This window comes from Pseudonaja textilis, chromosome Z (assembly GCF_049901715.1).
Source record: "Pseudonaja textilis isolate UNSWEBS1 chromosome Z, rPseTex1.2, whole genome shotgun sequence".
Taxonomy (NCBI): Eukaryota; Metazoa; Chordata; class Lepidosauria; order Squamata; family Elapidae; genus Pseudonaja; species Pseudonaja textilis.
Genome location: NC_142008.1, coordinates 124,023,221 through 124,129,172, shown reverse-complemented (window position 1 = coordinate 124,129,172; position 105,952 = coordinate 124,023,221). Strand labels below are relative to the sequence as shown.

Below are 105,952 nucleotides of genomic sequence, written 5' to 3'. Positions count from 1 at the left end.
AGAGCGGTATTAGTACCTCCTTTGATCTCGATTGTATCCCTCTCTTAATGCAATCTAGGATTGCATTGGCTTGTTTGGCTGCTGCTGCACACTTTTCTTGGGTGGTGGTGGGGTGATTAATTTCCTCAGATTTTTTGGGGGGGTCCCTTTGCACGTTGATCAGAAAAGGGGTCTGTCTGATGATGCCAGCCGCAGGCAAACCATGCATGGGGGGTTGGGGGCAGCTATGTCCCAGGTACAAAATCTCGCCGGATATCCTGGCTGCTCTTTTCTGGAAATTTCCCGGGGCGGGGGGTCCTTGCTTTTAGAACAACAGTGGAAACCCTGACCTCCCCCTCTGCGGATCCTGCAGAGACCGAAGGGGCGGCTTCCTTGGCTTGGGAGGAAAATGGGGGAGGAGCAGATCGGCAAGGCTTGTAGGCAGGGAGGATGAGGGGGTGGGAGGAGAAGACAGAGCTCAGGCGATGAGCAAGGACTGCCCCCCTCCTGATCCGAGAGCACGGAGAGTGGAGGGAAGGCGAGAACGGCGCAGAATGACCCGGCTACTCGGGAAGAGAGCGCCCGCCCTCTCCGCAAGGCACACCGGGGTGGGGGTGGGGACTGAGACATAAGGAGAGGCTGTGGGGAGGGGCATTTCTCGGGAACAAAACCTGAATTTGTGGAGCATCGAATGCCGACCTTTGAACTTTCCTGGATTCCTGGCATTCTTGCTGGATTTCTGGATTATTCGCCTTTCTCCTTTGCTTCCTGGACTCCTCCTTGCCTTGCCCTGCTGGGTTTCTTGCTGGTGCTCACAGCGTTGGGCTGGACTATTTGCAGCAGGAGGCTGTTTGTAGTGTGTGTGTGTGTGTGTGTGAGAGAGAGAGAAAGAGAGAGAGAGAGAGAGAGAGAGAGAGAGAGAGAGAGATCACTTTGTCCTGAAACTTGCCAAAAATATGGGAGTATTTGGGGAGAATTTGGAGCAATAAAGGGGTGGGATATCTTTGTGCCATGCCCCCGGGTCATCACAAGGTTGCAGAAGGGGATCACATCCCCCCCCCCCACCGGTACGCTGCGACCATCATAAATATGAGCCATTGGCCAAGCATCTGAATTCGTTTGATCACACGACCGCAGGGTTGTTGCAATGGTCGTTAAGTGCAAAAAACGGTCCCAAGTCACTTTTTTTCAATGCCGTGGTAACTTCGAACTGTCACTAAATGAACTGTTGCAAGCCGAGGCCTACTTGTGTTTTCAGACAAGAGATTTGTGCAGGATCACAGGAGATAAAGTGGCTTTCGCTTAAGCAACAGCAGGTAGTCCTTGCTTAACGACTGGTTGCTGAGCGACGGAAGCGGAAGATGCCACCGACATGATGTTGATATTCTGACAGCCACAACCTTCACCCAAATGCAGTGGCAGTTTAGATGCAATTTTGACCACCATCATCCTCTTTTAATGACCCCACAATCCCTTGCGGGTGGTCTTGGGCAACTGAATGGAGATTTGAGTGTTTACTGGCCGGATGCCCTTCCTGTCGCCAGAGCGGAGTTTTGTTCAGCAGATATATTCTCACCGTGCCCAGAGAGAGAAATATCTGCCTCTACCTAGGATCGAACTCACAGCCACCTGATTGCGATAGCACCGCTTCTAGGCCACTGAACCTTTCTACTGTAATCACAATTTTGTTGGAGGTTTCTGTTTTTGTGTGCATGTGTTTCCTTCCGGTTTCCAGCAAAAATGCCAACGGGATCAAACGCATTTGCTTAACGACCCCCACGTTCCCTTAATACCACACACACAAGGTCATAAAATCGGGCCGTGCGGGCCCCCCCGGCGACCTGCTTCACGGCCGCAATAACTCAGGACCGTGATTCCAGGCTCAATGACGGCCATAAGTCGAAGGCGGCTTGTGCGACAGACGCGATTCTACATGAGCCAAAGTGGCTCTGGGGAAATCTAATCCTACGCGAGCATTGCCGGCGTTAAGTGTAGATTTCAAATCCAACTGTCATCTGGAGCTTTGGAAGAGGAATTAAAATGGGGACTGTGGAAAATTTAACGCTTCTCAGTGGGAGCAGAGCACTCCCTGGGTCTTGGCTGAATGCTCCCGGCCCGTTTGGGGTACATTGCAGGGGTGCAGCCGGGAGGAAGAGGGAAAGGGGGTAACATGTAGAGAGAGGCTCAGATCCAAGTGGGGGCAGGGGGAATATTCAATTAATCAGTGGAACAATTAGTCCCGCGCCTGGCCTGGCCACCGGGCTGCCTCTTTCCGCTTCTTTCTTCTTCTGCTTTTGGCTGCACGCAAGGAAAGCGGCCAAAACCTTCCTTTCTCTCCCCCAAACTCCGCCAGAAAGGAATCTTCCGGACCCTGCAAGGCCTCCTGATCCAAGAGGCTGCGCTGGTGTGACAAGTCTCCCAAAGACTCACTTCTGGCGGAGTTTGGGAGAGAGAAAAAGAAAGAATTCTGCGGCTTCTGCTGCTTTCCTTGCATGAAGCCAAAAGTCTCTCTCTCTCTCTCTCCCTCCCCCTGAGAATGGAGACGGTATCCTGCGATCCCAAATAAAGAAGGATCCAACGGTAGGAAAACGGGGTGGGGAATTTTCCTGCAGAGTTTTTTTTGGGGGGGATTTTCCCAGGGTCTCTGGTCTGTGGAATTTAAAATGATGAGTTTGGTGGTCCCCGAGGTCCAAAAGGTTGGCGACCCCTGATCTAAACGTTGAACGAAGACACTTACGGCTACTCCTCAAAGGCAAACCCAAACGAACGGGCCAAGATGGCGCAGGATGAGAAGAACAGGTTTACAACATCCCGAAGTCACTGAGATCCAATTTATTACAAAAAAAAATCAGAATATTCCACTATAAATAGAGCGATACCCAGTGATGGAGCAACATCCGGATGTACTTCCTCGGAGGGGAAACCGCTGTCCCCAGAGGGGCAATTCTTGGCAGTAAGGTATACAAGTCAGTGCAAACGCCCAGCCTCGTGGGAAGTGATGTGGCTTGCTATTTCTGGACTGTTCGTGCACCATGGAGTCCGGGGGCAGGAGGGTCGTCAGAAAAAAGAGAGCTAGCCGGCACGAGCCGAGAAGAAGGGCAAAGCCCGGACGAAGCTGTCCAGCTTGTTCCGAAAAAGCTCACTCTGGATGCTCTCGCTTAAGCTGCAGAGGGGTTTTTCACCACGTACTCCACGTAAATCTAAGCGGAGGGGAGAAACAGAGGGGGAGGGGGTAAGCAGGGATTCCTTCTCCACGAGCCCACCCAATGCGCCCCCACCCCCCCCCCAGAGGGAGGAAAAACAGAGCGGGATTATGGCCTCCAAAGGGTCCAATTTGTTGTCACTCCCCCACCTCTCCCATGAAGCAGGCAGGCATTTATAGCGTAGAACTGCCCCAGCAGGAATGAAAAGGAACCTTTTAACTTGCAGACGTTCCATCACCAAACTAGGTAACGTCATCAGTTTGCTCTGTAGAGAGTAAATCCCACTTCCTTCCAGCACTGAGGCCGTTACCTGCTATGGTAGTGAGTTGTTGGCAAGAAAATTCAAGCAAAAGTAAAGTCAGGTTTGCTGTGGGAGAGAGCACCAAAGAGCCCACAGTCACCCTCCTCCTCCTCCTCCTCTTTTTCCTCCTCCTCCTCTTCATTCTGTTCTTCTTCCATCTCTCTGCAAAGCCCACCCCTCCTAGCAATGATGAGGTTCCCTAGTTGGGTCACGAAACGTCTGCAAGAAAACCACCCAGCTCAGAGAGCACCAAGGACCCCATAGTTCTTCCTCCTCACCACCCCCACCCCTAGCACTGATGATGTTCTCTAGTTGGGTCACGAAACGTCCGCAAGAAAACCACCCAGCTCGGAGAGTCCAAAGGACCCCTGTTTCATCCTGAGCTACAAATATTTTCCTTCTATCGCCGGAACCTTTTTCCATTCCTCTTATTAAGATTCTCTAGTTGTTTTAGATGACAGTGCAAAAAAGACTTCCTAAACTTGCTGAGACTACATTTCTTTTTTTAAACAAGAAAGAGGCCGATTTCGATTTCCACGGGAAAACAGGAAGCAATCGCCGGCAAAAATTTCCCACAGCAAAACTGAGTTTTCTTTTTCAGGCTTTCAATAACTCGGCCATTATGTAGGGCGACGGCTCGAGTTTAACAAGCGGCCGGCTTGCTTAGTGGCTGGACAATTCGGGGGGCCCCCAGTTCTTGTCACTGAGACGAGGACCCCCTTGTACCGTAAAGGGGGACGCGCAACCCGCAAATCCTCACATAGCTGTAGATCTGGTGCAGGATGTCCTGGATGTTGCCCACTCCCAGGTCGGTGTTCATGACCACCTTGAGCCCGCTGGGCGTCTCGTAGTAGTGCAGCTTGTACTTGCTGGTCTGGAAGGAGAGGAAGCCGTCCTTCCTGCGGAGCGGGACGTTAAGGGAAAACACCCCTCTTCGCCAGCCCGCCAGGCGTCAAAAGCCTTGCCGGCGTGGCTTTGGGGGGGGGGGTACTGGGAAGGAAAACCTCTCCCCTCACCCCCGAGATTGCCCAGGGGGGTGGGGGTGGGGATGGGAAAGAAAGGATACATGTCCACAGGACTCATTTTGCTAACGAAGGATCGGATGGAGAAGAGCATCCCGTACATCAGTTTGAATTCCTGGCATGAGGAGCAGAGAGAGAGAGAGAGAGAGAGAGAGAGAGGAAGAGGATGAGATGCTGTTACGGGATACAGAATACGGGGCGCTGTGGGTCATATAAGGCAGGTGGGCACAGGCGTATTGATTGATTGATTTGGGTCATGTTCAGGCAGTTTATATTGGAAGTGGTGACCCTTTGAGAGCTGGATGCCACGAAATTTCATTTTAATGTATGTTGAATAATGGACATTCAAAATGACAATAATGCTATTCCATTCCATTCCATATTCTATTCTTTTTTCTATATATTATCCTATCCTATCCTATCCTATCCTATCCTATCCTATCCTATCCTATCCTATCCTATCCTATCCCATTCCATTCTCAATCTATTCTATTCTATCCTATTCCTATTCTCTATTCTATTCTACAGTATTTCTAATTTCTGTTCTGTTCTATTCTATTCTATTCTATTCTATTCTATTCTATTCTATTCTATTCTATTCTATTCTATTCTATTCTATTCTATTTCTATTTCTATTTCTATTCCTATTTCTATTCCTATTCCTATTCTACATATATTTCTAGCTCTACACCTATGCTTCCCTACAGAGCTATGTGGTTGGGCTTGGTTTTGGGGGAGGAAAATTCTGCCTCTGCCTACCAGCATCCATTGGTATTTATCTGGCTAGCCTCCTATCAGTGTGTGAGAGGGTTGAGGGCTGTTTGGAAACTGAAAGAGTATTTGCTATGTGAGCAAGAAGGAGACAGCAAGGAGCCTGGGCGTGGCTTAGCTCAACTGTTCTGTACTAAAGCTGCTTGGTGCTCTGAAACTGAGACTGAAACTCCTCTGTGTTTTGCATTTGGAAGAGATTTCTTTCCAGGTGGGGAGGGGGAGCTTAATAACAACAGCAACAACAACAACAACAATAATAATAGTAATGATAATCATATAGGAAATACTCTAAATGGTCTGAAGGTCATTTGGAAAAATCCTTTCTTAGCGAGCCCTTAGAAGCCAAGAGGAACTTAATGTGCCAAATGTCAAGTTTTCAGGCTTTACGGTTCTGGAGATTTTGTGATGATACATGACTAAGTTGTCCGCTGCAGGGATTCACTTAACAACGGTGGCAAGAACAATCGTAAAATGGGGCAAAACCCGTTTAACAAATGTCTCACTTAACAACAGATATTTTGGGCTCAATTGTGATCATAAGTTGAGGAGTACCTGCAAAAGAATTGAAGGGACCCTGGAGGTCTTCTAGACCAACCCCTATACCATTCTAGACAAATGGCAGTCCAATCTCTTCTTCCAGTGAGGGGGGGCACCCGCAACTTCTGGTGGCAAGCAGTTCCACGGGATTACATTTACTCCTCACCTCACAACCTTGTTTGGAGGCTATTCAAAGTGACAACGGCACTGAAAAAGTGACATATGACCTTTTTCTTCACACTTATGACCATTGGGAGAATCCCCGCAGTCACATAGTCAAAATTCAGAGGTCTGGCAAGTGATTTATACTTATGACGGTTGCAGCATCTCGGTATCACACGTGATTCCCCTTTTGTGACTTTCTGACGAGCCAAGTCCGGCGGGGGGATCTGGATTCACTTAACAACCATCTAACTTATCGACGGCAGTGATTCCCTTAATGACGGCGGCAAGGAAAGTTCAAAAACTCCCTGAAGAACTGTCTCGCTTAGCGGCAGAAACGCTGGGAGCTGAATCGTGGTGGTGATTTTTAAGTCCAATTAAGCCTGACGTTGTCCTCTCTGGCTGGGATTTTCTCCTTCGTTCTAGGTTAAATTCTCACTTTAAAATGCGAAGCGCCTTGGAAGGGGGACAGGGTTTTTTGAGTTGACTCGTAAAGCTTTGACACCCCACTGCACCAACTTTATGCAAACGAAGGCAATTCAACACAAGAGAACATTGTGCTATGTTCTGTTTATCCAAGCTTTACAGGTTTCCCGTCCCTGCTGGTCACACAGCGGGGTGAGACAAAACACACACACACACACACACACACCAAAAAACAGCTTCAGGCTTCAGAGGCTGCAGGCTGGGCCCAGCAGGGACTGGGCTCAAGGAAGCCTTAGAGGAGACTTTCTCGGTCAAGGTTAACCCTTCCTCTGCGGAGCACGATGGTGCAGCACAATTTGGTCTCATGCTCCTGGCTTGTGGGAAAACCTGACCGCATCGGTACCTGTCTCCAATACCTGCATCCATACCTGTCTCCACCCAGAACTGTGCATGGAAATTAGGGGATGGCAGATCCCACCCCAATGTTAGAAGAGAAATAATTCTGTTGGAGAGCTAGACTCCCAGCTGTCATAAAATATTCCCATGGTCTTTTTAGAATTTTAGGACTTTTTAGAAAGGGGGGTTGAAAGAGCAGTGCAGCAGCTGGGAAACCGAAAGTGCATTCCATACATAGCCTTTCAAAGATAGTAATTAGGTGACTGAAGTTTTTGCCCGCAAAGATCTAACTGGAGAGGCGTGATTGATGGCTCTGGGCTATGGATATGAATTACGATACACCCAGGGGGTGGGGGGAAAACCAGGGTCAAGGGTGGCAGTGAATGATGGGTCTCAGAGTCGGCTGCACCCAGGCAGTGCCAGACCTATTAACTTCCAATAAATCCTTTTTGGAAGTTTTGCTCAAGACTCATGATTTAATTGCGGGGTAACTGCCGGAATCCTGACACCAGCCGGGAAGAGGGGTCAAGTGGGAAAGTAGCCTGGGCTCATTATGAAACCACAAGCTGGTGAGCAGGGCATCTAACACCAGCAACTTTTAAAACCCGTGGACTTCAACTCCCAGGATTCCTCAGTCAGCATGTTACTTTCCCATTTAATTGTCACACCATCTAGTCTGCCTCTAATTCGTTTGTTATTTAATTTGTTATGGTTTATTTTTTTTTAACTTGGCTGAAATCAAGGTGTCAACTCGTAAAGCATTCCTAGCCTCCTTTCGAGTTGCCATAGGGAGGGGGGTATACCTCACCAAAGCGTCTCCAAGGTTACCAAGCTAGTTGGAGAGGCGTGGTCTCTAGAGCCTGCAAAGTCGTTGAAAGTCGGAGAACGTGATTTATGGCATATTAGCCATGAGATGCTCTGGTTGGAGAAGGTGATTTATGACATACCCAAGGGGGGCGGGGGGGGGGGGGAAACAGGGCAAAGTATGTGAGGCAAAGCTGGCTTCATTAGGATAAATGCCATGTTGCTCCTAATAAATAATTGGATTTCTTTTGAAGTTTGGCTCGAGGCTCATGATTTGATTAGGGCTTCCGTTGGAACCCTGACACAAGGTATATTACATCTACCGCATTCCCATGATCTACTAAGAAATTTTTCCAATTAAAAAAAAATGGTACATTTGTTCTTGTCCTATCTATGCTGAATTCTGGGAAACCCTCCTGGCTGGGGAATTCTGGGAGCTGAAGTCCACAAGTTTAAAGTTTCCAAGGTTAGACACCCTCACTTTAGAGCCTTATTTGGTCATTTCAATGTGAATGCTGCCAGTCTGCAGAAGATTCCGGTACTATCCTGTTTCCCCCAAAATACGACCTACCCTGAAAGTAAGTCTTAGCTTGATTTTTAGACTTGTACCCAATATAAGCCCTACCCCCAAAATAAGCCCTAATTAAGATCCCACCCACTTGAGTGCATGGGTAAAAATTAAACTAGAGCGGGGATGGGGGAATCTGCCCTATTACTTACCTTTGGACAGTTGTAGCCAGGCCTCGCACACCCTAACACTTGCCTCGCCATGGCCCATTTCTTCTGCAGCCAGCAAGGTTGGCAAGGCTTTCCTGAAGGCCTCTGGAGCTGAGAACAAAGCTCCGGATCGATCCAGAACTCTGTTATCAGCTGCTGAGGCCTTCAGAAAAGCCTTTCCAGCTGCAGAAGAATAAGTTCCTGAAGGCCTCTGACAGTGAAAAGGAGGCCGGGGGTGACACACACAAGTGAGGTTAGTCAGTGGATGACTTTCCCCCCAGATAAGACCTGGCGCCATTTTTGGTGGGGGGAAAATAAGACAGTGTCTTATTTTGGGGGAAACACGGTAGTCTCTCCTAGACAAACATTCTGGGAAGATTCCTGTACTATAGGCAGAGAACAATGAAGTAGCTAGTTTGAAATCTACACATATAGATCTGGTTGTTCAAACCTGACAAGGAGAGTCTTTGGGAGAGTGCCAAAACTCACAACAAGATGGTTGTGACCGCACAATGGAAGCCCTGCTTCTTTTAATGTGGCACCCTGCAGCCACCCTCACAATTTTTTCTGAACCACCTCGTACCACCCTGGCCATCTAAGGTTGGGTTGAGGTCCACTTTAAACTGGGCGTGTTTTTCTAAGGATGTGTTGGTGTTGTGCCATTTTTGCCGCTTATCGAATCCACGTCAACCTGCGGACAGTGGAGATCCTGCACGCCCTCAAAGAAGGTTACAAGCTCGACTTATGGGGGAAGACAGAGCTGAAGGTATCACAAAATTGTATTTCAAATGTGTCTTATTTTTGGGGAAACATGTTATAGGGAGAGAACAATAAAGTAGTCTTTGTAATATTTGAGGGGCTGCCTTAGAGAGGAGGAAGGGGGTCAAGCTATTTTCCAAGGCCAGGCAAGGAATAATGGATGGAACCTGAACAAGGAGAGATTCGACCTGCATATAAGGAGGAATTTTCTGACAGGGAGAACCCTCAACCGATGGAACAGAAGTTGCCCTCGGAAGTTATGGGAGCTTCATCCCTGGAGGCTTTCAAGGAGAGACTGGACTTCCATCTGTCAGAAATGGTGTAGAGTCTCCCGCTTGGGCTGGGGGTTGGACTAGATGACCTACAAGGTCCCTTCCAACTCTGATTATCTATTAGTCGGCTTGAACCTTAGATGGGTGGGTCTGGTTGTTCTCCCCTGACACTTCCTCGTAATTCAGAGCAGTTCCAGGGTGAAACCGATGACCCAGGAGCGATGGATCCTTTCCTCTTCACTGGATGTGTCCAGCAGAGGTTGGTCAGTGCAGCGGGCAGGCTACGGACTCACGGGTCATACCGCCCTATCCAAATCTGGACCTCTGATTCTACCCCTGCCTGCTTTTCTCCTCCCCGCTACCCGCAGGATAAAGAGCAATAGCTAAAGCAGCTCGGATAGCTGGCTAAAAGCAGACGCCTTAAATCCAAGCCCCCTCCCTTCCCCTCGCCTCTCTGCGGCCAGGGGCAGCTGCCCAAAGCACATGTAAGCACGGCCTCCGGTCGGCTTAAGGGGTTTTGCATTTTTTTTAATCCACTAACAGCTAAGCCCTGGTCCCTTGGAACCCGACCACGTTTTTGAAAGATTCATATCGGGCGAGATTAGCGGCGTGAGGCCGCCCAATCAGAAAGACATCGTTCTTAAACCCGGGTCAAACTGAAATAACGCCACGGGGCAAGCGCTGGAGCTTGAATCAGCTTTTGGAAATGTCACACCGAGCTCGGACATCTCCCAAGCGGGGCTTGCTTTTTATTGATTTAGTTAGCAGATTTTTAAAGCTGCCCATCTACCCCACAGAGGTTTTGTTCCTGGGGGAAACGGAGCAGTAACTCCCATCCTCCCCGCACTCAGTGTCCATATTGCCTGGGGATGATGAGGGTCCAAGTTCTCCTCGGTTTGGAATATAATTTTCATAGGGTCATACCGGGTCCACCCCGCTGGCCTTTAGAAACGGCCAAACTGGGTTTCTGGAAGACCTCAGGTGGGTTTGCAGCAAGTTAAAATTACAGTCCTTGGCTTACAACAATTCATTCAGCGACCATTCGAAGTTACAACAGCACTGGAAAAAAGTTACATGGGCTGTTTTCACACTTATGACCGTCGTAGCATCCCCCAGGGCCATGTTAAATTTAGACAGTTGGCAACTGACTCAACAGGCGCAGCGTCCCGTGGTCATGCGATCCCCTTTGCGACCTTCTGACAAGCAAGGTCAATGGGGGAAGCCGGATTCGCTTAACAACCGTGTGATTAACTTAACAAGACATTCACTTAACTATGGCAAGACAGGTCATAAAACGAGGCAAAAACACACTTCAATGCTGCACTTAGCAACAGAAATGTTGGGCTCAATTGTGGTCGGACGTCGAGGACTCCCTGCACAGTATTTTACAGGTAGTCCTCGACTTACAAAAGTTCATCTAGTGACCAAAATTACAACAGCACTGACTGAAAAATGTGACTTGTGAGCGTTTTTCAGACTTACGACCGTTGCAGCACCACGTGCTCAAAATTCAGCTGCTTGGCAACTGGCTCGTACTTATGACCGTCACTGTGTCCCAAAGTCATGTGATCCCCTTTAGTGACTAGCAAACTCAATGGGGGAAGCCGGATTCACTTAACAACCAGCTTACTAACTTATCAACTGCAGTGATTCACTTAACAATCGAAGCCAGGAAGGTCGTAAAACAGGGCAAAACTCACTTAGCAAAGTCTCACTTAACCACATACAACTTTGGGCTCCATTGTGGTCCTAAGTGAAGGGCTACGTGTATTTATCTTGCCTGTAGCTTTTGTACAATTTTATCTTTTCAATACTGTTAAGCTGCCCTGTGGCAAGACAGGCGATCAATCAGGGTGGATAAAAATCGATTTAATTTAAAAAAAAAACACAAGATTTTTTTTAAATCAAATTTATTTTAATACAATGCTTTTGGAGTAAAAATCTATCTAAAGATAGTTTTCTTCATGTAGCATGAACTGTATATCTATCTATCTGTCTGTCTGTCTGTCTGTCTGTCTGTCTAACTCTATTTTTGTATCTATCTATCATCTATCTATCTATCTATCTATCTATCTATCTATCTATCTATCTATTTCTATTCTATATAATAAAAGTGAAAGATGACTCATGCATCATCACAAAATCTCCAGGACCATAAAGCCTACAAACTTGGAATTTGGCATACATGTTCCTCTCGGCTTCTAGGTGTTCACTAAAAAAGAATTTTCCGAAATAACCATCAGATCATTTAGAGCATTTCCTGTACTACTACTACTACTACTACTACTACTACTACTATTATCACCACACTCTGATGCTAAGGAGTTCTACGCCCCCTCCCCACCTGGAAAGAAATCCCTTCCAAATGCAAAACACAAGCAGAGGAGTTTCAGTTTCACAGCACCAAGCAGCTTCAGTACAGAACAGCTGAGCTAAGCCACGCCCAGGCTCCTTGCTGTCTCCTTCTTGTTCACACAGCAAATACTGTTTCAGTTTCTAAACAGCCCTCAACTCTCCCACACACTGACAGGATGCTAGCCAGATGAATGCCGATAGATGCTGGTAGGCAGAGGCAGAATTCTGCCCCCCCTTATTTTCTTCCCCCAAAACTTAAGCCTGACCACATAGTTTTCCAGAGAAGCACAGGTATTCAGCTAGTTCTGTAATATTGAAACTGTTGTTGAGTCAACAGCAGGTCAGAGGAAAAGTCACTGCAGGACAGAGATGACAGTTACTCTTTAAAAATCATGATTTAAATTGATTTGATTCAAATCAAGCGTTTTTACTAGTAATTTAAATCGTGATTTAAATCAATTTGATTTAAATCAAATCCACCCTGATCACAATGGACCCCTTCCCCAAACATTTCTGTTGCTAAGTGAGAAATTTGTTAATCTGAGTGTGGCTCCATTTGATGACTTTTCTGGCCACGTTCGTTAAGCAAATCACTGCAGTTGTGAAGCAAGTAACAACAGTTTTAAGTGAATCTATCTTTCCCATGGCTTTGCTTGTCAGAAGGACGCCCTTGGGATGCTCCCACAGTCATAAGTACAAATCACTTGCCAGGCATCTGAATTTTGATCACGTGGCCACAAGAATGCTGCAGCATGAAATATCGTCATAAATTAGGGTTTTTTGGTGTCATTCTAACTAAGTGAATGGTTGCAAGTCAAAGACAACCTGTATTCAGATTATTTAATCACTAGCTCGATCCCCATGCTTCGCTACAAAACTCTGTGGTCGGGCTTAGTTTTTGGGGAGGAAAATAAGGAGGAAAAATTTCTGCCTCTGCCTACCAGCAATCATGGGTATTCATCTGGCTAATGTGCTGCCAGTGTGTGAAAGAGTTGAGGGCTGCGTGGAAACTGAAAGAGTATTTGCTATGTGAGCAAGGAGACAGCAAGGAGCCTGGGCGTGGCTTAGCTCAACTATTCTGGACTAAAGCTGGTTGGCTGCTGTGAAACTGAAACTGAAACTGAAACTCCTCTCTTCTGATTGTCTTTTGCCTTTGGAAGATATTTCTTTTCAGGTGTGGAGGAGCATCAGAGCATATTAATAATAATAATAATATAGGAAATACTCTAAATGCTCTGAGGGTCATTTCGAAAAATCCTTTCTTAGTGAGCCCCTAGAAGCCAGGAGAAACATAATGTGCCAAATTTCAAGTTTGTAGTCTTTATGGTCCAGGAGATTTTGTGATGATGCGTAAATGGCATTTCGCTTTTATATATATGGATTAAAAAATAATAATTTAATTTAATGTATTGGCCGGCCCATCTTGCCAAAGGGTAACTCTGGGCAGCTTAAAAATATTGAAAATTATACAAAACCTATACAGGGAGTCCTTGACTTAGGACCACAATTGAGCCCCAAAAATTATGTTGTTAAAGTGAGACGGGACTACGCCAAAGACTACCTACCCTGGGCTTCTGGTTCTGATTTTCAGTGGTTATTTATAACAATAATTAATTGCAATGATAATGAATAATAATAAATTACAATTCCAATAATAAAAATAAAATAACAATAAAGTTATATAATAATAAATTACAATCACAATAATTAATAAATAATAATATATTACAATTACAATGAATAACAATAATAATAATTATGGGAGCCCAAGAATAATTCTGCGCCCCCCCTCCCAACAAGGAGCCTGGACGAGGCCTCTGAGCGCGTGTAGAGGGCAGTTCTCCCCCATGATGTGGGGGAGCCTGGGGGTGGGGGGGGGAGAGCCTGGGGGCGGGGGGGGGGGGCTGTTGTCTCACCTCCTCCTTGGAAATGCCGGCCTGCTTCTTGCGGTTCCACTCGCTGTAGTGCAGGCAGACCCCGTTGCGGTCGAAGAGGTAGAGGTTGTGCACCGTCATCTGGGGCGCGGGGAGACAAAGCGGGGGGGCAAGGCACCCCAGGTTAGAGCCAGGCTGCGGGAGAGGCCTCCCCGTCAGCCACCCCACGCAACACAGAGGGATATCAATACACTCGTCATGAGGATAACGCCGCCCATCATCCACACCTCCCCTCCCGCTCAGATTTTTCGGGGCCGGGAAGGACCCCCTCACCGCCCCCACCCCAAAAAAATTTACCTCAGCGGCCGCTTCCGTCTCTATGACAACCCGCAGGCCCGACGTCCTCCGCTTCCGCCTACGTGACGCCACGGCCCTGTTCGCTGATTGGCCCCCGTCCCGCTTTCGGGCCCGCCTTTCTCTCGACCCAGGCGCGCCCTCGCGCGAGCCCTTCCTGGCGAGGGCTTTGCCCTTAACGCGGGAAGATTTGCCCGCAAGGAAAATGGCGGCGCCGGCTTCACCTCGCTCCCGCCTCCGAGGCTTTGCCCGGCGCTGCGCGGGGGCGAAAGAGCCGAGCGGGGGCCCCTGCGAGGACCGGAGCGGCGGGGATGGAGGCCTAGAACCTGTCGGGGCAGCAGAGTGGGTCTCAAAGCGAGGACACGAGACGGGGTCGCTAAAATGACGGGGAGGGGTCGCTGGGGAGGGGGACCTATTTTACCTCAGGAATGTGGGGGAGGGGCCCCTGCGGGAGGAACACCCTCCCCTGCAGATGTGCAGGACTCCAACTCCCATTGTCCTCCCTGGGAGCCTGGCAGAGTTGGCGAGGGATGATGGGAGATGGAGTCCAAGGCAGAGGGTCAGCTGAGGAGGGTCAAGAGGGGGTGGTCCTGAGGGGAGAGGGGTGAGTAGGAAGCCTTTTTGGAGACCACGGCACGATATTGGGGGCGGGGGGGGGGAGAGCTTTCGCTGCTCCCCATGTCTTCTCAGCTGTCCTGGGATTTCCTGGTGGTCTCCCATCCTTTCCCTCCCCAAATGAGCTTCTCAAGGTTGGCTGGCTGATTCTGGACCAGGCTGAGGAGGAACCAGAAAAAAAAAAATAAGAGAAAGCCTCGCTGGGTCAGGGCTTAAATTCCACCCTCCCCCACTTTTCATGCTCCCAGAGCTCAACGTCACTTTTTTGTGATTTTTCTCCCTCACGGATTAATTTTACAATACTGCCAGCCATTCGGTGCCACCTCGGACAGCGAGAGGGCATATAAATGCAACAACCCCATAATCTGGGTGGAGTCTGGTCGACTGAATGGAGCTGAGCGTTTTTACTGGCCGGATACTGTTCCTGTCGCCAATGCGGAGTTTTTTCCCCTAGCAGATAATATTCTCGTTGTGCCCAGAAAGAAAAATAATCTGCCTCTCATGGGATTTGAACTCACAGCCTCCTGATTGTAAGGCGATGTCAGACACCCACACCTGACTATTCCAGATCTTTGAGCAAGACTGGATAGGACGACAAAACTAGCAAATCCATCTGAACATCTGGCCGACCAGTGATTTTAAAAAACATCTAGGGAAAGGCAGGACTTGTTCCCCCTTGCTTTCTTCCTTTGTGCACTGAATTTCAACTTCTATTTTTTTTTAAATTCTTTTTCAGGTGCCAGCTGCTTTCCTGGTAGTGGTTTCAGCCTCCTGCTTCTGGCGTTTGGGGCTCCATTATGACAGAAGAGCCAGCCTTCTGAGCTCAGAATGATTGTACTGGCTCCAGCCCTTCACTTAGGACCCCGAGACCATGGCTGAGAAGGGCCTCAGGAGAGCTCTGAGCTCTTCCCTCCACAGCGACGACCTCTTAAGCGACATGGAGCTGCTGCCAGCCTCGGACCCCCCCACCCCTGGGCAGCAGGTGCCCTGTTCTCAGCTGGCCACCCCATATACCTCCAAAGTGACCACCCAGCTCTACGCCTCCCTTCACCAGAGCCGACAGGCCGAGGCTCAGGCCTCTTCTCGGCTGGAGGGACAGCGCGGCTCGGCCTTAGCTAGGAATGCCATGGATGCTGATGTCGATATGGACACTCTGGCGGAAGAGCTGAGCCATCGGCTTTCCGCCAGCGTGGAGGCCAGTGCGTTTAGGCAGGTGAGAAAGAGACTTCCAGGACAAACGCCCACCAGGGTTCAGGAAAGCTTCGGTGGCTAAGCCGAGTCTCCGTTTCTTGTAGGGTGCCGTGGCCGAGTCGCGTCACATTTCCGAGATGGAGAACGTGCGGTGCCACCTGCAGAGTATGTTGCGGGGATCCAGAGATGTGCCTGGTGAGAATGGGGAAAGGGGAATGGCCTGGATAGGATGTGAAATGGAGAGATAAATAAGACCTTTTTCTTAGTCCACTCCTATAGTGACCCTACAACAGATGTTTTATTTATTGCATTTAGAAACCCGCTTAATTATTTTTATACATAACTTAAAGTGGCGAACATACTGAATATTTCTTCGTACTCCTAGTTTCTTCACAACACCCCTGTGAGATGGGTTGGGTTGAGAGCCCAAGATGGGACTAGGACTCACTGTCACCTGGTGATTGGTGCAGAGTCACCCAGACAGCTTTCATGCCTAAGGCAGAACTAGAACTCCCAATCTCCTGGTTATTCGCCCAAAGTCACCTAACTGGCTTTCATGACTAAGGCAGGACTATGACTCCCAATTTTTAGCCAGGTGCCTTTACCGCTAGCCAAAACTGGCTGTCTAATTTTTCTAAGAGAGTTTATTTTATTTCACAAAACAGAGCCCCCAGATTAGCACCTTTATATCTTATGAGTCAGACTGGGATCCACTTCATCCCCCAGACAGGGTGATGGGTTCTGTTTGATGCTAAAATTGGGGAAAGGAACAACAGTTCTGACTATAGTGATATGTCCAGGATACCTGAAGTGTTTGGTCTCACATTTCTCTCCTGCTCTGGGGAGAGTTGTAGAAGTTGTCTGGTGGGAAAGATCAGGGCCACATGTAAAGGTCCAATTAGACTGCTTTATTGCTGAAAGCCTTTGCACGGGAATCTTCTAATTAAACTGCTTTATTGCTAAAAGGCTAAGTGCAGGAAACTTCTAACTAAACTGCTTTATTGCTGAAAGCCTTTGCATGGGGATCTTCTAATTAAACTGCTTTATTGCTACAAGCCTAAGCGCAGGAATCCTCTAACTAAACTGCTTTATTGCTGAAAGCCTCTGCACAGGAATCTTCTAATTAAACTGCTCCATTTTTGAAAGCCTCTGTGTAGGAATCTTCCAACTAAATATCTTTATTGCTGAAAGCCTACGTGCAGGAATTTTCTCAACTAAAATTCCTGCTAGGAGTTAAATAAGGATCCACAGAATTCAGGGGAGGTTGGTCTTAAGTTCACTTGTGGCTACGTAGTGATTCTAAGCTGATCCCTCTTTTGACTCCGCCCCCAGCTTCTGCAGAGGTACCCCTGAAAGCTGAGCCTCCTTTCAGCTTTGCTCTCTTCTTGCAGGGGGTCCAACAGTCACGCTAGAATCCTTGGAACGCAAAGATGACGACTCCTTTGAGAGTGACAGCACGGGTGCTCTGCTCAAGTAAGACGGCTTTAGCCGAGTTGGTGGTGCAGAGAGTAAGAAAGAATAAGAATAGAAATAAAATAATGTTAAGGTAATGAATATTTAAGAGCTGACCAGCTGCTATTATACTGCTGTAGATGCTGATGCAATGACCATGGGTCAGCAGGGTTTCGCCACTTTAAGGCTGAGGATGGGTCCACAGGGTTATTGCCATTTTAAGAAGCTATCTAGTTCTAGGCGGCCATGAGAGGGCGTCATTCTCTTGTCCTCATGTTTTATGTCCGTCGTAGTTTTCCATGCAGAGTATTGGAGATGGCTTGCTTGCTAGGTACTTGCCTACCATGTCTATATATGTATATAGCGGTCTTGTATATAAACCACTGTTAAAAGACTCTGTGTGCTGTGTTTTGTTCCTGGATTTTCTCACAATAGTAGTCACGCTTGCAAACACTCTGACAAATAATAACTTTATTGTCACTTCGAATGGACGCTAATCGGCATACATTAAAATGAAATTTCATTAAATACAGCTCAAAAGAGTCAAGCCCCTCCGATATACACAACAAAATAAATAAGGAAATAAATACAAAATGTTATTTATTTCCATTTATTACCTTTGAGGCAAATAGGCAGGAAGTGTTCTCTCACAGGGGGAATGAACCATTTTTTAAGCCCAGAGCAACAATACAGGTAGTCCTCGACTTATGACCATAATAGAGGCCAAAACTTAGACATTTGTTAAGTGAGCTTTGTTCCATTTTATGACTTTTTTTTGTTGCCACATTTGTTAAGCGAATTGCCGCAGTTATTAAATTAATAACACCATCATTAAGCAAGTCTGGCTTCCGTAGTGACTTTGCTTGTCCGACAATCGCCAAAGGGGATCACGTGACCCCAGGACGCTGCATCCGTCATAAATACGAGTTAGTTGCCGAGCATCTGAATTTTGATCACATGACCACGGGGGGATGTAAGTGTGAAAAACGGGTCCTAAGTCCATTTGTAACTTCAAACAGTTGCTAAAGGGTTGTAAGTTGAGGACTGTCCTTACAAGGTTGCATTACAGGCAGTCCTCCCTTAACCACCACTGACAAATCAGTCACTAAGTGAAATGATGGGAAATACAAGGATATGTCCAATTTATATCGTTTCCGGGGCGGCCATTAAGGAAATAACCACGATTTGCAACTTTTACTTTTTTTTTTCTTCCCCCTTGGTAAATTTGCTTCTCTTGGCTTCGTTTAGCGCCCGTCCTCTGCACGATGTCTCCCCTCCAGGATCTCTGGCCAGCTTTGAGGATCTCTTCCCCCGCTACACCAGCCTGCGCCTGGGTCATTTCCATGATCCAGTCTCCCAGCTGGATCCCCGCTTGTTAAAAGACGCTTTGGAGAAAGAACAGGCCCGGCGGAAAGTGAGTTGGACTCAGGGACCGCCGCGGGGTTGCAAAGGATCGTGGGTAAGCGAGGCCACATTGCCCTGAACCAGGCTGCTTCCTAACTGGGCTTGAGAATGCTAGTTTGGGGGCGCCTTGTTTGTCCTAAACCCAACCCCCTAAGGCAGAGTGTCCAATTTTGGCCATGTTTAAAGACCTGTGGACCAACAAGATATATTACGCTTACTGCATACCCACCATCTATTAAGAGAATTACCCGACATGGCTGGCTGGGGAATACTGGGAATTGTCTTCAGAGTTGCCAAGGCTGGCACTCCATTCCTAAGGTCCTTTTCAGGTGTGTGTGTGTGTGTGTGTGTATGTTTGGGCAAGGATCAGGGCAGTGATTGGGTGCCCATGCATTTAGTTCTTTGGCTCTCGAGACAACGAACACCCCAATAAGTAGACATTTTAAACATTATTCTTAGCTCGAATTATCACCCCTAATCCTTGTCTTCATTAGACTAACAGAATAATAGAGTTGGAAGAGACTTTGGATGGCTTCTGGTCCAACCTGCTCCAGACAAATGGCTGCCCAGTCTCTTCTTAAAAACTCCAGTGATTGAGCACCCGCAACTTCTGGTGGCAAGTTGTTCCACCGGTTAATTGTCCTCACCGTTAGAAAGTTAATCCTTTAAAAAAAACTTGTATTGAAAATAAACATTTAAAAAGCCTTGAACATGGTGGACTTCCTTTGACATATATATCAGTCTTCATATTATTATACTAGGAAAAAATCATTAAGCAATATAAGCGTTTATATACATATATACATTTAGTCTTTGTGTCATTTTAAATCTGATTCATTGTGCTGCATTTCAATTACATCGTAGATTCTAATTTACATTTTATCGACTTCCTTTCGTATCTCTCCATATATAGAAATTGTTTCATACTTTATAATATTCTGATAAGCCTCGTACTTTCAATTCTAATGTCAAACTGTTTAGTTCAACGCACTGAAAAATCTTGTCTATTATTGCTTTGTCATTTGGAATTTCTTTTGACTTCCAAATAGTCTTGCTGCTGTAATTACATTAATAATTAGGTAAATATCTGCTTTACTAAAATTCTCTTTTATTATTAACCTAGTAGGAACATCTCCGGTATAAAGTTAATTTTTTAAACCCCAACGTTTTTCCCAGCCATGTCCGGATTTTGTGCCAAAACTCTTGTGTTTTCTTGCAGTCCCGCCACATGTGATAATAGGTACCCCGTTCTTTCAAACATTTCCAGCATGTGGGTGATTGAGAACCATACATTTTGGCTAGCCTGGCCGGTGGGAGATGCCACCTGTAAAAAAATTTTAAACAGATTTTCTTTGTAAGAGGTGGCTAGCGTGATCTTTTGTTCGGTCCCAAATTTGCTGCCATTTGTCCTAGGTTTATGCTATGGCAGGAAATTCCTCCTTAATTCCAGGTTGCTTCTCTCCTTGATTAGTTTCCGTCCATTGTTTCTTGTCCTGCCTTCAGGGGCTTTGGAAAATAATTTGACCCCCCTCCACTTCGGAGCAGCCCCTCAAATACTGGAACGCTGCTTTCATATCCCCTGCATTCTCCTTCTTTACTCTAGATTAGCCAAACCCAGATCCTGCAACCGTTCTTCGTAGGTTTTACTCTCCGCGCCTTTGGTCCTCTTAGTTGCTGTTCTCTGCAGTTTTTCTCAAAGTCTCAACCTCTTTTTTGTATCGCGGGGGACCAAAACTGGATGCAGGAAGCCAAGTGTGGCCTTACCGAAGCAGCCTATAGCAAAGTATATGCAAAGCCCTTTTTTTCTTGTTCCTATTTCTCTTTGAAATTAAGAAGAAGTTGCTCTTATCTGAACTTTTCCCCAAGTCTCAAGGTCACGGAGTCCTCGCGGCAATAATGGCCTTCCGCACCGCCACTACAGGGGGTTCCTGCCTCCCTATATTGCTTCCGGAGCGCCTTCTAAGTGGGACAAGCGATTGCTTGGCATTACTGTCCTTGCAGCCACGGGCAGTCCTGGCTTAGGGGAGGTCAGGTGGTTTATTTTAGGACATTAGGCAAAGCTCCTGCGCTCATCCACTCAAATGGCCTCTGCTCACCTTCCCCGAGGTCCCTGTTCCCCTGGTTCACTGCCCCTTACCTGCCCGTTTCCACTTGCCATAGGGGCAAAATCTCCCCTACAAGGATACAGGTAGATCTCGACTTACGACCCACAAGGGAGCCCCAAGTTCCGGCTGCTAAGTGAAACACTTGAGAAGGGAGTTCTGCCCCATTTACGGTGTTTTCCTGCCCCTCGACTTACGACGATTGAGCTCCAAATTCCCGCTGCTAAGTGAAACCCTTGGGAAAGGGAGTTCTGCCCCATTTTTACGGCGTTTTTCTGCTGTTCAGTGAATCCCTGCAGCCGTTAGTCACACAGTTATTAAATGAAGCTGGCTTCCCAGAAGGTCGTAAAAATGGATCACGTGAAACTGCGACTGTCATAAACATGAGTCTGTTGCCAAACCTCTGAATTTTGATCACGGGACTACGGGGGATGCTACAGTGGTTGTAAGGGAAGCGGGGGGGGGGGGAACCTTTTTCAGGGATGATGTAACTGGTCCCTAAAGGAACTGTTGTAAGTTGAGGACTTCCTGTAATCGTTTAACCAAAGTGAGCAAACTCAAAAGGCAGAGGAGGAGAAGGAAGGAGTATGAGGTGTATCCATCGCCTTGAGTTACTCATAAAAATATCAGATGTGAGATATTAATAAACGGGAGAGACAGGCATTTCCACCTTGGAGGGATTACAGGGAGCCCTCAATTTATAACCACAATGGAGCCAACGTTTGCGTTGCTAAGCGAGACAGTGAAGTTTTTAATGACCTTTCTCGCCCCCGTTCGTTGAGTCACACGGCCGTTAAGTGAATCCTGCTTCCCCGCTGACCTAGCTCATCGGAAGGTCGCAAAAAGGGGATCACGTGACCCCTCCCCAGGACACTGCTGTACGGTCCGAACTTTGATCAATTGACCAGTGGGAAGGACGCTGCAACGGTCACAAAGTGTGAAAACGTTCCCAGGTTCCCTTTTTGCAGTGCCGATGTCACTTCGAACGGTCGCTAAATGAACGGTTGTGAGTTGAGGACTATTTGGAGTCAGCCGCTCCCAATCCAGACCCTTCCTTGCGTGTTCTACTCAGTGTAGGGGCGAGAGATATAAACAGGCGTCCTTGGTATATAGAGGATTGGGGGGGTGGGGGGGTTTGCAGTACCCTTCCCTTCAATTCCTCCCTGCCTCCCTCCTGCCGCCCCCAGCCCAACTCCCTCCCAACTCCGTTACTCTATTCTGCTCCAGGGAATATTATTATCCACTATTATTATTAGTACCATCTTTTAACGCTATTGTAAACAGTGATGATTCTTGTCTATTTCTGGTCTACAGTACTTCTAATTTCTGTTCTATTCTATTCTATTCTATATTCTATTCTATTCTATTCTAATATTCTATTCTATTCTACATTCTATTCTGTTCTATTCTATATTCTATATTCTATTCTATATTTTATTCTATATTATATTCTAATATTCTATTCTATATTCTATTCTATTCTATTCTATTCTATTCTATTCTAATATTCTATTCTATTCTACATTCTATTCTATTCTATATTCTATTCTATTCTATTCTAATATTCTATTCTATTCTACATTCTATTCTATTCTATATTCTATTCTATATTCTCTTCTCTTCTAATATTCTATTCTATTCTACATTCTATTCTATTCTGTTCTATTCTATTCTAATATTCTATTCTATTCTACATTCTATTCCATTCCATTTCATTCCATTCCGCAGGGGGTTAGACTAGAGTACCTCCAGGGTCCCTTCCCACTCTTGTTATTCTATTCTAATCTATTTCCACCTTTCCTCAGCACTGCGAGCGGCACATCCAGGCCCTCCAGAACCGCATCCTGGAGCTGCAGCAACAGCTGGCGGTGGCCGTCTCGGCCGACCAGAGGAAAGACAGCATGATCGAGCAGCTGGATAAGGTGGGCCTTGGTTGGGAGGGTGGGGGTGGCAGCAGGGGGCTGCGCAAGGGGCGGCCTCGCCTGGGTCAGCGGTTTTACTTAGTGGATTGCGGGAGAGTCCTTGGGGCTCTCTGAGCTGGGTTGCTTTCTCGCAGACATTTCATGACCCAACTAGGTAGTGTCACCAGCGCTGGAAGGGTTTGCAGAGTGGAGGAGGAGGAAGGAGAGGAAGGGAGGAGGACTGCGGCCCTCTGAGTGGCCTCTCTGAACTGCTTTGTTTTCTTGCAGACTTTTTATGGCCCAGCTTGATAACAACCTCAGTGCTGGAAGGAAGCGGGGTTAGCTAGCACTGATGATGTTACCTAGCTGGGTCATGTAATGTCTGCGAGAAAACAACTCAGCTCAGAGATCAATGAGGAGCGCAGTTCTTTTCTTCCTCCCCACCACTCCCTCTCCACAAACCCCAGTCCCTTTAGTTTTTAGGCCTAAGGCGAGACTCGAACCCACCGTCTCCTGGTGATTGGCCCAAAGTCACCCAGCAGGCTTTCAGGCCTAAGGCGGGACTAGAACTCATGGACTCCCCTTTCCTCAGCCTGATGCTTTAACCCCTAGACCAAACTGCCTCCCAGTGCCAGGGATCTCAATGCCCTCTCCTCTGTCTTTCCGACTTCCTAGCCCAGAAACCTTCCGCAATTCTTCACCTTCCATCTCTCTCCCCCCAACCACCAAACATGCCCGGCTTATCTGGGGAGCATGGTTAGCGTAGTCTCCCCCCCCGCTCGGAGGCTTTTCCAGGGTGATGGCTTGTTTTGAAATGAATTCTCCTTCCCTTTTCTCACCAGACTTTGGCCAAAGTGGTGGAAGGCTGGAACCAGCAGCAGGCCGAGAGGACGGCGACCCTGCGCAGGCTGCAGGCCGAGAAGGAGACCGCTGAACAGGGGCTGGGGAGGCAGAAGGAGGTGGGTCTCCTTGGGCAGGGCTCTGTTGGAACGCCTACCATCATCCCCTGCCCTTGCGCAAAGGGGGGGTGGGGAGAAGAACGCCTAGTCTTCTCTACAGTAGCTCAACTTTCTCTTTTAGAAATTTACTAGCTCAATCCCCGTGCTTCGCTACGAAACGGTGGTCAGGCTTAGTTTTCCGGGAGGGAAATAAGGAAGAAAAAAATATATTCTGCCTCTGCTGCCTACCAGCATCCATCAGTATTCATCTGGCTAGCGTCCTGTCAGTGTGTGAGAGAGTTGAGGGCTGTTTGGAAACTGAAACAGTATTTGCTGTGTCAGCAAGAAGGAGAGCCTGGGTGTGGCTTAGCTCAACTGTTCCGTCCTAAAGCTGCTGGGTGCTCTGAAAATGAAGCTTGTGTTTTGCATTTGGAAGAGATTTTTTTTTTCCCGGGTAGGGAGGGGGAGTAGAACTCCTTAGCATCAGAGAATAATAATAACAACAACAACAACAGCAACAATAACAGCAGCAACAACAACAACAAAGGAAATACTCTAAATGCTCTGAGGTCATTTCGAAAAATCCTTTCTTAGTGAGACCCTAGAAGCCAAGAGGAACATAATGTGCCAACTTTCAAATTTGTAGGCTTTATAGTCCTGGAGATTTTGTGATGATGCATAAATGGTATTTTGCTTTTGTGTGTGTGTGTGTGTGTATTTGTTTTCTTAAGTTTTTGCGGGTATTTATATGTATGGCATTCAGCTTTGTTCGGGTATTTTCCCACGTCATTATAGTTGTGCTTTTAAAGTTGTGGCAACGTTTCGGCAGAAACTCATCTGCCATCATCAGGCTTCGGTATAGGAACATATATACAGGCTATACGGAAGCCTGATGATGGCAGATGAGATTCTGCCGAAACGTTGCCACAACTTTAAAAGCACAACTATAATGACTTGGGAAAATACCCGAACAAAGCTGAATAACATACATGTAAGTACCCGCAAAACTTAAGAAAAAACACACACACACACACACACACACACACACACATATATTTGTTTTTTGAGGTTCTCATGCAGTATTTGTATGTGGATCTTTGGTTATGTCGGGTTTTCTCCAGCGTAAAATTGGAGTGTCTGAGCGACGTTTCAGTGAAGTCTCATTCATCATCTTTAGGCTTGTGAGTTCGGCTCTGTGCTTCTCAATTACTCTGAGAAGCACAGAGGCGAAGACACAAGCCTGAAAATGATGAATGAGACTTCATTGAAACGTCGCCTAGACACTTCCAATTTTACGCGGGAGAAAACCCGAATAACCAAAGATAGATAGATAGATACACACACACACACACACACACACACACACACAGATAGTCCTCAACTTACAACTGTTCATTTATCAACCGTTTGAACTTAAAACGGCAGTGAAAAAAGTGGTTTAGGACCACGCTTTCACCGTTACGACCGCTAGGCGGCCTCCCCCATGATTATAATTCAGACGCTTGGCAACTGACTCGTATTTATGGCAGTCGCCATGTCACTGTGCCACGCGATTTCTCCCTTTGCGACCATCTGACCAGCGAAGTCGTCATGGGTGGAAGCTAGACTCACTTAACAATCGTCTTACTAACTTAATGACGGCGTCAAGAAAAGGTCTTAAAACGGGGGCAAAGCTCCCTGAAACAAATCTCTCGCTTAGCAATGTAAATTTTGGGCTCGGTTGTTGGTCGTAAGGCGAGGACTGCCTGTGCTTCCAGGTTGGATCTGTCCTTAAGGATGTTCCATGTCTTCTTTTTGCTCTTCTTTAGAAAATGTCAGAGCTGGAAGGACGCCTCAGCAGGCCTTGTCCACCCTCCACAGGAACAGCAGCTGGCCAGCCAGTACTGCAGGGAGAAAGAGGCCTTGGTAAGAGCTGCTTCTCTGTGTGTGTGTGTGTGATGAGAGAGAGAGAGAGAGAGGGAGGGAGGGAGGGAGGGGGGAGGGGGAGAGAAAGAAACAGGGAGAGAGAGAGAGAAAGAAAAGCAAAGGACAAAGGGAGGGATGGAGAGAATGAACAGAAAGAGAGAAAGGGACAAAGAGCAGGGGAGAGAGAGAGAAAAACCCAGAAAAACAGAGAAGGACGGAGAGAGAGGGAGGGAGGAAGGGAGGGAGGGAGAGAAAGAGAAACAGAAAGATAAAGAGAGGGACAGAGAGAGGGAGGCGGAGAAAGGAAAACGGAGAGAGAGGAAAGAGCCGGGGGGGAACACAGAGAGAAAAAAACAAAGAAACTGAAAAAGGGGGGGAGAGGGGGAGGAGGGGAGAGAAAGCGGGGCCTGGTTTTGAGGCTGACCTTGCATTAAAGATTTCGCCCGACACGTAGAGCCCAGCCTCGCAATCTGGACCCCAAACTTGGCCGCTTTAAGATGTGTGGACTTCAAACTCCCAGAATTCCCCCCAAACCGGCAAGGTTTTAGCAGAATCCGGCCTAGATAGGACAAACGCAGCCAGGCTACTTCATCGCCGTTTTTGATAGGGTAACTTTCTGACTCGATGGCGGGTATGCAAAGCGGAGAAAAGGGCTGTCCGGGGGATTCTGGGACTTGAAGTCCGCAAGTCTTAAAAGCCACCCAGTTTTGGAGACCCCTGTTGTAAACCAATAGTTTACACAGCCGTGGATGGTTCGTTTATTCAGTTGATCCCCTGATTAATAATAACTGATTATTATTAACAGTATTAACAGGAATTAACAGTTAATTCACTGATTATTAATTAGTGGAACAACTTCTATCCAGAGGTTGTGGGTGCTCCAACACTGGAAGTTTTTAAGAAGAGGTTGGACAACCATTTGTCTGGAGTGGCATATGGTCTCCTGCCGGAGCAGGGGGTTGGACTAGATGACCTACAAGGTCCCCTCCCAACTCCGTTATTCTGCTATCCTTCTTTCCTTTCTTTCCCTTTTTTGCACATTCAGTCATTTTTTCTCCTCCATTCTTTATTTCTCCTTCTTTCCTTCCTTCCTTTTTTTCTACATTCACTCACATTTTCACTCCTCCATTCTTCTCTATTTTTCCTTCCTTTGTTCCTCCCTCCCTCCCGTCCTCCCACCCACATTTTTCTCTTCCATTCTTTATTTCTCCTTCCTTCCTTCCTTCCTTCCTTCCTTCCTTCCTTCCTTCCTTCCTTCCTTCCTTCCTTCCTTCCTTCCTTCCTTCCTTCTTTTCCACATTCGCTCATATTTTTCTCTTCCATTCTTTATTTCTCCTCCCTCCCTCATCACTGGAGGTTTTCAAGAAGAGATTGGACAGCCATTTGTCAGAAATAGTATAGGGTCTCTTGCCTGAGCAGGGGGCTGGACTAGAGGACCTCCGAGGTCCCTTCCAGCTCTTCTGTTGTTCAGTAAACCAGGGTTAAACCTAAACAGAGAGCTAAGAATAAGCCCAACGCCTGCAAACCAGCTGCCCAAAGTTGAGCCTTGTTCTTTCCCCCCCTCTCTCGTTTCTCTCCCCCCTCCCCACCCCCCCCCAGGAGAAGGAAAAGGCTGCCCTCTCCTGCAGCTTGGAGGCAGAGCGTGTCCGGGGGCAGAGCCTGGAAGCCGAGTGGGATCTGGACCGGCGGCAGCGGGACGCTCTGCGGGCCACCCTGGAGGAGCAGCAGAGGACCTGGGTCCAGCGGGAGAAACAGCTGGAGGAGCAGCTCCAGACGGCGCAGGAGGAGAGCCGGCTGCACCTCGAGAAGGAGAAGGTGAGGGTGGAGGTCCCTCCCGGTCTGGGTGGGGGCAGAAGCCCCCCGCAGCCACAAGCTGAATTGGAACTTGAGGCAAGCTGTCTTGGCCTCCTTGTTTGCAGGTGGAGGGAGTAGAGAGTCAGCCTCCCCCTTAGGTTGACTTCCAAGTTAGGCTGCTTGGTTGTTGTTGTTGTTTTTGGTAAAGTGAAAAACAACAACGTAAAGCTAAGAGGCCACTTAGAGCCCTGATGACGTTACCTAGTTGGGTCACGAAATGCCTGCAAGCAAACAGCAGAACTCACTGAGACCTCCAAGGACCCCCAGCAATCCTTCTGCTTCTCTTTCTGCAAATTCTCCTCCCTTCTAGCACTGATGATGTTACCTAGTCAGGCCGTGAAATGTCTGCAGGAAAACCCCCAAGCTCAGAGAGCACCAAGATCCCACAGTCTTCTTCCTCCCCCTCCCCTTCCCCTCCCTTCTAGCACTGATGATGTTACCTAGTCAGGCTGTGAAAAGTCTGCATGAAAACCACCAAGCTCAGAGAGCCTCAAGGACTCCACAGTCCAACCCTGAGCTACAGATATTTTCTTTTATCAGAGACAGTTATGTCTATTGGTTAAGGCACCAGGCTAGCAACCATGAGTTCTAGTCCCGACTTGAGGCCAATCACCAGGAGACTGTGAGTTCTAGCCCTGAATTATCTCCCAAGGCTGGCTGACTTTGGGCTAATTCCCAATGAGTTTGTGAATTCTAGTCCCACCTTAGCCATGAAAGCTGGCTTGGTGACCCTGGGCCACTCCCTCTCTCTTAGCCCCGCCCACCCGGCAGGGCTGTTGTTCTGGGGAAAATTTGAGGAGGAAGGTTTGTTGGATGTTGTTCTTTGCCTTGTGCTATTTTTAAAAATAAGAAAGGCAGGAGACAAATAAATAAATCAAGCAGAGAAACGAATTGCAGGAAAGGCAGCCCATCCAATTAGCACCTTTTCCTTCATTCTTAAAGCATTTGTTGTGAATCCAGCAGCCTTTTCACTCACCTTCTTCCTTCCCCACGTTATGTGACTTCCTCTCTCTTAGCAGCCGGGGATAGATAGCTGGCTCCCCAGAGGAGAAAGGTGTGGGGGGCCACACCCATCCAATTTGGCATGGTGAGGCTACCCTGCCTGACCCCGCCCTGAAAAACCCAATTTCTTGGGCTGCTGGTCCCAGGGAAGGCTTGGCTTTTGCAATGGAGCACAAGGTCTGGGAGGAGTTGCAGCGGATTGGGCCCTTCTGCAAGGTGGAAAAACAGCGGCCTTCCCAAACTGTAAGTCGTTGACCAGGTCTCCTCTTTGAAATGGCTCTAGCTTGCAAACTGGAGGTAAAGAAGCTACTCGGTCAAACCACTATCCCATCATTAAGCCAAAGGATTCAGCTTTGGAAGCAAGGTTAGAGTCGCAGCATCAGGCAAGAGCCCGTGTGGGATAGTAATAAAGGCACTAGGCTAGAAATCGGGCGACAGGGAGTTCTAGTCACACTTTAGCCATGAAAACTGGCTGAGTTGACTTTGAGCCAGTCACCAGGAGGTGGGAGTTCTCTTCTTCCTTCAACCATGAAAGTTGGCTAGGTGACTTTGGGCCAATCAGCTGGAGACAGTGAGTTCTAATCTTGCCTTAGGCATGAAAGCCGGTTAAGTAACTTTGAGCCAGTCAGCAGAAGACGATGAATTTTAGTTCCATCTTAGGTATGAAATCTGGCTGGATGGACTTTGGGCCAGTCACCAGGAGATGGGAGTTCTGGTTCTGTTTTCACTCTGAAAGGGGTGGCTTTCACTCCAGCTGGGTGGCTTTGGGCCAGTCATTAGAAGATGGGAGTTCTAGTCCCGCTTTAGCCACGAAAGCTGGCTAGATGACTTTGGGCCAGTCATCAGGGTGAGTTCTGGTTCTACCTTAGATATGAAACTTGGCTGGATGACTTCGGGCAGTCACCATGAGAGGATGAATTCTAGTCCCGTTATTAGGCATGAAAGCTGGCTGGGTGATACCCCCTCTCTCTCCCTCAACCCAAACCATCTCACAGGGCGATTGTTGTGGGGAAAATACAGCAGGTATATTCACCATGTTGAGTTACTTGTAAAGACAGGATAAAAATCTAATACATAATAATAAATGCAAGTCTGGATTAGTAGAGTCATTTTTTGGGGGGGTGCCTTACCTGCCTTTCAGGTTTTACTCTGGGAAGTTTCTAGTCCTCAGTGATTTAGTCCTCTGAGCTTCAGAGGAAAGGCAGGGTAAAAATGGGGTGAGGTGGGGGAATAAAAAGTGCTGAAAACAAGGATATGTAGCTTTTAAGAAGTTTCTTAAAGGGAACAGCGTCCTTCATCGCTGTGTTTTCTCAACTTTGGCAGTGGGACGTCTGTTCCCAGAATTTCCTCAGCAGAGCTGGCCGGGGGATTCTGGGAGTTGAAGTCCACACATCTTCAAACTGCCCACGGTTGAGAAACACTGCTTTATTGGCTGAGCTGGATCCTGGAATTTGTAAAATATATCTGTATATATATCCCATAGATATATATCTATATCTATATCTATATATCTATATCTATATCTATCTATCTATATCTATATAAAAAATGCCAGATTGTGTGTCTTTAATGTGTATGTGGATTGGGGTTTTGTAACTCTGTACAGATTAATCCTCAATTTTCGACCACAGCGGAGTCCCCAAATCTATGTTGTTAAAGTGAGCAAGTTGTCAAGTGAGTTTTGCCCCCATTTTTCACCATTTTTCTGACCACCGTTGTTCACTGAAGTTGTTAAGTTAGGAACACGGTTGTTACGTGAATGTGGTTCTTTCTCCCCGCCCCCCCCGGACTTTGCCGCAAAGGGAGATCACCTGACCTAGGACACAGCAACCGTCATGAATGCTTGGTCTCCAGCTTGGGCAGGGGGGGAGGGGGAGGGTTGGACTAGATGACCTCCAAGGTCCCTTCCAACTCGGTTAATCTGTTAAATGGTCATCGCTAACTCTGGGCTTACAAACAAACAACCCCCCCACCAAGCTTTTATTTCTCCAAATGTCCAAATGCTGTGTATATTAGGTAGCCTTTGACTTATGACCACCACAGAGCCCAAGCAAGGCAGTCCTTGAGTGAGTTTCGCACCCCCCTCCCTTAAGACCTTTCTGCCGTGGTTGTTCAGTGAATCACGCGGTCGTTAAGCGAGCCCGTTTTCCCCACTGACTTTACTTGTTAGACGGTTGCAAAAGGGGAGATCGTCGGACACTACAACGGCCGTTGTAAACGTGAGCCGGTTGCCAAGCGTGCAAATTTTGACCGCCGGATCGCGGGGGTGTCGTTAAGCGTGGGGAAAAATGTAGACAGGAGTCCCCTTTTTCCCCCCCCAGTGCCATTGTGAGTTCAAATGGTCACTAAACACAACGGCCGTAAGTCGAGGACTGCCTGTGTTCCAGCCCAACGCTATCGCGGGCCTCCCGGCCTTGTCTTCTGCTTGCCTCTGTCCCCACCTCTAGATGGTGGCCCAGCGGGAAGCCCAGAAGGCCCTGGAGGCCCAACAGGCCTTGTCGACGGTGCAGGCAGAGATGCAGGGCCTGCAGGCCGACCTGGAAGCCGTGCGGCGAGAGAGGGACACCGTGAAGATGGAGATGAGCTTGCTGAAGGTAAGCGGGGTGGGTGGGCGCAACCTAGCTAACCAACTCACAAAATGACATTTAACTCACAAAATGAAATTCAGTGTAGAGAAAAGGAAAGTCCTACACTTAGAAAAACCAAAAATACACATATATAAACTGGGTGAAACCAGGCTCAATAGCAGGAACTGAGAGTGGGATCTTGGAGTCTTAGTGGACAACCAGCTAAAGAGGAGCCAGCCGTGTGCAGCGGCAGCCAAAAAAGCCAATGCAATCCTAAATTGCATTAACAATAACCAAGAACACCACTGCTTCCTCCTCCTCCTCCTCCTCCCTTCCAGCACTGATGACATTCCCTAGCTTTCTGCAGGAAAGCCACCAAGCTCAGAGAGCAACACCAAGGACTTCCACCGACTCCTCCTCCTCCATCCCCACTCCTGGCTAGCACCGGTGGCATTCCCTAGCTGGGTCGTGAGACGTCTGTGGGCGAACAGCCAAGCTCCGAGAGCCCCCAGGAGCCCCCAATGTCGGCCTTTCCCCCTTTCCTCTTTGCAGGCCCGCTTCGAGACCCAGAAGGCCAAGCTGGAGTCGGAGCTGAAGGTGGCCTTAGAACAGCGCGTGACGGAGCGGCTGGCCGAGGTTCACGAGGACAGCTTGCGCCAAATGAGCGCTATGCGAGAACAGCACAGGTGGGAGGACGTGGTGGCCCGTCTCCCCCACCCCCCCCCTTTTCCTCTCCCCACGTTTCTTCCCTGGGCTTCTTTGCTTTGATTGGCAGTTTACATCTTTTTGGGAATTGGGAATTCCCTTCCAGGAAAGATCTCCCAAAGCTCTGACCTAATTATTTTTTTACTTTTTGGTTAAAAAAACAAACAAACCCCGCCTGACTCTTATTTTCACATCCTCCTTGCAACGTTAAGATGAGGGTGTATTTCTTTTTTGAAACTCAGGTTCTTGAGACCGAGTTTTTCCCATTTGTGAATTGAGTTAGGTGGCTTATTTGGTTCCTCTTTCCTTCGCTTCTGCCTGCAATTCTTTCTTTCATTATGGAAATTAAAAGTTTGCCGTTTTTTTCCCCCATCCAAATTCACAGAGACGACTGCAAGTCGTGACCGGACAACACGGCAGCGTCTCTCGGTTGGTTGGGGTATTTGCACGTTGTGATTCAGCGACACACGAAGCCCAATTCACCTCTTCCCCTCCTTTAGTTACAGGGGAGTAGAAACGGGTTTTGCAAAGTCGGCGAATCAAATGAAACCTTGAAATAATTTTCAGGTCTTGGAGAAGCCCTACATAAAAATGGTGAAAAGTGACTTCAGGGAAAGGTTTGTCCAGGATAGTATAAGGATTCTTGCCTTGGGACCCTGGGGGTTGGACTAGAAGACCTCCAAAGTCCCTTCCAGTCCTATGATTCTGTGATCTGTTTGTCTTCTGTGTCCATCCATTTGTCTATCTATCATCTATCTTCTATCTATCTTATCTTCTATCATCTATCATTTCTTTCTACTCTACATATTACAGATATCTTCTATTTTCTTCTTTTCTTCCTTTTTTCTTTCATCTCTATATCTTCTATCTATCTTCTATCACCTATTATCATATATTCTATTCTATTCTATTCTATTCTATTCTATTCTATTCTAGATTCTATTCTATTTTAAATTTTATTCTATTCTATTCTAAATTGTATTCTGTTCTAAATTCTATTCTAAATTCTATTCTATTCTGTTCTAAATTCTATTCTATTTTATTCAGTAGGGGATTGGACTAGACTAGAGGACCTCCAAGGTCCCTTCCAACTCTTTATTCTCTTCTCTTCTCTTCTCTTCTCTTCTCTTCTCTTCTCTTCTCTATTCTATTCTATTCTATTCTATTCTATTCTATTCTATTCTATCATCCATATCTTTTTTTTCTGGGATGATGAAGGACTCCTGCTTTGGGGCCTTGGGAGTTGGACTAAAAGACCTCCAAGGTCCCTTCCAGCCCTATAATTCTACGAATACAGTTCCCTTCTAACTTAATCCCCCTTTTTTGACTTGTACAACAGCAAAGTGGCAGACTGGCACTTTAGTTGTGGCATAGAAATATTCCCCAGTGAGGTCTGGCATTGTATAGAGTGTGACATTAAAAAAGCAACACTTGCTATATTTCCTCCAATTGTGACCTTTTTGGAAAGTCCAGTTGAGGAATTTTAAAGAGAAGGCTTTTTCCAAAATTCAAATGTTTGGCCAGTCTCTCACTTCAGAACAAAAATTTCCTTTTATTTCCAAAGACAGGACTTTAGGTGTCTTATTCTCCTTCATCCAAATTAATTGATGATTTATTCTTTCCTCTGTATATCCTCTTATCACTCCGACAGTCTTAAATCTCCCCTGTTTTAGGGGTCTACAATTGACAAGTTCCTTATCTAACAACTCAAGGAGAAAAATCCTCAGAACGTTGCTCAAAATATAGAAATTCAGAATAATGGACTTAATGCTGTCTTGTTGCATGGATTCATCTGTCTGTTGCTGTGGGTTTGATTTGTTAATCTAAACGGCTTTAGATAAGAGTTGAGGGCTATTCAAAACTTTATTTAAAGTATATATTCTCTAATCTACCCGGAAGGATTTGGAGGGATGTGGAAACATCAGTAAAAATAAGAACTCCACGCTCTGTGGTTTATAGCTTTAAGAAGATACAAAAAGTAATTTGAGAATTAACAAGGCACCTTCGTTCCTTGGTGCCTGCTAAAGCTATTTTATTCTATTTTTTACAAATCTTTATTCTGGATAATAAGATTCATAAAATACCCCTGTGTAATCCAAGATGGGCTGAAAGGCAGAATTTAAAACCTCTTTTTGAGTGAGGGAAAAAAACAATCCTTATTTTTACATATAAGGGTAAACATTTTTCTTCTTCTTTTAGAAAGATTAATTCCGTCATGGGAGTGGTATAGTGGCCTAGAGACGGAGCTCTCTCCTCCCAATCAGGAAGCTGTGAGTTCGATCCTAGGTAGGGGCAGATATTTCTCTCTCTGGGCACAATGAGAATATATCTGCTGAACAAAACTCCGCATTGGTGACAGGAAGGGCATCTGGCCAGGAAACACTCTGTTAGCTCCATTCAGTTGCCCAGACTACTCTGCAAGGGATTATGGGATCAATAAAAGAAGATGATGATTGATTCTCTCAAGGCTTATTGCTGGCTACTTTCTGAAATTTGCAAAGAGATCTTTATTTTCTGGGTGGAAAAGTCCTTTATTTTCGATTTTATTTCCTTTTTTTTGCAGGAAGCAGTTGCTGGAGCTAAGCAGCCACCATGAGAAAGAGTTGGCGAAACAGCTGGCTCAGTTCAAATTGGATTTGTCTGAGAAGGAGGCTCAACAGAAGCGCCTCACTGAGGACTACGAACATAGGTAACTGTTATGACTCCCCTTCAAAATTCAAACGAACCAAACAGAAAGCAGCCGTTTCAAAATTAAATCAAACAGAAAGAAGTCTTTCAAAATAACGGCTGGCAGAAATCTCATTCCACAGCATAAATCTTCACTCTGTCCGGCAAACCAGTCCTGACAATAAATCTCAAGTCTCAGAGCTTCTTGCTGTAACGTCCTCACTCAATAAGTCACTTTGTTCCTGGCAAATTTTACCAGCCCAGCTGTGTCCTTTTTATACTCATTGAGGCAACGTGCTAATTTACTGACTCGCCCTCCTCCTTCGTTCCAGCTGAGTTTGCCTTCTCAAACGTCTTCTGTTCCTTACATTTAACCACAAATTTTCCAAGTTCTCATCTCCACTAGAAGACTCTCTCAAAACTTCCCTGTCAGCCATTCCCGGCTGTTGATCAGATAAGGAACCAGAGGAGGTCAAAGGTCCTGACAATTCTAATACATCAGGTCTGTCTTCCTTTGTCACGTCCATCTCCTCATCCTGGTTACTAGTCTAATCACTGAGCCTTGCCGGCTCATATTTTTCTGCCATGTCCTCCTCACTTGAACTCATATCAGTCACAGGAGCTGAATCCAAGCCCGGAGCCACAACAGGTAGCCTTCCCCTGAAATCTCTTCACAGGCAGTCCTCAATTCACGACAGTCGCTGAGTGACCGAATTTGACAACCATTGGACCACAGCTGCTAAATGAATCACTGCAGTTGTTAAGTGAATCAGGCGGTCATTCAGTGAATCTTGTGCCCCCCCCCAATTGATTTTCCATATCAAAAGCTTATTGGGAAGGTCACGAACGGGGATTGTGGGATGCTCCACCTGTTGTAAACAGATGCCAGTGGCCAAGAATCCAAATTTGAATCATGTGGCCCCATGGATTCCTTCACCATTGCAAATGCGAGGACCTGTCCCAAATCCCTTCCTCCAGTGCCATCATAACTTTGAACAATCACTAAATGAACCGTCATAAGTCGAGAATGGCCTGTATTCCCGAGGCCGATCCATCAGCTCCTCCTGGATCCAATGGTCATTAAGTGTGGAAAAACGATCCCAAGTCACTTTTTTCCAATGCCTTCGTAACTTCGAATGGTCACTAAACAAACGGGTCATAAGTCTGGGACTTCCTGTATTCCCAAAGCAGATCCATCAGCCCCTGGATCCGACGGTCGTGAAGTGTGAAAAAAGGTCCCGATTCCCTTTTTCCCATGTCGTAACTTCGAACGGCTCATTAAACAAACTTTCGTATGTCGAGAACAACCTAAATTTTTTTTAAAAAGCCCGTCGTCTTCAGTGTTTCTGACCGGTTGATTTTTTTCCCTCGTCCCTTTTTTTTGCCTTTCAGGCTCTCCAAGCAGCGCGACGACTTGCGAGAGTTCAAGGCCAGGTACCGGCGCCTGGAGGCTCAGCGGGCCGAGATGGTCAGCCAGTTCCAGGCCATGATGCAGTCCCACTGGAACGAGGCCCTACGGCTCTTCGCCACCGGCGGCCCTTCCCTCCAGCCTTCGCCCAAAGCCCCGTGCCAGGTCAGTCGCCATCTTGATCCCTGTCAGTTGTCCCAACTGGTGAACCCAAATCAAAGAAAAAAAAAAACACTTCCGGGAGCTTTGACTCCCCCAAAAGTAAATCTTTATGGGCTACACCAAGGTCCCCAACCTTTCTGGATTGGGGGCCCGGAGTAGGGGGAGGGGAGAAAGAGGGGACGATTTTGTGAGAGGGGCAACAAGGGGGCACCACTGCTACGTTCGTGGCGACATTCGTGCAAGTGGGGCTGCAAGCTCTTGGGGTGATGCTTGTGTGAGTCGGCCTGCGGGTTCCCGCGGTGAGACGGGAATGTGAGTTCCTGCGATGAGGCTCGTGTGAAGCGGGACACGGATTCCCCTTGATGAGGCTTGTGTGAGTCATGCCCCGGTTCCTGCAATGAGGCTAGTGTGAGTGTGGCCGTGAACTCCTGTGACAAGGCTTGCAGGAGTCGGGTTGCGAGCTCCCGTGATGAGGCTCATGGGAGCGGAGCTGCAAGCGCCCACAACGAGGCTAACGCAAGTGGGGCCTCGGGCTCCGGGGACAAGGCTTATGCAGGTGAGACTGTGAGTATATGTGCACCAGACAGTCACACTCACGTGACACTGTGGTATTTGGGCCATGTCCCAGTAGTGTGCCATGTCCCACAGTTTGGTGACCCCTGGCCTACACCATATTGGCATTGAAGAAACAAAACCAGCTCTGGTTTTCCCGCGCGATGACTTCCTTTTGAAGACAGCCAAGTCCACATTTTGAAAGTTGTCAAAGAGGCCATTGGTGTCCAAACTGAACAGACAGGGCATCATCTGTCTCCAATCTACAACGCGGTTGTTTCAGCATTTCCAAGACCGCTCCACACACCCATTGGAACCACTCAGGTGACCCCGAGGACACAGACGAACCTCCAAGTGGCCCCAAGGATTCTCTGAACGGATGCAAATGACCAGCTGCCTGCAAGGAGTATCAATCCTTTCATTCCCGCCATCCAATCAGAGCTGAAGAAGCTTCTCGGATGAGAAGCGAAACGTCTTCAAAGAACCCCCCCCGCCCCCAGAAAGTCCGGTTGCCTCTTGAAAAAAGCACCTTTGGGGATTACTAGTTAAATAATAGCTTCCCTTTCTCCCCACCCCTGCACGATCACATTATACCATGTTTCCCCCAAAACGAGACCCTTAAATGTCTTTTATTTTTTTGCCACCAAAAAAATCACTAGGTCCTATTTTTTGGGGAAGTTCTCCACTGATCTCACTTACACACATTACCCCTGGCCTCCTTTTCGCTGTCAGAGGCCTTCAGGAATTTCTTCTGCAGCCGTCAAGGCTTTCCTGAAGGCCTCTGCAGCCAATAAGAGTGCTCTGGGTCGATCCGGAGCTTTGTTATCAGCTCCAGAGGCCGCCAGGAAAGCCTTGCCAGTTTTGTGGGCTGCAGAAGAAATGGGCTGGCAAGGCAGTTGTCGGGGTGTGCGAGGCCCAGCGACAATTGTCCAAAGGTAAGTAATAGGGCAGCTCCCCATCGTAGCTTAATTTTTACCCATCTACTCTGAAATGGGCGGGATCTTAATTAGGGCTTATTTTGGGGGCGGGGTAGGGCTTATATTGGAAGCACATGTAAAAATCAAGCTAGGACTTACTTTCAGAACAGGTCGCATTTTGGGGGAAACAGTGTAATTATGAGACGTCCCTTTCTAATGGGAACAGTCCGTCTCTCTCACCAGCACCTTCAGCGGGGACCTTGATGGTTTCCAGGCTCTCACAATCTCTGCATTCCAGTTTCTCTTTCTCTTCCCCCGGTTCATTGGCAAGTTGAGGCCGGTTATATTTTGAAAGCAGCAAAGCGTTTCAATCTTGAGTTCCTCGTAAACGTCTCAGAGGTAGTCCTCGGCTTACAACGGGGTGCTTAGTGACTGTTCGAACTTACAATAGCACAGAAAATATATGGTCGTTTCCCCGCTCCCCCTCCCTTACGACTGTTGGATCCAGGGGTTGACGGATCTGCCTCGGGGAATACAGGCACTCCCTGGCTTGCGACAGTTTGTTTAGTGACTGCTGTAAGTTTGAATGGTCACTAAACAAAGTGTTGTAAGTCAAGGACTACTGTATTCCTGAGGCAGATCCAATAGCTCCTGGATCCAACAGTCGTAAGGGTGAAAAGTAGCGTGAAACTCTACGGAAAAAAGTGACTTATGGCTGTTTTTCATGCTTATGACCGTTGGATTCAGGGTCTGACAGATCTGCTTCCGGGAATACAGGTAGTCCTTGATATATAACAGTTTGTTTAGTGAACATTGGAACTTAAAAAAGTGACTTATGGCCCGTTTTTCACACTTACGACCGTTGTAGCATTTCCATGGTCACGTGATCCAAATTCAGATGCCTCCCCTCCAGGGGGAGTGAGATAATATCCCACAGGTTGGGGGCAACAGCAGAGAAGACTTTTCCTAGACCCCAACCGTGGCCACTAGTGGACTTTAATTCCCAGAATTCTCCAGCCAGTCAGGATGTCAGGGTTCCGGCGATCGCCCTCATTGAATCATGAGCCTCGGGCCAAGCTTAAAAAAAAACCTCAAAAGGTTTATTAGGAGCAACAGGCCGGCATTAACCTAAATGAAGCCAACTCTGGCATACGAAATTCACAAATAACCCGTGACCCTGTTCCCCCCCCCCCGGGTGTGTCATAAATCAGATTCTCCAATGAAGCACTGTTCACAGGCTGGGTGTCATCAATCGTGTTCCCCAATAAAGGATTTTCGGGCCCAGAAGATCCGGTCGCTTAGCTACAATCTTTTTAAGGCAATGGTGGAATGTACTCCTGGTTTTTCTCCTCCCCTCCCCCAGCCCCCACTTCGTTTATGGCAGCTTGAAAAAAGGTATGGGGATGTCTTACGAGTTGACACGGGGTTTACCAGAATTCAGCATGGATAAGAAACAAATGTGGCTAGACTACTTTTATTGCACTTTTTTGCGAGGGGATGGGATAATTTTTTTAATAAATAGTGTGGCGACTCATAAAACATTCCTAGGCCTGTTTTATTAATTGCCATAAAAAAGAAAAGGGGGGCAGGGGAGGAGAAAGGAAATTGGAAGAGCGGTGCAGCAGTTTGAAAGCGAAAGTGTCAGCACTCTGACATGCACCACCCTGTTCAAATCATAAGTCTCTAGCCACATCGCTCAGAGTGAAAAAGATTGATTTACTAGGAGTTGACATGTTGGTGTTTCCCGGTTGCAGCCGACTCTGACACATCGTTCATTTCACCCTTGACCCTGGTCTTCCTCCCACTCCCTGGATGTATATTCTCCAATGAGACACATCCATAGCCAAGAGTCATCAATCATGCTCTCCAGTAATAATCTTGAGTGCCAATAGCTTCAGCTGCCAAAGCGATTATCTGAAGCATTTAAGGAATGCACTGCTTTCCCCTGCCTCCCTTTCTGCTGACAACTAAAAAGACCAAAGGAGTATTTTTTAGCTTATGGAAATTAAATTCCAACTCTTATCTATAAAAGATTGTAACTAAACTACCAGAGCTTTTGTCCACGAATAGATTTAATTGGAGAATGTGATTGATGACACCCAGCCAGTGAACGTGCTCAATTGGAGAATCTGTTTAAGAGACACCCAGCAGGGAGGTGGGGAAAACAGGCTCACAGGGGACTGGAAATGACCTAGGCCAGAGTTGGCTTCATACAGGGTAATGCCAGTATGTCGCCTCTAATGAATCCTTCTGAAGTTTTTTGAAGTTTGGCTCGAGAATCATGATTTCATTAGGGCGATTGCTGGAATCCTGACATAGCAGGTATGCGGTCGAAAAGAAGAGCTGGTTAGGGAGTTTGGGGAGTTGAAATCCACAAGTCTTTAACTTAAAAGTGCTCAAGGTTGGACGCCTATGGCTTTAAACAGAATTTCCTTTTCCCCTGCTTTGACCTTGTAGGAGTCTGAATCAGACCCCAACTCCGAGTCAGGATTTCTGGGGCCCCCTGACCCGCCCAAGAAGACCCCGAAGGGGGAGACTCTCTGCAGCAATGCTGGCATGGGCGACGGCAAGGAGCTGGCGTGGGCCAAGGTGGGGCCGCTGCAGCCTGTCCTCCATCAGCAGACCAAATTGCAGGGGGGCTCGGAAGGTCCCGAAAAACGCCTGCGGGAGTCTTCCCGGCCTTTCCTGCCCCTGGTGCCGGACGTAGGGCGCCTCTCCTCCGAATTCAGCCACATTCTCAACTCCAGCCTCCTCAGCCAACAGGGCTTCCAGCAGCTGGACCCCCAGGTGGACACCACCATCGCCGGACCAGGTGGGTGTGCCATACGGAGGCCGTCCTTCAAGGGTCTCTACACATGGAGGCTCTGATTTCTAGTCCTGCCTTGGGTGTGAAAGCTGGATGGGTGGCTTTGGACCAACCTCTTTTTCTCCCTCGTTCTCTCCCTTCCTCTCTCCCCCACTCTCCCTCCCTCTCTCTCTGTTTTTGTCTCTTCCTCCCTCTCCCTTCTCCCCCTCCCTCCCTCCCTTTCTCACCCTCTCTACCTCCTCCCCTCTGTCTCTCTGTCTCCCTCCCTCTCTCTCTCTTCTTCTCCCTCTCCCTCACTCTCTCGTGGTGGGGAAAATAGGAAAAGGAGGAAGGAATATTAGGTATTTTTGCTGTTTTTGTAAAAATAATTAAGACAAGATATGGGAGAGAGGGATGATAGTGACGATATATGAACGGTGGATAAATGAATGATAAATGGATAGGGATGGAGAAAGAAAGGAAGAATAGGTAGATAGATAGATAGATAGATAGATAGATAGATAGATAGATAGATAGATAGATAGATAGATAGATGATAGATAGATGATAGATCGATAGATGATAGATAGATAGAAAGATAGATGATAGATAGATGATAGATCGATAGATGATGGATGGATAGATAGATTGATAGATGATTGATAGATAGATAGACAGACAGACAGATAGATAGACAGACAGGCAGACAGATGATGGATGGATGATAGAGATAGATGATAGATGGACGGATTTCGCGTCTGAACCAAGACTAAGATCTGAGTCTTCCCCTTTTCCCCCTTTTTTCCTTCCTTCCTTTCCATTTTCCTTTTATCAGGTTTGAATTTCCACCCGGAAAACCTGGCTGAACACCCCTTTGCGGATGAGAGGGACGACTCCAGCCCGGAGTTGGCAGGGAATGACAGCGAGGTCACTCAGCCCAGCACTGGGGAGAGTGGGACGCAGGGACTGCAGCCGGACTTAAACTACTATATGCGCCTGGTACAGAGCCATTTTGTAGCCTGCGGGAAAAGATATGTCTGTGTGTGTTTCTGTCTGTCTGTCTGTCTGTCTGTGTGTGTGTGTGTGTGTGAGAGAGAGAGAGAGAGAGAGTATGAAAGGCCAGCTAGTTGGATGTCTAGCTGAGTTGTAGATCAATGTGTCTCAACCTTGGCAACTATAAGCTACGTGGACTCCAAATCCCAGAATGACTTGTAAGATATGTGGACTTCAACTCCCAGAATTCCCCAGTCAGGATACAAGTCTTAAAGCTGCCAAGGCTGAGAAATAGTGATAATGTAAGAGTGGCTTTACAGTGACTGAACTTTCTTATTAAAGCAAGTTTTCACAAAGCTAAAAAGGCTCTCTTTTCTCCCTAAAACCTCCAACCTTTCTCCCAACCCCCCAAATGTTTATTTACCTTATTAACCATGTTGGGTTTTTTTTCTTGGTACTGATAATAGACCTGGAGTGGGGTGTGGGAAACGGAGTTCTTTCTCGTCTAACTCTTTTCCACCTGCGATCTCCACCCCACCAGCTTCTGAGCCACTCAGACTTCGAAGGAAGCGCTCCGCAGACTGAGACGTGTGCCGCAGACAGCCCACCCCGTACCATGAATCGGACCCAGGCCGGTAAGCCCCTGGCCCAGCCTACCTCCTCCACTTTTCCAAGACCATTCTTTCCCGAGCGGCTTCTGATCATTCTCCCAATCTTTGCTTATATCTACATATATAAAAGCGGAAGACCCTCACGCATCATCACAAAAATCTCCAGAACCGTCAAGCCTATAAACTTGAAATTGGGCACGTCTGTTCCTCTTGGCTTCTAGGGGCTCCCTAAGAAAGGATTTTTCCAAATGACTCTCAGAGCATTTAGAGTATTATTATTATTGTCCTGTATTATTATTAACAGGCTCTGATGCTAAGGAGTCCTTCTCCCCCTCCCCACCTGAAAAGAAATCTCTTCCAAATGCCTAAGTCACATTTTTCAGTGCCCTTTGAACAGTCATTAAACGAGCGGTGGGAAGTTGAGGACTGCTTCTATATTAAATGGATAAAGATTACATAATTAGGAACCGGGTGCCAATGGATCAGAATTCTTGGCAAGGTAAGGACTGCCTGAATTTGGAGAACAGACCGTGTGAAAAGTGACGCAGGGATGTCCAACCTTGGCAGCTTTTAAGACCTGTGGATTTCAACTCCTAGAATTCCCCAGCCAGCACCTCACAGTTTCCCATTTAATTTTCCCACCCTCTAACTTGTTTATTAATTTAACTTCTCGTGGATTATTTTTTTCCTCACTTTGCTGAAATCAAGGTATATTACACCTACCACATTCCCGCTATTGACTAAGAAAGTTTCCCAATTAAAAGAAGAAGATATACTTGTCCATGCTGAATTCTGGGAAACCTTCCTGGCTGGGGAATTCTGGGAATTCAGCTGATCTCTGCTCCGATTCTTGGTGGCATCGAGGCCTCTGCTCCTTCCCACCTGAAGGTTTCCTGTCTCTTTTCCCAGGTAACTCTCAGTTTTATCACGAACGGTCCACAGCCCTCTGGGATCCGGCGCAGTCCTCTTTCAGCACGATTCGCATCCAGCCACCCAGCAGCGCCGCCGTCCAAAAAACCAAAGTCCCCCTGCCCAAATCTGGACCGGTCTGCTTAAGCCTGGAACCAGTGAGCCCCTCCAAACAGAACGTTGGTACGTGGGTCGTTCCTTGACCCGTGTGGGTCCAGTTGGCCACGCTTGGAGCCCTGGACTTATTTTTTCTCTTTTCTTTTTCCTCCTCCTCCTCCTCCTCCTTCTCCTCCCCTCCCTCTCCCCTTCCTGCCCTTTTCCTCTTCCGCTCCCTCCCTCCCTGTCCTTCCCCTCTCCTCCCCTCCTCTCTCTTCCCTTCCTCTCTCCTCTCATTTCCTCTTCTCTCCCTCTCTCCTCTCCCTCCCTTCCCTCTACCCTCTTCCCCTTTCCCCTCTTCCTCTCTCCCTCCTTTCCAATTCTCTCCTCTTCCTTTCCCTCCCCTCTCCCTCTCCCTCTCTCCCCTTCTTCTCCTCTCTTCCTGTCTCTCCTTTTCTACTCTGTCTCTTCTCCCATCTCCCCATCTCTCTTCTCCCTCTCCTCTGTCCTCTCCCTCTCTCTCCCCCCCTCCCCTCTTCTCTCCCCCAGCCCACGAAGAAGGCATCCTGTCCCCCAACCACGTGGCAGCCGTCTCGCTCCTTCTCAAACAGTACCAGGCCAAGGGGAGACCTGTGCCCTCCACAGAAGAGCTGTACAAATACTTGCACAGGATAGGGCAGAACGGGTAAGGTGTAAGGGGCGCTTCTCGGCCTGGGGGAAGAGGGGACGGATGGACTCCCTCGGACCTCTGCGCTCCCTGTGGCTCAGAGGGAGGAGACAGCCCCAACTTTTCCAGGGGTGGAGAGCTGTGTGTGTGTGTGTGTGTGTGTGTGTGTGTGTGTTGTGTGTGCGGCTGGGTTTTGCTCTAACGGCTCCTCCTTCTGAATTTTGGGATTTCTGCATCCAGCCCAGAAACCAAAGGCGACGGGAACCTGCCAGCCCGCCGGAACCTCGATCCGAAATTGTCCGAATCGATGAGGAAAGAGGTAGGTGCATCATTACGGACATGGTTACGGGCAGTCTTCGACTTAGCAACCACCGCCGAGGCCGTCGTTCCTGCTGCTAAGCGGGACCATTTGGGAAGTGGGCTTGGCCCCCTTTAACAGCCTTTCTTGCCACCGCCGTGAAGCGAATCGCTGCTGTGGTTAAGTTAGTAACACAGTTGTTAAGCGAATCTGGTCCCCTCCCCCTCCCCCGCCAACTCCTGCTAATTCAGAAGGTCGCAAAAGGGTATCACGTGACCCTGGGGGCTGCCACGACCGGCATAAATACGAATCAGTCACCAAGGGCTTGAATGTTGATCACGTGACCCCAGGGACACTGGCACAGTCATATGTGTGAAAACCGTTCCTAAATGTCTTTTTTTCACTGCCATTGTAACTTCCAACAGTCGCTAAACAAATACAGGACTACCTGCATTTCTGGAGCAGGGACAAACTAGAATAGAAATAGAATTAGAATGAATAGAGTAGGGTAGGGTAGGGTAGGGTAGGGTAGGGTAGGATAGGATAGGATCAGATAGAAAATGAATAGAATAGAATAGAATTTAGAATAGAATAGAATAGAATAGAAAAGAATAGAAAATAGAATAGAATAGAATAGAATAGAATAGAATAGAATAGAATAGAATAGAATAGAAAATGAATAGAATAGAATTTAGAATAGAATAGAATAGAATAGAAAAGAAAATGAATAGAATAGAATAGAAAATGAATAGAATAGAAAATGAATAGAATAGAATAGAATTTAGAATAGAATAGAATAGAAAATGAATAGAATAGAATAGAATAGAATAGAATAGAATAGAACAGAACAGAACCATATTGGAATATAGAATAGAATATAGAATAGAATAGAATAGAATAGAATAGAATAGAATAGAATAGAATAGAATAGAAAATGAATATAAAATAAAATGAATAGAATAGAATAGAATATGAATAGAATAGAAAATGAATAGAATAGAACAGAACAGAACCATATTGGAATATAGAATAGAATAGAATATAGAAATAGAATAGAATAGAATAGAATAGAATAGAATAGAATAGAACAGCTGCGTCTCCTAAAATGAGGTGCCCCGATGAGGTGATTTCCAGCAAGATTGATTTCCCAGAAGTTGTCTCTCCTCTAGCCAGGTGGATCCCCGGACGTTTTCCTTGCGTTTCTTTTCCAAGTGAGGACGAGGTCCCTGTTCTTTCTCCAAAAGGTTGCAGCCCAGAGCCTTTGGTTCTGGATTAGCATCTAGCAAGATCCTGGTTTCCCAGTAGAAAAAAAACAGAACAAAGTGATAGAGAGATGAGAGAGAATAGAATCGAAGGGACCTTGGAGTTCTTCTAGTCCAACTCACTGCTTAGGCTTGGGAAGACTGGCAAGGCTCCTAGCCAGCGGTGGGATTCAATTTTATTTTACTACCGGTTCTGTGGGCGTGGCTTGGTGGGTGTGGCTTGGTGGGCATGGCAGGGGAAGGATACTGTAAAATCCCCCTCCCCTCCCCACCCCACTAACCTGCTTTCCAGCTCCGTTCTCCTGTGCAGGGCAACCAAAGAAGACCCAGCCAATCAGCTGGGACTCAGGAGGCAGAGACTAGGTGGGGGTGGGGCCAGTCAGAGGTTGCATGTGCCAGTTCTGCAGAACTACTCCAAATTTCCGCTATCGGTCCTGCAGAACTGGTCCGAACCGTCTGAATATCCGCCTCTTGCTCCTAACCCCAACCCCCAAGCAAGGCAGGCGAGGAAATCGCGACCCCGGGAACGCTTTCAGTCTCTGTCCTTGTTTCCTCTTCAGGGCCCTCCCAGCCGGCGGGCGGGGAGCTCAGGGCCTGGTCGCGAGAGGTCCCACGCTCCTGGGAAGACGGGGAAGAAGCTCTCCGGTTCGCTGGCCTCACACTCTCGCAGCAGCAGCAGCAGCCGGGGAGGGAGCGTGTGGAGATAGCGTCCCTCGGCCACCGGATCGCTTATCTCCGCCCCCCCCCCCCATTTCGTGGCTTTGTCCGCTGGATCGACACAGGTGGAGCATCGCCAACAAACCCTGGCTTGCTGTCCAGCTAGGGAATCTAAAATAAGGCTGGGAATGGAAGACTGTGTCGTTTTAAGCCGCCACTCTGGCAAAGTCAGAAATGGGAACGACCTCCGTGGGGCCCCGTTTTGGGGTCGCCGAGAAACGATGCCGCCAGACCTTTGCAAGATCTACTTCTCGGGATCTCTGAATTTCATCCGTCGGCGTTTCTCTTATTCCCGAGGTCCATTCTGCAGTCCATTTGCAGAAGAAGTCTCCAAACATGGCCGCCTTAAGACTTGTGGACTTCAAACTCCCAGAATCCCCCAGCCAGCTCCTCCCCCCCTCTCCCTTCTCTGAGAATCAAGATATATTACGTCGACCGCATACCCGCTATCAAGGAATTTATCCCATTTTTTAAAAAAATGCAATAAAGGTAGTTTAGCCACATTGGTTCTTATCCATGCTGAATTCTGGCTGGGGAATTCTGGGAGTTGAAGCCCAAAAGTTTTAAATTGGCTAAGTTTGGAGTCTTCCACAGCTTTGTTCCACCCGACCTCAAAGGAAAGAGGCTTTCTTAGCGTCAAGTTACAGGATGCATTTGCAACCTTCTCCATAAGCAACCTTTCCTGGCTTATTTCAAGCCCATCCTAAACCTGGTTTGTCGTGTTTACTTCTGGATACACCAAGTTCTAGGAACGCCCGGCTTGGCTTTATACGTTTGCTCTTTTTTGCAGAGTTTATTATTTTTGTAAAAAGGTTATTTTCTAAATAAATGGCACCGTGAGCTGTTTTTAAGCAAAGAGTAGCACCCCCCGCTCTTCTTCCTTGTCGCTGGCATTGCAGTTCTTTTTCATAACATGTTGACTTCTAACTCAGTGAAGGACCAAACGATTGGTTGAAAAACTGGTCTGTTTAAAATTGGGGATTGTAGGGAGAATAGTTTTTATTCGTTTTATGTATTTATTATGAAACAGTTGCCATCTGTCCTGTGTTAAAACGGCTCTAGGTTACAGCTTACAGCGTAAAAACATTTTAAACAACATTAAAATTGTCACTTATAACAAGCAAATAAGATTAAATCAATAACATATGATGACGAAGAAAGATATCAGCGGTGGCGGCACGGTAGAAAGGTGGGAATCTGTTAATTTCCTTTTATTTAAATAGTTAATCTCTCTTACTGGCACAGTCCTGCTGAGCTTTAAATCCTTAAATGTGGGGAATTCAGATCTTTTAGAGACGTAAAGTTAAAAAGATCCCGCTGCTTTTCAGAGTTTTGTACATACAGCTAGTCCTCAGGTTAACGGCCTCAGTTGGGAGCAGAATTCCCGTTGCTATGTGAGGCACTTGCTGAGCGAGTCGTGTGGGGATTTTATGACCGTTTTTGTACTGGCTGTTAAACAAATCCTTGCGGTCGTTAAGCGAATCTTGTCGACGTTAAGCAAATCCAGCTTCTCCCATTGACTTTGTCTGCCGGAGGTTGGTTAGGGTCACAGTGGCGATCATGTGATCCCTGGATGCTATATACCAGTGCCAACCTCCCAAATTTTGATCATGGGACCGCGAGGATGTTGCGACGGTCATAATTGCAAGGAACGGCCGTAAGTCACTTTTTTCAGAGCCATGGTGTCATCACACAGTCTCCAAACAAGCGGTTGTAGGTTGAGGACTGCCTGCAATAGGTAGTTGGGCGCCCCTGCAGCTGGCAAGCGTTGGCAGAACGCACGCTTCGTAATTTTCACAGTTGCAAAAACTGGACTGCGTGCTTTATAGTGTATCTAAAATTGCTTTGCACAACACCACCTTGGAGCAAGTTTGCTCAACTTTTAACAAGGCGGGTGCATGAATCTACACTTTTCCATTGGACCAGCACTAAACATTAAACGATCCTCTTTAACGACCCCGTAATCCCTTGCGGGGTGGAGTCGGAGCAACCGAATGGAGTTAGCAGAGGGTTTTAATGGCCGGATGCCCTTCCTATTGCCAGCGTGGAGTTTTGTTCAGCGGATATATTCTCATTGTGACCAGAGAGAGAAATAATCTGCCTCTACTTAGGATCAAATTTAACAGCCTCCTGATTGTGAGGCGAGAACACCTCTGGGCCACTGCACCACTCCAAGCCCACATTAAACAATGGTAGGCTTTATTCTGGTTAACTGGGTTTACTGGTTAACTGGGGCCGGGGGGGGTGGGGCGCTGAAAAATTGCTCCGCTGTGCAATTTTTCTCCTCTGTTTCTTTCATTTCCTGAAGTGAAACATTAAGAGGCACAGAATCTCGGTGATCAAAATAAAACGTGTTTTATTGTCCTTCCTTTTATCATCCAAGCTGTCCCGCGTGCAAAGCTCAGGATTAGACGACCTTTCCCCGTTCCCTGCAACCTGCCCATTTTCCGGGAATTTGTCGCAGGGCTCCATTCCCACCAGTTTCGGCTGAAGAACCTGCTTGCAGCCCCCCCGGTCCTCCCCGTACAACAGTAATAGACAAAGCGTGTTCAACCCAGCAGGGGTCTGCCCCAAAATAGTCCCCCTGCCAGAAGTATTACATTTTTTTTTGCAAAGGAAGCTGTGTTAGGCGCAAAAGAGAAACGCTCGGTTTGATTTTGAAATGGGCTGCCCCAGATCTGATTCCTGCTCAAGTCCCTTTTCCTGCCTCAGTTTGATCTACTTTTCACATTCTCTCCTGGTTATCTAGCAACCCTGCAAAAAGAAAAGAGAAAAGAGAAAGGAAAAAAAAAGAAGGAAGGAAGGAAAAGGAAGAAAAGAGGAAGGAAAATAAAGGGGAAGAAAGGAAAGAAAAAGGGAGGGAGGAAGGAAAATGATGGAAGGAATAAAAAGGAAAGGAGGGAGGGAGGGAGGAAAATAATGGAAAGAAGGAAGGAAGAAAAGGAAAGGAAGAGGAAGGAAGGAAAAGCTAGGAAAAGGAAGGGGAAAGAAAGAATGAAGAAAGGAAAAAGGAAGGAAAAGAAAACGATGGAAGAGGAATAAAAGAAAAAGGGAGGGGGGAAAAGATGGAAAGAAGGAAGGAAAAAAGGAACCTGGGAAAAGGATGAAGGAAGGGGAAAGAAGGAATGAAGAAAGGAAAAAAGGAAAGGAAAATGATGGAAGAGGAATAAAAGAAAAAAAGGGAGGGGGAAAAGATGGAAAGAAGGAAGGAAAAAGGAAGCTGGGGAAAGGATGAAGGAAGGGGAAAGAAGGAATGAAAGGAAAGAAAAGGGAGGGAAGGAAGGAAAAGGATGGAAGAAAGAAAAGGGGGAAAAAAGTATTTTGGACTCACAGCAGGAGGCTTCAATCCCTTCCAAAGCGTCTTGCAGCTTTCTCTTTCAAGCCACCTTCTTCGGTTTTGTGGTCTCCTGATCTGCCCAACATCTAACCAGCATTTTCTCAAATGGGTTGTCTCTCAAATCTCTGGCCAAAGAGTTGGCTCTTAGCTCCACTCCCCTCCCCTTCCCTCCCCTCCCCCCAGTTGCCTTGTAGGAATTTCCCTCCATTGGGCCTCTTCATCCTTTTCCTTCTCCCTCCCGTCCTTCATTTTTTGCGCTCTTCTCTCCATCCCTTTCTCTGCAATCAAACAACAGACACAAACTCAAAATAAACCGCACCAAACTAAATACGACTTCAGCAATAACAGAGTGGTCAATGTCTGGAATCCTCTACCTGTGATTTCTTCCCCAAACCCCAAAAACTTTAACCATAGACTGTCTACTATGGACCATGTCACCCCTTTCCTAAGGGGTCTGTATGGGGCGTGCATAAGCGCACCAATGTGCCCACCGTCCCTGTCCTATTGTTTCTTTTTTATTTTTCTTATATGTACCCATTTCACGTATTCATAACTATGTTCATACTTATACCTATTGCCTTGTAAGCGACGGACAAATCAAAATAAATAAACATCTCATCACCTTGCAAAGGGTCGACAATTTCCAGCAGCGCCAACCTCCACTCTTTTGTCTCTCTGCTTCATCTAGACTGGCCTCCGCTCCGTCACCCTGGCCGTGAGGTCACCTGCCTCTCCCCTGCCCACCCAGCCCCCCCCGCTGCAGTCCGGCCTACCTACCTCTCCCCCCTCCTCCGAGGACCTAATCTGATTAGCTATTAAGAGACCGTTGAACGTGGATTATGGGTTTTAAAAAATAAAAATCGCTCCTCCTCCATAAACACCAGTTGAGAAGGTTGTAAGCGCCCAAGTCTTCTGGTCAACTTTCTCTCCTTGGATCCAAAAGAAGACCAGCTCCCATGGGCCACCACTGACCCGTGCCCTGGACCCCCCGCCCAAGAAAGGAGGACGAAGGCCAGAAATGATCGGCAAACCCCACTTTCTCCAAGCCAAATTCCCCCTCACTGGGGATGAAGGCCAGAATTGATTTTTGGTTTTGTTTTACCCCTTGGAATTAGAATTTTCTTCTTTCTTTACCATAATTCTAACTTGGTTTCCTAAGAATTCTCTTGGATTTTAGCAAATGGATTGATTTTATATATACATATATATATATATATATTTTCCGGGGGCTTGGCATTTTTCGGAATCATTCAGATTTGGTAAGAGAATTTGTGATGTGTAGTGTTAACAAGCCTGATTGTCTTCCTCTGGGTTAAGCATTGGGATGGATCTGGGAACTAGGAATGGTGATTATACGCCGGAAAAAAAGGAAAAAAAAGGGAGGGTAAAGGGGAAACTTGGTTTGTTTTCAGTTTCTTGCATAACCTCTGGACAGAAGGAGGCTAAAATGGACAGTGAAGGTCTTTATTTTATCTTTCTCCAAGGTTTGATCTGTGTTTGGTCCATTTTCTTGTAAATTCAGGTATCTGGGTGAAGTTCGTTGTGGCAAAATAATAATAATAATAATAATCTCTGTGTGTCTTTTGGGAAATGAGTTTGGGTGGAGGGGATGATGGAACCAGAAGGGGAAGCGATGGAGAAATGTGACTTTTAAAAAGGGAGAATATTTGTGGATTTGAGGGCCTATTAACGATAGTAAACCAGGAATATTGGCCATAACAGAATGAAAAAAGGATGTTGTAACATAACCTGGTTTTGCTAAGAGGATGAGGAATATGGTGAGTTCTCTCCAGATCAAAGGTTGCAGATATTTTGATGTTCTTCAGAACCCGGAGACAAAATAATGAGGTTATTTCTGCCTTTTCTGCAAGAAGCTTTTGGGCTAAAAATGGTTACCCTTCAAACTATAAATAGCAAAGTTCTCTTAAGAATTAAGGGAGGATAGAAGAGAAACATTGAAGCATGGGGTTGAACTATGGTGTCTTTAATGCTCTCTGAACTTGGCGATTTTCTTGCAGATGTTTCATGACCCAGCTAGGTAACATCAGCAGTACTAGAAGGGAAGAGGAGGAGGAGGAAGAGGAGGAGGAGGAGGAGGAGAAGGAGGAGGAGGAAGACTATAGGGTCCTTGGTGCTCTCTAAGTGTGGCAATTTTCCTTCAGACATTTCATGACCCAACTAGGTAACATCATCTGTGCTAGAAGGGAGGAGGAAGAGCAGGAGGAGGAAGAGGAGGAAAAACTGTAGGGTCCTTTGGGCTCTCTGAGCTTGGCGGTTTTCTTTCAGATGTTTCATGACCCAACTAAGTAACATCATCAGTGCTATATCAAGGACCATCACACTGAGGATGTCACCTGCTTCGGTAATGAAATGTCTGCAAGAAACCAAGAACCCCACAATTATGGGAGGCATCACCCCAAACATCTAGAACGAGGCATTTGGAAAAAAAAAACCCCTCTACTCCAACTTACGTTGACCTAACAGGAGCTAGCAAATTGTTCCTTTTCAAGTAGGGGCCAAGAGATAGCACTTCGTGGAATTTGGGCTCTTATATACATATATTTCTTGGTCTGTTTTAAGTTTTGCAACTCTTCAATCAACCAACCCTTCCTTCTCCAGGTCTTCTTTCTTGTTCTTCCCATGCTTGTGCCCCTGAGAGGCCTGTTCAGCCTTACACCTGGCTTGGGGGTTGTGAGTAGAGGTGTTGGTGAATAAATGTGATTTGCACCACGGAGACCTCAGACCTTCAGGTATTGTGTCAGTCTCCTCTGGTTTACAAATCTACCCCACTTCCCCTTCTGTAGAGGTTAATCTTACCCCTTGACCTGTTCACACACTAGGTTACATCATGCTTTTTAATCTTAGCTGGTTGATTAACTCGTGACATCTCACCACACCTGAGCAAACCACCTTACGTCTTAGCAAACGGTGGGAAACGACCAAAAAATACCTTCTATTTTGCTTCTTTTTATTCGTCTCTGAGATCAACTGGCATCTTCTCAAGTGCCCATTGGGTGGGATGAGATCTAGAAGGAAGAGGAATGCTTCCAGGTAAAATATCTTGGAGGCCTGCAGTGAGTCATGGTTTTATTAAATGGGACATGTGTCGGAATTCTTACAAAAATCAGGGAAACTGGGACGCTATTTTACTTCCAGCAGTTTGTGAATGTGTTTGTGGAAAACAGCTGATTTATCAAGAAACTGATCTTAGCAGCCGATTTATCTTACAAGGCACTCTGTATCATCCTTATTCCTATTACATTTAGAACGTGCATGTCGTTTTCGTGACAAAAGTGTAGAAAATTATTTGCCAGGACAAGCTGTTTGGGGATTTTGTTCGACAGTCCAGTTTACATCTCTTGTGATTCTCTGGTGGGGCTTCCTTGCCCGTTGATAACGTTCACCAGGTCTTTTATTTTGCTTAGGTTCCCAACTATGAGAACAATCCACCTCACCCTTCCACGTGTCTTCTGTACCTCTGGGACAGGAAGTCAGCCGGAGAAAGCATCGGGACAGTTTACGCAACTGTCCAGAGTTACACAACAAGCAATTGGCACAGTTTACAGGTTGTTTTGATCCAATTTGTATTCCCTTGCGGCCGTGTTTTTCAACCTTGGGGACTTTAAGATGGCTGGATTTCCAACTCCCAGAATCGCCTCACCGATACCCATCGCCAGTCCTTTTTCATTTTATTTTTTTGTGTACACACACACACACACACACACACACACACACACTTACTTTGAATTGTCAGGGCCTATCATTTACAGAAAAGCAAAGACAGAACAAAAAAGGAATATAAACGTATATATTAATAGTGTACACTAGTAATAGTGTAACAGCATAGTTTTAACTAGGTTTCTCTCTCTATTAGCTTATTTGTAGTTCTGTTCGTTGTATTGGCATATTTATTACTATAAACTATCTTTATATTTAGTTCATACCTAGCAATAATCCTTCTTCATCTAATATCTACCTCTTATCTCTAACCACTTGTAAAATCTATTCCCTGTTAAGTAGTATTCTGTATCTTCTTTGTCCTTTATTTTTAATGTCAATCTATCCATCTCTGCACAGTCCAATATTTTCCAAATTACGTCCTCATCTGATGGAGTGTTTTCGTTTTTCCAATATTGTGCAAATACAATCCTTGCTGCTGTCAATACATGCAAAACGATAGATAGATAGATATAAAACTAGACCCATTGCTAGTCCTCTAGAGCAGCGTTTCTCAAGCCGGCTCGGGGAATTCTGGGAGTTGAAGTCGCCCCATCTTCAAATCCCCAAGATTGAAAAAAAAACCCTGCTTTACAGGATCGGCAATGGGTAGCAGTGGATTCAACAGCTATTGGGACTTGGCCAACTCAAGTTGGACTTGGGTGTCAAGTCGAGCCCAAGATTGAGATCTTGGGGGGTGGGGAGTGGTGGGGGAAGATGCTGAAAAATAAATAATGATGAATCGCTTTCTGGGGTGAAGCTGTGCGACTGTGTCTTCAAGGTCAGTAGGAGTTGAGCTTGAAAGTTATAGCAGATGTACTCAGATGACTTCAGCTGACCGGAGTTAAGTAGGGTCAGAAGATTGCCTGGCTAGAGTGGCTGGCTTATTAAAAAAATACACAAGCATTGGAGAAGAGGAGCCTGTTGCCAAGAACGCAGCTTGATCGCAGCTCAGTTTAAAAAAAAAATATATATTTTTCTTATAAACTGGAATGCTCTGCAGGAGCTGGAGGAGTTTTGTTCTCTTGTGAGTTTGTGCTTGATAAATGTTGAATATTCAAGGTGCCATCATGTTCCCCCCCGCCTCACCAAAATGTAGGAATGGTCCTGGGGTCAATGTAGAATAGAGTAGAGTAGAATAGAGTAGACGAGGAAGGAGAAGGAGAAGAGAAGTGAATAATAAAATACAGAATTGGAATGGAGTGGAGTAGAACAGGAAGGAGAAGAGAAGTGAATAATAAAATACAGAATTGGAATGGAGTGGAGTAGAACAGGAAGGAGAAGAGAAATGAATAATAAAATACAGAATTGGAATGGAGTGGAGTAGAACAGGAAGGAGAAGAGAAGAGAAGTGAAGTGAATAATAAAACACAGAATTGGAGTGGAGTGGAGTAGAACAGGAAGGAGAAGAGAAGTGAAGTGAATAATAAAACACAGAATTGGAGTGGAGTGGAGTAGAACAGGAAGGAGAAGAGAAGTGAAGTGAATAATAAAACACAGAATTGGAGTGGAGTGGAGTAGAACAGGAAGGAGAAGAGAAGTGAAGTGAATAATAAAATACAGAATTGGAATGGAGTGGAGTAGAACAGGAAGGAGAAGAGGAGAGAAGTAAATAATAAAATACAGAATTGGAGTGGAATAGAATAGAACAGGAAGGAGAAGAGGAGAGAAGTGAACAATAAAACACAGAAATGGAGTAGAGTAAAAGAAGGAGAAGGACAAGAAGAAGAGAATAATAAAACACAGAATTGGAGTGGAGGAGAGGAGAGGAGACTAGAACAGGAAGGAGAATAATAAAATGCAGAATTGGAGTGGAGTGGAGTAGAATAGAGTAGAAGAGAAAGATGAAGAGGAGAAGTGAATAATAAAACAGAATTGGAGTAGAGTAAAAGAAGGAGAAGGACAAGGAGAAGAGAATAACAAAATACAGAATTGGAATGGAATGGAATAGAATAAAATATTGTTATTGCCCAGGTGTGATTGGATACACAAGGAATTTGTATTCTGAACCTTTATGCAAAATTACTAACTTTGTGGTGATGTTATTTTCGGGGGGGGTGTTTCAAGGGGGATTAGAGACATATTTGGAGGATGAATCTAATCAAAGGCTGAAACACTTGAGGAAGACTCTATGTGATCGCTGGGATAGACAGCAGATGCCACCAAATACAGTTCTTCTTGTAAGGGGACATTGGTAGGACAGGAGAGCATTTCTATCTCCTAACAGTGAAGTCCCTGGGAGGATCTGGTAGGTTGCTATGATAAATCACTCCTGAATTAGGATACTCCTTGGTGTGATCTCTCTTCTGGAGATTGTAACTATTGTTTAGGATAGTTTAGAAGACACTGTGGGTATCTCTCCATCTTCTCTGAACCGATGATGTTTCCTAGTTGGGTAATGGGTAATAAAACCACCATGCTCAATGAGCACCAAGTATCCTCAGTTCTTCCTCCTCCTCCTCCTCCTCCTCCTCCTCCTCCTCCCTCCTGCAAACTCCACTTCTTTCCAATACTGACAACTACATATTTGGGTCATGAAACGTCTACAAGAAAACCACCAAACTCACCACTAAGGATCCAACAGTCCTCCTCCTCCTCCTCTTACTCCTCCTACCCCCCTTTCTCTTCTTCCTATCCACAATCCTCCCTTCTAGCACTGATGATGTTCCCTAGATGGGTCATGAAACATCTGCAAGAAAATGACCCAGTTCAGAGAGCCACAAGGACCCCACCGTCCTCTTCCTCCTCTTCCCCTTCTTCTTCTCCATTCCACAAGTCCCACTCCCTTCCAGGACTGATGACATTCCCTAGTTGGGTCCTGAAACGTCTGCAAGAAAGAAAAAACCCCAAACTCAGAGACCCCCCCACCCACAAGGACCCCACAGTTCAACCGTGAGTTACACATACTCTCTTCTTTGACTCCACAGCCAGGGTTATCATAGAGGGAGCCTTTTACAGGGAGGGAGTTATTTTAGTCTCATTGGTATCAAGGCTTGATATAAAATAAGACCTGAAGGAACAGATTAACTCCTTAAATCTCTCTGGAAGGATTCTTATGTCTCCAAGCTCATTTAAGAAGATGGGTCAGGCTCTATTTAAAAGTAAAATAGCCTCTACTAAGAAACAGGTACCAGGAGAAGCTTCATGTTATCGATCCGGAGTGGGCATGAGCTGGAAATCTTTCTGGGTTTCTGTTTTGTGATATTTTCCGGGGGCGTCTTGGCAGGTACCCAGTTTTCCAGAAGGTTGCTAGATTGAGAAGAATTCCCTTTAAGGTAGTTAGGTTGTCTGGGTGCTCTCTTGAGTTGAAGCCATCTCTACCCATCTTGGAATGGCATAGGAAGTTCTCCCAACACGCCCCGCCCCCAAATTGCCCTGATACAAATAGCTCTCAACCCACGACCAGCGGTGGTATTTTTTCCGGTTCACCCCGGTTCTAGTGAATCAGGCACCCACAGAAATGGTAATAAAATATTTTGAATTCCACCACTGCATACGACCGCCGTCGACCCCGAAATTTCTGGGCTTAAGCGAGAGGTTTGTTTTAAGTGAAATTTCCCCCGTTTTTGTCCCCTTTCTTGCCATGCTGGTTAAGTGAATGGGCAGTCGTGACATTAGGAAGGGACCAGACATACGCCCCTCCCCCCCATGCCTCGTTTTTGGGGTTAGGGCTATGATGGAGCTATGATGCAGTTTTGATAACTTCTCACCTACCGATAACCTAAATACCATGTCATCATTGAGAAGGTGGGTTACCGCAATTGTATGTGCATATTGGACATGTTTTCATTCTGTCCATGGTCCCGTAAGTAAAATCCTCTTTTCCAATATCATCAGGTTAGTTGGCAAGTGCAGGAAAAACCAGGAGGAATTCTGAATTCTTCTCCAGCCTGCTCTCACGTTCCTCTTCTCTTCTCTTCCTCTTCCTCTTCCTCTTCCTCTTCTTCTCTTCTCTTCTCTTCTCTTCTCTTCTCTTCTCTTCTCTTCCTCTTCCTCTTCCTCTTCTCTTCTCTTCTCTTCTCTTCTCTTCTCTTCTCTTCTCTTCTCTTCTCTTCTCTTCTCTTCTCCTTCATTCTTCCTTCCTCTTCTGATGAATGAAGAACCATCCTTGATCAAGTGGATGGCAGGAGATGGGCCTAAAGATTTCTGGACTTGGTCCCTGCGGAGCTGAAGCTGCGTGCCTTCTCCAATTTTCCCTTCCTTGCCTCTCCACCGGATCACTGGCGAAGTCCAACGACAACATGGCCCGAGTTTGGATGGGCTTCCTGCTTTGGCTGTCTAACCATCCGAGGTGGGCCTTCTGTAGAGGGCCTCCTTGGTGGCCCCTTCTCTTCTGGCCTCTGGTTCTTCGCCTTCCGCTTGCCGTCCATGCAACCACCTTCAAAGTTGGGGTGATAGGTCCCTGGAAGTGTGACTCCATCTATGCTCAAGCCTACCCCGATGCAGCGGCCAAGTTGGCGGTTAGTCGGATCAACAAGGACCCAACCTTAAACAAAGGATACTGGTTCGATTATGTCCTCCTCAACGAAGACTGCCAGACCTCCAAGGCCCTCACAGACTTAGTCAACGCTGAATATTACGCTTCTGGTTTCATCGGTCCTATTAACCCCACAGCCTGCCAGGCAGCTGGGATGCTGGGCAAAACATGGAACAAGCCCATTGTCTCCTGGGCTTGCTTGATGGATGACGCCGAGGTCGAGCGGTTTGGGACATTTGTGCGGCCAATGCCGCAGGCCTCCGCGGTGCTCTACACTGTCCTGAAGCATTTCCAATGGGCTCACCTGGGTGTGATCACCTCCAAAGAAGACCTCTGGGTCCAAGTGGGACAAGGCCTGGCCGATTCGCTGAGGAACTTGGGTCTGCCTGTCACCGTAATGGCCACCATGGAAGACGAACCGAGTGGGGTGGAAGATGCACTCCAAAAGATCAAGAAGGCCAACAATATACGAGGTATGGTTGTAACGGGTAGATGTTCCTCATTGAGAAATCTAACCATAAGTACGCGTTAAACCCTAGGTGTCAACTCGTAAAGCATCCCTGGCTTGCTCTTGAGTTGCCATAAGAAGGACCGGGTGGCGGCAGGGTGGGGGGGAACGACTGATGGAGCAGCTTGGTTGCTATGACCCAAAGTGCATTCCACGCATACCTTTCTCCAGATTGTGTCCCAGGTTACCAGAACCAGCCGGCGAGGCGTGTTTTCTACAGCCTTTAGCAGTGCTCAGTTGTAGAATGTGATTTATGACACAGCCTTCCCAGGCTGCGCTTGGGAAAAGTGCTGACCTGTCCCTCCTAATAAACTATTGGATTTCTTTTGAAATTTGGCTCGAGGCTCATGAGTTAATTAGGGCACCCGTTCTGGAACCCTGACACTAGGTTTGAAAAATATGGAGTGTGTCTTAGGAGAAAGGGCTTTGGGTCACCTTATGGTTCCTCCTGAGATGTAGAAGCCCACCACGGTGGTTTTTTCACTTCTGGCTTAGCTTGGAGGGTTCAAGCTTCTCATTTCCTCCAAAAACAATGACAGAAAGAAGATTGAAAACCTACATTTCATTCTTTCTTCTGAGGTAGAGAAGTCTACCATGATGGTTTCTTCGCTTCTGGCTTGGCTTGGAGGGTTAAGGCTTCTCATTTGCTCCAAAAATTATCACACACACACACACACACACACCAAAAGAAAAAAGATTGAAGTCCTCTCTTGTAATGTAACCAGAATAGAGCTGGAAGGGACCTTGGAGATCTTCTAGTCCAGCCCTGTATTCAGGCAGGACACCCTAGGCCGTTTCAGACAAATATGTAATTTTCTCAGATCCAAAGCTGATTCTAGGAGACCATGAGAGGAAAAAAAAATCTTCATCGTAATAGAAGTTGGACCACAATGGAGCCACTGAGCCAGGAAGCGGTCATTTCCCCTGGGATGGAAGCCATGAAAGATAGAACAAACCTGCGATTTGAGTTTCAGGATGGATGGGGTGGAACTTGGTGGCTGCAGAGATCCCGCCTGACTCTGGGGCTCTATAAATGTTGGTTTGTATGACAAGGAGCATGCCATGTGACTCAACCACGTGTTCATGCAGCTTCTTTCTTGGTCAGGAGAACCTATTTCCCGAGACGTGGTTTGAACAACTCTACCAACAAAGAGTAAATATCGCCCCACTCCTATTCCTCCTTTTCCATGCTAACTTGGCTTGCTCTTAAGAGGAGAAAATCCCAAAACATTTCACTAACATTTATGGATTAACAGAGTTGGAAGGGACTTTGTAGGTCATCTAGTCCACCCGCCCCCTCCCAAAATGCAGGAAACCCTACACCATTTCTGACAGAGGGCAGTCCAGTTTCTTCTTGAAAGCCTCCAGGGATGAAGCTCCCACAACTTCCACGGGCAACTTCTGTTCCATCGGTTGATGGTTCTCCCTGTCAGAAAATTCCTCCTTATTTCCAGGTTGAATCACTCCTTGCTCAGTTTCCATCCATTGTTCCTTGTCTGGCCTTTGGGGGATTTGGGAAATAGCTTGACCCCCTTCCTCCTCTCTGGGGCAGCCCCTCAAATATTGGAAGGCTGCTCTCCTGTCTCCCCTGGTCCTTCTCTTCCCTAGACTAGCCAGGCCCAGTTCCTGCAACCATTCGTCGTGTGTTTGAGCCTCCAGTCCCCTAAAATCATCCTGGTTGCTCTTCTCTGCACTCTTTCTAGAGTCTCAACATCTGTTTTATAGTGTGGTGACCAAAACTGGATGCAGGACTCTAGGTGTGGCCTTACTAAGGCTTTATAGAGCGGTATAAGTACCTCACTTGATCTTGATTGTATCCTTCTGTTAATACAACTTAGGATTGCATTGGCTTTTTTGGCGGCGGCTGCACACGGCTGGCTCCTATTTAGCTGGATGTCCACTAAGACTCCAAGATCCCTCTCCCACTTCCTGCTATTGAGCCTGGTTTCACCCAGTCTGTGTGTGTACTTTTGGGTTTCTTTTTGCCTAAGTGTAGGACTTTCCTTTTCTCTACATTGAATTTCATTCCCCTTTCTCCTCCTCAATGCCTCCATTCCTTCTCCTCCTCTTCCTCTTCTTCTTCTTCTTCTTCTTCCTCTTTCCCTCCCTCCCTCCTCCTCCCCTCCTCCTCTTCTTTTTCTTCTTCTCCTCCCCTCCTCCTCCTTCATTCCTCCTCCTCCTCTTCTTCTTCCTCTTCCTCCTCCTCTTCCTACTCCATTCCCCTTTCTCCTCCTCAATGCCTCCTCCTCCCTCCTCCTCCTCCTCCTCCTCCTCCTCCTCCTCCTCCTCCTCCTCCTCCTCCTCCTCCTCCTCCTCCTCCTCCTCCTCCTCCTCCTCCTCCTCCTCCTCCTCCTCTCTCTTCTTCTTCTTCTTCTTCTTCTTCTTCTTCTTCTTCTTCTTCTTCTTCTTCTTCTTCTTCTTCTTCTTCTTCTTCTTCTTCTTCTTTCTTCTTCTGTCATCTTTCCTCCTCCTCCTCCTCCTCCTCCTCCTCCTCCTCCCCTCCTCCTCCTCCTCCTCCTCCTCCTCCTCCTCCTCCTCCTCCTTCTTCTTCTTCTTCTTCTTCTTCCTCTTTCCCTTCTTCCCTCCTCCTCCCCTCCTCCTCCTCTTCTTCTTCCTCTTCCTCCTCCTCTTCCTCCTCCATACCCCTTCCTCCTCCTCCTCCTCCTCCTCCTCCTTCCCTCTGCAGTGGTCATCCTGTGCATGCACTCCGTCCTTCTGGGTGGGCAGGATCAGCGCCTCCTCTTGGAGAAGGCCGAAGAGATGGCCATGACTCAAGGGAGCTACGTTTTCATCCCCTACGATGCCCTGAGCTACAGCCTGCCCTATCAAGACGAGGCCTATGCGGCACTGGAGGACAACCTCAAGTTGCGACGGGCCTATGACGCCGTGCTCACTGTCACCATCGATTCTCCAGAATATTCCTTCCGGCAGGCCTTTGAAGAGGCTCAGAAGAAGAAAGAAATCCCCGGGCAAATCAGTGCAGAGAAGGTGCCTGACTGACCAGGGGGCGGGTGGGGGAAACAGGGGCCCGGAGTTGGTGGGGAATCTGGATCATACAGGGAGTCCTCAACTTACGACCGCCATTGGGCCTGAAACATCCGTTGCTCAAGTTGTTCAGGTGGCCACAGCATAATTAAATGAATCAGGCTTCCTCATTGACTTTGTTTGTCAGGAAAAAAGGGTATGTCCGGTGTGAGTGATCAGATCCTCACCCGAACGGCCAATGAAATTTCATTTATTGGCACTTGCTTACATACAGGAATCTTCCCAGGGGTGGGATTCTACCGGTTTGGACCAGTTCAGGCGAACTGGTAGTTCCGGTAATCATTTGGGTATACCCACCCATACCTGCCCTTTTCCTGTGCTTTTCTTTTCCAAGTGCTGTGTGCGCGCTGGTTGAATCGCACCACTGAATCTTCCCAACGAATGTCTAGCGCTTACTAGGACTGAGATGGCGGACCTGTGGCACGCACGCCACAGGTGGCAGGCAGAGCTATTTGTGTGGCCACGCAAGCCCCAGCCAAATTCACCTGCACTGTGCACGCGCATGCCTCCCAGCTGATTTTTGGCCTGTTTGAGGCTGTTTTCACCCTCCTGGGGGCTCAAGGGAAGCCTTTGGAACCTCGGGAGGCTGAAAAATGGCCGTTCCAAAAATACTGGAAGTGCCAAAAGAGGCCCATTTTTTGGCTTCCAAAGGCTGCACAAGTGTTTCTCGAACCCCCAGGAGGGCAAAAATGGCCTCCCTGGGCTCCAGAGGCCCTCAGGAGGCTGAAAACAGGAACTTCCGGTATTTCTGGAAGGCCCATTTTTCAGCCTCCCAAGGTGCAGAGGCTTTCCTTGAGCTTCCGGGAGGGCGAGAACGGCCTCAAACAGGCCGAAAATCAGCTGGGAGGCACACGCATGCAGAGTGCATGTAAGGGGGCGGGGGTGTTTCCAACACATATGCAGGGAAGGGTGTACACTGTGGGTTTGTGGGTACCAGGGCACACACACATACATGTTTTCAGCACACCACAACAAAAAGGTTCACCATCACTGTACTAGGAGCTAGACCAAATGTCAGCAACCTGCGGCTCTGGAGCTGCATGGGGCTCTTTGGGCCCTCTGCTTTGGCTCCTTGTTAGGTGGTCCTACCACTGGCTTACCCCACCCCACCCCTGAGTTAGACAAAGATCAAGGAAGATTCAAGAGGGTTTGGACTAGAGTGACACAGAGATTCTAGGCCAATGCCTCTTTTAACTCTGCTTCCACCTTCTGCCATTCCTTCACCTAAAGTGTGCATGGATTTTGTCTATGCGATGGGGCTTGTCTGACGGAGGAACCAGCTTTTCTACAGAGTTTCTAAGGCCTATTTGTGATTATCTATTTACAGTGGAATCCTTGGTGCTCTCTGAGCTGGGTAGTTTTTTCTTGCAGACATTTCATAACCCAACTAGGTACCATCGTCATCAGTACTGGAAGGGAATGAGATTCGTGGTGAGGAAGAGGAGGAGGAGGAAGGGGAAGGAGGAGGAAAAGGAGAAATGTGGGGTCCTTGGTGGTCTCTGAGCTTGGTTGTTTTCTTGAAGACATTTCATAACCCAACTAGGTACCACCACCATCAGTACTGGAAGGGAGTGGGAATTGTGGAAAGGAGGAAGAAGACTGTGGGGTCCTTGGTGGTCTCTGAGCTTGGTTGTTATCAGAGATGTTTCATGATCCAATTAAAGTAATGTTATCTGTGGAGTGGAGGGAGGAGGAGGAGGACTGTAGGGCCCTTGACGTTCCGTGAGGCTGGTTGTTTTCTTTCAGACATTTCATGACCCAAGTAGGGAATATCATCAGTGCTAGAAGAGACTGGGGTTTCCTTTCTGTTTCCATTCAAGCAGTTTGCCCTGTCAGGATTGGTGGAAGTGGTCTTGGTTTTGTTCCTTGATTGGGCTGTTGACACTAAGATGAATACTAGACCACCAAACATGATGTCAACAACACCCCAATCAAGACAATCTATCAGAGAATAAATGACAGCATAATTTGCCATCCGAGATTGGAACATTCCTGCAATTACAACTCTGCACATAATCAAGGAACTATCAAGCACACTCTCATCAACAGAGAGCAAACTGCATTCCCCTCTAGCATTGACCAATATCGATTGATCAGTCGATCAGAATAGAGTTGGAAGGGACCTTGGAGGTCTTCCAGTCCAGCCCCTTGCTCTACCATTACAGACAGCTGCCTGTCCAGTCTCTTCTAAAAAAAAACTTCATCCAATGATGAAGCACTCACAATTTCTGGTGGCAAGCAGTGCCACCGGTCATCCCTGTCTGGAAGTTTCTCCTGAATTCCAGATGGCTTCTCTCCTTGATGAGTTTCCATCCGCCGCTTCTTGTCCTGCCTTCTGGGAGTTTTGGAAACTAAATTGATCCCTTCTTCTTTGGGGCAGCTCCCAAATATTGGAAGACTGCTATCATGTCAACATTGGCAAGAAAACAAACGAACTCAGAGACCACCAAGGACCCCACGGTTCAACCCCTAAACTACAAATAGTCCGTTCTACTGGTACCTATTTACTGCTGCCTATGCAATCGTGGGGTGGCTCAGTGGCTAAGACGCTGAGCTTGTTGGTCGAAAGGTCGGCAGTTCGGCGGTTCGAATCCCTAGTGCTGCGTAATGGAATGAGCTCCCTTTACTTGTGTTTAACACCCCCGATCTGTAGTCTTGGGAGGGTGCCTTCGAAACTACCTCTGAGTCCGGTGGAACCTTCCGACACAAGGATCCTGCCTGCCCAAACGGCGACCTCCGTGCTCGCAAGAGTATAGGAAAGCAAGCGAATCCTTCTTTGGTGTCAACATACGCAGAAGTACAATGTGCAATGAGGCCTTTGTTCTTGTTCCTCCTTTTCAGGCCCATCCTTTGTTTGGCACCATTTTTAACTCCATCTACTTCCTCAGCAAGGCAGTGGAAAACACTCGCCAGTCCGGCAAGCGGGTGGCGGGAATGACCATTGCCGAGCACGCCAAGGACTTCGAGCTGGAAGGCTTTAGCCAGCCGGTTTCGGCGGACGAAAAGGGAGGGGCCGAGGTCCCGTACATCATCTTGGATACGGATGGAAGAGGCAACCATCTTCACCCCATTTACAAAGTAGACCTTGCTTCGGGGATCCTGCGTTTCATAGGACAGGCCATCCATTGGCCTCACAATACCAAGCCGGCTTCGGATCCCAGTTGTTGGTTCAACCGTGACGCCATTTGTACCGGGGGTAAGTGTGGAAGCCAAGTCAGACGGGGTCATTCAGGGATGTCAAACTGGATTTCTTTGAGGGCTGGATTAGCATTGCGGTTCTTTATGGGCCAGCAGGGAGGGGGAGCGGGAGGCGGGGGGGAAGATGCGACAGACGCTTCCTGCAGCAGCCTGCCGGACAAAATAGGGCCCAGTTTTCAGCCTCCCCGGCCTCCAGAATCACTCTGTGAATGACCCGGGCGTGGCACAAAGGCAACACAATCAGATAAGCAATAAGAGTCCCTTTATTATCACCAACTTTGCCCCCAATGTCCAGGTTACCTTCGGACTGGAGAAAAACTCTCCCAGGAATACCTTTGACTGTAGAAAATTCAGTCCAAAACAAGTGTACACGCAAACTGTAACTTAAAATCCAAACAAACTAAACTGAAGTAATTAGTTTGACAGGGCAGAAGAAAGAATTTCAGGCTTGAAAGCACGGCAAAACTCACACAGTTGGGAAGATGCCAGGAGCACAGATAAGCCACGATGATACAAAATAAAGTCATGTTTGCTCCCAACAGCTTGCTGCACGCAGCTTACCTCTTTTATACACTGTGTTCCCAGCTGCAGCTAATGAAAGGAATCAGGGCCCTTTCCTCCCCCATAAGCCATGCAACCCACGTTGCTCCCTTCTCCATTCTTCCCTGCGTGCCCTAGGATGAAGAGGGGGGGGCCTGGGTCTTCCTCTGAACTCTCTCTCCCTTGTTCTACCTCTCCTCTGCTCTGCCCTGACAGACTTTGCTCTTCCCCAGTTTCCTCCACAGTCAACGGAGTCACACTCCCATTCCCTGTCAGTTGCTTGGCCTCTCCCTCCAGATCAGACTCCGACAAGGGCATGACACACTCTGCTAGCCAAAAATGGGCTGTGTGGAGACCTCCTGAGCCCCACACAGCCCATTTTTGGCTGTCAGAGTGCTGCAGGAGGCTGGGGAGGCCAAAAACAGGCTGCGTGGGGGCCATGTGCGGCCTGTTTTGGCAGGCTGAGGCACCGTGGGCCAGTCCGTTGATATTTCCAGGCCAGCCCTCACGGGGCAGATTTAAGCCAGCAGGCACTGAGTTTGACACCCCTGGGGTAGATTATAGATGGCAGCTACCACCTGCTAGACTAGCTAAAATGTTTAAACATATGTCTAGCAAATGTTGGAATACTGGACGTTTTAAAGAAGAGATTGGACAACCATTCGTCTGAAATGGGATTGAGCAAGGGATTGGACTAGAAGACCCCTAAGGCCCCTTCCAACTCTGTTATTCTATTCTATTCTATTCTATTCTATTCTATTCTATTCTATTCTATTCTATTCTATTCTATTCTATTCTATTAGAAATGGAATGCTTATCTCCAGAAGTTGTGGGTTCTCCTCCACTGGAAGTCTTTAAGATGAGATTAGAAAGCCGTTTGTCCAGAGGAGTACGGTAGGGTCCCCTGCCTGAGCAGGGGGGTTGGACTAGAAGACCTCCAAGGTCCCCTTGAACTCTTCTTCTATGTAAATTCAGTGTGATTCTTCCCTTCCCTCCTTTAGCTGTATCTAGTCTTTCACAAATAAAACTTGTAAGCTTGGGAAGATTCCTGCAAAATAGGCTTAGAGCAATGAAGTAATTCGAATTCTAGGTGAGAAGCAACCCTGGAATTATAGATACACTTTCTAGCAGGGAGGACAATTAACCAGGGGAACAGAAGTTGTGAGGGCTCCAACGCTGGAGGTTTTTAAAGAAGAAACTGGACAGTCACTTGCCTTAATCCTGGTGGCCACAGCAAAAGTGGACCTCCGTCCAACGAAAACTTCTTCCTTCTTCCAGGTGTGGGTGGCGGCTTTGTTTTCTTCCTCTTCTTCATTGTTATTCTCTTGTTCCTGGGTGGATCTGTTCTGGCTTACTATCTTCGGTGAGTTTGACGTGATCTTCTTGTGATTCTCCCCTCCAGAATGGCCTTTGGGAGTCAACCTAGCAGTTCCATATATATATACACACACACATACAAGAGAGAGAGAGGGAGAAAGGGATAGTGATAGATAGATAGATGGATGACAGAGAAAGAAAGAGATAGTGATAGATAGATGGACGACAGAGAAAGAAAGAGATAGTGATAGATAGACAGACAGAGATAGATACAGAGAGAGAGAGAGATAATGATTAATAGATGAATGATACATTAGATAGATGACAGATGATAGAGATAGATACTGTAGGTAGATTGTGATGATAGATAGAGGTAGATGACAGAGAGATAGTGATAAATAGATAATGATTGATAGATAAATGATACATTAGATAGATGACATGATAGATGATAGAGAGAGTGATAGAAAGATAGAGAGATGATAGAGTTAGTAATAGAAAGATACAGATAGAGGTGATAGATAAATAGAAAGTAATAGATTGTAGATAGATAAATAGTGATGATAGACAGAGATAGATGACAGAGAAAGAGAGGTAGTGATAGAGATAATGATAAACAGATAGTGATTGATAGACAGATAAATGATAAATATATTAGACAGATGACAGATGATAGAGATAGATACTGTAAATAGATTGTGATGATAGATAGAGGTAGATGACAGAGAGAAAGAGAGGTAGTGATAGAGATAATGATAAATAGATAATGATTGATAGATAAATGATAAATATATTAGATAGATGATAGATGATAGAGAGTGATAGATATGTAGAAAGATAAGAGATAATGATAGATGATAGATAAATAAATAAATAGATAGTGATGATAGATAGATAGAGATAGATGACACACATACAGAGAGAGAAAGAGAGTGATGGATAGAGATAGATAGATAGATAGATAGATAGATAGATAGATAGATAGATAGACAGACATAGATAGACCCTTTTTCATGTCTGATATTGTTAATTTCTCAATGCGCTTCTCCCAGACTCCACTTTCAGCACATTCAGCTAAGTAAAGGACCCAACAGGATTGTCCTGACTGAGAACGACCTAACCTTCATCAACCTCCCAAGTGTCACAAAGGTAAATTAGGTTTTTTACATGATAACCTTGAGGAAGATGCATCCCCATGGCAATAGGAAATGTGATGGTTGAGTAAAGAACTTCAAAATTGGAGGCCGGGCTGAGTGAACAGTGACCGACTCAGATCCATGCAAGAAAAGAGGTTGGGTCAAAAGACCATCGTCACTGGTTGGGGGAGATGGCCAACGTTGGGACCATCCAGATGTAAGAGTATCTACCCAAGGTTACGTCCACTTTTTGTTTTGTTTTTGGGGACCTGTCAAGATGTAAAAGTATCTACCCAAGGTTAGGTCCACCTTTCTTGTCCTTAGAGGTTGCTCAATAACATTATTTCAGAACATTCTTTAGTTTACACTGACCTGTCTTCTTCCTCCCTTAGAAGTCGGACGACAGTCCTGGAGGAAAAGGCTCGGAGAAGAAAAGCTTGAAAAATGGGGCGGAGGAGGAAAAGAACGTAGCCGTGGTTGAGGTGAAGCCATATTCCTTCCGGCATCCTGTCTGGTCACAGATTCTTTCAGGGTTGGGTGGCAGTGGTGGAGGTGGAGGGCTTACAGGAGGCACCTCTCAAATGTTAAGCCATATCCTGCAAAGGATGGAGTCCCGTGTCCAACAGAATGGGGTGGGGTAAAGTTGACCTGAACATCAACTGTGGAATACGAAGAAGAAGGCTCAGCTCTGGGGCTCCTCATCTTTCATGGGAAAGTCATGAAGGTTTTGGGTTTGAGACCTTGGTTAGTCCACTGTGGGTTGTCCAAAGGCTTGGTCTTCTTCTCTTTGTTATCTATCTACCGGTATCTATCTACCGGTATCTATCTACCAGTATCTATCATCTATCTATCTATCTATCTATCTATCTATCTATCTATCTATCTATCTATCTATCTATCTATCTATCTATCTATCTATCTATCCTATCTATCATCTATCTATCTATCTATCTATCTATCTATCTATCTATCTATCTATCTATCATCTATCTATCTATCTACCTATCTACCTATCTATCATCTATCTATCTATCTATCTATCTATCTATCTATCTATCTATCTATCTATCATCTATCTATCTATCTATCTATCTATCTATCTATCTATCTATCTATCTATCCTTATCTATCTATCTATCTATCTATCTATCTATCTATCTATCTATCTATCTATCTATCTATCTATCTATCTATCTATCTATCTATCTATCTATCTATCTATCTATCTATCTATCTATCTATCTATCTATCTATCTATCTATCTATCTATCTATCTATCTATCTATCTATCTATCTATCTATCTATCCATCTATCTATCCATCTATCTATCATTTATCTATCATCTAATTATCTATCTATCTATCTATCATCTCCATATATTTTTATCACTATCTAGCTATCATCTATCATCTGTCATCTGTCTAATATATGTATCATTTATCTGTCTATCAATCATCTATCTATCATCTCTCTATCTTTCTATCTATATCACTCTCTCTATCATTATCTGTCATCTGCCATCTATCTAATGTATGTATCATTTATCTGTCTATCAATCATTCATTCTCATCTATCTATCTATATCTATCTATCTATCTATCTATCTATCTATCTATCTATCTATCTATCTATCTATCTATCTATCTATCCATCCATCTACCCACCTACCTACCTACCTATCATCTATGTCTAATGTATGTATACGTATCTAATGTCTCTATGGAATTGCTTGGTTAGGCTAACCAACAGCTAGCACTGACACGGGGCAGGTGTCTCTTTCCTTCTGCCTTCTTTTGACCCTTCGAGATAGTCGAGGGTCACCACGTCTGTCCTTCTTTGTCTTCCCCTCCCCCACCTTTAGGGTGACTGGGTGTGGCTGAAAAGATTCCCTGGAGGAAAGTACACTGAAGTCAAACCAAGCACCGAAAAGGTTTTTTGCCAGGTGAGTTCTGAAGAGCTTTCCTGCAAAAATTAGTCCGTCACTCTTTTTTGAGGCCTAAACTCTTTTAGTGACCCCCATAATAATCCCTTGCATTGGGGCAACTGTCTGGGCAACTGAACAGAGCTGAGCATTTTATTGGCCGGATGCCCTTCCTGTCGCCGGTGTGGACTTTTGTTCAGCTGATAAATTCTCATTGTGTCCAGAAAGAGAAGCATCTCTGCCTCGGATCGAGCTGACAGGTGCCTGATTGTGAGGCCAGAGCTCCCCCTTTAGGCCACTGCGCTACTCAAGTTATAAAGTGAGCCCTATCTAATAGAAGAACAGAATCACAAGAGTTGGAAGGGATCTTGGAGGTCATCTAGTCCAGCCCACCACTCAAAGAGGGGACTCTCTACCGTTAGGGGGCCAGGGATGGGGAAGGACATGAGAGATGACCATTCCTGGTTGATGGGTCAAAGTGGCTTCTTCAGCCGCTCCCCAAACGGGCAGTCCACGACTTACAACACTTCATCGAGGGACCATTTGCTGAAAAAAAATGGATTTATGACCCTTTCCCACACTTATAACCATTGCAGCATCCCCGTGCTCATGTGAGCGAAACTCAGGTGCTTGGCAACAGGCTCGCATTTATGACGGTCGTCGCGTCTCCTTTTGCAACCGTTGAACGAGCAAAATCAATGGGGATCAATAGCTGGCAGGAATAGCCAACACCCAAGAAGATCGGCTCAAGATCCAGAGGGATCTCGACAGACTCGAACCCTGGGCCGTATCTAACAAAATGAAATTCACTGCAGAGAAAAGTAAAGTCCTACACTTAGGCAAGAAAAGCCAAAAGGACACATACAGACTGGGTGAAACCAGGCTCAGTAGCAGGAACTGGGAGAGGGATCTTGGAGTCTCAGTGGACAACCAGCTAAATAGGAGCCAGCCGTGTGCAGCGGCAGCCAAAAAAGCTAATGCAATCCTAAATTGCATTAACAGAGGGATACAATCAAGATCTAGGGAGGTACTAATACCACTCTATAAAGCCTTAGTAAGACCACACCTAGAGTACTGCATCCAGTTCTGTTCACATTACAAAAAAGATGTTGAGACTCTAGAAAAAGTACAGAGAAGAGCAACCAGGATGACGAAGGGACTGGAGACTAAAACATATGAAGAACGTTTACAGGAACTGGGCCTGGCTAGTCTAGGGAAGAGAAGGACCAGGGGAGACAGGAGAGCAGCCTTCCAATATTTGAGGGGCTGCCCCAGAGAGGAGGAAGGGGGTTAAGCTATTTTCTAAAGCACCTGAAGGCCAGACAAGGAATAATCGATGGAAACTGATCAAGGAGAGATTCAACCTGGAAATAAGGAGAAACTTTCTGACAGGGAGAACCAATGGAACAGAAGTTGCCTTCGGAAGTTGTGGGAGCTCCATCAGTTGAGACTTTCAAGAAGAGATTGGACTGCCATTTGTCAGAAATGGTGTAGAGTCTCCCGGTTGGGCAGAGGGTTGGACTAGATGACCTACAAGGTCTCTTTCAACTCTGATTATCTTTATCTGTTATCACTCACTTAACAACCACATTACTCGCTTGACAATGGCCATGACTCACTGAACAACGGCAGCAAGGAAGGTGGTAAGATGGGGCAAAATTCACTTAACGATGGTCTCGCTTAGCAGGGGAAAGGTGGAACTCGACTGCAGGTCGTAAGTCAAGGACTAACGTGTATTTTCACCCTGTTCTGGCTCGTTGGCCCAGAAATTTCTGCCAAGAGGTAGCATGGTGAATGTGAAGGATCACATTAAATTCCAGTTAAGCTGATTTATGGCTCATGTTTATACACAAGGATCTAATCAGCTAATAGTCAGCAGTAAGTTGACCCTAATTAAGAGTTAATAGAATTCAAGAGTGCTTGAACCGCTTACGGGAATGTAATGACTCCACGCTAATTCCTTTCTTTACTCTGCCTCCGGGACCTGTCTCCCCTTCCCAACACTCAGGGATTCGCAGGGGTTTGAGAGACCCCCCCCCCAGTGTCAGGATTCCGACAGTTACCCCAATTAAATCACGAGTCTCGAGCCAAACTTCTAAAACCTCAAAAGGATTTATTGGGAGTTAACATGCCAGCACTGCCTGGGTGCAACCAACACTGAGACACATCATTCCTTGTCACCCTTCACCCTGTTTTCCCTTCCCCACACCCCCGGGTGTATCATCATTCATATTCTCCAATTGGACACATCCATAGCCCAGAGTCATCAATCACGCTCTCCAGTTAGATCTTTGCTCGGCAAGAAACTTCAGTCACCTAGCTATTATCTTTGAAAACATTTATAGAATGCAGTTTCGGTTTGCAAGCTGCCACATTGTCCCCCCCTTACTTTCTGTTGGCAATTCTAAAAAGACCAGAGAAATATTTTATGAGTTGATACCTAGCTAAGATTCTGTGCAGTTTGGAGAACCCCTAAATCCCACCCCTGGCCCACCTCACCCCTCCCAGCAGTCCCCACGTGGCCCGTTTTGGATGCAGGTAAGCAGAGGACCCACATGGAGGCTCGGGAAGGACAAAAAAACAGGCTGAACTGGAAGTTTGGGCCCATTTTCGGTTTCCAGAGAGCCCCTGGAGCCCGGAGAGGCCATTTTCGCCTTCCCGGAGGCTCCAGGAAAGCCTCTGGAGTCCGGGGAGGGCAAAACTGCCCCCCACCCCTGCCATGGTGCAGGAGGCTGACTAGGCCACACCCACCATGGTCATGCCCACCCAGCAACCCAGCAGAGAACCCTTTGCAAAAAATTTTGAATCGTGCTCTCCAGTAATAATCTTGCGTGCCAACAGCTTCGACTGCCAAGGTGATTATCTGAAGCATTTAAGGAATGCACTGCTTTCCTGCACTCCTTTTCTTCTGGCAACTAAAAAGACCAAAGAAATATTTTTTTTAGTTGACACAAGGGGTGCAGAATTGCCCCGGTTTGGGGCCTTTGCCACACCACTAAGTTGGGGCCTTCTCCTCACCATCCTCGGGCCAGTAGAATTTCAACCACCATCCCTTGGCGGCCTCTGTTCTCTTCCGAGAGAAGCCCTGATGAGGCCACCAAGATTTTTATTTCACCTTAAGGCTGCTCCCAGACTGCGGTGGAACATAGTCTGGATTCCTGGGAGGGAGGGGCCGCGTTCTAGAGGACCAAGAGAGAGCAAAGTTTAGATAGCTTGTTTAGGGAGGAAGAATCGAGATAGAAGTTCTCAAAATCCATCTTTAACAAATGCAAGCAGTTCCTTCAGGTTAGCTAGATTTCTGTCTATCGTTGAGGAACAAAGAAGGGAACTGGTTAGAAGTAACTCTGTGCGTCTTTCTTGGTTTCTTGGACAGTGTTGTAGTAAGTGGGGAGGCGCTACTCCAATCACAGGGCCATCAGGGAAGCCTTAAGACTCTTTAAGTAACAGACTGAGGTTCAGTTATACAGACATGAAATTAAACATGGGTTGCTATAGGACAATGGTAATTAGAAGCAGGTAGAGCGAGGTCTTCTGCAATGGTAGTTAGGAAGAAGTAGGGACAAGAGCTTAAGACAGAGAAGAAGGTCTTCTGCAAAGCATATAGGGACAAGGCCTTAAGACAGAGAAAGTCTTCCACCAAGGTCATTAGAAGGACACAGAGACAAGAGGTTAAGATGGAGAAGATCTTCTACAAAGGTCATTAGAGGCACATAGAGACGAGGACTTGAAGGTCTCCAGAAGGTCTTCTGACCAAAGGAACAAGGAAACTTTTCTAGCCACTCCCACCATACCTGGCTGAGGAAGGACTCTCCCTTCTTATTCTCCTTTTATTCTTCCCCCTATTCAGCTGCGGGACCTGCGGCACGAAAACGTCAACCTTTTTGTGGGCTTCTTCCATGACGCCGGGATTCTTGCTGTGGTCTCGGAGCATTGCACGCGAGGGAGTCTCGAAGATCTTCTCCTTAACAGCGACATGAAGCTGGACTGGATGTTCAAGTCGTCTTTATTGCTGGACCTTATCAAGGTGCCCGGGAAAGAGATCTAGCTCTTTGTTCTGACCCAGCCCCCCAAGATACGACAAACCCTCTGAAGTGACATCAAATGAGGACCTCCGGCAGCCCCAGCCAAAAATTTTCTCTCTCACTGCAGGCTAAAAAGTCCGTCTGTGTGGGAGAGGACTAGTTGTCTGCCACATTTTGTTCATCTCTGTCCTTTACCTTTATCCGCAGATCTAGGGTGGGGCTTCGCTAGCAGCAGTGACTTTTCCGTCCCAAGGACCAGCCCATAGATTTCCACTGCTCTCCTCTCCTCTGCCTTCTGTGCATCTATGTGCACTGGAACCAGCTGTTCCTCTTTTACCTCATCAGCCACCTCCAGACCTTCAGGCTGTTGATTCTCCATCTGAGGGTTGATGGACGGCTCAGGCTCCACCACTCTCTCTCTCTCTCCTTTCCTCCCTCCTTCCTCCCTCTCTCCCTCCCTCCCTCTCTCTCTCTCTCTCTCTGCCAACTCCATTCCCCCTTCCCCCTCAGAGATCTCAGGTTGCCCTGATCCTGAACCCGACTCCCACCTACTCCTCCCTTTCTGATTCAGTTGCCGGAGGGTCCAACAGGCCACCATTGCAGCCTCTCCGTGGCCACATATCAAAGTTCAAGAAGCTTGGCAACTGACTCGCACTTATGATAGTTATACAGTGTCCCAGGGTCACAATGGGGAAGCCAGATTCACTTTACAGCCATGTTACTCATTTAACATTGGCAGTGATTCATTTAACAACCGTGGCAAGAAAGGTAATAGAATGGGACAAAATTCACTTAACGGTTGGTTCCCCTTAGCAACATAAATTTAGGGCTCCCTTGTGGTTGTACGTCAAGCACTAACTGTAATGACAGCTAAGGATCGTGCTTCTGTTTCATTTAAGGACTCAAGTGACCAGTGCTTGACTGGGGTCATTCAACGAGGACTCCCTGCATTACGACATGCCTAAGACCCACTTGACCTCTTCTTTTTTCTTCCAGGGTATGAAGTATCTGCACCATCAGCAATTCCCCCACGGCCGGCTGAAGTCTCGGAATTGCGTGGTGGATGGCCGTTTTGTCCTGAAAGTCACGGATCATGGATACAACGAATTGTTGGAGGCGCAGAAAGTGGTCCGAGAACCGATGAAGCCAGAGGGTCAGTAGAAGAAAAACGGGGATGAGATGGGCTGATAAAATATCTCTAGGCTATATCATCTTACAAGAATTTGCTTAGTGACCCTTTGAAGTTGCAGAAAAGTCACTCAGGACCGTTTTTCAAACCTGCAATGGTTTATGGCATCCCTGGGGCCACACGATCCAAAATTTGGTTGGCTGGTTCAACTGCTTTTATGGTGGTTTGTGTATGTTCTGTCCCCACTACATGTTAGTCTGTATGAAGCTCAACATGCCGCTAAATCCATCTATCCTCCGATAAAACAGACCGTGTATGTGGATTTGGATGCTTTATTGGAAGAACAGGATATGGTGAAACTGGGGGAAAACAAGGATACATACAATGAGGATAAATACAAGATAGGCAGTATTGGGTTACTGCTGAACATAACAATGAATAAATACAAGCAATTTAAATCTCGCCAGCGATGCTCTATGTGTGGGTTGTGGGTTTGTCCTTGGATGACCATGGGCCACAGATTAAGGTGGATGCTTCCTTGTACTTCCCCACCTTCTCCAAATGCTAAAGAAAATGGAATCTGGCCTCCCAGCGTGCACTTGGTTTGAGAATGCGGGCTGATGGGTAAATGGGTGGGATCAGCTTCAAACAATATACTCGGAACATTTTGCCTCTCTGGCCACTAGATGGGGCTAGAGGGCAACCACAGTATATAAAGTTGTATGCTGGAGCACAACAGTTTGCATTTAGAAAACAGAATGAGTAGAACAACAGAGTTGGGAGGGACCTGGGAGGTCATCTAGTCCAACCCCCCCAATTTATTCCACCAGACCGTTTCTGGACCGCACCAGAATTGTTGAGGAATCCAGCGCTGGAACGGAAAGGCAGCTTCTGGGGAGACATTTACAGTATTTCCATCATCATTCAAGAAGTCATCTGCCGCGATGCGCCTTATTGTATGCTGGATATGAGCCCCGAAGGTATTTACAACCATCACAACACCCTGTCAGTCACACAATTCGGGCGCTTGGCAACGGTTGTGTTGTATTTCGGATGGTTGCAATGTCTTGGAGTCACATGACCGCCCTTGGTAAAACTTCCCAGCCAGCTTCCAACAAACCGAGTCAACAGGAGAAGCTGGATTCACTTAATGGCTGCCTGATTCACTTAACAACTGCGGCAATTCACTTAACAACCCGGGCCAAACAAAAAGGGTCGTAAAATCTGGCACGACTCCTTCAATCAGCATCTTGCTTGCGTAGCAAAGGAAATTCCGGTCCCCATGATAGCCATAATTCAGGAACGGTGCAGTGGCCTAGAGGTGGAGCTCTCGCCTCACAATCAGGAGGCTGTGAGTTCGATCCTAGGTAGAGGCACAATGAGAATATATCTGCTGAACAAAACTCCGCCCTGGCGACAGGAAGGGCATCTGGCCAGTAAACACTGTGCTAGCTCCATTCAGACTCCACCCAGCAAGGGATTATGAGGTCATTAAATGGTGATAATCCTAATTGAAGGACTAGCTTGATAGAAATACTATATTTTTTTCACAATTCCTAATATGCATTGGGCTGTTTCTTTGTTGGGGTCTCCAAGATGGCAATGGGACTTGTGCTGAGGACACCCAGATGAGAACCAACGGGAGCATTTTTCTCTTTGTCTGCTCAGAGATCATCAAGAAGGTGGAGAAACCCCCTCCTCTTTGCCGCCCCTCTGTCTCCATAGACCAGGCGCCGGTTGAGTGTATCCAGCTTATGAAGGAATGCTGGAGCGAACAACCGGACAGGAGACCCCACATCAATCAAGTCTTCGAACAGGTGACTTGAGCCCAGGAGTGGTGGCCAGAGGGGGAAGGAGCCAGCATGCAGGCTAACAAGAGTTGGAAGGAAGGTACCTTAGAGGTCTTCTAGTCCGACCACCGCTCTGCTCAAGCAGGACACTCTATACCCTTTCAGACGAATGGCTGTCCAGTCTCTTCTTAAAAACCACCAGTGATGGAGCACCCACAACCTAGTGGTAGGCCGTTCCACCGATTAAATTGTTAAGAAATATCTCTTTAGTTCGAGGTTGCTTCTCTCCTTTCTTACTTTCCATCCATTGTTAAGTTGTAGCAACGTTTCGGCAGAATCTCATCTGCCATCATCAGGTTTCTGGATTGGGTTCGTCAGATTGTCGGGAGGTCAAAAAGATCTTAAGGAATGACTGGGCAGGCGAGCATCAGGCCAATGGGGCAAGCAAGTGAGTGGCGACTGGGCGACTGGGTAGGGGGCGTGGCCAGCCAGAAGTTACTATAGGTTCGATGACCCATGCCAAATCCTTGGGACCAGTTCGTATGAACCGGTGTGAACCGGCTGAATATCATCACTGATCTATCTATTATCTCTATCTCTGTCTCTCTGTCTGATAGATAGTCTGTCTGCCTACCTGCCTTCCTACCTACCTATCATCTTGTCTTGTTTAATGAAAAGAAGGACTTGGGGTTGACATGATAGCAATCTTCCAATATTTGAGGGGCTGCCCCAAAGAAGAGGGGGAAGTCAAGTTATTCTCCAAAGCCCCCGAAGAAGGCAGGACAAGAAGCAATGGATGGAAACTCGTCAAGGAGAGAAGCGACTTAGAAATAAGGAGAAATTTCCTGACAGTGTTGACAATTAACTGGTGGAACAGCCCGCCACCAGAAGTTGTGGGTGCTCCAACACTGGCGGTTTTCTAGACGAGATTGGACAGCCATCTGTCAGAAATGGTCTAGGTTCTCCGGCTTGACCAGGGTGTTGGACAAGAAGACTTCCAAGGTCCTTTCCACCTCGGTTATTTTGTTGTTATCTAATCTCCCTTTACTATATTCAATATATATTATGTACATAATTTAATATTGAGAGATAAAAGCAGGGTCGGCTTCTAGATCTCTTCCCTTTCTTCTCCCACAGTTCAAAAGCATCAACAAAGGAAGGAAGACTAACATCATCGACTCCATGCTACGTATGCTGGAACAATATTCCAGCAATTTGGAAGACTTAATCCGGGAAAGGACCGAAGAATTGGAAGTTGAGAAGCAGAAGACTGACAGGCTATTAACACAGATGCTGCCCCCGTGAGTCTCTCTCGAAATCCAAAAGACCTTCACCCAGGAGGGTGGTTATTCTGTTAGTCAGACCTTGATTTCCTATTAACTTCACTGAAGTTAACTTTTAACTTAACTTTTAACCTCTTTTAATTTAACTTTTAGCTTAACTTTTAACAACTTTTAACTTAACGTAACTTTTAACTCTTAACTTTTAACTTAACATCTAACTTAACTTTTAACTTAACGTAACTTTTAACTTAACAACTTTTAACTTAACCACCTTTAAGTTAACTTTTAACTTAACTTTTAACAACTTAACTTTTAGCTTAACGTAACTTTTAACTCTTAACTTTTAACTTAACATCTAACTTAACTTTTAATTTAATGTAACTTTTAACTTAACAATTTTTAACTTAACAACCTTTAAGTTAACTTTTAACTTAACTAATTTAACTTTCAACTTAACTTTTAACAACTTAACTTTTAACAACGTAACTTAACGTAACTTTTAACTTAACAACGTTTAACTTAACAACCTTTAAGTTAACTTTTAATGTAATTTTTAACTTAACGTAAGTTTTAACTTAACTCTTAACTTAATGTCAATCTATTGAAAAATGCACTATGCCGGCTAAGAATTCTTCTAATCAAGCAATTTTGGAAGCTGCTAGGTTGCCAGAGTGCAATATTTTTTGGCAAAATTGCCTAACATTTATTTGGCATTTTCAAGGCTCAGCTGACCTTCTGCTTGTCATCCTTTCAGTTCTGTGGCTGAGGCCCTGAAGACCGGGGCACCAGTGGAACCCGAATATTTTGAAGAGGTGACCTTATATTTCAGCGACATCGTGGGCTTCACCACCATCTCGGCCATGAGTGACCCCATTGAGGTGGTTGATCTGCTCAATGATCTATACACCCTCTTCGATGCCATCATCGGCTCCCATGACGTCTATAAGGTGAAGGCAGATCAGCCATCTTGGTTGTGGGTGGAAGTTAGTTTACAAATGAAGGTCAAATCTACGTGTCCCGGGACAATGTTGCAAAATCCAATCTGAGTCAGTTGTTGGGACCGGAGGTTTTGTCTTCCAAGTGTCTGAGTTCCAAGCAGTGGTGGGATTCAACTGGTATAACAACCGGTTTGCTTTGCGCGTGCGCACAGCATTTGAAAACCACCTATATGCAGCTCTAAAACTTATCTTCTGTTGCAGTCCCAGTGAGAAAAACAGCTGTCATGCCCTTGTCGGAGTCTAAATCCGAGGAGGAAGATGAACAGCTGACAGGGAGTGGTAGTGTGTCTCCATTGGCTGTGGAGGAAACTGGGGAAGGGCAAAGTCCAGCTGGGCAGAGCAGGGGAGAGGAGAACAAGGGAGAGGGAGTTCAGAGGAAGATCCAGGCCCACCCCTTCTTCATCCTAGGGTATGCAGGGAGGAATGGAGAAAGGAACAACATGGGTTGCTGGCTTATGGGGGAGGAAAGGGCCCTGATTCCCTTCATTAGCCACACCTGGGAAAGAGAATTTAAAAGAGATGCATGCTGAGAGCAGCATTTGCCGGGAACAAACGTGAATTTATTGTGTATTGACTTTGGTTATCTGCGTTCCTGGCATCTTCCCAACGGTGTTGAGTTATTGCCATTCCTTTACGTCTGCAATTCCTCCTCTTGCCCTGCCGGATTAATTACCTCATCTTGCCTTGATTGGACTTACAGTTTGTGTTGACCAAGTTTTGGACTTGATTCTCTGCGGCCAAAGGTTTTTCCTGGGAGAGTTTTCCCCAAGCCAGAAGGTAACCAGGACATTGGGGGCAAAGTTGGAACTAATAAAGGGACTCCTACTGATTATCCGACTGCGTTGTTGTGCCATGCCCCTGGTCAGCACAACAGCTGAGACGCGGCAATTTGCTGTGCCGTGCGAATCAGCTAGGCTGCAAAACACAGAAATAAAGGACAAACTGTGGGCAGGAAAGGGTGGGCAAGGCCAACTAATCACCAGAACTACCAGTTCTCCCGAACCAGTTCAAACCGGCTGAATCTTACCCCCTGGTTCCAAGTAACAGCCCAAACAGAATCAAAACTCTAAGGCCAGAGGCTTCAAAGTATATATTTATTGGGCATGTTGTCAGGATTCTGGCAATTACCCTTATTAAATCAATAGTCTCAAACCAAACTTCCAAAACTTCAAAAGGATTTATTGGGAGTTAACATGTCCGGCACTGCCTGGGTGCAGCCGAGACTCATAATTCACTGTCACCCTTGACCCTGGTTTCCCCCCCTCCCACCCCCCTGGGTGTATCATAATTCATATTCTCCAATGAGACCCTTCCATAGCCCAGAGTCACCAATCACGCTCTCCAGTTAGATCTTTGTGGGGCAGAAACTTCAGTCGCCTAGTTACAATATTTGAAAACATTTATGGAATGCACTTTCGGTTTCCAAGCAGCCGCACTGCTTTTTCGAACCCCTTTCCCCTCTCCCATTCTGTTGGCAACTCTAAAAAGACCGTAGAAATATTTTATGAGTTGACACATGTCACATTGGCACAGCTGGTGAAAACCCGACTCTGAAGTCCCCTGGGTTTTTCCCACCCAATACAAAGTCCAAAGTTCTTCCCCTTGTTACACACAACCAACACGTTCCAATCAGGTCACACTTCCCTTCCCTGGTGATTCTCCTCCAGACCCCTGCAGGTGCTGGTGACCTAAGCTTCCCAAAAGCACGAAGCCGACTCCTCGTCCCAATCAAACCCCTTTTATTTAGGTTAAAGGGAATTCCTCTCCAGCAAAGTCCTGGCCAACAGTCTTTCAAGAGAGTTCACAACTACAGACCTTTATTAGGCTTAGAGAGTTGCCAGGCCAGTATCTTCCAAATGCCACACTGTAGCTGCAATTAGTTGGCAAGAAGTCAGGAACAGATCTTCACCCTAATGAATCGAACTAATTGTCTCCTGCAAACCCCACTCCTCTTTATTCCTTCTGGGAGGGGCCATTCACCATCCACCTCTGCCTTTACTCCCGAGTCGACCCTTGGCAGCTTCTCCTGGCAGCTCTGTGCATGAGCACACTGGGAACAGGCTCCAGCTGTTCTTCTGCCCCACTGATCTCTGACTCCATAGGCAGCTGGGAAATGTCGGACAGCCCTGGCTCCATCTTTGCCTCCGACGCAGAGCCCTCGTCCGAGCCTTCCCCAGACTCCAGGACTGGCCCAGGTTCCTCCCCAACCTTCTCACTGTCCAAATCTGCTGCCAGTTCCGCTGGCCACTGGCGGGGCACAACAGTGGGAGTGTCCTTAGTTCCCAGAAGAAAGAATGTTATTTTGGCTACATATTCCCCCAGCTATCTGTACTCCCCCTTCCCTTTCCCACAGCCCCATCCAGCCTCGCAGTGGCAACCCTGAAGAGGCTTAAAGATGGCTTCAGGGCTCACAACAAGCTTTCTGACTCATGCTGGAACTATCTTCTCTCTGACAAATTGTGTGCTCTGTGTGTGGTATTTATATGGTGCCGGGCATGGCTTCCTAGTTGTCGTTTGGGGTGTTGATGGCTGGCTATTAAGTCATTGGCTGCTGTTTGCTTGGGCTGCCAAGCCTCCTAAGTACTTGATGGGTTGGTGGTAAATCAACATTCCTGTTGACTGACGAGGAATCCTGGCTGTTTTTGTCCTTGCTCGTCTAACAATCTTAGTAGCTGGAAAATTGAATGTCCTTGTTCATTGCAGTGTGATAGCTTGGTGGAGGCAGGGATGGGAAAGAACAGAGGACTAGCTGGCTTTGATGCTTGTTGTCATCAAAGAAGGATCATATAGGACAGTGGCCCCCAACCTTTTTTGTGTCACGGCCCGGTACCGGCATCACAAAATGATCCGCGGCCCGGTACCGGCATCAGCACGCATGACAAGGCAAGGCGAGCCGAGCGACCGGCCAGCCAGCTGTCCCCCGCTTCTCCCCGCCACCTTCAACTTCTCCTTTGTACCTTTGTCGATGGGCTTCGCTTCGGGACGGCTTTGGGACGGTCACTCGGCTCGCCTTACCTTGGGTGCTGAAAGAATCCTCGCACCTTAGTTTCATTTGAAGCCCCCCCCCCCTTCGATGAAACTAAGGCGCAAGGATTCCTTCAGGACCCAAACGCTGGTTTCCAACCAGAAAAGCTCACCCGGAAGCACTTTCTCGTCAAACAAGATGGCGGCGCCCAGCAAACCGGCAGCCCGGTAGGAAATGTTCCACGGACCGGTACCGGTCCGCAGCCCGGTGGTTGGGGACCCCTGATATAGGAGACATGTTAGCAGTATTCCAGTGTCTAAGGGGCTGCCACAAAGAAGAGGCAGTCAAGCTATTCTCCAAAGCACCAGAAGGCAGGAACAAGAAACAACAGGTGGAAACTAACCAAGGAGAGAAGCAGCTTGGAATTAAGGAGGAATTTCCTGAGAGTGAGGACAATTAACCAGTGGAACTGCTTGCCACCAGAAGTTGTGGGCCCTCTGTCCACAGACTGGACAGCCATTTGTCCAGAATGGTATAGGGTCTCTTTGTGGGGGGAGGTTGGACTAATAGACCTCCCTTTCCACTCCGTTATTCTGTTAAGAGAAGAATTTGTTTGGAGAATAGTTTACAAAGCTCTGTTCTGTCTGCAACAAACTCAGGAAGAAATTATTAAATGTTCAAAGAGACTGTGCTTTGAACTGGTTGATAAACGAGTTACTAATGCAATTTTCAGAAAGTACGGAATTTCCAGAAATTTCCACGAAATGCCAAAATCTGGGTTCATTCTGCATCTGCAACATGATTTGAGTGCCAATACCCGATGCTTCCCTTCCCACCTCTCTTCTGGAGCTAAGCCAAGTCCCCCCCCTTTTCCTGAGACCTTTCGGCTGTTTTCACCGCTCCTGTTCTTGATTGACAGGTGGAGACCATTGGCGACGCCTACATGGTAGCTTCTGGGCTGCCGAAACGGAACGGGAAGCGACATGCGGGAGAGATAGCCAACATGTCCCTCGATATCCTCAGCGCGGTTGGTACTTTCAAGATGCGCCATATGCCCGAAGTACCTGTCCGGATACGCATCGGCCTGCACTCCGGTAGGTCACCAGGATGGGGGTGGCAAGGCCGAAGGGTGTCTTTTTATGGTATCTCTGTGCCTTTCCCTTCCTTAAAAATAGGTTGCGTGCCAAAAAGCAGTTGAAACTTGCTCCTGATGTTTAAGAACTGAATTTGTCCGATGTCTTTGACAGGGCCCTGTGTGGCTGGCGTCGTAGGGCTGACGATGCCACGCTACTGTCTCTTTGGGGACACGGTCAACACTGCCTCGCGGATGGAGTCCACCGGCCTTCGTGAGTAATGCATCCTTGGGTTGTGGCCTGTTGGCCGCTGGCTCCTCCAGCAGGCGAATCAGAGGAGGAAGAGATGGAGGAGGCGGAGTCAACAGCCACCAGGTTTGGAGGTGGCTGATGAGGAACAGCTTCATCCAGTGCCTGACATACAGAAGGCAGAGGAGAGGAGAGCAATGGAAATCTATGGGCTGGTCCTCAGGACAGGAGTTCCAAGGGCTGTCCATCAGCCCTCCATTGCAGAGTCAACAGCCCTCAGGTTTAGAGGTGGCTGATGAGGAAGAGGAGGAACAGCTGGATCCAGTGCCTGACACATAGGTGCACAGAAGGCAGAGGAGAGGAGAGCAGTAGAAATCTATGGGCTGGTCCTTGGGGTGGAAGAGCCACAGCTACTAGCAAAGCCCCACCCTAGCTCTGGGGATAAAAGATAAGGGGCGGAAATGAATAGACGTAGCAGACACCTTGGGTTGGAAGGAGCTCCAATGGCCAAGTGTCCGGAGGGAAAACCCACCTAGGGAACATCGGGTGAACAAGTTTTGCAAATCCAGATGCAATCTTCTGCCGTGGACAAGACAGTTTGTTCGTCTGCAAAGAGAAAGAGAGAGAGATATAGATTGTTATGCTCTTTGCATCTCCCCCAGGAGTGTTGGGGAGCCAATCAAGAGGAGAGATCAAGCAAGCAATGAGCCCTCTTGTGTTTACTCAATGAGTCCAGGCTAATTCCCTGTTTGATCTCTCCTCCTGACTGGCTCGCCAACACTCCTGCAGGTGAAGTGAAGGAGATGATGATCTACAACTCTCTCTGCAGACAAAAAAACTGTGCTGTCCAAAGCAGGGAATTAGTCCTCTTGTGTTTATGTTCTGATCCAGCTCCCAAACACGACCACTGGTTGAAGTTAAAGATTCCTTTATTGGGAGCCCCAGCAGCCTTGACAAAACATTTCTCTCTCACCTCAGGCTAACAAGTCTGTCCGGCAGGGAGATAAATAGTTGTCTGTCACATCTATTCATCTTTGCCCCCTGCCTTTTATCCCCAGAGCCAGGGTGGGGCTTCGCTAGCAGCGGTGACTCTTGCATCCCAAGGACCAGCCCATAGATTTCCACTCCTCTCCTCTCCTCAGCCTTCTGTGCATCTGCAGGTCAGGCACTGTACCCAGCTGTTCCTCCTCTTCCTCACCAGCCACCTCCAGACTTGGGGGCTGTTGGCTCTCCATCCGCCTCTGTCTCTCTCTCTCTCTGACAGCTTCATTCCCTCTTCCCCCTTGGAGGACTCAGTTTGCCTTGATGCTCGCCCTGAGTCCCATGCTGTCTCCTCATCTGATTCAGTTGCCGGAGGGACCAGTGGCCGACAGGCCACAACAGTTTACTTAATGAGTCCAGACTAATTCTCTGCTTGTTCTCTTCTGCTGAACCTTTTCTTTTTTTTTTAATTTTATTGGTTTTTAAAAACAAATATAAACAAACAAATTCTTCTGAATGCCTTTGTTTTAGTTTACTTTATTGTCATTGCATCTCGTACAACGAAATCAAGCACCATCTTCAGTGCACATCATGACCATGAAAATAAACACAAACACACATCCTTCACCCTTCACACATCGAACCAGAAACCCCCAACACCACACCAACACTGCACTACACAGCAGAATTCAAAAGAGCTTCTGTCCTGGGATAGAAGCTGTTTTTCAGCCTATTTGTCCTTGTTTTTATTGTCCTGTACTGTCTGCCAGATGGTAATAGTTCAAAAAAGGGGTCCCAGGATGAGATGGATCTTTGAGAATGTTTTGAACTTTCTTAAGGCAGCGGGAGCTATAAAGCTCTTCTGAAGAGGGGAGAGGGCAACCCATGATCTTCTGGGCAATGATATTAACCCTCTGGAGTGCTTTCCTATCTGCTCCTGTGCAATTGGCAAACCATACAGAGGTGCAGTATGTTAAAATGTTCTCTATGGTGCAGCGGTAGAAGGTCACCAGCAGTTTCTCATTCAGTTGTTGTTTTCTGAGAAGCCTCAGGTAGTATAATCTCTGCTGGGCCCTTTTGACCAGGGCTGCAATGTGGGCACCTCAGGTCAGGTCCTCTTTTAGGGTAACACCCAGAAACTTAAAACTGGCCACTTGCTCCCCTCAGTCTTCATTAATAAGCAAGGGCTGGATGTCTGATCTGTTCCTTCTATAGTCCACTATCAGCTCCTTGGTCTTATTGGTGCTGAGGACCAAGTCGTTGTCTCCACACCACGAAAGCAACCATTGGTCCACCTCATCTCGGTAGGCAGACTCATCCACGCCCCCGGAGATGAGTCCCACCACTGTTGTATCATCTGCAAATTTAGCAATAGTATTACTAGCGTGAGCGGGAATGCAGTCATGCCCATAAAGAGTACAGAGTAAGAAACTCAACACGCAACCCTGTGGTGTACCAGTGTTAAGATTAAGGGCTGAAGAGATATGATTACCTAATCTGACCCCCTGTGAGAGGCCAGACAGGAAACCCATACTCCAAAGGCAGATTGAATGAGACAGCCCAAGGTCCAGAAGCTTAGACACTAGTCTACATGGAAGAATTGTGTTAAACGCAGAACTAAAATCCACAAAAAGCCTCCTCACGTAGCGCCCCCTCTGTTCTAGATGAGTCTGAGCAGTGTGAAGAGTGATGGTTATAGCATCCTCTGTAGATCTATTTTGTCTGTATGCAAACTGGTGTTTATCAAATCTTTGTGGAAGACCAGAAATGATGTGCTGGCAGACCAATTTCTCAAAGCACTTCATGATAATTTGAGTCTTATTATAAAAAGCTCAACTGCATCTCTGTTTGGTTTGGTGGCCGCAGTGCCTCAGATAGAAAGTCCCATATAGAGAGTGGTGAGGACAGTCGATAGAAAGTCCCTACAGAGAGTGGTGAGGACAGCGGAGATGATTATAGTCTCACTTCCCATTATTCAAGATGCTGCTGATAAGCACTATGTGCTTAAAGCTCAAAGCCTTGTTAGAAACCCCACACACCCACTTTACGGCCTGTTTCTGTGTCTCCCCTCTGGGAGGAGTTTTCAAAATCTTTCTAGCGTAGGGGGTGTCAAACTTGATTTCATTGAGGACCACGCCATGGTTGGGTTGGCCTTGGGGACCAGGCGGCTAGCTCGACAACACTCGTGTCAGGGGACACTTGTTGTGACTCAAGTGCTCTGCCAGTGGAAACGGAGCTCGGGAGGAGTGTGTGCGGCCTTCCAAACTCCGTTTTTGCTGGCAGATGCACTATGGACCAATCCTTTGCTCTTTTCAGGGCAGCCCCGTAGGCCAGATCTAAGCACCCTGCGGGCTGGATCTGTCCCAAGAGCCTTGAATTCTAAATTCTAAGTCTTACCTACCCTGTTTCCCCCAAAATGCGGCCTACCCCGAAAGTAAAGTCCTAGCTTGATTTTTTTACACTTGTACCCAATATAAGCCCTACACCCAAAATAAGCCCTAATTAAATCCCACCCACTTGAGTGCATGGGTAAAAATTAAACTAGAGCGGGGATGGGGGAATCTGCCCTATTACTTACCTTTGGACAGTTGTAGCCAGGCCTCGCACACCCTGACACCTGCCTGGCCGGCCCATTTCTTCTGCAGCCAGCAAGGTTGGCAAGGCTTTCCTGAAGGCCTCTGGATCTGAGAACAAATCTCCAGATCGATCCAGAACTCTGTTATCGGCTGCTAAGGCCTTCAGAAAAACCTTACCGGCTGCAGAAGAATAAGTTTCTGAAGGCCTCTGACAGTGAAAAGGAGGCTGGGGGTGACACACTCAAGTGAGGTGAGTCAGTGGATGACTTTTCCCCCAGATAAGACCTGGAGCCATTTTTGGTGGGGGAAAAAATAAGACAGTGTCTTATTTTTGGGGAAACACGGTAGTCTCTCCCAGGCAGACATTCTGGGAAGATTCCTGTACTATAGGCAGAGAACAATGAAGTAGCTAGTTTGAAATCTACACACGTAGATCTGGTTGTTCAAAGCTGACAAGGGGAGTCTGTGGGAGAGTGCCAAAACTCACAACAAGATGGTTGTGACCGCACAATGGAAGCCCTGCTTCTTTTAATGTGGTACCCTGCAGCCACCATCACAATTTTTTTCTGAACCACCTCGTACCACCCTGGCAGTTGTGGTTTTGCCGAACCCCCATCTAAACCCCATCTGGGTTGAGGTTCACCTTAAACTGGGCATGTTTTTCCAAGGATGTGTTGGTGTTGTGTCATTTTTGCAGCTTATCGAATTCACGTCAACCTGCGGACAGTGGAGATCCTGCACGCCCTCAAAGAAGGTTACAAGCTCGACTTACGGGGGAAGACAGAGCTGAAGGTATCACAAAATTGCATTTCAAATGCATACATTAAGCAATAATTCAGATAGAGAAAGAGAGAGTGAGAAAAAGATGAAAATTTGCTAAGAAACACATTGTGTACCAGACCAAAAACACAAAAACAAGGGCTAAGAGATCCTTGGTGCTCTCTGAGCCTTGGTAGTTTTCTTGTAGATGTTTCATGATCCAACTAGGTAACATCATCAGTGCTAGAAAGGAGTGGGGTTTGGAGCAGGAGTGGGATTCAATTTTTTTAACAACCGGTTCTGTGGTTATGGCTTAGTTAGTGGGCGTGGCTTGGTGGTCATGTGACTGGGTGGACATGGCTTGGTGGTCATGTTATTGGCTGGGCGTGGCCAACTCAACATCACTCACATCGAGGCACGCATCTCCTCGCCTGGCCCCTGTGGGATGCTGCAACAGTCGTAAGTGTGAAAAATGGTCATAAGTCACTTTTTTCAGTGCCATTGTAACTTTGAATGGTCACTCTACCCAAGCAAAGTACCAGCAAAGGAGGGGAAGAAAACTCCAGAGAAGTTCCTGAGACAGGAAGTCTAGTCCTGCCAAGAATGCAATAAGGGTGAATGGAGAGGCAGTTTCTGTAAGCAACACCAGAATGTTTCCTTCCTGCCTCCCTTACAGGATTAGCCCTGTAATTTCTTCTAACATCCGGTTCTCCCAACTGCTTAGAATGTTAACAACCGGTTCTAGCGAATAGGTGCGAACGGGTAGAATCCCACCCCTGATTTGGAGAGTGGAAGAAGATGAAGTGGAGGAGGAGGAAGAGGAGGACTGTGGGGTTCTTGGTGCTCTCTGAGCTTGGCTGTTTGCATTTAGACATTTCATTACCTAACCAGGTAACATCATCAGTGCTAGAAAGGAGTGGGGTTTGCAAAGTGGAAGAAGGTGAAGGGGAGGAGGAGGAGGAGCAGGAGGAGGAAGGGGGAGGAGAAGGAGGAAGAGGGAAGGGGGAGGAGGAGTTTAACAGCAGGACGAAGCCATAAAGAACACCCCAGTTAAGGAACAACCAACTCAGACAATCAATGAAATGATAAACAACAATCTATTCAATGGACCATGAAGAACATCCCCATAATAGAGAGCAAACGAGAGGTGGTATTCAGCAGGTTCTGATCAGTTCTAGAGAACCGGTCGCGGAAATTTTGAGTAGTTCGGAGAACCGGCAAATACCCCCTCTGATTGGAGATTTTGCTGTATCCTTCCCCTGTCACGCCCACCAAGCCACACCCACAGAACTGGTAGTAAAAAAAAAAAATTGAATTCTACCACTGGAGCAAACCCTTCTAGCTCTGATGATGTTCCCTAGTTGGGTCATGAAATGTCTGCAAGACAGCCATCCATTTCAAAGAGCGCCAAGAACCCCACAGTCCTCTTCCTCTTCCTCCTCTTTTTCTTCCTCTTTCTCCTCCTCCTCTTGCTCTTCCTCCTCCTCATCTTCTCTACAAACCTCACTCCCTTCTAGCACTGACGATGTTCTCTAGCCGGGTCGCAAAATGTCTCCAAGAAAGCCAGCTAGCTCAGAGAGCGTTAAAGACCCCCACCGTTCACCCTGAGCTACAACTATCCTCTTCTATATTATCTTCTATAAGGAACAAAAATAATAATAATAATAATAATTAAGGAACGTGCCTGCGGACCTGTGGGCAAACTTTGGAGAAATGGCTAAAAATAAATTACAAGAGGTTGCTGAAACAGGGGGAAACCAATGAGGTTGGGGTGGGGTGGGAAAGAAATCAGCAATGTTTAATTTTACCTTGATCGGATGCATCTCGCTTCCTCTTTAGGGAAAAGGCACGGAAGACACTTATTGGCTCATCGGTCGCGACGGCTTCACCAAACCTATTCCTACTCCCCCAGACCTGAAGCCGGGGTGAGAGGGCACCTCCTTTCGAAAAGGATCTGGTTTCACCAAGAGTTGGGGCAGTGACTGGGGCAATCGGTCAGAATAGAGCTGGAAAGGGGCCTTAGAGGTCTTCTAGTCCAACCCCCGGCTTAGGCAGGAGACCATTTGAGACAAATATGTAATATAATCAGAATAGACCTGGAAAGGGACCTTGGTGGTCTTCTAGTCTTCTGGAATAGTCTAAGATCTCCCGCTTGAACAGGAGGCTCGACTAGAAGACCTCCAAGGTGCCATTCCGTTCTTCTATTAGATAGAGCTCCCTCTACAACTTGAGAGGTACAGTAGCCTGGAGGTGGAGCTCTCGCCTCACAATCAGGAGGCTGTGAGTTCGATCCTAGGCAGAGGCAGATATTTCTCTGAGAATGTATCTGCTGAACAAAACTCCGCATCGGTGACAGGAAAGGGCATCCGGCCAGTAAACACTCAGCTCTCCATTCCGTTGCTCAGAGTCCCACCCTGCAAGGGATTATGGGGTCGTTAAAAGAGTTTAGGGCTCAAAAAGAGGTACGGACTCCTAGAATCAAGAAATGGAAGAGACCTTGACCCATCTAGTCTGACCCACTACTGAGCCTCCCTCCAGCCATGGAGCCTCCAAGAGGGAGGCTGTTCCACTGCTTCAGAGTCCTGAAATGCCCCCTTGTTTTGAGTTTGGATCTCTACAATGTCCATTTTTTTTTTTGTTGCTGCTGTTGTCTGTGCAGATTCCCCATTATTCAGTTCAGGGTTGTCCCCAAGGTGCTTTTTCAGAAGGCAAGTGGACTTGGTTAGACTTTGTCCATTTCTAGTTTGTGTTCCATCTCTTCCGTGGACACCTGGGTGACTCAATACACACCTTTATGGATATCCCTTCAGGCATTGGAAGCTGGGTAACGTGCAGGGGTGCGATTCAACCAGCGAAACAACCCATTCGGTGAGCACGTGCTTTGTGCACGTATGTGTGCCGAGCGTTTGCTACTGACCTCCAACAACCCCTGTCTCTTAAACAGCTGACACGCGGCAACCCACTGTGCCACACGAATCAGCTGAGCTTGAAAAACAGGGTATAAAAGCATAGGCCTACAGTCCAGGCAGGCAGGCGGGCCCAACAGCTGATCGTGGGAGCAAACCCAACCAGTTCGCTCTCAGCTGATCCTTGGAGCTATCGGTTCACCTGAAACGGGCCGAACCGGTAGAATCCCACCCCTGGTAACGTGTCTTCCCTCAACCATTCTTCTTTAGACTGGACTCACCTGGTTTCTTTCAATGTTCTCTAGAAGGTTTTCAGCCTCCCAAGCCCTTCCCCATTCTGGTCCTGCTTCTGTCTAGTCCAGACCTTTCGTGGTTTGCTCTCTTTCCTTCAGGGCGAGCAGCCACGGGATCAGCATGGATGAAATTCCTGAGGATCGGAAGCAGAAGTTACAGAAAGCCCGTCCAGGACAGAAAATGTAATCTGGGAGGAAGACCGCTGCATGACATCGGTTGGGATGGAGGTGAGGCTGCGATGGGATCAAGCTTGCACTGTGGCTGCATCCGTTAGTCTTTCTTTCGAAGCGGCGGGGATCAGAGATCCTTCCCTTTCTTTGTCATGAAGTGAAGACTCTATATTGTTACGTCTTGTTATGTTACGTTACGTTATGTAATACTATACCGTGCTAGGCTATGCTTTATTTTATTTACTGTACTATAGTAAAATACAGTATAGTACCGTAATGGCGAACCTATGGCATTCGGCTGTGGAAACTGAGAGAGCACTCCCAGTGTGCAAGCTGAGGTTCCGACTCTGGCGTGCGCATGCATGCTGGTCAGCTGGTCTTTGCATGTGCACGCACGCCAGGAACCGGAAGACCAGGTGGCCAGCACACATGCTCATGCCCAGCACACACACACGCTCTTCCGTTTTCCGGCACTCCCACGCCCCGTACTGAGGAGCTCCCACGCACACACATTCCCATTTCAGCATTCAGTGTCGAAAAGGACCGCCAGCACTGGTATAGTATAGTATACTATATTAGATTATACTACATTAGATGATACTGTGCTAAACTATACTATTAAATTGTTATATTATACTATATTAGAGTCATCAATCATGTTCTCCAGTTAGATCTTTGCTTGGCAGAAACTTCAGTCACCCAGTTACCATCTTTGAAAACATTTGTGGAATGCAGTTTCGGTTTTGCAAGGGACTGCACTGCTCCCCCCTCCCTTTCTGTTGGCAACTCTAAAATGGCCAGAGAAGTATTTTATGAGTTGACAGGGACATCAGAAAGATTTTTTTAAAAAAACATAACCCTTCATTACTCTTCTTTAACCAGGTCAACCAACTCCCAGGAGTTTTCTGCTGAAGGTCTTTGGGCAAATATGCCAGAATGGGACAAATCCACACCTGGGCAGGGAACCATCCCATAATAATCCAAAGGGATGCATCCCTTCCCATCCATACCTTCTGCTACTTTCAAACTTCTAGTGTGTGATGGGACTTTGGCTGGTCTCGGACTTCTTCCTTAACCGTAGGGACAAACGGTGAGATGCATGCTGGGATTTTGGCCAACTTGGTCCTCCTCATTTTGAACTCTTTAGATCAGAGCCAAGGACCTGGTGGGACTTCGGCCAAGCCAGGTATGACGGTTTATTCTTGACTTCCCATTGGAGACTTGCCTGGCTTTTGATAAAGATGGACACCTGGATTCCATAATATCGTTAATTATTTTCTTAGCAAAGAGCAGTGGAGAGAAAGGCCTAAAAAAAAAAAGGAAGACAATGATTTAAAAGAAATTGCAGAGAGACAATCCGGCTGGCTGATCTTGGAGAGCTTTGTGGACACAGCAACAAGGCGACCAAAAGAGACCTTCAAGTTTCTTTGATAGTCTTCTGATTTTCTAGAAGAAATCGAATCCGTGCAAGAAGTGAAGCTGGGATGGAGCTTGGAGATTGGACAGCAAACGAGACAATTTCCGTGGACCAATGAAGGTTGGACTTCGACTCCGATGGCCAACGGTTAGATATCGACATTGCCTCGAAGGGATACTTGTGACAATTTCTATAAAAAAGGGCTTTCTTCTTAAAGAATTTGTTTCCTCTTCCGAGCTAGGAGTCTGAATTTAATTTAATTACTTTATCTCCACCTCAAAAGTAGAGAAGACAAATTAAAGTAGAGACATAGGAAAGGACCAGGCCCCACTGGCTCCACCCAAGAATTTAATTTTTAGTCTATTTTGAGGAGGAACAGGAGAAATTGTGTTAAATCTTGCGTATATTTTTTTAAAAATCTGCTTGAGGATGAGAGACAAAGATAGATTTGGGGATCCAAATTTGGGGAATTTGGCGAAATTGCCTCAAAAGTTCCTTCTGGAAAATAATTGTCTTTAAATGTAGCATCTGTATGTAACTTATTAGCAGTGTTTCTTAACTTTGGTCAGTTTAAGCCGTGTGGACTTCAACTCCTAGAATCCCCCAGCCGGAAGGGGTTGAAGTCCACAAAGCTTAAAAGTGACCAAAATTGAGAAATGTTGTTGTATACCAACCAAACAGGATTTACAAATGCATCCAGCCTTTTCCAACAATTTTGTACAACTTTGAATGTTTCCAGACTGTAATCCAGTTTCTCGCAGTGATTTTCAAACTCAGCATGTTCTGGATTTCAACTCCCAGAATTCCCCGCTTGCTGTGAGATAAGAGAAGACCACTCTATAAAGACCACCAAGGATTAAAAATAGAAATTTATTTTTTATCGAAACCACTACCAAACTACCTTCCATTTAATTATTCGGAGTCTTCCAGGTTAGGTCCATCATTTCAAAATTACTGCTAAAATAATTCCATGTCTGAATTTTAAAGTCTGCTCTCTTTGTAATGGGTTTCCTATAGGGCCAAATTATATACGATATAGATAAGGTTATAATATAAGATTATATAAGAAAATATAAGATTATATTTTCTGGATGGGAAAAAAGCAGTTAACAGGAACCCTTGTGTGCAAAAACAAATATGTTCATTTTTTGGTCTGTTTGATTGACTTAAAATATATTTTGCAAAACTTTCTGAGCCTGCTGTTGTGATTGATTTTCAGTTGGAGGAGGCAAAATGGATTACACAGGATTCAGGGGGAGGCTGAACTGGGGGGAGGGATAAGTGTGTGAAGTTGCGTGTGAGAGTTCATATGAATTGTGTGGAGGTCTTAGCATAAACATTGTCCACTGATAATGCAAAAAAATTGACCAACCACACTATATCGTCCACATTTTTTTGAAGCCCAACCATTCAGAATTCCAGCAATAGATACAAAGACATAAACAACATTCATATGCTGTGCAAATGACACAACCAACAAGCCAACAAGACTAAAACCTGCCATCAAACAACACCCAAGTGAGCGTAGATTAATTCCATGATTAATATCAGATCAACACTCAAGAAGTAAACAATACCCCAATCAAGGAATTGCCAAACAGGTCAACAGTAAACAGTCCAACCAAACAACCTCCAAGGCCGCTCCCGCCAACATTGAAAAAGGCGAATTACTAGGATATAAATTAAGAGCGAATGGCACTCAGCACTGATGATGCTACCTAATTGGGTCATGAAATGTCTGCAAGAAAACAGTCAAGGCCAGAGAGCATCAAGGACCCCACATTCCTCCTCCTCCTCCTCCTCCTCCTCCTCCTCCTCCTCCTCCTCCTCCTCCTCCCTTCTAGCACCGATGATGTTACCTGTTTGATAATGAAACATCTGCATAAAACCCACCAAGCTTAGAACCAAAGGATCCCTTATTTCAACCCTGAGCTACAATCCTTCTCCTTTATTGGAAGGTACTTTTGTTTTAAAGCAGCAACAGAGCCTTTGATAAGGACAATAAACCAATATACCTGATCTTTAGAACATCCACTTAATCGATATTAGAGATCTTCAAAATAGCTTAATTTAACATCTCATGAATCTTGCCTTCTTCAGAGTTAAGAAACTTTAGAGTCTTCAAGATTGGAAGGAACAAACAATTGGGGGAAAAACAGTAGACCCAATTAGGCAACGCCATCAGTGCTAGCAAAAAATGGTGTTTGTTCTCTGTTCGCATACTAGTGCTTTGGCTTGTCAATGTGGATGGAAGTCTTCTTGGGGGATCCTTGATTAGGCTGTCAATCAGTAGCGGTATGCCGGCGGTTTGCACTGGTTCTAGCGATCCGGTAGTTCCAGTCAGCACTTGGCCCCGCCCACCCGGCTCTGCCCTTTCCTGTCCTATATTTCTTCTGTTTGTAGCTCAGCTGATAGGTGCGGAAGAGCGGATATCTGTGCCTCAGCTATTTTACTCACCAGCACAGACGGTAAGTAAGTTTTCATGCTTAAAATTGCCCGTCCTAGAGTGCTCTGCGCACACCCACAGAACTGGTAATAAAATATTTTGAATTCCACCACTGTATCTAATGATGGCTATATAATCATGGCTTGCAGTCCAATCCATGGTTTTGAGTTGAAGGCTGATGGTGACTTGCAGAGGGAAGACGATTCTAACAAAATGAAATTCAGGATAGAGAAAAATAAAATCCTACACTTCAGCAAGAAAAACCCAAAGTACACATGTAGACTGGAGTGAAACCAGGCTTAATAGCAGGAACTGTGAGAGGGATCTTGGAGTCTTAGTGGACAACCAGCTAAATAGGAGCCAGCTGTGTGCAGCAGCAGCCAAAAAAGCTAATGCAATCCTAAACTGCATTAACAGAGGGATACAATCCAGATCAAGGGAGGTACTAATACCCCTCTATAAAGCCTTAGTAAGGCCACACCTAGAACACTGCATCCAGCTTTGGTCACCACATTATAAAAAAGATGTTCAGACTCTAGAAAAAGTGCATAGAAGAGCAACCAGGATGATTAGGGGACTGGAGGCTAAAACATACAATGAACGGTTGCAGGAACTGGGCTTGGCTAGTCTAGGGAAGAGAAGGACCAGGGGAGACATGATAGCAGTCTTCCAATGTTTGAGGGGCTGCCACAGAGAGGAGGAAGGGGGTCAAGCTATTTCCCAAATCACCCAAAGGGCAGACAAGGAATAATGGATGGAAACTGATCAAAGGAGTGATTCAACCTGGAAATAAGGAGAAACTTTCTGACAGTGAGAACAATCAACCAATGGAACAGAAGTTGCCCTCGGAAGTCATTTGAGACCTTCAAGAAGAGAATGGACTCCCATCTGTCAGAAATGGTGAAGGATCTCCTACTTGAGCAGTGGGTTGGACTAGATGACCTACAAGGTCACTTCCAATTCTGATTATCTGTTATCTGATTAATTTCGTTGGGACACTAACACCATCTTTGCAATGGGATCCATACAAAGATTGGACATATTCCCATTCCACCCAGCTTCCCGTAAGTGAAAAATTGCTTCCCAGTATAATAAAAATACACTCCAAGTATGAGGAAGAAAAGGAAATCTTTTCCAGATAACATCAAAATGGGAACCTACTTAACACTCACATTATCTTCCAGACTGTGGAACTGATAGTTCAGGATTTCTGCAATAATCTCCGAATGGCCTTTCTTGGTGGTCAAACATCTATAGACGGGGCTTTCAGCTGGATTTTTGTGCTTCGGACATGCCAACCCATCCATTTTGTGGGGGGAGGGAACCCAACAACGAGCTGTCATTGGCACCTGTGCCAATGTAGTTCCCCTTTCTTTAGAATTTGCGGTCCTGTTTGCCATTCAAGATAACCTTGATCTGATACTCAGTTGTCATCTCCAGGGATGGATGGATTGTAGGGCCACGGGGTGGGGCTGGCATGGGGAAATGATTGTGTCAGCTTGGGGAGCCATATTTCACTTAGAAGCTTGAAGGCTGCTGTTAGGGATACACCCTAGCAGAATCTGTAAGGCAGGCAGGCAAAATATGTGACATAAACGTTTTGTAGCTTACACTCAGTAAAACAGATTCATAGTGCTAGTTAAATAGTTTATTCCAGCAAGAGTTTTAGCATAGTCAAACAGTCCATATATCATTCACTAATTCAGTCCGTCCGGGGATTATTCAGTTGCAAATTCCAGTGTCGAAAAAGAGGTCAGTAAACTTACAAATATCAGTCCAGTAATATATCTCCTCGCAGTAGAGATATGAAGAAGTCAAACCTCCTTTCTTCCTCCAGCAACTCAGCAGTAGGGAAAACACGCAGTTAACAAACCATCAATCCATCAAACCAGCAATCATCAGGAATCGTCAGCAAATTGTCAGGTTCTCTTGCTCCCTCTTATGGCGGTTCACAACCGCACCCAAAATTACATGCTTTGCAGTTTAAAGTGACACACACTTAAACTTACTATCATAGTTTATATATATTATTTTACCCAAACTACGTTAGGTAATCTTGTTATTCCTAACAGCTGCCCCATTTAGTACCTGGGGACTTGGGAGGAGGGACTTTATAGAGAGGTCAAAGATTAGACTCCACAACAGTCTAATTACGATCTTTTTTTTGCTTTGGTTGTTAACCCTAACCCTAAGCCCACCCCATGGCCCTACAATGCCTCCCCCACCCCATCCTGAAGATGTTGAGTGTTGAGCCTGAAGTTGGGGTAAGTGTAGCCATTTTATTTAGCTCATTTCTTTTTGAATGGGTTTCATCTCTTAAACACCCGGCAGGTACCTTGAATGTCAAACAGGAACACAAATTCTAAAGAAAGAGAACTACATTTGCACAGGTGACAATGGCAGCTTGTTAGGGATGGATGGGGGTGGTGGAAGGCTGCTCAAAATGTCTTGCCCTCCCTCCAAAATGGATGGGTTGATAGTCAAATCATACTAGACAACAAATAAAACAATATACATTGTAAAGATTCAACCAACATGGTTACGGTCATAAGTGGGAAGAGACAGGTAATAGGAAGGATGAGAAGAAGAATACAGTCTTACTAAGTAATTTGACAGTGTTGAGGGAATGATTTGTTTAGCAGAGTGATGGCATGCAGGGAAAAACTGTCCTTGTGTCTAGTTGTTGTGTTGTGTAATGCTCTATAGCATCGTTTTGAGGGTAGGAGTTGAAACAGTTTATGTCAGGATGTGAGGGGTCTGTAAATATTTTCACAGCCCTCTTTTTGACTCGTGCAGTATAACAGGTCCTCGATGGAAGGCAGGTGGGTAGTAATTGTTTTTTTCTGCAGTCCTAATTATCCTCTGGAGTCTGTGTCTGTCTTGTTGGGTCACAGAACCAAACCAGATAGTTACAGAGGTGCAGATGATAGACTCCATCATTCCTCTGTAGAACTGGATCATCAGCTCCTTGTGCGGTTTGAGGTTTCTGAGTTGGCGCAGAAAGAAGATTCTTTGTTTAGATCCCATTGCAAAGATGGTGTTAGTGTCCCAATGAAATGAATCGTCTTCCCTCTGCAAGTCACCATCAGCCTCCGACTCAAAACCATAGATTGGACTGTAAGCCATTATTAAATAGCCATTATTGGACAGCCTAATCAAAAGGTCCCCCAAGAACATTCCCATCAACATCAATTCTCTTTCAGCTTTGTTCGGGTATTTTCCCACGTCCTTATAGTTGTGCTTTTAAAGTTGTAGCGCCGTTTCGGCAGAATCTCATCTGCCATCATCAGGCTTCTGTATTGTGTCCGTCTGTGAGTCAGGCCCCCACAGTTGTTTCAGTTTTAAATTTGGGGCAGCCTATTGCTGTGCCAGAATGGTTTTTTCTTCATCCTGATTGGTTGGGAATCTTGGTCTGTGTTTATTGGTCTTGGAGTTTGCTGTGTTTTGCTTGATTGGTGTTTCTAATATCTTCTGTCTGTTTTGTGGCTTTTTTTGTGTCTTGATTGGCTGGCAACATTGTGTTCCTGTATTGGAGGCTTATAGTGCAGCTTGGCTCCGAGTAAATGGACGGCTATCATTTGTTAGGAAGCTAGGTTTCACCTGGGTGCCTGGTTGGGGTGTGTTTGAGCTGGAGGTATCAGGGGGGATCTGTTTGTGTCCCGGTGCTTGTCTGGCTAGTGGTGTGGAGATTTTTTTTGTTTGTGAGTGCAGGCTTCCAAATGATTGACAGTCTGATGGAATCATCTCTTCTATTCATGAATTTATTCGTAGATTTTCACGGGTACAGGTATGTAGGTCTAGGTGTGTTTGGGTCTTTTCCTGTGTAAGATTAAGAGTATCTTGGTGACGTTTCGGCGAGGTCCCACTTGCCATCCTCAGGCTGGTGCTTTCGGCTTCATGCCAGTGCAAGTAGTATGTGATCAGAGCTGCCGTCTCTCTATATATACTGATCTCCAACCAGCCCAGCACACCAGCCCCCACCACCAGTATATATAGAGAGATGGCAGCTCCGATCACACACTGCTTGCACTGGCACGAAGCCGAAAGCACCAGCCTGAGGATGGCGAGTGTGATCTCGCTGAAACATCGCCAAGATAAACTTAATCTTACCGAACATACCTAGACCTACATACCTGTACCCGTGAAAAATCTACAAAAACAAATATCATACCTCTACGGGGAGGAAACCTTCCAGCTAACCAGGCCCTACGAGAAACTCAAAGTCCGAAGAGCCACCATCTTGTGTGATCTCACATTCCTACGCAATTGCCGAGACAAAAATGTGATTCCCCACATGCTTCCAACTCAAATTCCATTCCAAAACTTCAGCCACCGAAAGGATCCTGAAAAGAAGGGGATTAGCCCTAATCAGAAACGAACTCCACAAGAAAAGATTCCTGCTAGACCAAACCAACAGAGACCTCCTCACACTCCATCTCAAACTCAGCAACAAAATCCACCCAGCGCTCTGGGACAAATCCAAACAACTAGCCTTCTGGAGAGCCAAAACAGAAACCTCCCACAAGACAAACACAAAGAAACTCCACAGACTAGAGAAATGCCAGAAACCCAACCCTTCCCCACAACAACACATGAAACAAACAGTATCAGACAGAACCCTCACCATAGCAGAAACCAATGTCCTTTCCAAAGGATTCAACTTTGCCGTCGCCCACAAACGCATCCCAACTGAAGACATTATATGCGGAGCTGAAGCTAGCCTAACCAAAATCAACCCAGATGCAGCCAACAAAATCAGACTTGAAGTCACCAACGTCCTCTGCTCCAGCAACCCACCCAGAAACAACCTACACAGAGAACAAAAAAGCACTCACCAACCTGATGAAAGACAGCAGCATCATTCTCCCAGCAGACAAAGGCCACACCACAGTCGTAATGAACACATCAGACTACTACTCCAAGCTATCCAATCTACTCCAAGACCTTGCTTACAAACCTCTGAATACTGACCCCACCATCTACCTGGTAAAAAACCACCAAATCCAAAATAAAAGTGTCTCCCATCAGTGAAGAGATCCAGCGAGAATCATCCCCAGAGAAAAATCACCCAGATGCCCTAAGCTCTATGGCCTCCCCAAGATACCCAAAGAAGGAACACCACTCAGTCCCCATAGTCAGTTCCACAGGCTCACCTCTACAGAATCTTGCCAAATTTGCATTAATAAGCCATTGCAATGACATATAGCAGGTCCCGCACGACTGCCATAAATCAAAGAGCGCAGAGCTGATCTCCAGCTCTATCCTTTATACTTTACTTCTAATCACATACATGCTTCGCAACTTCAGTAACTGTCACTTTCTGCAAACACCTGGGTACGTTATTTTCAATTCTTCGTTTCCAACTGTGTTGTTCTTCCTGTTTTAAATGTATCCATACAAATGCTGCAAGATTTGCAAAAACGTGATGTTTCACAGTTAGCAATGATTCAGCAGGATTACAAATAGTAGATTTTGAAACCATTCTAGCGGAAAATTTGGTTCATACCTCTTTCTTCTGGGGCCTGCTATCATCCATAGGACTTTTGAATCTAATAGATCAATAAGCTATATTTTTTATTCCCACAATCATTAACAAGATAGATTAATGAAATAGAAATAAATACAGATATATTGAAATATATAAGAACACACCCTCTCGGATTGTATGAATATAATTTAAAGTGTATAGTGTAGCATGATAAATGTAATCGCGTATTAATGGTATGAAAATAATAGTTATAATGACGAGGTACAACACAATGTAGTCCAAAGAGACTATACTGTAGGGTTATGAAAATAATAGCTATAACCAGGACATATACTTTGATGTTGTTGTTTTTTTAAAGGACTTGATAGAACCAGAACACCGACTTTGCAAAATTGAAATGTGATGAACAATAATGAAAAATGTACAATAAAAAATATTCTTTTTAAAAAATTCAAAGATCCACCCCCTGCACCCAACAGTCCATCACACTGCCCAATCAACCATTGTCCCAAGTGGAGACATCCTATGGTGGGATTCAGCTGGTTTGCAGTGGTTCGTGAGAACTGGTTGTTAATTTTCTGAGCAGTTGGGTGAATTAGTTGTTGGAAGAAATCATTAGCGCAGAGAACCGGTTGTTGAATTATTTGAATCTCACCACTGGAGACATCCTTCCAGACATTCCACTCCAGGTGCAGGGCAACATGTCCTTGACTCTCTGAGAAAGAAGGTTGTTGTGTCTAATCTTCCACCTCTCTGTGAAATCCCCCCTCCCAAATTCCCAGGCACTAAATGGGGGCAGCCACAAAGCTTCTAAGTGAAATATGGCTCCCCAAGGCTGACACAATCATTCCCCCATGCCAGCCCCACTCCATAGCCCTACAATGCCCCCCACCCATCCTGGAGATAGCAATAGCACTTAGACTTATATACCGCTTTATAGTGCTTTACAGCCCTCTCTAAGCGGTTTACGGAGTCAGCCTATCACCCCCAACGATCTGGGTCCTCATTTTACCATCCTCAGAAGGACGGAAGGTTGATCAACCTTGAGCCTGGTGGAATGACAACCAAATGTCAAGCCCAAAGTTGGCATATCTGTAGCCATTTTATTTAGCTCTATAGTTTACTCACACATTCTTTTTCTTCCTCTTTACTGTGTACGGGGTGGGATGGGTTTTTTTTTTCTGGACTCATCACATTCTTAAGAGGGGGAGTGTGAATAGATAGTAAGGATTGTTTTGGCTAGGTGATTTTTCTTCTGCTGAGAGCCGAAGGCAGAGTTTGAGGACACCAGGCAACATTGATTTACTTTTATGGGGGAATGTGACTTTTATGGGGTGTTTCTGATTTACAATATTATGTGGTTTGAGTCTGGTTTTCTGTCAGATCCAGAATTACAAATTGACCGATGTTTATCTGATGTTTACCTGAATCGAAGAAATGTGCTTCAGAAGATGGACTTTGCTCATTTGAATGGCAAACAAGAACGCAAATTCTAAACAAAGAGGAACTACATTTGCATGGGTGACAATGGCAGCTCATGGGGGGGGGGTGTTGGAAGGCTGCTCAAAATGTCTTGCCCTCCCCCCAAAATGGATGGGTTGGCAATCCAGCCGAAAGCCCCATCTCTAGATGTTTGAAAAGTCACAAAAGGTCATTTGGAGATATTGCAGGAATCCTGAAAGATCGGTCTTCCAAAGTCTGGAAGAGAATTGATGTTGCTACAACTTTAAAAGCACAACTATAATGACGTGGGAAAATACCCGAACAAAGCTGAATACCATACATGTAAGTACTCGCGAAAACTTAAGAAAACAAATGATATAGATATAGATATAGATAATAGATATAGATATAGATGTGTGTGTGTGTGTGTGTGTTTTCTTAAGTTTTTGTGGGTACTTACATGGATGGCATTCAGCTTTGTTCGGGTATTTTCCCACGTCATTATAGTTGTGCTTTTAAAGTTGTAGCAACGTTTCGGCAGAACCTCATCTGCCATCGTCAGGCTTCTGTGCTGTGTTTGTCTGTGAGACAATTATTACCTTCTCATCTGTGGGTATATTTTCGTTTTTCCAATTTTGAGCATATGTGATTCCAGCTGCTGTTATTATGCACACGATTAAATATATGAATCTTTTATGATATTTCCCCGGTATTATCCCTTCCTACTCCCTCCCTACCCCCCTCCAACGAGCCGGCATTGTCACCGTGCCAGTGTAGTTCCTCTTTCTTTAGAATTTGTGTTCCTGTGTGTCATTCAAGATAACATTGAATTGGCACATCTGTTGTCATCTCAAGGATGAGTAGATGGAGGGCATTTTGGGGCCATGGGGTGGGGCTGACATGGGAAAAAGATTGACTTTTAAGCAGAGATTCATTTTCATACCCTCCAGTCTTAGGGAGAGAAACCTGTCTTGCTGAAGGCTGGTCTCTGTTATGGCCATATACCGTGTGCAGGTTGTGACGGGCAATGCTTGCTCTTCTGGTATCTTCGATTCAATTTCCCTCACCTTGGTGGGCACGGAAGGCGAGAGTCCCAAAACCATCCTGGAAACCCAGAGTCCTAGTTTCTGCCAAAGCTTGGTGAGTGGATGGATCCTAGCACAGGTGCTCTCTGAAGTTAGACCGTTTCACTTTTTACCTCGGAGGGCTGCAGGGGGAACAAGTGCGGCATAGGTAATCTTTTCAAAGCAACAGAGAGCGGGCAGAGAGAGAGCGAGGGAGAGACAGAGAGTGGGAGACAGAGACAGAGAGTCAGAGTAAGAGAGACAGAGTGAGACAGAAAGAGAGGGAGAGAGAGATGGAAAGTAAGAGACAGAGACAGAGAGTGAGAGTGAGGGAGACAGAGGGAGAGAGAGAGGGAGAGAGGGAGAGAGAGAGAGGGAGAGGGAGAGACAGAGAGGGAGAAACAGAGACAGAGAGAGAGAGAGAAGGAGAGAGAGAAAGAGAAGGAGAGAGAAAGAGATAGAGAGACAGAGAGAGAGGGAGAGACAGAGAGGGAGAGGGAGAGGGGAGAGAGAGGGAGAGAGAGACAGAGTGAGACAGAGAGGGAGAGAGAGGGAGAGGGAGAGACGGAGAGAGGGAGAGAGAGAGAGAAGGAGAGAGAAAGAGACACACACAGAGAGAGAAGGAGAGAGAAAGATACAGAGAGACAGAGATAGAGGGAGAGACAGAGAGGGAGAGACAGAGACAGAGAATGAGAGTGAGAGAGACAGAGTGAAACAGAGAGAGAGGGAGAGAGAGATGGAGAGTGAGAGACAGAGAGGAGAGAGAGAGAGAGAAGGAGAGAGAAAGAGACACAGAGAGGGAGGGAGAGAGGGAGAGACAGAGACAGAGAGTGAGAGTGAGAGAGACAGGGTGAAACAGAGAGAGAGAGAGAGAGAGTGAGAGGCAGAGAGTGAGAGTGAGAGAGTGAAGGAGAGAGAGAGAGAGAGAGTGGGAGAGAGAGAGATCTTTCAAATACAAGATTCTGTCAATGCTATGGACAAAAAACAGGCTTCAGCAATTAGAAACAATTAACAATTAATCAGGGGAACAGCTTGCCTCCAGAAGTTGTGAATGCTCAGAAAACTGGAATTTTTTTAAAAAAGAGATTGAGCAAATATTTGTCTGAAATGATACCGGGCTTCCTGCCTGAGCAGGGGGCTGGACTGGAAGACCTCCAAGGTCCCTTCCAACTCTGTTATTGAGATTCCTCAGACCTATGAACAGGGGTGGGATTCATCCGATTCGGGCGAACTTGCTCCGACGAGCAGATTTCTCCAAACCGGTTCGCTGCAATGACCATGTGAGCCTGCCTGCCAGCCCCTGCTCTTTCCTGTCCTTGCTTTGCTTAGAGCACAGCTGGTTTACCCCCCAGCTGTTTTCTTCGCAGGGACCGCTGTAAGAAAGTAAGTATTAGAGGTGTTTGACATGAGGAGTGCACCGTCGTCACCGAACCCGTTGTTATACCGGTGGAATCCCAATCCCACCCGACTCATGAAGCTCTCTTTAATTTTCTACGGTGCCTCTCCGGATGTTTATCGTCCACAAAAGAAGACCGAATTCAAAATCGCTAGTGAACGCAACCTAGGAGAGATCATTCTTCTCCGTCTCCAAAGAGAGGACGTGAGGGAAGATAAACAGGACAGCTTGTATTGTGATTTTGTGGTGGTGACGTCGGCCGAAGAGGTGACCTACCGCTTCCCTTGCTACCAATGGATAGAGCACCCCTGGCCAATAGAGCTCAGAGAAGGAACTGGTAAGTAGGTCTACTCAAGGAAAAGAGGAGAAGTTGTTGGTCTGACCGAGGCATCCTAGACCGTAATTACGCAGACACTTATTTTAAAAACAAGTCTTATTTTATTGCAACGCTGGGAATTGTTTTCATTCCCAGCTGGTAATGAATCTCAAACAGTCCCTCAAGATAAGCGTCCGCCTTTCTTTCCTGTGAAGTGCTGCCAATAACAGAAGTGTCAAGTGAACTAGAAAAAACAACAACAACCGAAGTACAAAGAGCTTCAAGAATGAGTCTGAACCGAACGAACGACTTTGCTTCCTGCAAAGGTTTCATCATCTTGGCCTGTCCTTTATCCCTTATGGGAGGGGCAATCACCTCCCAGCCTTATTCCCGAGTCGCCCCTTTTGTCTCAGCTGCTCTCGCCTTCTAGCAGCTCTGTGCGCATGCACAATGGGAACAGGCTCCCCTGGGTCCTCTGCCTCGCTGCTGTCAGACTCCAAAGGCTCCGGAGGCAGCACCCCACTCCCAGATGGCCCTGGCCCCATCTTTGCATCAGATGCAGGACCCTCACCTGAGTCCTCTCCAGACTCTTGGACTGGTCCCCATTCTTCCCCACTGTCTGCACAGGCTGCCAGAGAACCACAACACTTGGGGTCTTCAGGTTCACATCGAATACTCACCAAAGCTAACGCTTGCATTACGACTACCGTTGAGCCCAACATTTCTGTGGCTCGACGAGACGTTTGTCCAGTGAGTTTGGCTCCATTTTCTTCTTGACTGGATTCTCTAAGCGAATCTGTCGGGGTAAAGATTTAAGCACCGACCAGCTGCTACAACGATGCAGGGGTGAAACGTTGCCGGTTCGGCCTGGTTCACCTGAACCGATAGTAAAAAAAAAATGCTACTGGTTCAGCCAAACCGGCATTTTCAACAATCAGCTGGCTGACAAATCAGCGGTGCCATGCAATTTAGATTAGCTGGAAAGCAGGCGACTGCTGGATTTCTTGCTTTCTAGCTAATTTAAATCATGCGGCACAGCTGATTGCCCGCTCACTGTTGTACTTATCTCAGAAAGCTCCAAAATGCTTCTTTTTTCAGCGCCCAGGAGGCGCGGGAGGTTGTTCTGAAAGAAAAAAAAAGAAAAAAAGAAACCCCCCCCAGTCACATGACCTCCCCCAATCACATGACCACCTAGCCACGCCCACCTACATATTGATTTAAAACCTGAAATATTTTTGTTGGGCATTCTACCTGAAAATTATAGTTAGAGAGAATGTATATTTAATTATTCGTGTATTAACTGCAGCCAGGATTGTATTTACACAAAACCGGGAAAGTGAAGAGATTCCGACTGATGAGAAAATATTGGAATGTGCAGAAATGCTTAGATTAACACTGGCAATTAATTAGAAGGAACAAACTGAATATTATCTGATATGGGAAGCTTTTTATTGATAGCTTGAGAATAAACATGGAAATTAGTAATTAAAAAAAGGACCAGTGAAATATAGAAAATGTGCTAATAGAATTAAATATGTTAGGATAGGGACTGTTATAATAATTAGACACATTATATATATCAGTATTAAGTAAGAATAGAGAATACTAATACAATGTGTAAACTGTAATTGTTATTGCAAAAGATATTTGTACCCAGGTGACACATGGTTTAAATGGAAGATGATTTGTTTGCTTTAAAATAAAATAAAAAATTTTACACACACAAAAAATGAAGAAGGCAATTAATTCCCCTGGCTAATCTCCAACTTTGTTGTTCTCCCTGCAGCCAAGACACCATCTATGGATCATCTGCCAAGGTTGCAACAACATCGGAAAGAAGAACTTAAGCAAAGACAGCAGATCTTCCGGTGGGTGCAATTTAGAGGCTGCCCTGAGGCATTGACGGGGAAGGGGACAGGTCCCCCCAAAATCAAGATTGAAACTCAACACTGTAAGAATGAGTCAGTGTTCTTGGCCATGGTTGCCATCTTGACTTTTTTGACCAACACGGGACTCTCCAATGCTGCTAGTTTGAACCCTGGATCTCAGAAAAGCAAGGCAGGTTTTCCTTTGTGTATGAGTGGTGCGTCTAATGTCCGACGACACAAAAACGCCCTTCTCAAATTCTGATTTAGAATTGGAATTCTTTACTGGCCAAGTTTGATAGGACACACAAGGAATTGGTCTTCGGTGCATAAGCTCTCAGAGTATATAAAAGATATAAATGATAAATTATGATCGTCGTCATCACAAATACTGTGTTTTCCCAAAAATAAGCCCTATCCGAATTTACATGCCTGTGCCTAATACAAGCATTACCCCCCAAAATAAGCCCTAGTGAAGGGGGTGGTGGTGAGTGTCAACTCATAAAATATTTC

The 105,952-nt window shown here is 46.4% G+C and overlaps 4 protein-coding genes across 6 annotated transcripts in view; 3 read left to right on the top strand and 1 right to left on the bottom strand.

Moving 5' to 3' along the window:
* Positions 1-2,795: 2,795 nt before the first annotated feature.
* Positions 2,796-14,054, bottom strand: TRAPPC1 (trafficking protein particle complex subunit 1). The gene is given in 6 exon segments (XM_026722678.2): positions 2,796-3,149; positions 3,152-3,179; positions 4,244-4,382; positions 4,550-4,620; positions 13,621-13,719; positions 13,936-14,054. Coding segments are annotated over 5 exon segments (435 nt in total). The 5' UTR covers positions 13,936-14,054; the 3' UTR covers positions 2,796-3,051.
* Positions 14,055-14,100: 46 nt separating this feature from the next.
* On the top strand, positions 14,101-46,471 carry CNTROB (centrobin, centriole duplication and spindle assembly protein). Its single transcript, XM_087916966.1, is given in 21 exon segments — positions 14,101-14,274; positions 15,284-15,760; positions 15,843-15,933; positions 17,130-17,211; positions 18,439-18,604; positions 22,502-22,618; positions 23,440-23,556; positions 25,344-25,375; positions 25,377-25,440; positions 27,040-27,255; positions 30,744-30,890; positions 31,416-31,549; positions 34,132-34,257; positions 35,628-35,808; positions 39,732-40,086; positions 40,895-41,058; positions 41,594-41,687; positions 42,573-42,755; positions 43,218-43,353; positions 43,576-43,654; positions 45,456-46,471. Coding segments are annotated over 20 exon segments (2,973 nt in total). The 5' UTR covers positions 14,101-14,274; positions 15,284-15,418; the 3' UTR covers positions 45,603-46,471.
* A 3,348-nt stretch (positions 46,472-49,819) lies between these two features.
* Positions 49,820-92,492, top strand: GUCY2D (guanylate cyclase 2D, retinal). 3 transcript variants are annotated; one of them, XM_087916965.1, is made up of 20 exons: positions 49,820-50,208; positions 56,767-57,616; positions 60,338-60,639; positions 63,538-63,892; positions 65,713-65,797; positions 66,804-66,900; positions 67,280-67,369; positions 68,750-68,830; positions 72,657-72,833; positions 73,828-73,984; positions 74,791-74,940; positions 75,629-75,777; positions 76,888-77,051; positions 77,788-77,980; positions 81,916-82,090; positions 82,244-82,342; positions 86,573-86,667; positions 88,474-88,559; positions 89,933-90,061; positions 90,887-92,492. In XM_087916965.1, exons 2-19 carry the CDS (start codon positions 56,797-56,799, stop codon positions 90,018-90,020), a joined length of 3,363 nt encoding a protein of 1,120 aa, XP_087773091.1. In that variant the 5' UTR covers positions 49,820-50,208; positions 56,767-56,796; the 3' UTR covers positions 90,021-90,061; positions 90,887-92,492. The 3 variants fall into 3 exon arrangements, 2 of the variants coding, with proteins under 2 accessions (XP_087773091.1, XP_026578457.2); XM_026722672.2 differs by lacking the exon at positions 49,820-50,208 and having other exon boundaries at positions 56,660-57,616; XR_015740212.1 differs by lacking the exons at positions 49,820-50,208; positions 88,474-88,559.
* A 9,267-nt stretch (positions 92,493-101,759) lies between these two features.
* LOC113451308 (hydroperoxide isomerase ALOXE3-like) overlaps positions 101,760-105,952 on the top strand; it is a 23,316-nt gene continuing 19,123 nt past the window's right edge. Inside the window, exons 1-3 of the mRNA XM_026722674.2 lie at positions 101,760-101,938; positions 103,391-103,595; positions 105,361-105,442. Coding sequence (XP_026578459.1) covers positions 101,792-101,938; positions 103,391-103,595; positions 105,361-105,442 — 434 coding nt within the window. The 5' untranslated portion in view covers positions 101,760-101,791. The remainder of the gene's footprint in view (positions 101,939-103,390; positions 103,596-105,360; positions 105,443-105,952) is intronic.

What these genes read in the sequence shown, in the direction of transcription:
- GUCY2D (XM_087916965.1), top strand. Translation starts at nt 56,797, where the DNA reads ATGGGCCTAAAGATTTCTGGACTTGGTCCCTGCGGAGCTGAAGCTGCG. An exon ending in GAAGGCCAACAATATACGAG is followed by an intron (nt 57,617 to 60,337) that starts GTATGGTTGTAA and finishes TTCCCTCTGCAG; the next exon opens with TGGTCATCCTGTGCATGCAC. An exon ending in TTAACACAGATGCTGCCCCC is followed by an intron (nt 77,052 to 77,787) that starts GTGAGTCTCTCT and finishes TCATCCTTTCAG; the next exon opens with TTCTGTGGCTGAGGCCCTGA.